Source organism: Pseudophryne corroboree, chromosome 4 (genome assembly GCF_028390025.1).
Source record: "Pseudophryne corroboree isolate aPseCor3 chromosome 4, aPseCor3.hap2, whole genome shotgun sequence".
Taxonomy (NCBI): Eukaryota; Metazoa; Chordata; class Amphibia; order Anura; family Myobatrachidae; genus Pseudophryne; species Pseudophryne corroboree.
This window is the reverse complement of record NC_086447.1, coordinates 152,909,328-153,029,217: the sequence shown is the minus strand read 5'-3', so window position 1 is coordinate 153,029,217 and position 119,890 is coordinate 152,909,328. Positions and strand designations below refer to the sequence as shown.

The window sequence follows — 119,890 nt, the reverse complement described above, 5'->3', positions numbered from 1 at the left end:
AGGTCTCTGCAATTTCAAAATGTATGTGAGAATTAAGAGTTTGCTATAGAAAAGATATCACAAACTGATGAATCTTAGCAAAGTTACGGTAATGTGCACCAGCAAAAACCACCCAGTATATTAAATCAATTGTAATTTGCTTCATTTAAATCCCAACCCCTCTTCCCCACTGCCACCACCTTTGATTTCACATCATTTGCATGGCATAGTGATAATGATATGAACCTGTGGCCACCGTTGCATGGAGAATTTACCTCTGAATTAACCCTGCCAGTGGCCACTACGAGCTTTACGTACAGCTATATCTGTGTAAGGGCTATCCGTTCACAGTTAACTATGAACAAATGAAAAGCAGCCAACAGAAACTGACCAGTTAACACCTTGTTCCTGCTGTTATCTGGGTAGTGCAGGGAATGTTGACTCAGTTAAGTCAACCAGTAGATAATTATAGTTATCTGTGTTTTCACACCATCTACCCAACCCTGTTATGTATCCCATATCTGAAAGATTTAGTGTTTTTGCACCTAATTCCTGAGTCATGTAGCATTAGCTGATTAGTGCATTGTACAGTCTAGATGGAAGGAACACTAAACAATATCCCCATTTCACCCACTGTTGTAACCTGTAGCAGCATTGTTGAGGCAAGCTGCATTTATTGTTTGGAGTATCCTAGACAACCATGGATAAAAACATTTGTCATTCAACTGCTCTTGTACTCTATCCCACCCCACCCCACCCTACACCTGGGCAGAAAAATTGGGCAAGGGCATTGGCAAACATCCGATACAAAAGTAGGAGAAATAAAAATTGTTGTATTCCTATTTTCCAGCAGCCCCCACCAAAACTCCTGCCCCAGGCAAGTGCATACCTATACCCCTTTTCCACCTACTGAGCACGGGTCGCTGCCGGGAGCCTGACACGGGTGCTACCCGGCTGCGGCCCGTGCTCAGCCCCCTTTCCCCCTGCGCTCACCAATTCAGCATATTGCCGGGTTGGTAACGCTGCTAGTGACGCAGCAGGGGCGGCGCTGGGAGATCACATGATCTCCCAGCGCTGCCCTTCCATACAGTGTAAATGGGAGCCGTGTCGCATCGACACGGCTTCCGTTTACACTACAACCCTACCCGGATCATTCCCATGTCCTACCCAGGTAGTTATCCGGGTAGGATTCATGGGTCACTTGATTTGTGTTTTTGCAGGGGAACCCTTTTCCACTAGCAAAAATTAAGGGGTAAATGCGCGCCCCCGTGCATTTACCCATGTTTTTTGAGCTAGTGGAAAAGGGGTATAAGACTACATGGACAACACAGCCCTGCAAATGATGAAACTACATTAGTAGGTGAAATGTGCCTACACTGTCACTTGTTCATTCAGATACTGAAGGAAAGAGCAATAGAGTGGGAAAGAGCTGCTTGTTTTGTAATAAATAGTAGATATTGTTTGAGTATCCTTAACTTCAATAATATGGTCAGGCCTATTTGCATGGAACATTAAATGCCCAGAAAAATAAAATGATTGCTAATAGTGCCTGAGATGTCTTATCAGCTCTCCTGCTTTCACATGAATTTCCAAACCTACAGTATGTTTGGTAAAAAAAAAACAATGACAGGAGAAAACTGAAAAGTAGGACACAAAGTGACTGATACCAAGCTGAGCACAAGTCTGTTTCTTGAGGGCATCTAGTGTGCTCAGGAACCAAGCACATACTACTGCAGACGTTGCAGAGATGTTCGTATCTCAGGCATGTCTCCACTTGCATCTGATTAGGTATAGCTAGGCTGTAAAGAGGGTTCTCACACAAGCTAAGCTCAGGGAGGGCATGTCAATGAAATTGTGGGCCATGCAGAGTTCTGCTTCTTGTAATTACTCCTGTCTTCAGACGCCAAGGATAGGACTGGAGCAAGGGAGTATTGATGATGATGACAGGAGCAATCCAAGCACATGGATGGAGGTTTTCTGGCTGCAGAGATGCATACACCTGTGCATAGGGGGCGAATATTTGCATTTAGTTCTGGTCATATCTGCATTTAGTTCTGGTCATGCAATAACCGTTGACTTGACTCTACATCTGTATCAGCTTGGAAGTGCCCTGTGTCAATGTGGATAAATGCAGTGATCATCATCATCTACTATGCATTGACTGTCTCCACTATAAGACAGTTATGATGACTTGTAGGTGGGAGTGAGAGCTAGCTACCAGGGGGAGGGTGTAGGATGGAAGCGGATCTAAGAGTGTATAGGGAGAGTATCTTGTGACATGGTCAAACATTATTGCAGCTGGTAAAGGCTTTGAGGGTGAGTAGATTGAATTTATTTCTGTAGGTAATGGAAGCCAGTGTTGGGATTTGCAGTGTGGTGCAGGGGAGGTATAGTGGTAAGAGTGGATGATCAGTCTTGATGCAGCATTTAAGATAGAAGAGGGCATAGATGGGTAAGGAGACAGGCAGATAGCAGGATATTGCAGTTGCAAAATAGTAGATAATAACATCAAGGCAGCAGGCTTGGGGAACTTGAGAGAGGGTGTAGTTGAAAACTCTGAGGGAGACTGTAGAGTATAGTGGCACTGGAAGGAGGGAAGATGATGAGCTCCATTATGGACATGTTCAGTATTAGGTTACATTAAGATGACTGAGAGGCAGTGTACACGTGGGATGAACGAAAAGGAGAGAAGTCAAGAAAGGAGATGAACATTTGGCTGTTGTCTGCATTGACATAACAGTGGATCCTGAAGAAATGTATTAGTTCACTGAGAGAAGGTATACACCGAGAGGACAGCAAATGTGTGAGAGCAGAGTATTGAAGCTCCCAGCAAATAGTTGGGGTGGAAGGAATGATAGGGGTAATTCTGAGTTGATCGCATCAGGAACTTTGTTAGCAGTTGGGCAAAACCATGTGCACTGCAGGAGGGGCAGATATAACATGTGCAGAGAGAGTTAGATTTGGGTTTGGTGAGTTCAATCTGCAATCTAAATTGCAGTGTAAAAATAAAGCAGCCAGTATTTACCCTGCACTGAAACAAAATAACCCACCCAAATCTGACTCTCTCTGCAAATGCTATATCTGCCCCCCCTGCAGTGCACATGGTTTTGCCCAACTGCTAAAAAATTAACTGCTGCGATCAACTTGGAATTACCCCCGATGTGTAATACATAGAGACACTGAAGAAGTTTTGAGAGCGAGAACAGTGTCCAGGAGAAGTGGCTTGCAACTGTACTAAACATGCCAGAGAAGTCAGGACGGATGGGTAACAAGAAGTGATCAGCCCATTGTGTGCACAGTCTTTGGCTCATTTAGTGTACTGCAAAAGGCTTGCATATAAATGTAAAATACACTTCATTCAACTACACAGCATGAACATGAAAAATGTGTATCCTAACATACACTATATGCTTATCCCTGACTTATGCCTGCTTACATGTGTAGCCGCGGAACGTGGGAGGGAAGGGGTAGGTTAATGTAGGCCCGGTACAGTCAATACTATTTTCTGTACTTGCGCTTTTCTTACAGGAAGAGACAGCTACTGTACAGATATGACAATAAAGAGTACTCTACCCAGGAGTTCCTCCTGATGATAAACACTTTGAGGTCTATGTTTTGGAGATTGATAAAGTGGATGGAGATAAAGTACCAGCCAATCAGCTCCTAACTGTCATGTTACAGGCTAGGTTTGAAAAATTACAGCTAGGAGCTGGTTGGTTGGTACTTTATATCCATCAACTTTATCTCTGTAGAAGTCTTATTACATAGACCCTTTAATCCACTACAGGAATCCTGCAAACTGTCATGCAAATCATATGATCAGAGGCAATTCAGAAGAGACTAGTACATCTATGTATTCACATTGTGCAAATAAATAAGCATGATTTTTAAGAAATGTGACCCTCCGCTCATTTGTTTTAGAAGAGTTTTAATGATGCTGTGTCCTCAGCCCAGTAACTATTGATAATAGTAACTGCAAGCTGAAATTTGAACTCACAATGCGATCGCAATACAATTATTGGGGGTGGGTCAATTGTATCTGGGTGCCCTACAGGCGATACTCAGTTGATTTGTTGATAATCAGGAGTGCCACATGCTCCCATTACTTATCACACAGGCACTGGCGTGCGCAGCACATTTTATTAGGGGATGCACCGTGGGAGGGGTGTGTCTAGCACCGCCTTTTGGGCGTGTCTAGCACCATCTATTGATGGTCAACGCATATAAAATATCCACCTTTGTACCAATCCTAATAAAGCAGATACATTGTCAGATGATGTGGTGTGCACCAAACAAACACCCCTGATGGCACTCATGCAATTACACTGCTCCTCCTCAGCCTGGTCAGGCTCCCCCTCTCTTTCCCCTGCAAGCTGCAGCAGCTTACTTACAAGTCAGTCACTCACTGACACTGACAGTCACAGACTCAGGGCCGGCTCCAGACCTACTAGTACCCTGAGCGAGAACATGTAAAAGCGCGCCCCCCCCCCCATGCGCGTGCCAAAGGCGCGCTCGCTCCAGGGAATGTGGGTGTGGCCTCTGGGAAAGTGGGCATGGCCTCATAACTTCATATTATTAGACTATAAATAAATATATTTTCACACCCCCTCTACGCACACAATTAGCAGCCTTACACATAACAGCCACAGTAGTGTTCCTTACGCACAAGGGTGGTCATTCCGAGTTGTTCGCTCTGTATTTTTTTTCGCAACGGAGCGATTAGTCGCTAATGCGCATGCGCAATGTCCGCAGTGCGACTGCGCCAAGTAAATTTGCTATGCAGTTAGGTATTTTACTCACGGCATTACGAGGTATTTTCTTCGTTCTGGTGATCGTAATGTGATTGACAGGAGTGGGTGTTTCTGGGCGGAAACAGGCCGTTTTATGGGTGTGTGCGAAAAAACGCTACAGTTTCTGGGAAAAACGCGGGAGTGGCTGAAGAAACGGAGGAGTGTCTGGGCGAACGCTGGGTGTGTTTGTGACGTCAAACCAGGAACGACAAGCCCTGAACTGATCGCAGATGCCGAGTAAGTGTGGAGCTACTCAGAAACTGCTAAGAAGTGTCTATTCGCAATTCTGCTAATCTTTCGTTCGCAATTTTGATAAGCTAAGATTCACTCCCAGTAGGTGGCGGCTTAGCGTGTGCAAAGCTGCTAAAAGCAGCTTGCGAGCGAACAACTCGGAATGAGGGCCAATGTCTCCAGTATAGTGTCAGATACACAATGTGCAGTGCCAGATAGACATGATATGCCCCCCAGCAGTGCCAGTTACACACAATATGCCCCCCAGCAGTGCCAGCTACACATAATAGTGTTCACTTTTTAGGGCAGGGTGCTGATCACAGGGAGGGCAAATTTTTAAGTTAGGAGGGCAAAATGATGTACATACTGTAATGCTTGGTGCTCATCTACCTACATGGGAAAGCATGGACAGTGCGCGCCGAAGGCCCCCAGTGTGCCAGAAATGCCCCCAGTGTGCCAGATATGACCCCCAGTACCAGATATGCCCCCAAAGTGCCAGATATGCCCCCACAATGCCAGATACATAAATGCCCCCACAGTGCCAGATATGCCCCCAGTGTGCCAGAAATGCCCCCAGTGTTCCAGAAATGCTCCCACAGTGCCAGAAATGCCCCCCACGGTGCCAGAAATGCCCCCACAGTGCCAGAAATGCCTCCACAGAGCCAGATATGCCCCCAGTGTGCCAGAAATGCCCCCACAGTGGTAGATAAATGCCCCCACAGTGCCAGATAAATGCCCCCACAGTGCAGATGTGACCCCACAGTGCCAGATAAATGCCCCCACAGTGCCAACCATAAATGTGCCCCCCCCAAATACCTGCGGCGCTGAGAGGGGGAGGAGTACTGCTGTCCGAGTGCAGGAGTGCTGGCGGGCGGCCGGGCGAGTGCGAGTGCGGGTCCGGGTCCAGGTGCGGGCGGGCGGCCACTTGTGTGTGCTATGCGTGCTGCGTGGCGCCGGCGTCTTTCGTTAGACACCAGCGCCGCGCAGCGCGCATAGCGCACACACGGCCGGGCCAATGCTGCACAGGGCCGGCTCCAGCCTTGAATATGGCGGCGCCCATTAAGGGTGGCGCCCTGCGCGGCCGCTCTATTCGAACATGCCTAGAGCCGGCCCTGCACAGACTAGTACTGCTGCTGCTGGAAAAACAAGTGACCTGTCAATGCTGCTGCCGGCCGTCTGCCAGTATTGAATTTGTCTTCCTAAGAGGAACGCTGGCTGCATGCTGCTCCTCATCAGTGGCTGGCGTTGGCATAGCATAGAAGGAGAGAGGTGGGCGTGTGACGGATGGGCGTGCGAGCAGCATGACGTAATCACATCACATCACACTGTTTTTGTACATAGAGGTGGAGCTGGGAATTTGAAAGTCGGTGGCAGTGGCACCCTTGATTAACCCAGGCGTCCGGTCAGTAATTCTGCAGGGTGCAGCGCAGAGGGGACAGTAATCAGCCTGCTCGGCAATCGCTGCATCAGGCATGTGAGATCGGGGTGCCAGACATTAGGGGGTGCCTGTGCACACAGGCGCAGATTACATTTATTTACATAATTTACAAATACCTATTTACATAATTTACAAATATTTAAGAACATTAAGAGGGCAATTTATTACCATCTGCATCTGAGGATGTGAATTGAGGTGATAAAATTGGCCAAACTTGCAATGTGATTATTGATGACATCGCATGGACTTCTCAATAATTGCATGCAGGGACAGAGCTTACGAGTAAACTCTGTCCCTGCGATGCCTCTCCGCAGCACTATCAGGGTATAGTTGGAAAAAAATACCAAGATTATGTGCTGCGCATGCGCCTCTGCCCGAAATCACCATCAACACTACCACTGCCGCCCCCTCCCTGTCGTGATGACACCTCCCCCCGCACCGCAGTGATTGGGGGTCCGGTGCGTTCTGCAGTCATCGGGGTTTCCCTGCTGCGGTGACCTCCGGTGCTGTAAAGTGAGCTGCTGCTTTGCAGCATCACTTTACTGCACCGAAGGTCACAGGAACGGCAGGGAGCCCCGATGACTGGCAGCCCATAGCGGAGTACCAATCACCGGACCCTGGGGAGCTGAGTAGTTTTTTTTACATTTATTTTAACAAGTGATCAGCTTGTGTGTCTATCAACACACAGAGCTGATCACACTGCCGGCTCCCCACACAGCTTTCTCTGCCTAGGGTCATACTTATAATGGGAAATGCTATCTAGGTTATAAAAAAAAAATGACAATTACAGGGTTTGGAGCTTTGTTTCACGAAAACTGCTCCAAAAGCCCTTTAACCACTTAACTGACGATTTTTTCCAAAAAACCGCAGAGAAATTGTGGGTTTTTTTCATGAGTGAATTAGGTTTAGAACATGTATTTAACGTTATCCAAAAATATTTTCCTTTTGGTAAAAAAAAATTTCCCCCAAAACATCAGCCGGCAGCATTGCGACTTTCATTTCAATAGCCCCAGCATCCTCCAGGTACACAGGGGGCGGGGCTTGGGTTACACTTCCCCAGCGGCTGCTATTGTCTGCAGCCGCTAGGTGGGGGGTTCTACCATGCTGACCGATCAGTAGTGATCGTCAGCACGGCAGACACTAGGGGAGGGTGAGGGGAGGCAGAGGGACCTTCCGGTCCCTCTGAGAGCAGCAGCAGAGGGAAGTTTCTCTTCCCTGCAGCTGCAAACACTGCCTATCTAACTGGTCGCAGGTTAGATAAAGCACTTGCTGGTGTGGTCGCATCTGATGCAACCATGTCCAGTGAGTGGTTAATACATTCAGGTGAAACCAAAATAATGTGAAAAGGGTGTGAAAACACCCTTTTTCACATTATTTTAGTTAAAAAAAGGTTAATAAATATGCCCCAAATTACTTAAAAAAAATATTCAAAGAACAAAGCATATTTTTTATTATATTTTAACATTTTACTACCATTTGGAGATGATATCGACAAAACAGGTACTGCTGTGTGTGGTTCATATGGAAAGCATTTTGAAACATCCCTTCTGGAAATCCTGCCTTCACACCTGGCGCTGGCTATATAGCTTTTTCTTGCTGCTTCACTCATTAACAGGTACAACCCATTTAATAGAGATGCGCGCCTGGCCATTTTTCAGGTTTCGGTTTTAGTTTAGTTTTTTTTCTGTGTGTTTTGGTTTTGTATTGGTTTTCCCAAAACCGCAAATGTGTGTTTTGATTTTGGTTCTAATTTTTTTTTAAATCATAAAATCTGCTAAAATCACAATTTGGGGTGTTTTTATTCCTACAGTATTATTAACCTCAATAACATTAATTTCCACTCATTGGGCCAGATGTACTAAGCTTGAATAGTGATAAATATCACTGTGATAAAGCACCAGCCAATCGGCTCCTAGCTGTCATTTTTCAAACACAGCCTGTGACATGGCAGTTAGGAGCCGATTGGCTGGTGCTTTATCACAGTGATATTTATCACTTTTCAGTTTATTTTGAACATGTCACAGCTCACAATATTGTTTTTGTCCAGTTTAGGCCAAAAGGTTGCTCCGAGCTAGCTGGATGACTACACTAAGTGACAGAAGTGGGCAGCACAAACATCTGGCACATCTAGGAGTGGCACTGCAGTGTCAGACAGGATGGCAGTTTTAAAAACTAGGCCCCAAAGAGCACATAATGCAAAGAAGAAAAAGAGGTGCAATGAGGTAGCTGGATGTCTAGGCTAAATGACCCAAGTGCAGAGGCGTAGCTAGGGTTTTTGGAGCCCAGGGCAAGATCAATAATGCCCCCCCAAATAAATAAATAAATAAATAAATAAATAATAAATAAAAAAAATACAAAAGGAAAGTATGTGCAGATGCCACCGGTGTCACTGTATATAAAGATGTCAAGGTGTGTATGAATAGATGTAGGTGCAGTGGTCAAGGTTGAATTTTTGAAGGCGGAATGAAAGAGTGTAGATAGTGCTCCGGAAAAGGGGTGTGGTCACTCAAAACGGGCATGTCCTTCAGTGTAGTAGGACCCCTTATACTATCTAGTACTGGTGCCCCTTTCACATTATAGCACACAGTATGAGCCGAAATTCACATTACCCCACATGGTATGAGCCGAAATTCACATTATAGCACACGGTATGAGCCCGAAATTCACATTACAGCACACGGTATGAGCCGAAATTCACATTACCCCACACGGTATGAGCCGAAATTCACATTACCCCACACGGTATGAGCCGAAATTCACATTACCCCACATGGTATGAGCCGAAATTCACATTACCCCACACGGTATGAGCCGAAATTCACATAACTCCACACGGTATGAGACGAAATTCACATTATAGCACACGGTATAAGCCAAAATTCACGTTACAGCACATGGTATGAGCCAAAATTCACATTATAGAGTGAGGGGATCCTACCCCCTTAATGAACTAATCCTGCGGGGCACTGTGTTGAGGGGAGCCTACCCCCTTAATAGACTAATTGCAGAGTTTAGCAGCGGAAGGGCTGCAGCGGTTTCTCACCCCAAGCTGCGGCGCTTCTGCCACCTCCGACACTTCACATATTCGGCGCCACCCGGTATGCAGAGCACCGCACCGGGGATGCACCCTTTTCAGTGTGGTCTGCTGCGCTCCGAAGGGGTTCTTCTCTCCTGCTGCAGTATCCGATGTGCTCCGTCCTCTGCGGTAAGCATTAGTATCGTTTACCGCAGAGGCCATTAACTGAGACATATGTGTTAAAACTCGGGAACTGAGATGCCCTTCTCACCATACAGCTGTGTGGCCGAGCCGGGCGGGGGGACAGACAGCAGCATGCCGGATATCAGCAGCCGAGGGTGCGGGCTGTACATACTTGAGGCAGCTGGATATTCAACAGTGCTGAAAGCCTCCGGAGCCTGCACCTCCGGAGCTGCAGTACACCGGCAGAGGATACCCATCCCCCGAACCCTGCGTAGCCCAAAGCCGGAGATCGGCAGAATGTTAAACGCGAAAGCAGAAGCCACTTGTTGCCGGTCAACATGCTGCCGATCTCCGGCTTTGGGCTCCGCACGTGCCTTACAGTCCGCACCCTCGGCTGCTGATATCCGGCATGCTGCCCCTGATGCTGACTTTCCACCTGCCCGGCTCGCCCACCCAGCTGGACGGTGAGTGAGAAGGGTATCTCAGTGCCCGTGGTTTAATACATATCCCTCTTCGGTAAATGGCCTTTAGTACATCCCGCCCACACACACACACAGACTGCCCCACCCCCTTACTTACACACACACGATGTAGATTACACACACACAGACTGGCCACCCCCAAACCCCACACACACCCACTTAGACTACACACACATTCTCATACTTTCACTTCCCCCACACACACTGGACTGCAAAAATGTACACACACTCACACTGTCCCACACACACACACACACACACACACACACACACACACACACACAATTAACACACACTCACACTGTCCCCATGTGTGGCAAGTTCGAAGGGTTGGAGAACCTTGCACAAGGTGGGAATCATTCTCCACTGCGCTTGAGTCAGGTGCATTCCCCCTCCTTTGCCTATATTGTAGGTGGATGTATAGGCTTGAATGGCCTTTTGCTGCTCCTCCATCCTCTGAAGCATATAGAGTGTTGAATTCCACCTCGTTACCACCTCTTGCTTCAGGTGATGGCAGGGCAGGTTCAGGAGTGTTTGATGGCGCTCCAGTCTTCGGCATGCGGTGGCTGAATGCCAAAAGTAACCCGCAATTTTCGGGCCACCAACAGCATCTCCTAAACGCCCCTGTCATTTTTCAACATTTCTGCACCACCAAAATTAATTGTATGTGCAAAACATGGGACGTGCTGGAATTTGCCCAGATGTAATGCGCGCACAATATTGGTGGCGTTGTCCGATATCACAAATCCCCAGGAGAGTCTAAGTGGGGAAAGCCATTGTGCGATGATGTCCTTCAGTTTCCGTAAGAGTTTGTGAGCGGTGTGCCTCTTATGGAAACCAGTGATACACACCGTAGCCTGCCTAGGAACGAGCTGGAATTTGTGAGATGCTGCTACTGGTGCCGCTGCTGTTGTTGCTGCAATACATCTACCAAGTGGGCTGTCACAGTCATGTAGTCCTTAGTTTGCCCTGCTCCACTTGTCCACATGTCCGTGGTTAAGTGGACTCTGGGTACAGCTGCATTTTTCAGTACACTGAGGACACTTTTCTTAATTTCCCTGTACAGTACGGGAATCGCTTTCCTAGTGAAGTGGAATCTAGATTGGATTTGATACCGGGGACACACTACCTCCATCAATTGTCTAAATCCCACTGCACCCATGACACCAAACCCACCAGATGCATGTCTAACACCAACATACAGTAGCTGTCAAGGCCTCAGTTATCCGCTTTGCAATAGGATGACTGCTGTCATATTTCATGTTCCTCGCAAAGGACTGTTGGACAGTTAATTACTTAGTTGAAGTAGTACAAGTGGTCTTCCAACTTCCCCTCTGGGATGACGATCGACTCCCAGCAGCAACAGTAAGCGTACCACTCAAGGATCCTCCGGCGGAATCCCAGTTAGGAGAGGACTCATCAGTCATGCCAGTGACATGGCCTGCAGGACTACAGACATTCCTGACTGAGGAGGAAATTGACGTTGAGGGAGTTGGTGGTGTGGTTTGCAGGAGCTTGGGTACAGGAGGAAGAAGGGATTTAGGTGTCGGTGGACTGCTAACGCTCTTACCCAAAGTTTCTGAACTTGACAATGACTTCTGATGAATGCACTGCAGGTGATGTATAAGGGAGGATGTTCCTAGGTGGTTAACGTCCTTACCCCTACTTATTACAGATTGACAAAGGCAACACACGGATTGACACGTGTTGTCCGGATTTGTGGAGAAATAATTCCACACTGAAGAGGTGAATTTTTTGTTATTTTGCCCAGGCATGACAATGGGCTTATTCATCCCACGGACAACAGGTGTCTTCCCCGGTGCCTGATTTAAACAAACCACATCACCATCAGAATCCTCATCGTCAACTTCCTCCTCAGCGCCAGCAACACCCATATCCTCATCCTGGTGTACTTCAACAGTGACCTCTTCAATTTGAATATCAGGAACTGGACTGTGGGTGCTACTTCCAGCACTTGCAGATGGTGTGCAAATGGTGGAAGGAACCACCTCTTACCATCCAGTGTTGGGAAGGTCAGGTATCACATCCGCTGACACACCTTGACTCTCCTTGGGGATTTGTGATACCATCTTAGAACGCACAGTTCTTTGCTGTGCTTTTGCCAGCTTAACGCTTATGATTTTTCTAGCGGGAGGATGAGGGCTTCCATCGTCATGTGAAGCTGAACCACTAGTCATGAACATAAGCCAGGGCCATACCCGTTCCTTGCCACTCCGTGTTGTAAATGGCATATTAGCAAGTTTACGTTTCTCCTCAGACCATTTAAATTATTTTTTGGGTCATTTTACTGAACTTTGCCTTTTGGGATTTTACAAGCCCTTTACTATGTCATTGGGCATCAGCCTTGGCAGACGACGTTGATGGCATTTCATCATCTATGTCATGACTAGTGGCAGCAGCTTCAGCACTAGGAAGAAGTGGTTCTTCATCTTTCCCTATTTTATCCTCCATTATTTTTCTGGAGTTATATAACAATATGCGGCACAGGAGAGTGTACCCCTACACCGCACAGGGTAAACCCTGTAAAAATTATTTGGTTTAAATATTAATAACCCCTTTATTTGGAGTAAATAATATACAGCACAGGACAGCACCACTGGACTTATACAGCAGTACCACTGGACTTATACGGCAGTACCACTGGACTTATACGGCAGTACCACTGGACTTATACGGCAGCACCACTGGACTTATACGGCAGCACCACTGGACTTATACGGCAGCACCACTGTACTTATACGGCAGCACCACTGGACTTATAAGGCATTACCACTGGACTTATACGGCAGTACCAATGGACTTCCCAAACATAGGCTCTCACCACTACAATCCATTTTGAATGCAGCTGCGAGGCTAATCTTCCTCGCTAGACGTTCATCGTCTGCAGATTCGCTCTGTCAGTCCCTCCATTGGTTACCAGTATTCTACCGTATTAAATCTAAAATACTTTTGCTGACATACTGTACAAGGCTATTAACCAAACTGCACCAACACACTTCTCTTCACTCATCTCAAAATATCTCCCTACCCGATCTCTCCTCTCTGCTCAAGATCTGTGTCTCTCATCCACAGGCATTACTTGTTCACACTCAAAATTACAGGACTTCATCCAGGCTTCACCCACTCTGTGGAATGCCCTCCCACGTACAATAAGACTCGCCTCTAGTCTCCAAACCTTTAAACCTTCCCTGAAAACTCACCTCTTCAGACAAGCCTATCAAATTCCAGACCCACCCACATAACCTTCAGTGCTTCCCTATCTATTTACATCCTCTCTGTACATTACACATAACATCACATCTTTTCTTTCTTTACTCTCACACCCTCCTGACACTTGACCAACATTGTGGGGTGATCATATCATACAACCTATTAAGAACCTAGCAATCTGGTGGACCATTATGCAATAGGTAGCTTCTATCCTTGTGTATCAATGCCTATTTACCTATAGATTGTAAGCTTTCGAGCAGGGCCTTCCTACCTCTTTGTCTGTCTGTTTTTACCCAGTTTTGTTCTATTACTGTTGTTCTAATTGTACAGCGCATCGGAATATGTTGTGCTATATAAGAAACTGTTAATAAACTTATATGGCAGTATCATTGGACTTATACGGCAGTACCACTGGACTTATACGGCAGCACCACTGGACTGGACTTATACAGCAGTATCACTGGACTTATATGGCTGCACCACTGGACTGGACTTATATGGTAGTACCACTGGACTTATACGGCAGTACCACTGGACTTATTCGGCAGTACCACTGGACTTATACAGCAGTATCACTGGAATGGACTTATACGGTAGTACCACTGGACTTATTTGGCTGCACCACTGAACTTGACTTATATGGAAGTACCTCTAGACTTATGTGGCAGCACCACTGGACTTATATGGCAGTACCACTGCACTTATATAGCAGTATCACTGGATTTATACGGCAGTACCACTGGACTTATATGGCAGTACCACTGCACTTATATAGCAGTATCATTGGACTTATACAACAGTACCACTGGAATTATGTGGCAGTACCACTGCACTGGATTTATACGGCAGTACGCCTGGACTTATAAGGCAGCACCACTGGACTTGACATATATGGCAGTACCACTGGACTTATACGGCAGTACCCCTGGACTTATACGGCAGCACCACTGGACTTATGGCAGCACAGGGACACCACCACTGGACAGATGCAGGACAACACAGCACCACTGCAATGGAGTGGACTTATACAGCAGCACTGGACATATGGCAGCAGAGGACACCACCACTGTGACTGGACTGATGCAGCACAAGACACCACCACTGGACTGATGCAGCACAACACAGCACCACTGGACTGGACTTATACAGCAGCACTGGACATATGGAAGCAGAGGACATCACCACTTTGACTTGACTGATGCAGCACAAGACACCACTACTGAACTGATGCAGCACAAGACAGCACTGGGATGACACATAAGACAGAGCAGGTCGCAACAGCACTTTTCAGCACAGACAGACACTAAGGAGAGAGACACATCCTCTTGCTACACTCTCCAGGACTGGAATGAAAATGGCGGTGATGCATGGCTCCTTATATGTAATCCAAAACCCGCAAGAATCCGACAGCGGGATTATAACGTTTTGCCTCGTTTTGGTTTCCGAGTCTGGTGGGAAGTCCCAAGCAGGGCTCGGTTCCGGGCTCGGGACATGAAGTTCGGGGGGTTTGGTTCTCAGAGAACCGAACCCGCTTAACTATAGTTTACTTTTCACAGCTTTTCACATTATTTTAGTATCACCTGAATGTATGTTTCGTGAAAAACTGCTCCAAACACTTTAATTGTAATTTTTTTTTTGTGACAAAGATTGCATTTCCCATACTTATAATAGGAAATGCAATCAGGACGAATTTATTAAAAACAACAACTGTAAAAAAATACAACAGTGAGCCCTGTAATAATTACGCTATCAGAGGGCTTTCTGGGGAGCTGGCAGTGTGATTAGCGCTGTGTATCGATGGACACACAATCTAATCACTGTGTGGCAGCTCACTTTACAGCACTGAAGGTCACAACAGCAGGGAGTTCCGAAGACTGATCACCAATCCCTGTCTCTGGTACGTATGGTCAGAAGTCGGGGGGTCGCAGTGCGGGGTCGTCAAGATGGGGGCTTGCCCAGCATCTGCGACTATGTTGGTGGTGGCGCATGTGCAGCACATGCTTAGGGTATTTTTTATGAAAAATTTGTCTGCGGAGTGGCATCGCAGGAACAGAGATTTCCGACAAGCTCTGTCCCTGCATGCGATAACTGATACATCCATGCAATGTAATCAATTATCGCATTGCAGATTGGGTCCATTTTATAACATCACATCACATCCTCAGATGCGGATGGTGGTAAATTTGACTCTAAATCACAATATTCTAATTTACTACAGTACATATATTTTTAAATACATACAACACATTTATATAGAGCAGACTCAATGGCATAAAAATAGCCATACCATATCCTCATTGCATAATATGGCATTGTTATAAAAAAAAAAAATCAAAATAAATATATATAGTAAGTAAATAGGGGAAGGAGGCCTAATTATTAAATGTGGGTGCAACAATACTATTCAAGTAAAACTATTTTGCGCATGCATTCAATTACCGACCCCAACATGTACACACAAGAATTCAAACGTGTTCTGGGACTCCTGGTATTATAGTAAATGTTAATGAATTCGGGATGTCGGGATGTAGTCATGTGACCGACGGTCACATAACCTCCCCCTGCATCCCGCCCACTCAAAATACTGACAGTTGGCATGCCGACTAGAAGTGACTATTCCCACTCGTGGGTGTCCACGACACTCATAGAGTGGGAATAGAATATGTGGCGAACATTCTGCGCCTTGGATCAAGGCGTTGGAATGATGACCGCCGGGATCCCGGCCGCCGGTAACGCAGCCCCAGCCCATGAATTCTGTAGGAAATTTTTTATTTTAGATTGAGTCTGCAGAACCAGATAATTCATAATTTAAGTGATATACGGCTTGATTTATTTTACAGTAGCGCGCTGATGCTCCCGCAGATCTGATTTTTGACTCAGAGGATGACAGAAAATATGTTAATGTTGCAGCCACTGGGATTTGTAAAGAGACACCCACCGGAGCTCTCGCAGTTGCCTGCAACTGCTGAAACATTTGCAGCATCGATGCAGATCAGGCAAACATCGACCACCTGAGTGAGTCTGGGGTCATTAAGAATGGCCACTGAAACTGAGACACCATTTCTTGCATACAGGATCGCAGTCAGCGGCTGGTACGCAGGGCCCAAAGTCTGCCGACATGCTCGCATTTTTACTGCCATTTACCGTTACCTTACACAAAATGGCTGCCTCCTTTTAACCACCTATAATTGAATCCTCACTCTGAGCACAATCACAAATCAATCGCTGCACATTTCCTTTGTTACAGTGGCACATGCACAGTTTAATAATAACCACCCAATTGCGAAAACACAGGCACAGTGTATAACTAGGCATCACGCCCTATGTGCATACTGAAACTTGTATGGAAGGTCATGTGTGAACTATTTATAGAATTGATTAGTTTAAGTCAAACTGACCCATTCCAGTCATCATATGGTGCCATTATTAGTATATGCAAATAACCTTTGTATACATTCTGTCTGCCATTATGTCAGCGTCTGTGGGAACAATCCTTGCCTCTCTGCCGTATCGTGGTCTGAGTTGAGAGTTGCACTGAAGGAAGAAGTAAGAACATTGATAACTCCTGCTTCCTTCCACCCCACATCTGTATTCTCACCTGTACCTGCATGTGAATTTTGATACATTGCCATGACACTTGGGGGTCTGTGTACTAAGCCTTGGAGAGAGATAAAGTGGAAGGAGATAAAGGGCCTAATTCAGACCTGATCGCTGTTGTGCAAAATCGCAAATCGGATGATTATTGAACGACTGTGCATGCGTACGGATCAAACTGCGGAAAAATCCTGCGTTTTTTCTTATCGCTAGGCGCACGCAGATTGATTGACAGGAAGAGGCTGTTTGAGGGTGGTAACTGGTCGTTTTCTGGGAGTGTCAGGAAAAATGCAAGCGTTTCCAAGTGTTTTTAGGTGAGGGTGTGTGACGTCGGCTCCGGCCCCGATCAGCCTTTTTCGCACTGTAGGAGTAAGTCCTGGGCTACGCACAGACTGCACAGACTGGAAAAATAATGTGATGGTGAATGAGTTGCGAGCGGATTTGCAGTTGGCCGGCATTTGCAAAGCTTTTCGCTCGGAGTACGCAGACATAGATGGGACAGATTTTTATTCTGGCTGGGCAGCAACTATCCGATCGCAAACCTCTGCAAATTCACAGAGGTGTGATCAGGTCTGAATTAGACCCAAAGTACCAAGCAATCAGCTACTAACTGTAGCAGCTGATTGACTGGTACATTATCTCCGTCCACTTTATCTCTCTCCAAGGCTTATTACATAGTCCCCTAACTCTTAGTACATAGACCCCTTAATTTCTTATTACTGTAATATGCAGTGATAAGAATTATAATTATCAGGTCCAATAATAATAATGGTAGATATGCCCCTAAACAACTATCTATGCAGGACTATGCTGAGGGTGGTGTGTCTGGGGCTGATGAGGAAGGGGGCAGCATAGCTCCCACTACACTGTACATAAGGAGGAACCTAGTGCAAGGCATTGGAAGATATGTTGGGGTGCCAGAAAGATGGGTGGGGATGTTTGCAGAGGTGATGTGAGGTGGGGCAGTAGGGAACTGTTGTACTAATTGATGGAGAGAGAAGAGAGTGAGGGCAGGGGAAGTTTCCTGTCCTGGCCAGAGTGCTAGAAGGTCAAAGGGAGTAATTCAGAGTTGATTGCAGCAGCGAATTTGTTAGCAGTTGAGCAAAACCATGGGGGTCATTCCGAGTTGTTCGCTCGCAAGTGGATTTTAGCAGATTTGCTCATGCCAAGCCGCCGCCTACTGGGAGTGAATCTTAGCATCTTAAAATTGCGAACGATGTATTCGCAATATTGCGATTACACACCTCGTAGCAGTTTCTGAGTAACTTCAACCTTACTCGGCATCTGCGATCAGTTCAGTGCTTGTCGTTCCTGGTTTGACGTCACAAACACACCCAGCGTTCACCCAGACACTCCTCCGTTTCTCTGGCCACTCCTGCGTTTTTTCCGGAAACGGTAGCGTTTTTTCCCACACGCCCATAAAACGGCCTGTTTCCGCCCAGTAACACCCATTTCCTGTCAATCACATTACGATCGCCAGAACGATGAAAAAGCCGTGAGTAAAAATCCTAACTGCATAGCAAATTTACTTGGTGCAGTCGCAGTGCGGACATTGCGCATGCGCACTAAGCAGAAAATCGCTGCGATGCAAAGAAATTTACAGAGCGAACAACTCGGAATGACCCCCCATGTGCACTGCAGGTGGGGCAGATGTAACGTGCAGAGAGAGTTAAATTTGGGTGGGTTGTTTTGTTTCTGTGCAGGGTAAATACTGGCTGCTTTATTTTTACACTGCAATTTAGATTTCACTTGGAACACACCCCACCCAAATCTAACTCTCTCTGCACATGTTATATCTGCCCCCCCCTGCACTGCACGTGGTTTTGCCCAACTGCTAACAAATTGCTGCTGCGATCAACTCTCAATTAGGCCCAATGGTGATCATTCAGAGTTGTTTGCTCGCTAGCAGTTTTTAGCAGCCGTGCAAACGCTATGCCGCCTACCACTGGGAGTGTATTTTAGCTTAGCAGAAGTGCGAAAGAAAGGATCGCAGAGCGGCTACAAAATAATTTTGTGCAGTTTCAGAGTAGCTTCAGACCTACTCAGCGCTTGCGATCACTTCAGACTATTCAGTTCCTGTTTTGACGTCCCGAACACGCCCTGCGTTCGCCCAGCCACACCTGCGTTTTTCCTGGCACGCCTGCGTTTTTTCGAACACTCCCTGAAAACGGTCATTTGACACCCAGAAACACCCTCTTCCTGTCAATCACTCTGCGGCCAGTAGTGCGACTGAAAAGCTTCATTAGACCTTGTGTGAAACTACATCGTTCATTGCGCAGAAGTGCCGATTTTTGCCTGATCGCTGCACAGCGAATGAAAGCAGCTAGCGATCAACTCGGAATGACCCCCTATGTGCCTTATTCTTTTAAACAACCCTGTTACACAGTCTGAAGATAACTTACTGCATTGCATACAGGTTGCAAGAAAAAAAGAATGAAGAACATCTGATTAATTTCTTAGAACAGTGCTGTTTCAGCAATATAATATATATGACTAGATATAAGTTCTCTACTCACCTGATATCAGAAAGATCTGCCTTTGAGCTTCTGAGAAACGCAGTGTGGGCTTTACTTTATCTTATTATTATGTGATATATTTTACAGTTGTGGAAATACACTTGAAGTTTCTCATTGACATTTAAAGATGATGGCAGGCAGCAACAGACAGGGACATCGCTGGCCTTCAGCAATAACCAAGGTTGATGACCACAGGATCATCAAAGCCTTGAGCAGACTTTAGTTTCTGGTAGTAACGTGATCCTGGTTTTATATCTCCCAATAAAATGAGCAGCACTGTTGGTCCTCTTTTCACTTGTTAAGAAGATCAAGTGCTCCTGGCTTCAGGTAACATCAAAGAAGAAAAGATTTATCAGCAAATGCTTTAGGATTTAAGATTCCATTATAGTATATAACATAATAGGTGTTTTCTGCCACCTTGTGGTTAATGAGTATATAGCAACAATTGATCTAACTATTGGGCCTTATTCAGTACTGATCACATCAGCGATCGATCGCATTTTGCAGTGTTTTGACCCAGTGCACACGAGCAGGGCCCGTTCTGCAAGAGCAAACGCCACTGCCTGATTGACAGGCAAAGGGCGGTTGGGGGCAGGGACATGGCATTGCGGGGGCATGTCGTGGTAACGGGGGCGGGTTCGGCCCATTTTTGGGGCAGCCACATGACGTCACATGGCGGGGTCCGATTGCCTTCACAGCCAGGCAGCTCAGGCAGGGGGCTACCCTTATTTTTCTGGGTCAGCATTGCAATCACATCGCTGGCGGCGACTGGCATGCTGCGCAGCCTTGCCCTGTGCTGGTTGGCCCCCAGCATGTGAGTGTTAGCAGTTACAGTTTTGTTAAATTAACAAAACCACAAGTGAAGCTGAATAAGGTCCATAGCCTGCAAAGTTATGCGCAAACTTCATTTGTTTAAACATTTGAACTGAGAAGTGAAGGCCTTCATTTATATTATAGAACAAAAGGAATAATGGGAAATTCCAAACTCTAATTAATGTTAGTTTCCATCATAAATGATAAACTGAAAGAAAAGCATAGCAATTACAATAATAGAATAAGTATTTTTGTGTTCCCCTGGAAGTGGATTCTGGTAATAAGTTTGTACAACAATTATTAAGGGGGCACAGGGATAATCAGTTGTATCCCTATATGTAAAGTACTGTAACTCTTTCACGTGACTACTATCAGTGACGTGCGGTGGGGTGAGGCAGGTGAGGCAGAGCCTTTCCTGTAACACTAACGTCTGTGCTAGAATTTTTACTGTATAAAGTATATGAAAAATACAAAGAATCTGTTAAAAATATCTTCTTTGTGTTATTCTAATCATTTTATAGTCAAATCTCTGGAGTAAAAAGTCTGTGGCAGGTGAGGCAGTGACTCACCTGTGTATCTTTTCCACCCATCTCTGATCAAAACCCACCAATTTTCCAGGAGTTTATACTAGAGATGAGCGGGTTCGGTTTCTTTGAATCCGAACCCGCACGAACTTCACTTTTTTTTTCACGGGTCCGAGCGACTCGGATCTTCCCGCCTTGCTCGGTTAACCCGAGCGCGCCCGAACGTCATCATGACGCTGTCGGATTCTCGTGAGACTCGGATTCTATATAAGGAGCCGCGCGTCGCCGCCATTTTCACACGTGCATTGAGATTGATAGGGAGAGGACGTGGCTGGCGTCCTCTCCATTAGAATAGATTAGAAGAGAGAGAGAGAGAGAGAGATTGTGCAGACAGAGTTTACCACAGTGACCAGTGCAGTTGTTGTTAAGTTAACTTTTATTTAATATATCCGTTCTCTGCTATATCCGTTCTCTGCCTGAAAAAAACGATACACAGCAGTCACACAGTGTGACTCAGTCTGTGTGCACTCAGCTCAGCCCAGTGTGCTGCACATCAATGTATAAAAGCTTATAATAATTGTGGGGGAGACTGGGGAGCACTGCAGGTTGTTATAGCAGGAGCCAGGAGTACATAATATTATATTAATTTAAAATTAAACAGTGCACACTTTTGCTGCAGGAGTGCCACTGCCAGTGTGACTAGTGGTGACCAGTGCCTGACCACCAGTATAGTAGTATATTGTTGTATACTATCTCTTTATCAACCAGTCTATATTAGCAGCAGACACAGTACAGTGCGGTAGTTCACGGCTGTGGCTACCTCTGTGTCGGCAGTCGGCACTCGGCAGGCAGTCCGTCCATCCATAATTGTATAATTATATACCACCTAACCGTGGTATTTTTTTTTCTTTCTTTATACCGTCGTCATAGTCATACTAGTTGTTACGAGTATACTACTATCTCTTTATCAACCAGTGTACAGTGCGGTAGTTCACGGCTGTGGCTACCTCTGTGTCGGAACTCGGCAGGCAGTCCGTCCATCCATAATTGTATTATTATAATATATACCACCTAACCGTGGTTTTTTTTTCATTCTTTATACCGTCATAGTCAGTCATACTAGTTGTTACGAGTATACTACTATCTCTTTATCAACCAGTGTACAGTGCGGTAGTTCACGGCTGTGGCTACCTCTGTGTCGGCAGTCGGCAGGCAGTCCGTCCATCCATAATTGTATTATAATATATACCACCTAACCGTGGTTTTTTTTTTCATTCTTTATACCGTCATAGTGTCATACTAGTTGTTACGAGTATACTACTATCTCTTTATCAACCAGTGTACAGTGCGGTAGTTCACGGCTGTGGCTACCTCTGTGTCGGCAGTCGGCAGGCAGTCCGTCCATCCATAATTGTATTATAATATATACCACCTAACCGTGGTTTTTTTTTCATTCTTTATACCGTCATAGTGTCATACTAGTTGTTACGAGTATACTACTATCTCTTTATCAACCAGTGTACAGTGCGGTAGTTCACGGCTGTGGCTACCTCTGTGTCGGCACTCGGCAGGCAGTCCGTCCAACCATAATTGTATTATATACCACCTAACCGTGGTTTTTTTTTAAATTCTTTATACCGTCGTCATACTAGTTGTTACGAGTATACTACTATCTCTTTATCAACCAGTGTACAGTGCGGTAGTTCACGGCTGTGGCTACCTCTGTGTCGGCACTCGGCAGGCAGTCCGTCCAACCATAATTGTATTATATACCACCTAACCGTGGTTTTTTTTTCATTCTTTATACCGTCGTCATACTAGTTGTTACGAGTATACTACTATCTCTTTATCAACCAGTGTACAGTGCGGTAGTTCACGGCTGTGGCTACCTCTGTGTCGGCACTCGGCAGCCCGTCCATAATTGTATATACCAGTGACCTAACCGTGGTTTTTTTTTCTTTCTTTATACATACATACTAGTTACGAGTATACTATCTCTTTATCAACCAGTCTATATATTAGCAGCAGACACAGTACAGTGCGGTAGTTCACGGCTGTGGCTACCTCTGTGTCGGCACTCGGCAGCCCGTCCATAATTGTATATACCACCTAACCGTGGTTTTTTTTTCTTTCTTTATACATACATACTGCAGTGCCACTCCTAGATGGGCCCGGTGTTTGTGTCGGCCACTAGGGTCGCTAATCTTACTCACACAGTCAGCTACCTCATTGCGCCTCTTTTTTTCTTTGCGTCATGTGCTGTTTGGGGAGGGTTTTTTGGAAGGGCCATCCTGCGTGACACTGCAGTGCCACTCCTAGATGGGCCCAGTGTTTGTGTCGGCCACTAGGGTCGCTAATCTTACTCACACAGCTACCTCATTGCGCCTCTTTTTTTCTTTGCGTCATGTGCTGTTTGGGGAGGGTTTTTTGGAAGGGACATCCTGCGTGACACTGCAGTGCCACTCCTAGATGGGCCCGGTGTTTGTGTCGGCCACTAGGGTCGCTTATCTTACTCACACAGCGACCTCGGTGCAAATTTTAGGACTAAAAATAATATTGTGAGGTGTGAGGTATTCAGAATAGACTGAAAATGAGTGTAAATTATGGTTTTTGAGGTTAATAATACTTTGGGATCAAAATGACCCCCAAATTCTATGATTTAAGCTGTTTTTTAGTGTTTTTGGAAAAAAACACCCGAATCCAAAACACACCCGAATCCGACAAAAATAATTCGGTGAGGTTTTGCCAAAACGCGTTCGAACCCAAAACACGGCCGCGGAACCGAACCCAAAACCAAAACACAAAACCCGAAAAATTTCAGGCGCTCATCTCTAGTTTATACCTCTGCATCTGTGTATAATGCCCACATGCACCATTTGACTCATATATTTTTAACCCCTCCTTTCACCCAGGGGTACCAAGTATCACCGCACAGTGCCTGCACCTAAGCTATTTGGGATATTATTAGATTTCCCCATCTAGCTCAGGAATGCCATTTGCGAGTGTGGAGGGGCAGTTCCCACCCTGAATACCACTCTCGTTAAACTAGCACACCCTTTACATTTAGAGTGAATGTTGTTATAGTATGGTGATAGGAGTAATAGGCTTCAAATCACTGCGTTACCTTTTATACCTTCTACTACTTTGTTGCAGGTTCTTCCTCCGACGTGGAGACAACGCCACCAGTAAGTATTCCTAGAGTTAATATTTGGGTCAACAATACAATAAGGGTCAACAATACAAGGGGTCAACAATACAATTAAGGGTCAACAATACAATTGATTATATTAATTGTAATCACAACATAACATATACTAACAATATACTCCGCCTATACAGACAGTAATGCAACAGTAACAGACAGTAACAGCAATACAAAAAGCTGTTGGTAAATACCCAAAAAGACCAAGAGTGACCCGGGTACTCATATATGAAAAATATATACTCAGTTAGTTGGACCCGCAGTTTGTAGTGTGCACACAGCTGTTCATTAAGATTCTTTTAGGAAAGTATCCGCAAATATGTAATTGTGATAAACTCTCTCGAATATAGCACTATTAGTGTACACATCTCCTGAAGGTCACACTCTCCGTTCTTTCTGTACACTTTAGTTTAGGCAGTCCTCTCTCCTAGCTGAAAGTTATCTTAGGAGCGTAATGGGTTCACAGCTATTAACGTTGCTTTCCCTGTCAATCTGGCCTTTGTTAACTCCTCTTTCCTTCTGCTACCTGGCCTTCTTAAAGGGTACTCAATTGGAGGGGACAGATAAGCGAGCAGGGGCTCCCTCACTGATGCTCAGTAGCGTTAGTCTTTTATATGTAAGTCTTACTCTGAGTCCCTACTCTTATTGAAGATATCTCTTTCCACTTAGCTAGACTTCGGTTATGCAAACGATGGCCCCGGCCCTATTCAATCGGACTTTATGGCTATTAGGGCGTGGTCTTCCTGTGTACCACCCTGACCAAATTGGGTCTATCTGTCTTCCTCACCGTAGAAATTTGTGTGTACCACTAGTGAGCGCTATAGCAGGGACAGGATCCTTAACTATCGTCTGTTAACGTATTCAAGTTTATACAACCTCACATGGGGTCACGGCTTCTCACTCCCCTCCCAACATCTTTAATTATTAGTCTCAGTGTAGGGATTATACTCTTTCCTCGCAGATTGTTCAATTATGCCTATCTATTAGTATCCCACTGTTTCGGGTACTCCTCATCTGATTGCAATTGCTTATTGGGGCTACAGACTGTTATCTCCCCTGCACACAATGGGACCCATAGGGTGGACAGCAGATTATAATCTATGCACCTACAGTGGTTAAGTGTCCTTGGCTGTAATTGCTTACGTCCTGACGGTCTCTAGCGCAGTCAAGCTTCCAACACTGGGCTCAGCTAACTGTTATTCCTGCATGGAGTTGGGCAGCGTTAAGCACTTACTCATTCACCAGCCAGCCTGAGAGGTGAATTAACTCTCCCTCGACTCCTCCTCCTAACTCGGGGAGTGGCCTGGACAGCTGCCCCTCAGACGTGTTAAGGCTGCTTCCTCTCACCCGCGGCTCAGGAGGATCGCTGGGGATATCACTGGTGGCACCTCCCTCCTCACTCTATGCGGTCCCGGTGCGTACTGCCCACCTGCTCGGCAATGTGCTCCTGGGGCGGACTTCAGCGCTACTTCAGAATGGGACACGTCGCCCCGCTTCTGCTCTGCTCACCGCAGCTCTCTCAGGGCTGGTGAAAGGGAGCTACGCCGATACACTCCCCCAGATCATCCGGTAATCCTCCTGGGGCCGTCTTGTGATCACCGCTCTGCCGTTCGTCTCTCAGCTGCGCCACCAACTGCCGCTCTTCTCACCCCCACTTACCTTCCGGCATGCAATCCCTCTTGCCTGGCGCGACGGGCGGCTGGAGGTGGCTCGGCTCTCCAGTCCCCTCGTGCCCGGGTGTCCCCACTGTCTCATTGTCCCAAGCCTAGCCCCACCATTCTAAGCGAGCAAGTGGCTATATATATATATATATATATATATATATATATAGTGCATCAATAGTTAAATATACATACACATTAACGCAGTATGCTACATTATAGACAATATACAGAATGGGAATTTAGATATGACGTTACCATTACCCCTACAGCCATATCCAAGCAGTACTTTCTTACCCCCCCAGAAACATATAAACATACAAGCAATAGAGCACTACATATTGTGTGTAAATCTGACTCTGGTAATAACCAGTGCCTCCTGAGAAATTCACCTCACCGCACGTCCCGGACTACTATGTATCACCTTTTGCATCTGATTATAAACCATTGAGTGTAGCCTTGAGCTGTAAATCATACTTGCCTACCTGACCCTCTCCATGAGGGAGAAAATGCTCTGTTCCTGGACTTTCCTGGTAATGTATGATTGCCATCACCTGTGGTGAAACACCTTTCTTATTAATCAACTAGCTCACCACAGGTGATGGCAATCATACATTACCAGGAAAGTCCAGGAACAGAGCATTTTCTCCCTCATGGAGAGGGTCAGGTAGGCAAGTATGCTGTAAATTGTGCCCATTTCGAGTCACTCGCTTTCTCTGTATAATGGGGCAATTGATGAAGATTGGGGTATTCAGTAAGCTATGAGCCAGTATCATGAAAATGTTATTTCATTACTGTATTTGCATGTGTGTGAATTTGTAAGAACTTCAAAGGTGTCAGACAGCAACTTAAAGACCGCAGAATCAGACACCTGCACTTCCCGGAAGTCGGATGCCCATTGTTTCCCCCCAGCTGATCCATCGTGGATGCTCTCTGCCGCAGCAGTTCACCCGCACCTGCAGTCAGTCTCCTCTGAAGGCTCCGGCGTCCCACGTGGAATTATTCCCGTCAGCTCGGATCCATGTGCATCGCCATGTTGCAATAAGTCAGCTGACCGCTGCCACACCAATGACATTCCTCTTCCTAGTCCCCAGGTCAATCAGCACTCGGAAAGGGGGATAAAAGGCTCAGTTACTGCACTGGTTAATCGCCAGAACAACATTTCTCAATGCCTAGAGTATAAGAAGAGGTCCTGTGCTACCCAGCATACTGTTAGTGATTACTCCTCTAAGAAAACCATTTCAGTTTGCAGAAACATTTGTTCCAGTCCGGTGTCCAGCACTAAGCCTGCTGTACCAGCAACGTCCAGAACCACTGATACCAGGCCGGTGTCTAGCTCTATGCCCGCTGTATCAGCAACATCCAGAATCACCACTACCAGGTCAGTGTCCAGCTCTAAGCCCGCTGTACCAGCAGCATCCAGAACCACCAATACCAGCCTGGTGTGCTTCTCTAAGCCATTGTACCAGCAGCACTCAGAACCACTAGCACCAGCCCATTGTCTAGCTCCAAGTTCACTGCAACTGCTGCATTCAGAACCACCAGTACCGGCCCGGTGTCCAGCACCCAGTCCGCTGTGCCAGCAGAGTCCAGAACCACTGGTACAGCCCAGTGTCTAACTCCCAGTCCGCTGTCCTAACAGCGACCAGAAACACCCATTGCAGTCCGGTGCTCAGCTCTAGGTCTGCTGTCCCTGCAGCATCCAGAAACACCGGTGCCAGTCCTGTGTCAAGCTGTAGATGGCTCAGTCTTGAAGTATTCCTAACCAGAGACACTCAAATCAGCTGCATAGCACTCCTCAAACAAACCTCAAATGTTTAATACAAGCTGCACAATTTAAGCCACCAATTCAGAACATGGGGCCTAATTCAGGGTTGATCGCAAAAGCTAAATCTTTCTCTAATGGGCAAAACCATGTGCACTGCAGGGGGGCAGATATAACATGTGCAGAGTAGAGATGAGCGCCTGAAATTTTTCGGGTTTTGTGTTTTGGTTTTGGGTTCGGTTCCGCGGCCGTGTTTTGGGTTCGAACGCGTTTTGGCAAAACCTCACCGAATTTTTTTTGTCGGATTCGGGTGTGTTTTGGATTCGGGTGTTTTTTTAAAAAAACACTAAAAAACAGCTTAAATCATAGAATTTGGGGGTCATTTTGATCCCAAAGTATTATTAACCTCAAAAACCATAATTTACACTCATTTTCAGTCTATTCTGAATACCTCACACCTCACAATATTATTTTTAGTCCTAAAATTTGCACCGAGGTCGCTGTGTGAGTAAGATAAGCGACCCTAGTGGCCGACACAAACACCGGGCCCATCTAGGAGTGGCACTGCAGTGTCACGCAGGATGTCCCTTCCAAAAAACCCTCCCCAAACAGCACATGACGCAAAGAAAAAAAGAGGCGCAATGAGGTAGCTGTGTGAGTAAGATTAGCGACCCTAGTGGCCGACACAAACACCGGGCCCATCTAGGAGTGGCACTGCAGTGTCACGCAGGATGGCCCTTCCAAAAAACCCTCCCCAAACAGCACATGACGCAAAGAAAAAAAGAGGCGCAATGAGGTAGCTGTGTGAGTAAGATTAGCGACCCTAGTGGCCGACACAAACACCGGGCCCATCTAGGAGTGGCACTGCAGTGTCACGCAGGATGTCCCTTCCAAAAAACCCTCCCCAAACAGCACATGACGCAAAGAAAAAAAGAGGCGCAATGAGGTAGCTGTGTGAGTAAGATTAGCGACCCTAGTGGCCGACACAAACACCGGGCCCATCTAGGAGTGGCACTGCAGTGTCACGCAGGATGTCCCTTCCAAAAAACCCTCCCCAAACAGCACATGACGCAAAGAAAAAAAGAGGCGCAATGAGGTAGCTGACTGTGTGAGTAAGATTAGCGACCCTAGTGGCCGACACAAACACCGGGCCCATTTAGGAGTGGCACTGCAGTGTCACGCAGGATGTCCCTTCCAAAAAACCCTCCCCAATCAGCACATGATGCAAAGAAAAAGAAAAGAAAAAAGAGGTGCAAGATGGAATTGTCCTTGGGCCCTCCCACCCACCCTTATGTTGTATAAACAAAACAGGACATGCACACTTTAACCAACCCATCATTTCAGTGACAGGGTCTGCCACACGACTGTGACTGATATGACGGGTTGGTTTGGACCCCCCCAAAAAAGAAGCAATTAATCTCTCCTTGCACAAACTGGCTCTACAGAGGCAAGATGTCCACCTCATCATCACCCTCCGATATATCACCGTGTACATCCCCCTCCTCACAGATTATCAATTCGTCCCCACTGGAATCCACCATCTCAGCTCCCTGTGTACTTTGTGGAGGCAATTGCTGCTGGTCAATGTCTCCGCGGAGGAATTGATTATAATTCATTTTAATGAACATCATCTTCTCCACATTTTCTGGATGTAACCTCGTACGCCGATTGCTGACAAGGTGAGCGGCGGCACTAAACACTCTTTCGGAGTACACACTTGTGGGAGGGCAACTTAGGTAGAATAAAGCCAGTTTGTGCAAGGGCCTCCAAATTGCCTCTTTTTCCTGCCAGTATAAGTACGGACTGTGTGACGTGCCTACTTGGATGCGGTCACTCATATAATCCTCCACCATTCTATCAATGTTGAGAGAATCATATGCAGTGACAGTAGACGACATGTCCGTAATCGTTGTCAGGTCCTTCAGTCCGGACCAGATGTCAGCATCAGCAGTCGCTCCAGACTGCCCTGCATCACCGCCAGCGGGTGGGCTCGGAATTCTGAGCCTTTTCCTCGCACCCCCAGTTGCGGGAGAATGTGAAGGAGGAGATGTTGACAGGTCGCGTTCCGCTTGACTTGACAATTTTGTCACCAGCAGGTCTTTCAACCCCAGCAGACTTGTGTCTGCCGGAAAGAGAGATCCAAGGTAGGCTTTAAATCTAGGATCGAGCACGGTGGCCAAAATGTAGTGCTCTGATTTCAACAGATTGACCACCCGTGAATCCTTGTTAAGCGAATTAAGGGCTCCATCCACAAGTCCCACATGCCTAGCGGAATCGCTCCGTGTTAGCTCCTCCTTCAATGTCTCCAGCTTCTTCTGCAAAAGCCTGATGAGGGGAATGACCTGACTCAGGCTGGCAGTGTCTGAACTGACTTCACGTGTGGCAAGTTCAAAGGGCATCAGAACCTTGCACAACGTTGAAATCATTCTCCACTGCGCTTGAGACAGGTGCATTCCACCTACTATATCGTGCTCAATTGTATAGGCTTGAATGGCCTTTTGCTGCTCCTCCAACCTCTGAAGCATATAGAGGGTTGAATTCCACCTCGTTACCACTTCTTGCTACAGATGATGGCAGGGCAGGTTCAGTAGTTTTTGGTGGTGCTCCAGTCTTCTGTACGTGGTGCCTGTACGCCGAAAGTGTCCCGCAATTCTTCTGGCCACCGACAGCATCTCTTGCACGCCCCTGTCGTTTTTTTAAAAATTCTGCACCACCAAATTCAAGGTATGTGCAAAACATGGGACGTGCTGGAATTTGCCCATATTTAATGCACACACAATATTGCTGGCGTTGTCCGATGCCACAAATCCACAGGAGAGTCCAATTGGGGTAAGCCATTCCGCGATGATCTTCCTCAGTTGCCGTAAGAGGTTTTCAGCTGTGTGCGTATTCTGGAAAGCGGTGATACAAAGCGTAGCCTGCCTAGGAAAGAGTTGGCGTTTGCGAGATGCTGCTACTGGTGCCGCCGCTGCTGTTCTTGCGGCGGGAGTCCATACATCTACCCAGTGGGCTGTCACAGTCATATAGTCCTGACCCTGCCCTGCTCCACTTGTCCACATGTCCGTGGTTAAGTGGACATTGGGTACAACTGCATTTTTTAGGACACTGGTGAGTCTTTTTCTGACGTCCGTGTACATTCTCGGTATCGCCTGCCTAGAGAAGTGGAACCTAGATGGTATTTGGTAACGGGGGCACACTGCCTCAATAAATTGTCTAGTTCCCTGTGAACTAACGGCGGATACCGGACGCACGTCTAACACCAACATAGTTGTCAAGGCCTCAGTTATCCGCTTTGCAGTAGGATGACTGCTGTGATATTTCATCTTCCTCGCAAAGGACTGTTGAACAGTCAATTGCTTACTGGAAGTAGTACAAGTGGGCTTACGACTTCCCCTCTGGGATGACCATCGACTCCCAGCGGCAACAACAGCAGCGCCAGCAGCAGTAGGCGTTACACGCAAGGATGCATCGGAGGAATCCCAGGCAGGAGAGGACTCGTCAGAATTGCCAGTGACATGGCCTGCAGGACTATTGGCATTCCTGGGGAAGGAGGAAATTGACACTGAGGGAGTTGGTGGGGTGGTTTGCGTGAGCTTGGTTACAAGAGGAAGGGATTTACTGGTCAGTGGACTGCTTCCGCTGTCACCCAAAGTTTTTGAACTTGTCACTGACTTATTATGAATGCGCTGCAGGTGACGTATAAGGGAGGATGTTCCGAGGTGGTTAACGTCCTTACCCCTACTTATTACAGCTTGACAAAGGGAACACACGGCTTGACACCTGTTGTCCGCATTTCTGGTGAAATACCTCCACACCGAAGAGCTGATTTTTTTGGTATTTTCACCTGGCATGTCAACGGCCATATTCCTCCCACGGACAACAGGTGTCTCCCCGGGTGCCTGACTTAAACAAACCACCTCACCATCAGAATCCTCCTGGTCAATTTCCTCCCCAGCGCCAGCAACACCCATATCCTCCTCATCCTGGTGTACTTCAACACTGACATCTTCAATCTGACTATCAGGAACTGGACTGCGGGTGCTCCTTCCAGCACTTGCAGGGGGCGTGCAAATGGTGGAAGGCGCATGCTCTTCACGTCCAGTGTTGGGAAGGTCAGGCATCGCAACCGACACAATTGGACTCTCCTTGTGGATTTGGGATTTCGAAGAATGCACAGTTCTTTGCTGTGCTGCTTTTGCCAGCTTGAGTCTTTTCATTTTTCTAGCGAGAGGCTGAGTGCTTCCATCCTCATGTGAAGCTGAACCACTAGCCATGAACATAGGCCAGGGCCTCAGCCGTTCCTTGCCACTCCGTGTCGTAAATGGCATATTGGCAAGTTTACGCTTCTCCTCCGACAATTTTATTTTAGGTTTTGGAGTCCTTTTTTTTCTGATATTTGGTGTTTTGGATTTGACATGCTCTGTACTATGACATTGGGCATCGGCCTTGGCAGACGACGTTGCTGGCATTTCATCGTCTCGGCCATGACTAGTGGCAGCAGCTTCAGCACGAGGTGGAAGTGGATCTTGATCTTTCCCTAATTTTGGAACCTCAACATTTTTGTTCTCCATATTTTAATAGGCACAACTAAAAGGCACCTCAGGTAAACAATGGAGATGGATACTAGTATACAATTATGGACTGCCTGCCGAGTGCAGACACAGAGGTAGCCACAGCCGTGAACTACCGTACTGTACTGTGTCTGCTGCTAATATAGACTGGTTGATAAAGAGATAGTATACTCGTAACTAGTATGTATGTATAAAGAAAGAAAGAAAAACCACGGTTAGGTGGTATATACAATTATGGACGGGCTGCCGAGTGCCGACACAGAGGTAGCCACAGCCGTGAACTACCGCACTGTACTGTGTCTGCTGCTAATATATAGACTGGTTGATAAAGAGATAGTATACTCGTAACTAGTATGTATGTATAAAGAAAGAAAAAAAAACCACGGTTAGGTGGTATATACAATTATGGACGGGCTGCCGAGTGCCGACACAGAGGTAGCCACAGCCGTGAACTACCGCACTGTACTGTGTCTGCTGCTAATATAGACTGGTTGATAAAGAGATAGTATACTCGTAACTAGTATGTATGTATAAAGAAAGAAAAAAAAACCACGGTTAGGTGGTATATACAATTATGGACGGGCTGCCGAGTGCCGACACAGAGGTAGCCACAGCCGTGAACTACCGCACTGTACTGTGTCTGCTGCTAATATATAGACTGGTTGATAAAGAGATAGTATACTCGTAACTAGTATGTATGTATAAAGAAAGAAAAAAAAACCACGGTTAGGTGGTATATACAATTATGGACGGGCTGCCGAGTGCCGACACAGAGGTAGCCACAGCCGTGAACTACCGCACTGTACTGTGTCTGCTGCTAATATATAGACTGGTTGATAAAGAGATAGTATACTCGTAACTAGTATGTATGTATAAAGAAAGAAAAAAAAACCACGGTTAGGTGGTATATACAATTATGGACGGGCTGCCGAGTGCCGACACAGAGGTAGCCACAGCCATGAACTACCGCACTGTACTGTGTCTGCTGCTAATATAGACTGGTTGATAAAGAGATAGTATACTCGTAACTAGTATGTATGTATAAAGAAAGAAGAAAAAACCACGGTTAGGTGGTATATACAATTATGGACGGGCTGCCGAGTGCCGACACAGAGGTAGCCACAGCCGTGAACTACCGCACTGTACTGTGTCTGCTGCTAATATATAGACTGGTTGATAAAGAGATAGTATACTCGTAACTAGTATGTATGTATAAAGAAAGAAAAAAAAACCACGGTTAGGTGGTATATACAATTATGGACGGGCTGCCGAGTGCCGACACAGAGGTAGCCACAGCCGTGAACTACCGCACTGTACTGTGTCTGCTGCTAATATAGACTGGTTGATAAAGAGATAGTATACTACTAATATTATATATACTGGTGGTCAGGTCACTGGTCACTAGTCACACTGGCAGTGGCACTCCTGCAGCAAAAGTGTGCACTGTTTAATTTTAATATAATATTATGTACTCCTGGCTCCTGCTATAACCTATAACTGGCACTGCAGTGCTCCCCAGTCTCCCCCACAATTATAAGCTGTGTGAGCTGAGCACAGTCAGATATATATATACATTGATGCAGCACACTGGGCTGAGCAGTGCACACAGATATGGTATGTGACTGAGTCACTGTGTATATCGTTTTTTTCAGGCAGAGAACGGATATATTAAATAAAACAAACAACTGCACTGTCTGGTGGTCACTGTGGTCGTCAGTCACTAAACTCTGCACTCTCTTCTACAGTATCACAGCCTCAGGTCAATCTCTCTCTCTCTCTCTCTCAACCCTAATCTAAATGGAGAGGACGCCAGCCACGTCCTCTCCCTATCAATCTCAATGCACGTGTGAAAATGGCGGCGACGCGCGGCTCCTTATATAGAATCCGAGTCTCGCGATAGAATCCGAGCCTCGCGAGAATCCGACAGCGTCATGATGACGTTCGGGCGCGCTCGGGTTAACCGAGCAAGGCGGGAAGATCCGAGTCGCTCGGACCCGTGAAAAAAAACATGAAGTTCGGGCGGGTTCGGATTCAGAGAAACCGAACCCGCTCATCTCTAGTGCAGAGAGAGTTAAATTTGGGTGGGGTGTGTTCAAACTGAAATCTAAATTGCAGTGTGAAAATAAAGCAGCCAGTATTTACCCTGCACAGAAACAATATAATCCACCCAAATCTATCTCTCTCTGCACGTTACATCTGCCCCACCTGCAGTACACATGTTTTTTCCTATTAGAGACTGATTTTGCTTTTTGCGATCAGGTCTAAATTAGGCCCATGGTCCACTGATGATTATACCTCAAACATGTTCATTAAAACTAAACCAATGATTTTTTTATATCACATTATTTGGATTGCGGCTGAAATGCCAGTGGGCAGGATCCTGCTATTTAGAATTCCGAAATACCCCTGTTTAGTACTGACTGCGGCATCCCCCTGTTTAGTGCCTCTAACCCACACTTACTGCAGCCTAACCCTAACCGCCCCCCCTGCAGACTAACCCTAACCATCCCTGGGAGCGCCTAACCCTAAAACCCCATCCCTGCAGTTTAAACCTAACCCCCCTTCCCGCAGCCTACCACCCCCACCCCCCTGTGCAGCTTACCCCACCATGCCTGGCATTCAGTTGATCGGGATCCCATCTGTCAGGATACAGAACTCCTGGATCCTTACCGGATCCCCATTATTTACCGTATTGTTTTTTTTCCTGCATCTCTGTTCCAAAATTTCACAGTGGCATAGGGCTGAATGTCTTGCAAGAGTCCTTTAATGTAAAAACATTACTGTGGAGGTGATATAAACCCAAATTTTGAGTGTCGTAGAATCTACATACAGGAGATATTTGGGGTGCACACTTGAAATTCTTGAAAAATTTTCATTATCGTGGCTCGCAAAGAATGAAATTGGAGAGATAAGGCTCATCCTAAGCTGGACATACTCTGATTGTGGCCGCATGTCCGCAAGTAGCATAGGGCCTGATTCAGAGTTCATTGCAGATCCTGTGCTGCATGCAGTTTCCTGATTATCGCCACGGCGCAAGGTCCATTCTGTGCGCGTATAGAACAGGCCTTGTGATATTGCCAACACTTCCCCACTGCCGTTGCCTGATTGGCAGTAGTAAATTTTGTCCATCTCTGAATCAGGCCCATGATCCATAATGAACATAAGAATCCTGGAATATCGCTCTGTGATTATGATCTTTGGGTGAGATGCATCAAACCTTGGAAAGATATAATGTGGAGAGAAATAAATGACCAAATATTCAGCCTCTGACATGTTAAAGGCTGTGTTTGATAAATGACATTTAGGAGATGATTGACTGGTACTTTATCTCTCTCCAAGCTCTGAAACAGCTCCCGCTGTGTTTAAAAAATGAACAAAGCTAATTGGTTGGTACTTTACAGGGGTGATTGGCCCACCGGAAACATGGTATAGTTCCCGTTGGAGCCGGCCACCAAAGTGATCCGTGGCCCAGCCGGTAGAGAGAAAGCCACTGGGCACTAGGACACATCGGCTTACTTTGGTTGCAACTTTCTGTGCATGTGCAACAGCAGGCAGCGTGTCTGCTCTCCTCTCAAGATGTGACCCTGGGAGCACCTTTAATGGCCACATAACTACCATGTGTGCAGGGGTGCCATTCCTCTGGAGTCCAGTCTGCCTCCCGGGCCCCCTCTCCAGTAATCAGCTGAAGGCAGCTGCCGGCTGAATGCTACTGGAGATGGAGATGTTGGACAGAGTCAGTCTCTAAAGGGACCCCTCCAGTTGCAGCTGCAGCTACTGGGCTGCAGATCACACCACATAGTGCATGGAGGAGCTGGTCAGCACAAATAAACATACATGAAGAGATGTATGTAATATATGTGCTGGCTGCAGGTTCCCGGGGATCGCCAGCACTGTGTTTATCACAGCCACGACTGCACCACGGGATGCAGCATTCGGCTTCTCTGTCCTTTAAGAGGCCGCCCCCAGACTCCTGTGAAACTTAGCCAATGGGAGTTTGGGGGCAGGCTTAGAAGGAGATGTGCTAAGCGGTTATCCCCTGAATTATATAGTTGGCGCTGCAGCCCAGGGGCAGCAGCCGCCTCTGGGTCCCTCTTCAGTTTATCACACACTCTGCATACACTGAGAAGACAGTTTTCTGTGGTGGTGGTGGTGGTGGTGGTGGTGGGAATTAATATGTTTGTTTACTTTCCTGTGAGGTACAATGTCACACCTCCCAACTGTCCTGATTATCGTGGGACAGTCCAGTTTTTTTGGGACTGTCCCACCCGAGGGCCGTAGTGTCCCATGGTGGGGTGGGGGGCAGTTGGGTGGCTCGTGCAGCGGTGAATATATTCACTAGAGACGGAGGGACAGGGGGCAAACCAGCAGCTCACAGAGGGCGGGATGTACTAAAGGGAAAATGCGGTAAAACCCCGTTTTACCGCATTTTCGTATGTACCAACCCCCGACCGCCGCGTTTCGCCCCATAGGGTATCGCCATCTTTTTATGGCGATACCCTATAAAAGCCTATGGGATTCTTACCGCCGCATCCCGCCGCTCCCCCCCCGCTCCGCACACGACGACCCTTCTCCCCCGGCATACCTGTGCTGCTGCTGCCCCCCTCCTCCTTCTCCCCTGCAGCACAGCCTTATCTCCTTCGGGCTACAGGGGGGAGGAGGAGGAGCCCGGGGACTCCCTGAACACGTCACCTCCCGGGTCTGGGAGGTGACGGAGACCCGTGCTGACCCCCGCCGACCCCTGCACACATCATCGCGGGGGCCTCTTATACCGCATTGCGATACTAATCGCATATGTTAGTACTAGAGATGAGCGCCTGAAATTTTTCGGGTTTTGTGTTTTGGTTTTGGGTTCGGTTCCGCGGCCGAGTTTTGGGTTCGACCGCGTTTTGGCAAAACCTCACCGAATTTTTTTTGTCGGATTCGGGTGTGTTTTGGATTCGGGTGTTTTTTTTCAAAAAACCCTAAAAAACAGCTTAAATCATAGAATTTGGGGGTCATTTTGAACCCAAAGTATTATTAACCTCAAAAACCATAATTTCCACTCATTTTCAGTCTATTCTGAATACCTCACACCTCACAATATTATTTTTAGTCCTAAAATTTGCACCGAGGTCGCTGGATGACTAAGCTAAGCGACCCTAGTGGCCGACACAAACACCTGGCCCATCTAGGAGTGGCACTGCAGTGTCACGCAGGATGGCCCTTCCAAAAAACACTCCCCAAACAGCACATGACGCAAAGAAAAAAAGAGGCGCAATGAGGTAGCTGTGTGAGTAAGCTAAGCGACCCTAGTGGCCGACACAAACACCGGGCCCATCTAGGAGTGGCACTGCAGTGTCACGCAGGATGGCCCTTCCAAAAAACACTCCCCAAACAGCACATGACGCAAAGAAGAAAAAAAGAGGCGCAATGAGGTAGCTGTGTGAGTAAGATAAGCGACCCTAGTGGCCGACACAAACACCTGGCCCATCTAGGAGTGGCACTGCAGTGTCACGCAGGATGGCCCTTCCAAAAAACACTCCCCAAACAGCACATGACACAAAGAAGAAAAAAAGAGGCGCAATGAGGTAGCTGACTGTGTGAGTAAGATAAGCGACCCTAGTGGCCGACACAAACACCGGGCCCATCTAGGAGTGGCACTGCAGTGTCACGCAGGATGGCCCTTCCAAAAAACCCTCCCCAAACAGCACATGACGCAAAGAAAAAAAGAGGCGCAATGAGGTAGCTGACTGTGTGAGTAAGATAAGCGACCCTAGTGGCCGACACAAACACCGGGCCCATCTAGGAGTGGCACTGCAGTGTCACGCAGGATGTCCCTTCCAAAAAACCCTCCCCAAACAGCACATGACGCAAAGAAAAAAAGAGGCGCAATGAGGTAGCTGACTGTGTGAGTAAGATAAGCGACCCTAGTGGCCGACACAAACACCGGGCCCATCTAGGAGTGGCACTGCAGTGTCACGCAGGATGTCCCTTCCAAAAAACCCTCCCCAAACAGCACATGACGCAAAGAAAAAAAGAGGCGCAATGAGGTAGCTGACTGTGTGAGTAAGATAAGCGACCCTAGTGGCCGACACAAACACCGGGCCCATCTAGGAGTGGCACTGCAGTGTCACGCAGGATGTCCCTTCCAAAAAACCCTCCCCAAACAGCACATGACGCAAAGAAAAAATGAGGCGCAATGAGGTAGCTGACTGTGTGAGTAAGATAAGCGACCCTAGTGGCCGACACAAACACCGGGCCCATCTAGGAGTGGCACTGCAGTGTCACGCAGGATGTCCCTTCCAAAAAACCCTCCCCAAACAGCACATGACGCAAAGAAAAAAAGAGGCGCAATGAGGTAGCTGACTGTGTGAGTAAGATAAGCGACCCTAGTGGCCGACACAAACACCGGGCCCATCTAGGAGTGGCACTGCAGTGTCACGCAGGATGGCCCTTCCAAAAAACCCTCCCCAAACAGCACATGACGCAAAGAAAAAAAGAGGCGCAATGAGGTAGCTGACTGTGTGAGTAAGATAAGCGACCCTAGTGGCCGACACAAACACCGGGCCCATCTAGGAGTGGCACTGCAGTGTCACGCAGGATGTCCCTTCCAAAAAACCCTCCCCAAACAGCACATGACGCAAAGAAAAAAAGAGGCGCAATGAGGTAGCTGACTGTGTGAGTAAGATAAGCGACCCTAGTGGCCGACACAAACACCGGGCCCATCTAGGAGTGGCACTGCAGTGTCACGCAGGATGTCCCTTCCAAAAAACCCTCCCCAAACAGCACATGACGCAAAGAAAAAAAGAGGCGCAATGAGGTAGCTGACTGTGTGAGTAAGATAAGCGACCCTAGTGGCCGACACAAACACCGGGCCCATCTAGGAGTGGCACTGCAGTGTCACGCAGGATGTCCCTTCCAAAAAACCCTCCCCAAACAGCACATGACGCAAAGAAAAAAAGAGGCGCAATGAGGTAGCTGACTGTGTGAGTAAGATAAGCGACCCTAGTGGCCGACACAAACACCGGGCCCATCTAGGAGTGGCACTGCAGTGTCACGCAGGATGGCCCTTCCAAAAAACCCTCCCCAAACAGCACATGACGCAAAGAAAAATAAAAGAAAAAAGAGGTGCAAGATGGAATTGTCCTTGGGCCCTCCCACCCACCCTTATGTTGTATAAACAGGACATGCACACTTTAACCAACCCATCATTTCAGTGACAGGGTCTGCCACACGACTGTGACTGATATGACGGGTTGGTTTGGACCCCCCCCCCAAAAAGAAGCAATTAATCTCTCCTTGCACAAACTGGCTCTACAGAGGCAAGATGTCCACCTCATCATCATCCTCCGATAAATCACCGTGTACATCCCCCTCCTCACAGATTATCAATTCGTCCCCACTGGAATCCACCATCTCAGCTCCCTGTGTACTTTGTGGAGGCAATTGCTGCTGGTCAATGTCTCCGCGGAGGAATTGATTATAATTCATTTTAATGAACATCATCTTCTCCACATTTTCTGGATGTAACCTCGTACGCCGATTGCTGACAAGGTGAGCGGCGGCACTAAACACTCTTTCGGAGTACACACTTGTGGGAGGGCAACTTAGGTAGAATAAAGCCAGTTTGTGCAAGGGCCTCCAAATTGCCTCTTTTTCCTGCCAGTATAAGTACGGACTGTGTGACGTGCCTACTTGGATGCGGTCACTCATATAATCCTCCACCATTCTTTCAATGTTGAGAGAATCATATGCAGTGACAGTAGACGACATGTCCGTAATCGTTGTCAGGTCCTTCAGTCCGGACCAGATGTCAACATCAGCAGTCGCTCCAGACTGCCCTGCATCACCGCCAGCGGGTGGGCTCGGAATTCTGAGCCTTTTCCTCGCACCCCCAGTTGCGGGAGAATGTGAAGGAGGAGATGTTGACAGGTCGCGTTCCGCTTGACTTGACAATTTTCTCACCAGCAGGTCTTTCAACCCCAGCAGACTTGTGTCTGCCGGAAAAAGAGATCCAAGGTAGGCTTTAAATCTAGGATCGAGCACGGTGGCCAAAATGTAGTGCTCTGATTTCAACAGATTGACCACCCGTGAATCCTTGTTAAGCGAATTAAGGGCTCCATCCACAAGTCCCACATGCCTAGCGGAATCGCTCCGTGTTAGCTCCTCCTTCAATGTCTCCAGCTTCTTCTGCAAAAGCCTGATGAGGGGAATGACCTGACTCAGGCTGGCAGTGTCTGAACTGACTTCACGTGTGGCAAGTTCAAAGGGCATCAGAACCTTGCACAACGTTGAAATCATTCTCCACTGCGCTTGAGACAGGTGCATTCCACCTCCTATATCGTGCTCAATTGTATAGGCTTGAATGGCCTTTTGCTGCTCCTCCAACCTCTGAAGCATATAGAGGGTTGAATTCCACCTCGTTACCACTTCTTGCTTCAGATGATGGCAGGGCAGGTTCAGTAGTTTTTGGTGGTGCTCCAGTCTTCTGTACGTGGTGCCTGTATGCCGAAAGTGTCCCGCAATTCTTCTGGCCACCGACAGCATCTCTTGCACGCCCCTGTCGTTTTTTAAAAAATTCTGCACCACCAAATTCAAGGTATGTGCAAAACATGGGACGTGCTGGAATTTGCCCATATTTAATGCACACACAATATTGCTGGCGTTGTCCGATGCCACAAATCCACAGGAGAGTCCAATTGGGGTAAGCCATTCCGCGATGATCTTCCTCAGTTGCCGTAAGAGGTTTTCAGCTGTGTGCGTATTCTGGAAAGCGGTGATACAAAGCGTAGCCTGCCTAGGAAAGAGTTGGCGTTTGCGAGATGCTGCTACTGGTGCCGCCGCTGCTGTTCTTGCGGCGGGAGTCCATACATCTACCCAGTGGGCTGTCACAGTCATATAGTCCTGACCCTGCCCTGCTCCACTTGTCCACATGTCCGTGGTTAAGTGGACATTGGGTCCAGCTGCATTTTTTAGGACACTGGTGAGTCTTTTTCTGAGGTCCGTGTACATTTTCGGTATCGCCTGCCTAGAGAAGTGGAACCTAGATGGTATTTGGTAACGGGGGCACACTGCCTCAATAAATTGTCTAGTTTCCTGTGAACTAACAGCGGATACCGGACGCACGTCTAACACCAACATAGTTGTCAAGGCCTCAGTTATCCGCTTTGCAGCAGGATGACTGCTGTGATATTTCATCTTCCTCGCAAAGGACTGTTGAACAGTCAATTGCTTACTGGAAGTAGTACAAGTGGGCTTACGACTTCCCCTCTGGGATGACCATCGACTCCCAGCAGCAACAACAGCAGCGCCAGCAGCAGTAGGCGTTACACGCAAGGATGCATCGGAGGAATCCCAGGCAGGAGAGGACTCGTCAGAATTGCCAGTGACATGGCCTGCAGGACTATTGGCATTCCTGGGGAAGGAGGAAATTGACACTGAGGGAGTTGGTGGGGTGGTTTGCGTGAGCTTGGTTACAAGAGGAAGGGATTTACTGGTCAGTGGACTGCTTCCGCTGTCACCCAAAGTTTTTGAACTTGTCACTGACTTATTATGAATGCGCTGCAGGTGACGTATAAGGGAGGATGTTCCGAGGTGGTTAACGTCCTTACCCCTACTTATTACAGCTTGACAAAGGGAACACATGGCTTGACACCTGTTGTCCGCATTTCTGTTGAAATAGTTCCACACCGAAGAGCTGATTTTTTTGGTATTTTCACCAGGCATGTCAACGGCCATATTCCTCCCACGGACAACAGGTGTCTCCCCGGGTGCCTGACTTAAACAAACCACCTCACCATCAGAATCCTCCTGGTCAATTTCCTCCCCAGCGCCAGCAACACCCATATCCTCCTCATCCTGGTGTACTTCAACACTGACATCTTCAATCTGACTATCAGGAACTGGACTGCGGGTGCTCCTTCCAGCACTTGCAGGGGGCGTGCAAATGGTGGAAGGCGCATGCTCTTCACGTCCAGTGTTGGGAAGGTCAGGCATCGCAACCGACACAATTGGACTCTCCTTGTGGATTTGGGATTTCGAAGAACGCACAGTTCTTTGCGGTGCTACTGCTTTTGCCAGCTTGAGTCTTTTCATTTTTCTAGCGAGAGGCTGAGTGCCTCCATCCTCATGTGAAGCTGAACCACTAGCCATGAACATAGGCCAGGGCCTCAGCCGTTCCTTGCCACTCCGTGTGGTAAATGGCATATTGGCAAGTTTACGCTTCTCCTCCGACAATTTTATTTTAGGTTTTGGAGTCCTTTTTTTACTGATATTTGGTGTTTTGGTTTTGACATGCTCTGTACTATGCCATTGGGCATCGGCCTTGGCAGACGACGTTGCTGGCATTTCATCGTCTCGGCCATGACTAGTGGCAGCAGCTTCAGCACGAGGTGGAAGTGGATCTTGATCTTTCCCTAATTTTGGAACCTCAACATTTTTGTTCTCCATATTTTAATAGGCACAACTAAAAGGCACCTCAGGTAAACAATGGAGATGGATGGATACTAGTATACAATTATGAATGGACTGCCGAGTGCCGACACAGAGGTAGCTACAGCCGTGGACTACCGTACTGTACTGTGTCTGCTGCTAATATAGACTGGATGATAATGAGATGTAGTATGTATGTATAAAGAAGAAAGAAAAAAAAACCACGGGTAGGTGGTATGCAATTATGGACGGACTGCCGAGTGCCGACACAGAGGTAGCTACAGCCGTGGACTACCGTACTGTACTGTGTCTGCTGCTAATATAGACTGGTTGATAATGAGATGTAGTATGTATGTATAAAGAAGAAAGAAAAAAAACCACGGGTAGGTGGTATACTATTATGGATGGACTGCCGAGTGCCGACACAGAGGTAGCTACAGCCGTGGACTACCTACTGTACTGTGTCTGCTGCTAATATAGACTGGTTGATAATGAGATGTAGTACGTATGTATAAAGAAGAAAGAAAAAAAAACCACGGGTAGGTGGTATACAATTATGGATGGACTGCCGAGTGCCGACACAGAGGTAGCTACAGCCGTGGACTACCGTACTGTACTGTGTCTGCTGCTAATATAGACTGGATGATAATGAGATGTAGTATGTATAAAGAAGAAAGAAAAAAAAACACGGGTAGGTGGTATACAATTATGGATGGACTGCCGAGTGCCGACACAGAGGTAGCTACAGCCGTGGACTACCGTACTGTACTGTGTCTGCTGCTAATATAGACTGGTTGATAATGAGATGTAGTATGTATGCATAAAGAAGAAAGAAAAAAAAACCACGGGTAGGTGGTATACAATTATGGATGGACTGCCGAGTGCCGACACAGAGGTAGCTACAGCCGTGGACTACCGTACTGTACTGTGTCTGCTGCTAATATAGACTGGATGATAATGAGATGTAGTATGTATAAAGAAGAAAGAAAAAAAAAACCCGGGTAGGTGGTATACAATTATGGATGGACTGCCGAGTGCCTATACAGAGGTAGCTACAGCCGTGGACTACCGTACTGTACTGTGTCTGCTGCTAATATAGACTGGATGATAATGAGATGTAGTATGTATGTATAAAGAAGAAAGAAAAAAAAACCACGGGTAGGTGGTATACAATTATGGACGGACTGCCGAGTGCCGACACAGAGGTAGCTACAGCCGTGGACTACCGTACTGTACTGTGTCTGCTGCTAATATAGACTGGTTGATAATGAGATGTAGTATGTATAAAGAAGAAAGAAAAAAAAACCACGGGTAGGTGGTATACAATTATGGATGGACTGCCGAGTGCCGACACAGAGGTAGCTACAGCCGTGGACTACCGTACTGTACTGTGTCTGCTGCTAATATAGACTGGATGATAATGAGATGTAGTATGTATAAAGAAGAAAGAAAAAAAAACCACGGGTAGGTGGTATACAATTATGGATGGACTGCCGAGTGCCGACACAGAGGTAGCTACAGCCGTGGACTACCGTACTGTACTGTGTCTGCTGCTAATATAGACTGGTTGATAATGAGATGTAGTATGTATGTATAAAGAAGAAAGAAAAAAAACCACGGGTAGGTGGTATACAATTATGGACGGACTGCCGAGTGCCGACACAGAGGTAGCTACAGCCGTGGACTACCGTACTGTACTGTGTCTGCTGCTAATATAGACTGGATGATAATGAGATGTAGTATGTATAAAGAAGAAAGAAAAAAAAAACCACGGGTAGGTGGTATACAATTATGGATGGACTGCCGAGTGCCGACACAGAGGTAGCTACAGCCGTGGACTACCGTACTGTACTGTGTCTGCTGCTAATATAGACTGGATGATAATGAGATGTAGTATGTATAAAGAAGAAAGAAAAAAAAAAACACGGGTAGGTGGTATACAATTATGGATGGACTGCCGAGTGCCGACACAGAGGTAGCTACAGCCGTGAACTACCGTACTGTGTCTGCTGCGACTGGATGATAAATAATGATATAAAAAATATATATATATCACTACTGCAGCCGGACAGGTATATATTATATAATGACGGACCTGCTGGACACTGTCTGTCAGCAGAATGAGTTTTTTATAGAATAAAAAAAAAAACACCACACAAGTCACACGACGAGTGTTTAACTTTTTCAGGCAATCACAATATAGTATACTATACTGGTGGTCAGTGTGGTCAGGTCACTGGTCAGTCACACTGGCAGTGGCACTCCTGCCTGCAGCAAAAGTGTGCACTGTTTAATTTTAATAATATGTATGTACTCCTGGCTCCTGCTATAACCTATAACTGCTCCCCAGTCTCCCCCACAATTAAGCTGTGTGAGCACAGTCAGATATTATACATAGATGATGCAGCACACTGGGCTGAGCACAGATATGGTATGTGACTGAGTCACTGTGTATCGTTTTTTTCAGGCAGAGAACGGATTATATTAAATAAAACTGCACTGGTGGTCACTGGTCAGTGGTCAGTCACTAGTAAACTCTGCACTCTCTAGTACTCCTAAGCTCCAGTAAATCAAGTGTCTCTGTCTCAATCTCACTCTCTCTCTTCTAATCTAAATGGAGAGGACGCCAGCCACGTCCTCTCCCTATCAATCTCAATGCACGTGTGAAAATGGCGGCGACGCGCGGCTCCTTATATAGAATCCGAGTCTCGCGATAGAATCCGAGCCTCGCGAGAATCCGACAGCGTCATGATGACGTTCGGGCGCGCTCGGGTTAACCGAGCAAGGCGGGAAGATCCGAGTCGCTCGGACCCGTGTAAAAAAACATGAAGTTCGGGCGGGTTCGGATTCCGAGGAACCGAACCCGCTCATCTCTAGTTAGTACATATGCGATTAGTATCACTGCGGTAGGCGGCGAGGGGCGGCGATGACATATAGTACATCCCGCCCAGAGCACTGGCCATGCCCCCATAATAATGGTAAACGGGGGCGTGGCTCGCAATCGCGGCACTGTCGCTAAGCCATGCTCCTTTTATAGGCCACACCCCCGTTATGTCCTTATTCATCTTCTCCCTATGTTGGGATGTATGCAATGTGTGTGTGTGTGTGTGTGTGTGTGTGTGTGTGTGTGTGTGTGTGTGTGTTTCACCCTGTGCTTTGTAGCAGCATTAGCATAAAGTCACTTAAACAATTGCAGCAAAAGACGCAAGGAAGGCCGCAACTGCGTCCGACGCATACTTACCTACATTTTATTTCTCCTCTCCGGGAGAAGCCCGGAGAGGAGACGCTGCAGGTGTCTTCGGGGGGCGGGGCCGGACTGTGACATTGCTAAGCCCCGCGGACCCGCGAATCGCGGCATTTCCCGATGCGGGGGCGGGGCTAAAATGACACAATTTGCGTCATTTTAACCCCTTCTCCACCCGACGGACCTGCGAATGTGGGAGGTTATCTCTCCATCCTGCTCGCATCACTAGGATGCGGGAGACCTGCCCACTCTTCCGGGGGTGCGGGGGGCTACCCCAAAAAACGGGAGCCTCCCGCAGCTTCCGGGAGAGTAGGTAAGTATGGTCCAACGCAGAATCAGGCCCTATGAGGAGGGAATGTCCCACCCCTCCTCGACAAACCCCACCCCCTCAATACACCCTACCTCCATCCAGGCTGCTTCCAGAAATTTCCTAGTCTAGTTTTCCATTCCAACCCGCCCCTGGTACTTTCTCCACTTTATTTCTCTCTCTTTGATACATCCCCCCCTATACCATTTATGTGTAAGACTGCAACTGCTAAAAACAACATCATTTATTCAGTGCCGCCGCACCACAAGAATCCCAGACATAAAGTATGTAGCGTAGCCATCTCGTAATGAATTCCCAACACTGGCTGTGAGTTTTTCTTTTTAATTATTGCAGAGCTTTGCTTAAATCCTTCTCTTTCTTTGCTTAATGAATTTGTCCTGTTTACCTTTGTGGGAAGAAGATTTGTCTAACAAAGACAGGGGCGTGTAGAGAGTATCATCTAAATGAATAGTTAATGAATAACAACCCTGATGCTGTTTGTAGTCGCTCTCGGTTGGCTTGTTCCTGTCTCCTATACACAGCAACAATCCATCTGTCAGATGTAATATGCTGTTCTGTGACACTTCCCCTTCAAAGCGACACACTCCACAAGCACCAGGGTATTGTCACAAGCAATGTTTATGCTCAGTGGGGATGGCATAGACACTAAATACTTCACCCCAGAAACTGTCAGCATGACAAAATGAATGTTGTCAGAGCAGCAGAGTCCATGGCTGCACAACGATCATGTAAATTGTTTTAGTTATAAGACAGCTGACACGCTGCAAATCTAGAATTCAGGTTACTTCATCAGAGGCATAAATATATTATTTGGGCTCTGAATTATTAGTGAATGTAAAATTGACAGTAGTGTTTGCACCGGTTGCTGTCAATAAAGGCTGGATCCATTATCCAGATATTTGCGCACATATTCATCCACAATGTCCCTGTCCTACATACAGTGACGGACTGGGGCCTTGATTCGGCCCTGGCATTTGTGAAGGCGTGCGCGTCACGGGGGGGAGGGCGCTGCACGACATATGGGGGCGTGGTCATGGGGGCATGGACTCATGGTACGCCCCCCAATACCATGGCGATGGTTGCTAGGGGGGCGGGACGCGCAACGAGTTCGGGGGCGTGGAGTCGTGGCACGCCCCATTTCTAGAGATGTGCACCGGACATTTTCTTGGGGTTTGTGTTTTGGTTTTGGATTCGGTTCCGCGGCCGTGTTTTGGATTCGGAAGCATTTTGGCAAAACCTCCCTTAAAATTTTTTGTAGGATTCGGATGTGTTTTGGATTCGGGTGTTTTTTTTCAAAAACCCCTCAAAAACAGCTTAAATCATAGAATTTGGGGGTAATTTTGATCCTATAGTATTATTGACCTCAATAACCATAATTTCCACTAATTTCCAGTCTATTCTGAACACCTCACAATATAACTTTTAGTCCTAAAATTTGCACCGAGGTCGCTGGATGAATAAGCTAAGCGACCCAAGTGGCCGGTACAAACACCTGGCCCATCTAGGAGTGGCACTGCAGTGTCAGACAGGATGGCACTTAAAAAAAATGTCCCCAAACATCACATGATGCAAAGAACATTTCAGCGACAGGGTCTGCCACACGACTGTGGCTGAAATTATTGGTTGGTTTGGGCCCCCACCAAAATAGAAGCAATCAATCTCTCCTTGCACAAACTGGCTCTACAGAGGCAAGATGTCGACCTCATCCTCATCCTCTGATTCCTCACTCCTTTCACTGTGTACATCCTCCTCCTCCTCACAAAGTATTAATTTGTCCCCGCTGGAATCCACCATCACAGGTCCCTGTGTACTTTCTGGAGGCAATTGCTGGTCAAGGTATTCCCGGAGAAATTTATAATTCATTTTGATGAACATCATCTTCTCCACATTTTGTGGAAGTAACCTCCTACGCCGATCGCTGACAAGGGTACCGGCTGCACTAAACACTCTTTCGGAGTACACTCTGGAGGGGGTGCAACTTAGGTAAAATAAAGCCAGTTTGTGCAAGGGCCTCCAAATTGCCTCTTTTTCCTGCCAGTATACGTACGGACTGTATAATCCTCCACCATTCTTTCAATGGTGACAGAATAATATGCAGTGACAGTAGACGACATGTTAGTAATCGTTGGCAGGTCCTTCAGTCCGGATCAGATGTCAGTTTTCGCTCCTGACTACCCTGCATCACCGCCAGCAGGTGGTTTTGGAAATTTGATCCTTTTCCTGGCAGCCCCAGTGGCGGTAGAAAATGAAGGAGGAGCTGTTGGCGGGTAACGTTCCACTTGACTTGACAAGTGTCTCACCAGCAGGTCTTTGAACATCTGCAGACTTGTGTCTCTGCCGGAAAGAGAGATACAGCGTAGGCTTTAAACTTAGGATCGAGCACGGTGGCCAAAATGTAGTGCTCTGATTTCAACAGATTGACCACCCGTGAATCCTGGTTAAGCGAATGAAGGGCTCCATCCACAAGTCCCACATGCCTAGCGGAATCGTTCCGTTTAATTAGCTCCTCCTTCAATGTCTCCAGCTTCTTCTGCAAAAGCCTGATGAGGGGAATGACCTGACTCAGGCTGGCAGTGTCTGAACTGACTTCACGTGTGGCAAGTTCAAAGGGTAGCAGAACCTTGCACAACGTTGAAATCATTCTCCACTGTGCTTGAGTTAGTTAGTTTTTGTGAAGACCTACGGTGTGCCGTTAAAAACTTTTTGTATTTACAGCAATAATAAGCCCTGGTTTACTGCTAAGCTTAGGCAGGTTCTTCGTGTCAAGGAGGAGGTTTAGAAGAGTGGGGATAAAGGGCCTAAATCAGACCTGATCGTAGCAGCAACTTTGTTAGCAGTTGGTTAAAACCATGTGCACTGCAGGGAAGGGGAGTGCAGATGTAACATGTGCAGAGAGAGTTAGATTTGGGTGGTTTATATTGTTTCTGTGCAGGGTAAATAATGGCTGCTTTATTTTTACACTGCAATTTAGATTTCAGTTTGAACACACCCCACCCAAATCTAACTCTCTCTGCACATGTTATATCTGACCCCCCCCCCCCCCCCCCTCCCGCTGTGCACATGGTTTTGCCCATCTGCTCACAAAGTTGCTGCTACGATCAGGTCTGAATTAGGCCCAAAATCCAGTATAATTAGGCTTGGAACACACCTACGAAGAAGATCAGAGTGGCAAAAAGGACCGCTGATAAGCTGGTATATAACTCTCAGCTAATGATCCTCAGTTGGTGTGGAAGGACCTGCAGGCTATTACAAATTATAGGAAACCCTCTTCTTGTAAGGGTATTAGTCAGCAAATGGCCGATGAGTTAAATATTTTTTATTGTAGATTAGAGAAGTCTGACTATGTTGTACCCGACAATCTTGTTCCGCGTGCCCAAGAGCTGGAAGCTTCTGTTGCTTCCCCACAGAGCTCTCTTGGTGCTTTGACTGCATTAAAGGTGGGGGTAGAGGAGGCTGCTAAGCGGTTTAGGGGGTTGCGGCCCAGGAAGGCACCTGGGTCGGATGGGGTGTCACTGTCCATTTTGGAAACGTGCTGAACAGCTGGCACCTGTTTTTACAGATATTTTTAATAGATCTTTGGAAAGCTGTGAGGTGCCTTTTTGTTTCAAGCGTTCTTTGATTATCCCTGTCCCAAAGAAATCTTCTCCCTTGAGCTTGAATGATTATAGACCTGTAGCTTTAATATCAGTGGCTATAAAACCATTGGTGTTGACCTATCTGAAGTTCACTGTAGGTCCCCTTTGGGATAACTTGCAGTTCACCTACCGGGTGAATAGATTGGTAGAGGATGCAGTTAATATGGGACTGCATTATGTTTTGCAACATCTGGAATTGCCAGGAGCATATGTGAGGGTTCTGATTGTGGACTTCAGCTCTGCATTCAACACAATCATTCCAGGTATTCTTCAATCAAACTGTTGAGTTTAGGGGTTCCAGCAACCATATGTTCCTGGATTGGACATTTCTTATAGGACAGGGAACAGTGTGATAACTTGGGGGAATACTTATCTGGTGTACTGATGATTAGCACGGGTGCACCCCAAGGATGTGTTCTTTCCCCTTTTCTTTTTTCATTGTACACTAACAACTGCACCTCTGGTGATCAATTTGTGAAACTCTTGAAATTTGCGGATGATACCATGCTTATCGGCCTCATCAAATATGATGAGGAATGCGCTTATAGAAAGGAGGTTGAGCAGGTGACCCTCTAGTGCAGGTCAAATAATTTGGAGCTAAATCCAATCAAGAAGGTGGAGATGATAGTGAATTTTCAGAAGCTACCTGTCACCTCTCACGATTGCAGATAGTGTGGTATCTGTGATGGAGTCCTTCAAATTCTTGGGTTCTGTGATTTCCCAGTACTTGAGGTGACTGATTAATATTGATGCCATTGTGAGGAAAGCGCAGCACAGGATATACTTTTTATTGCAACTTAAGAAGTTTACTTTACCACTGGGTCTAACGATTCTTTTTTACTCAGCGATAATTCAAACTGTGCTTTGTAGGTCAATTATACTGTGGTTTCGTTCGGCTACTTTTTATGATGGGAATAGATGATAACGTGTAGTCAGGATGGCGGAAAAAACTATTGGGATTGATCTTCCCACGGTTGAGTATCTTTACCTGGCTAGGATTAGGAAGTGTGCAGGGTAAATTATTAATGATTATTCTCACCCTGGCCATGATCTGTTCCAGCTGCTGCCATCTGGAAGACGGTACAGATCAAGGGGCATATTCATCATGAAAAAATTGTGCAATGAGAATTTTTAGTTTCAATTCTCATTGTATTCTCTCCAAATTTTTTCATTATTCATTATGTCCCCATGAGAAACTTATCACTTCTGAAAAAGTGTTTTTTTTTTGAGAAGACAGTTTATTGGAAAGTGATAACTTTCCGCTCTGAAGCCGCAGTACCCAACCTACCGCTTCCCCCTCACCCCCACTCTTCCCCGCCAGCACCTTCACCGCCGGTACCTCGTGTGTCTCAGCCGTGGCTGCAACCTCCCATGCCGGTACCTCGTCAACACCAATTGTGTCCCGGTCCCGGTCGCACCCCTCCACCCGCCGGTGCCTACTGTCAGGCAGCGGTCGCACTCCCTCCATGCCAGCAACCTCATGTCCCGGCCACAACCTCCCCCCATAAAGTTGAAGGCAGGCAGGAAGGTAGTCTAGAACTAAGCTTATTACCAACTATTTAATCTGTATTTTTTAAGAAGAAAAAAAATCACAACATTTTAATCATCAGTTATGTGTTCATGTATAAAACAGTGTAAAGATAGAGCTTCCTCTTTAATTAGTGTGCATGTGATACATTTGGACCAATAGGAATCAATGAGGAAGTTCTATTCAATTTTACATTTGATTTTGCTGGGAATTTCAATGGGGATTTAAGGTTTGATATAGGCAGGGATTTCATAAATTCAACTAAAAATCGAACCCAGAAATCGATCAACATCGAATTTGATTTGAAAATCGAATGAAAAATTGATTTTTAGTAAATAACAGATTTTGCAACAATTTTAGAAACTCAAAAGGAATTGATTTCAATCAATTTTGAAGATTTATAAAGTGTTTTTAAAAATCTAACTTTAGTAAATATACCCCCAGATCTGGTTCTTATCAAGCATGGAATACATCACAAGCCTACAGAACAATACAATATAAAAGTTTCACAAAATCCAGGTTTCTTTGTATGCTTTCCACAACACACCAATTCCAGGCTCCCCATGAGGGAGGTGGATACCCCCACACACACACACACACACACATACATACATACATACATACACACACACTCCCACCCCTCCTCTCTATAGAACCCTTCTACACTACCACCCCCTACACTTCCTGTCTCCCTCAGCATCCTCATTTTTGGTAGTGATTAATTATCTTAGTGCAATCTGCTACCGGTAAACCCTAAAGCCTATTCTTTGACCATTTTGACTTGTCAGCAACATTTGTGTCCTATGATTTAACGTTCCTTATTTATAACATTACACATATTTGTTAATCTACTGTAAATTTCTATTTTTTTGTTGTTCCCTACTGTATTTTAGCTCCATTATGGAACTGTTTCTTTTCACACCACAATCTATCCTGTATTCTGTAAATTTTTGCTTATAATCATGTATGCATGGCCAGATTAAGGGAGGGGCGACAGGGGCGGCCGTCCAGGGGCTTCCACACACAGGGCGGGATGTATTTACATACATTGCCACCCCTCGCCGCCCACCGCAGCGATGGTAATCGCATATGTACTAACATATGCTATTGAAATCGCAATGCGGTGACAGAGGCCCCTCGCGATACCTGTGAAGTGGTGTGCGGGGGGTCTCCGTCACCTCCCTGGGCTTTCCCTCTCCTCCCTGGCTGGGAATCAGGCAGCAAGCTGTCCCGGGTGCCTCCTCCTCCTCCTTGCAGTCGGAAGGACCTCCAGCTGTGTTGATAGGGGGAGGAGGAGTTTAGTTTCCGGGACCAGGGCTGCCTGGAAGGAGGTATGCCAGGGGAAGGCAGGGAGGCATCTGTGGCATGGGGCGGCAGAGGCAACGGCCAGTGCTAAAAAGTCCATAGGCTTCTATAGGGTATCGCCATCCAAAGATGGCGATACCCTCGGGGGCGAAAACGCGGCGGCCGGGGGTTAGTACATATGAAAATGCAGTAAAACCTCTGAAAATGGGTGTTTTACCGCATTTTCCCTATAGTACATCCCGCCCACAGTGTGTTTGGAATCACAGGAGGCTCCCTCCGCTTGTCCTAGGCTAGTGTCCCGCTTGCCTGTAAGAGTCCTGTGCAGAGGGGAGTGCTGTCCCTGGCTGCCTGCTCCCTGTATACGAATGTATCCTTCTGCAGTATCGGCGGCTTCTCCCTGGCAGCAGTGACAGCAGCGCCGCTCATCTCACTCTTCTCTGCTGCTGCACGCTCTGGATAAGGACCACTGGCGCTGAGCAGTCCCCCCTCTACCGACTATAAGGATCTTGTAGAGCTGCGCTGACATAACACCCTGCTTCACACTAACAGCCGCACACTGACAGAATAGGGGGACACGTATGCTAGCGAGATGAGGCTCCTTCACTGCCCCGTTCTCCAGCTCATCATAGGCACCACCTGCCAGGGAGACCCACAGGTAAAATGCGGAGCAGACTGAGGGATTTACCCCACACCTTTTATGGGGTCATGGCCTAGATTAACGGAAGGGCAGGCAGGCACGTGCTGCGGAGTAGGTTTGTGTGTTGGGGGTTGGGGGCTTTGACAGCAATAGTGGGGGCTCCTCCGATGCTCTGGGCCCCACCTTCCTTAATCTGGCCCTGCATGTATTGTGTAATGATTAGCATTATGGTAGGATGGTTAGAAGGTTTGAGGAGCTTTATTTATTAATATTACCAGTTATTTATATAGCACACACATATTCCGCAGCGCTTTACAGAGAATATTTGGCCATTCACATCAGTCCCTGCCCCAGTGGAGTTTACAATCTATATTCCCAATCACATGTACATTCACTAGGGTTAATTTTTGTTGGGAGCCAATTAATCTACCAGTATCTTTTTGGATTGTAGGAGGAAACCGGAGAACCCGGAGGAAACCCACGCAAGTACGGGGAGAATATACAAACTCCAAACAGTTAGGGCCATGGTGGGAATCGAACCCATGACCTCAGTGCTGTGAGGCAGTAATGCTAACCATTACACCACCCATACTGCTTTTAATCTAGGAGGGTTTAGCTAAAAGCTACGGGTCAAACAGTGAGAACAGTAAGGATGGGGGTAGTGAACAAAATGGGGGTGGTGAAGGGGGAAGGGAAAGACCAGCCGGCAAGGGTGATACAGGAATTACTGACATAGGTATTGGCCATGGTATTCCCAAACTATTAATTTATGACGATTATGGTTCAACAGTACGGTATATAGGAAACTGTGTCCACAGCATAAGGGAAAATGCGTACATCGGGGGGGGGGGGGGTGTTAGAAAGACTTAATAGGTCAAATAGTGATAGTAGTGAGGAAGGCTGTACTAAGTATGATGGGGTGAAAAGGGAGGGGGGAGAATAACAGTCGGTAGGTGTAATTCTAGAAAGGCACTTGTAAATATAGATAAGATATCATTAAAACAAACTGGCAAGGGAAATATTAAGCTAAAATTTCTCTAACGTCCTAAGTGGATGCTGGGGACTCCGTAAGGACCATGGGGAATAGCGGCTCCGCAGGAGACTGGGCACATCTAAAGAAAGCTTTAGGACTATCTGGTGTGCACTGGCTCCTCCCCCTATGACCCTCCTCCAAGCCTCAGTTAGATCTCTGTGCCCGAACGAGAAGGGTGCACACTAGGGGCTCTCCTGAGCTTCTTAGTGAAAGTTTTAGTTTAGGTTTTTTATTTTCAGTGAGACCTGCTGGCAACAGGCTCACTGCATCGAGGGACTAAGGGGAGAAGAAGCGAACTCACCTGCGTGCAGAGTGGATTGGGCTTCTTAGGCTACTGGACATTAGCTCCAGAGGGACGATCACAGGCCCAGCTTGGATGGGTCCCAGAGCCGCGCCGCCGGCCCCCTTACAGAGCCAGAAGGCAGAAGAGGTCCGGAAAATCGGCGGCAGAAGACGTCCTGTCTTCAACAAGGTAGCGCACAGCACTGCAGCTGTGCGCCATTGCTCTCAGCACACTTCACACTCCGGTCACTGAGGGTGCAGGGCGCTGGGGGGGGCGCCCTGAGACGCAATAATAAACACCTTGGATGGCAAAAAAATGCATCACATATAGCTCCTGGGCTATATGGATGCATTTAACCCCTGCCAAAATACATAAAAAAACGGGAGATAAGGCCGCCGATAAGGGGGCGGAGCCTATCTCCTCAGCACACTGGCGCCATTTTCCCTCACAGCTCCGTTGGAGGGAAGCTCCCTGGCTCTCCCCTGCAGTCACTACACTACAGAAAGGGTTCAAAAAGAGAGGGGGGCACAAATTAGGCGCAGTATTAACTATACAGCAGCTATAAGGGGAAAAACACTTATATAAGGTTATCCCTGTATATATATAGCGCTCTGGTGTGTGCTGGCAAACTCTCCCTCTGTCTCCCCAAAGGGCTAGTGGGGTCCTGTCCTCTATCAGAGCATTCCCTGTGCGTGTGCTGTATGTCGGTACTTTTGTGTCGACATGTATGAGGAGAAAAATGATGTGGAGACGGAGCAGATTGCCTGTAATAGTGATGTCACCCCCTAGGGGGTCGACACCTGAGTGGATGAACTGTTGGAAGGAATTACGTGACAGTGTCAGCTCTGTATAAAAGACAGTGGTTGACATGAGACAGCCGGCTACTCAGCTTGTGCCTGTCCAGACGTCTCATAGGCCGTCAGGGGCTCTAAAGCGCCCGTTACCTCAGATGGCAGATATAGACGCCGACACGGATACTGACTCCAGTGTCGACGGTGAAGAGACAAATGTGACTTCCAGTAGGGCCACACGTTACATGATTGAGGCAATGAAAAATGTTTTACACATTTCTGATAATACGAGTACCACCAAAAAGGGGTATTATGTTCGGTGAGGAAAAACTACCTGTAGTTTTCCTGAATCTGAGAAATTAAATGAGGTGTGTGATGATGCGTGGGTTTCCCCCGATAACAACTGATAATTTCTAAAATGTTATTGGCATTATATCCTTTCCCGCCAGAGGTTAGGGTGCGTTGGGAAACACCCCCTAGGGTGGATAAAGCGCTCACACGCTTGTAAGGGCTCTATCCTCTCCTGAGATGGCCGCCCTTAAGGATCCTGCTGATAGAAAGCAGGAGGGTATCCTAAAATGTATTTACACACATACTGGTGTTATACTGCGACCAGCAATCGCCTCAGCCTGGATGTGCAGTGCTGGGTTGGCGTGGTCGGATTCCCTGACTGAAAATATTGATACCCTAGATAGGGACAGTATATTTTTGCCTATAGAGCATTTGAAAGATGCATTTCTATATATGAGAGTGATGCACAGCGGAATATTTGCCGACTGGCATCAAGTCTAAGTGCGTTGTCCATTTCTACCAGTAGAGGGTTATGGACACGTCAGTGGTCAGGTGATGCGTATTCCAAACGGCATTTGGAAGTATTGCCTTATTAAGGGAGGAGTTATTTGGGGTCGGTCTTTCAGACCTGGTGGCCACGGCAACAGCTGGGAAATCCACGTTTGTACCCCAGGTCGCCTCTCAACATGAGAAGACGCCGTATTATCAGGCGCAGTCTTTTCGTGGATAAGCGGGCAAAAGGTTCCTCATTTCTGCCCCGTGACAGAGGGAGAGGAAAAAGGCTACAGAAATCAGCCAGTTCCCAGGAACAGAAACCCTCTCCCGCCTCTGCCAAGCCCTCAGTATACGCTGGGGCTTTACAAGCAGAATCAGGCACGGTAGGGGGCCCGTCTCAATGAATTTCAGCGCGCAGTGGGCTCACTCGCAAGTAGACCCCTGGATCCTTCAGGTGATATCTCAGGGGTACAAATTAGAATTCGAGACGTCTCCCCCTCGCCGTTTCCTAAAGTCGGCTTTACCGATGTCTCCTTCTGACAGGGAGACAGTTTTGGAAGCCATTCACAAGCTGTATTCCCAGCAGGTGATAATCAAGATACCCCTCCTGCAACAGGGAACGGGGTATTATTCCACACTGTTGTGGTACCGAAGCCGGACGGCTCGGTGAGACCGATTCTAAATCTAAAATCTTTGAACACTTACATACAGAGGTTCAAATTCAAGATTGAGTCACTCAGAGCAGTGATTGCGAACCTGGAAGAAGGGGACTACATGATGTCTCGGGACATCAAGGATGCTTACCTTCATGTCAAAATTTACCCTTCTTACCAAGGGTACCTCAGGTTATGGTACAGAACTGTCACTATCAGTTCAGACGCTGCCGTATGGATGGTCCACGGCACCCCGGGTCTTTACCAAGGTAATGGCCGAAATGATGATATTCCTTCAAAGTAAGGGAATTTTAGTTATCCCTTACTTGGACGATTCCCTGATAAGGGTAAGATCCAGGGAACAGTTGGAGGTCGGTGTAGCACTATCTCAGTTAGTGTTGCTGCAGCACGGTTGGATTCTCAATATTCCAAAATCGCAGCTGGTTCCGACGACTTGTCTTCTGTTCCTAGGGATGAACCTGGACACAGTCCAGAAAAAGGTGTTTCTCCCGGAGGAGAAAGCCAGGGAGTTATCCGAGCTAGTCAGGAACCTCCTAAAACCGAGCCAAGTCTCAGTGCATCAATGCACAAGGGTTCTGGAAAAAATGGTGGCTTCCTACGAAGCAATCCCATTCGGCAGATTCCACGCAAGAACTTTCCAGTGGGACCTGCTGGACAAATGGTCCGGGTCGCATCTTCAGATGCATCAGCGGATAACCCTGTCACCAAGGACAAGGGTGTCCCTCCTGTGGTGGTTGCAGAGTGCTCATCTTCTAGAGGGCCGCAGATTCGGCATTCAGGACTGGGTCCTGGTAACCACGGATGCCAGCCTGCGAGGCTGGGGAGCAGTCACACAGGGAAGGAATATCCAGGACTTATGGTCAAGCCTGGAGACATCACTTCACATAAATATCCTGAAGCTAAGGGACATTTACAATGCTCTAAGCTTAGCAAGACCTCTGCTTCAAGGTCAGCCGGTGTTGATCCAGTCGGACAACATCACGGAAGTCACCCACGTAAACAGACAGGGTGGCACAAGAAGCAGGAGGGCAATGGCAGAAGCTGCAAGGATTCTTCGCTGGGCAGAAAATCATGTGATAGCACTGTCAGCAGTATTCATTCCGGGAGTGGACAACTGGGAAGCAGACTTCCTCAGCACGACCTCCACCCGGGAGAGTGGGGACTTCACCCAGAAGTCTTCCACATGATTATAAACCGTTGGGAAAAACTCGACAGGTATTGCGCCAGGTCCAGGGACCCTCAGGCAATAGCTGTAGACGCTCTGGTAACACCGTGGGTGTACCAGTCAGGGTATGTGTTCCCTCCTCTGCCTCTCATACCCAAGGTACTGAGATTGATAAGATGGAGAGGAGTAAGCACTATATTCGTGGCTCCGGATTGGCCAAGAAGGATTTGGTAACCGGAACTTCAAGAGATGCTCACGGAGGATCCGTGGCCTCTACCTCTAAGAAGGGACCTGCTCCAGCAAGGACCCTGTCTGTTCCAAGACTTACCGCGGCTGCGTTTGACGGCATGGCGGTTGAACGCCGGATCCTGAAAGGAAAAAGGCATTCCGGATGAAGTCATCCCTATCCTGATCAAAGCCAGGAAGGATGTAACCGCAAAAACATTATCACCGCAATTGACGAAAATATGTTGCGTGGTGCGAGGCCAGTAAGGCCCGACGGTGGAAATTCAACTGGGTCGATTCCTACATTTCCTGCAAACAGGAGTGTCTATGGGCCTGAAATTGGGGTCCATTAAGGTTCAAATTTCGGCCCTGTCAATTTTCTTCCAAAAAGAACTAGCTTCAGTCCCTGAAGTTCAGACGTTTGTAAAAGGGGTACTGCATATACAGCCTCCTTTTGTGCCTCCAGTGGCACTTTGGGATCTCAATGTAGTTTTGGGTTCCAAAAGTCACATTGGTTTGAACCACTTAAATCTGTGGAGTTAAAATATCTCACATGGAAAGTGGTCATGCTGTTGGCCCTGGCCTGGGCCAGGCACGTGTCAGAATTGGCGGCTTTATCCTGAAAAAGCCCTTATCTGATGTTCCATTCGGACAGGGCGGAATTGAGGACTCGTCCTCAGTTTCTCCCTAAGGTGGTTTCAGCGTTTCACCTGAACCAACCTATTTGTGGTGCCTGCGGCTACTAGGGACTTGGAGGACTCCAAGTTGCTAGACGTTGTCAGGGCCCTGAAAATATATGTTTCCAGGATGGCTGGAGTCAGGAAATCTGACTCGTTGTTTATCCTGTATGCACCCAACAAGCTGGGTGCTCCTGCTTCTAAGCAGACTATTGCTCGTTGGATTTGTAGTACAATTCAGCTTGCACATTCTGTGGCAGGCCTGCCACAGCCAAAAATCTGTAAATGCCCACTCCACAAGGAAGGGGGGCTCATCTTGGGCGGCTGCCCGAGGGGTCTCGGCTTTACAACTTTGCCGAGCAGCTACTTGGTCAGGAGCAAATACGTTTGTAAAATTATACAAAATTGATATCCTGGCTGAGGAGGACCTGGAGTTCTCTCATTTGGTGCTGCAGAGTCATCCGCACTCTCCCGCCCGTTTGGGAGCTTTGGTATAATCCCCATGGTCCTTACGGAGTCCCCAGCATCCACTTAGGACGTTAGAGAAAATAAGAATTTACTTACCGATAATTCTATTTCTCATAGTCCGTAGTGGATGCTGGGCGCCCATCCCAAGTGCGGATTGTCTGCAATACTTGTACATAGTTATTGTTACAAAAATCGGGTTATTATTGTTGTGAGCCATCTTTCAGAGGCTCCTCTGTTATCATGCTGTTAACTGGGTTCAGATCACAGGTTATACGGTGTGATTGGTGTGGCTGGTATGAGTCTTACCCGGGATTCAATATCCTTCCTTATTGTGTACGCTCGTCCGGGCACAGTATCCTAACTGAAGCTTGGAGGAGGGTCATAGGGGGAGGAGCCAGTGCACACCAGATAGTCCTAAAGCTTTCTTTAGATGTGCCCAGTCTCCTGCGGAGCCGCTATTCCCCATGGTCCTTACGGAGTCCCCAGCATCCACTACGGACTATGAGAAATAGAATTATCGGTAAGTAAATTCTTATTATATGCTTGCGAACGCAAGAAGCCTATCAGGTAAAATGGGGGAATTGGAATGGCTTGTATCAAAGACTCAGTATGATATTATATTATAGGTATTACGAAAACATGGTGGGACGACTCTCACTACTGGGTTACAACTTTGGAGGGATATTCGCTTTTCAGGAGGGATAGGACTACCAAAAGGGGAGGAGGGTATGTATCTAAGTAAAACCATTTCTAAAACCAAACTGTTATTTACGAGGGGACTGGAGATAACGTGGAGTCGCTATGGGTTGAGATCACAAGAGGGGGCATTAAAGCAAAAAAACTAGTCATTGGCACGTGCTACAAACAACCGGATATTAGCATATATGAGGAGGAACAACTCTTGCAGCAAATTGAAAAAGCTGCGGGAATGGGGGACATCCTAGTGATAAGGGATTTCAACTATCCTGATATACTGTAAATTGGACAAACGATTCATGTGTAAAAGCTAGGAGCAACAGAATCAATACTTGTCTCAATTAGTCGAGGACCCAACTAGAGGTAAAAATATTGTGGACCTAGTTATTATTACCAATACTGTGGACATTATATCAAACATTACAGTTGGGGAGACCTTGGGAAACAGTGATCACTATATGATCACATTCAACATCAGTTTCAAGAAACAGCTATACGGGATCATCCAAAACATTAAACTTTAGAAAAGCTAACTTCAATATGCTGAGACAGGCACTAACAACATTGACTAGGAAATTTAGTTTCATGATAAAGACACATCGGAAATGTTAGAAGCTTTAAAAGGGTTGCTTGATAGCAATATTCACAAATTCATTCCCATGGGCAGTAACTGCAGGAGTACTAAACACAAACCAATGTGGCTTAATAAGGAGGTCAAAAAAGAAATGGCTAAATAGAGTTGTGCTTTCAAAGCATTTAAATCTATTGGAGCGGAGGAGTCATTCCAGTATTACAAGGAATAAAATAAAAGATGCAAAAATGTAATAAGAGTAGCTAAAATTGTAAACGAAAAGCAAATCGCTATAGAGAGTAAAACCAATCCTAAAAAGTTTTGTAAATACATAAACAGTTAAAGGTTAAAAAAGGAAAACGTAGGCCCATTAAGAAACTGGAAGCCTTGATAAATGATGACAAAATAAAAGCGGTAATACTGAACAATTTTCTTTCATCAGCATTCACCAGGGAGGATCAGGTGGTGATAGTAGTGCATATCGACAGTGAAGGTAATGATTCTTGGCTAGATGCTTGTTAAGGGAGGAAGTAGTCCTGGAGAGACTGTCGAAGTCGGAAATATTATACCCACATGCATCACGTGCAAACACCACACAAAGTGGCCTCCGTGCGTGTGTTTGTTCTGGCGTGCGTGCGCATGCCCGCACACTGCGTACATTGGCTTACGAAGCCCTGCGTATTAGCGCGTGGTATGAGTAAATACGGTAGCATACGCATTCGCATGGAAAAGTCACAAAGACATATCTGATGTTATATCCACATAGTACATAATTTACACATAGCCTACACACACCACACCAGCGAGTTACATTTACTTTAGAAATGGAACAATAGAGATATTCAACTTTACAGGATGTATGGGGACAGAATTAGGTTAGGACATAGTGCTTGGTATCCAGATGTACAGCATTTCAAGGGCTACATTCCGATCACAGTTTGCAGAATATGCACATAATTATGCGCAGGAATACAATATTAATATCTCACTGTAGTTACAGTACTCCTGATATTCGGCGGGAACCCAGTGGAGGAAACCTGCAAGTGCACCTGGACCAAGCATCGCCCACCTATTCAAACCGACCTATGACCCCTCACGTACTGTAAATGACCAGCCATTTGTCCTATGAAAGAAGAGCTTACAGTTTCCTTTGTATTATGTTAAAAAAACGTTTTCGAACCAGCGCTCCAACACAGCAGTGCTGCAATTTCCGCTGAAGTGGTCACCCCCGCTTCCAAGAGAACTTTTAGAAAATGTACAAAATGCAGATATGCGCACCCTGGGGTGTGATAGGATAATTATATATTTTGTGGAGAACGTTCAATGTTCAGATGTTCAAATCCTTCCCTTTTGAATAAGAACAGAATTCCTCCTTTTTCCCTCCAAAAAAACAGAAGTAAGGGAATATATAGTGAAGTACAGTTTTATTAGGAGTGTGAATAACATAAACAAATAAAAGTAATAATTCCACCAACTTATAGTGGGGCAAATATGCGTACCAGAATATGTGGGGTCCCCAACAAAGGTTACCCTATAGCGCTTGTGAGGTGTTAAACAGATACCTCCCGGGATCTCAGTACTGTTCCTCCTCTAGCCGTGGTATTCCTGGGTACTCCCCCTCTTACTGGATCAATCGCAGTCTGTCCCACAGCACCAACGCGTTTCTGCTCTCTGGGAGCCTTTCTCAAGGTGTGTGGTGGAATGAAGACTGGGAGAATTTATGCCCAGTATTGTGGTGTGATTGGCTCAGACTGGATATCCCATAAATTAACATTCCCTTCATGAATTATTATGAACTGGTATATTCTGGTGACTTTGCCTGAGATATTAGTTGGCCCCTTGTATGGGAAAAGCTTTAAATTAAACAATTTAATACTTAAAAACGGCTGAAAACGCCAAGATTCGGCGTGCGCTCCAACTCGTGGAACACACACCCTACTTCCGGTTCCGGCCGCCGTCCCTTGTGGTGTACTCACGGCGCTAAGCATCATGCCGCTACGCATATGGAACGCATGCGTAGCGGCATGATGCTTAGCGCCGTGAGTACACCACAAGGGACGGCGGCTAGAGGAGGAACAGTACTGAGATCCCGGGAGGTATCTGTTTAACACCTCACAAGCGCTATAGGGTAACCTTTGTTGGGGACCCCACATATTCTGGTACGCATATTTGCCCCACTATAAGTTGGTGAAATTATTACTTTTATTTGTTTATGTTATTCACACTCCTAATAAAACTGTACTTCACTATATATTCCCTTACTTCTGTTTTTTTGGAGGGAAAAAGGAGGAATTCTGTTCTTATTCAAAAGGGAAGGATTTGAACATCTGAACATTGAACGTTCTCCACAAAATATATAATTATCCTATCACACCCCAGGGTGCGCATATCTGCATTTTGTACATTTTCCTTTGTATTATGTTTTGGACAATTGTATAAAAGCCAGGCCTCCTGGCCGGTCCCAGGCTAATTCTCTGAAGGTCATCTTGCTAGACTGACTGAGGACTGGATCCGGGTGGCACAGGCGAACAAACATATGTACTCTTGGTTGTAGCTCTTCTCTTGTATTATTGTTGTATTTCAGTGCGAATCCCCTTTTAGTAAATATTTGTTGCTGCTTTGGTCCACAACATAACATATAACTACTGGTTTCGCATTCCATTTCTGTTACGTTATAAGGTGTATTCAGCCACACGTGTCACTGCATTGTGCTCACAGCGTGTCAGCGTGCTTACGCAACGTGCATACATATTCATAGGGATTTATCGCATACACTTAGCGGCCTGAACTCTTGTGTAATAAGGCACTGCTTTTTCCTGAAAGTTAAACGAACTTAACAAGACTAAGCAACATAAAGATTAATAAATCACCAGGCCCAGATGGTTTTCACCCAAGGGTTATTATGGAGCTTAGGTCAAAGCTAGCAAGATCCTTCTACTTGATTTTCTATACTTCAATTAGATCAGGCATGGTACCGAAGGATTGGCGTATAGCGGAGGTAGTGCCATTATTTAAAAAGGGATCTGGGGGCGTGGCCTGGCAGCGGAGACAAGCAGACGTGCTGTGCTGGTGCTCCTGCCCTGGCCCTATATTATTGCCCCTTCTACGGTCCCCTGCTCTCCCACGGGCCTCCACCCTACCTACTGGGGTCCCCCTGCATTGGCCCGTGAGATCCGCGGAGCCGGCGGGTGCCTCCTGCGTCTGTAAGGGTTGCGGCCTACGGGTCGGCCCAAAGCCAGGGCCTCTATTTTCCTCCCGGTCCAAGACAGCGGCTGATGACAGAGAACGCCCGCGCGGCTCTACTTACCTCCTCCATCGGATGGACTCCAGCTCTCCTGCTCCTCCGTGCTGCCCTGGTCCCTGTTTGTCCATGTCTGCTGCCCGGGGAAGCCTCTCTGCAGTGCTGGACCGCCCTGACCTGCGGCCTGACGCGCCTCTGGAGACCGGGTCCTGCCGCCCTGAGGTGTGCCCCGGGAGCGTTGTGCGGTCATGGCCGCACCCGCCGACGGACTGTGCGCTCCCGCCCTTTTGCCTCCAGCTCCCTGCCCGGCTGCTGCCACTCCCTCATTATGCTGCTCACCCGATCTCACGGCGGCCTGTACCCTTCAACCCCCCTGGTGCCCGGACCCCGTACTAGTGGTACCCCTGTTATAAACCCCCAGCGTGTGTAGAAGATCTGGCTGGGCACCCGGAGGCCTCTGCTGTTGCCCCCCTCGGCCTCCCTGCAGGCCCCTACCTACCCTGGTCCCCTTGGGAGGCACCCCTGCTGCTGTGGCCAGGACTCCTACAGCCAATACTTCCCTGCACCCCCATCATTGCTGGATCCTGGAGGGGCCCCGTTCACTGGTTGGTCTGTGACCGGACCTCACCTTGGGGCTTTTTCTTTAAGCTGGCCCTGGATGGGAGTGGTTGATAGGGGCACTCCACTGCCGCTGTCCCTGATTGTCTGGCTCCCCCTTGGGGCGGATAGGCTGCACTACACTGTGCTTTGACGGAGCTCCCTGGCCCAGCTTTGCCCACGCCTCTTTGCTGACCCCTTATGACTTTTCTCTAAACCTGCCGCCCTACCCCCCCTGGTCCTGAGCTAAACCGCTGGAGCGCTCCCCCTATTCTCTATCTAGTCGATTGCCCCCACTTCTGCCTATCCAAGATGCCTAAAGGTGGCTAAAAGTCGCAGGGGGTCTGGCCTCACACCTTTCCTTACTAAAAAAAAAACCCTGGCCAATAGCAGATCCGAAATTTCTGAACACTCTCGCGGTCTCTCCGACTCCGACCCTGAGGATGACGATCTCACACCCCTTACCCGCCGAGACTTTCTCTCCCTACTTAAGGAGGTTTGGGATGTTAAGACCTCAGTGCAAGCTCTCCACTCCCTGAAGTCCGATATCGCGGAAATTGGCTCCAGAACGGATCACCTTGAACGATGGGTGGAGGAAGTGGTGATGTTCCAACAATCGGTTGAGACCGACCTCCATCGGATCCGCCAAGATGTTGCCCAATTGAGAGAGGAGCATGAAGACCAGGACAATAGGGCGATGAGAAATAATTTGAGGATTCGGGGTATTCCTGAAGAGATTGAACCAGCTCACCTTGATCTCTACCTCAAGCGCCTATTTACCAAGTTGTCGCCTGACACCCCTGAAGATCATCTCCTTCTGGACCATGTTCATCGAGCCCTCCGGCCTCGCTCCCAAGATTCCTCCCAACCTCGGGACGTCATTCTTAGAATGCATTATTTCACTGCGAAAGAGGCCATCATGAGAAAAGTTCGCCAACTGTGATCTGTAACCTTTCAAGATGTCTCCCTACAGGTCTTCCAAGATCTATCCCCGCTCACCCTGGCCAAACATAGAGACTTTAAACCCATCACCTCTCTGCTCTCCCAACATAGCATCAAGTACCGCTGGGGTTTCCTCTTCCACATCTTGGTATGGCATCAAGGAAAACTACTCACGGCTAGGAACCTGTCTGAGGCCCAATCATTACTATCCAAACTGGGTATTCCCCCCGATGATCAGGACTTTTCTACTACACCCCTGCCTCCGCGTACACAGCGGAAACCGCCTCCCCGGTCAGAGTGGTTTACGGTTCCAGCTTCTACGACCTCTCCGGCTCCGCCTCCAGTTCCTTGAGTTCACTTCAAGTTTCCTGATTTGATACTTTGTATTTGTGTATTTGTCGACCTGTTCTGGTCGTACTCCCTAACTGGGGAGCTGTCTCATCTTAGAGTTACCTTGTTCTGATTTTTCGAACCCCTAGTCGATTTTCAGCTGTTATGTTATTACCCGTTATTGCAATGTGACATTCCGTCTCTTCTATGTTTTCCTTCTCTCTTCTTCTTTGTTGTTATTAGTGCTCCTTTTGCACTTCGTTCTTGTCTTTTTTCTTCTAGGTTTATCCCTCAGGTTCTTCGGGGGGGTCTGTCTCCCACCCGCTGCTACGCGCTTTGTGATGCTCCGCCTGGATGCCTTGCTGCGCCCCCTTGGGGCTCATAGCCCTCCAGCTGACCTGGGTGCCCTTCTGGCACCTAGTATCCCTTCCCCCTGTCAACGCCACCGGTCCTGTCCTCTACCGCCGGATGACCAGTTACCCTTCCCTCCCTCCCGGTTCCCCCCCCCCTTCCTCCCTTCCTTTTGACCACACTGTTTTACGTCTTTAGTCCTTCTTACCTACTTCTTTACTTCTCTATGCTGCCACTACAGGCCTACATTTCTCCGCTGTTTGCCCATGGGTCTTCGGATCCTTTCTTTTAATGTAAAGGGGCTCAACAGCACCCAAAAATGGGGAAAGCTTTTTGTGTTTCTCAAACTCCATAAGGGTGACTTGGTCTTCCTCCAGGAGACTCACTTCCTACATAACTCACACCCTTCACTTCAATGTAAGCCTTACCCTGACTCCTTTTATGCATGCGATCATATGGCCAAAAAACAGGGAGTCGCGATCCTGATTGCCCGTCACCTCACTTTTGAGCTTCTTGATACCCACATTGACAAAGAGGGTCAGTTTCTTGTTCTGGTGGGGAAACTTAACAATAAACTATGGACCTTATCTAATGTTTATGCCCCTAACCAGCATCAAGAGCTGTACTTTGCTAAACTAGATACTCTCCTTACTCAAGTCTGACAAGGGGAACTCATACTGGCAGGGGATTTTAATTCTGTTCTGAACCCCTCCTTGGATCGCTCTCCCCTTCTGCCCTCGACCTCCTCATCAGACTCCCTTCGCTCTAGGTCTCTCCTCCGTCTCATGAAATCCCAGCTCCTCTATGACTCCTGGAGAGTAAAAGACCCCTCTGCGCGCGACTACACTTTTTATTCTTCGCCGCATAACTCCTACTCCCGCATTGATATGATCCTCCTCAGCCACGAATTTGCTCTGAACCATGCCCCCATTTCCTGTGACCTCTCTGGCTTACTCTCTCGCCCCCACCCCATGACATGGCGTCTTAATGACTCTGTTCTTCATAACCCGGAGTTTCGGTCCCAGCTTTGGGACAAGCTCTCCGACTACTTTGCCCTGAATGACTCCCCAGATATCTCTAGATTCACTGGCACATAAGGCAATTCTTCGGGGTCATATTATTAGCCTAGCCTCTAAGGCCAAAAAACTGTCTCTTACCCTGTTTAACGAACTTTCTGTCAAACTCCACACCCTTGAAGTTCAGCATAAGGCATCTTCCGACCAGGCTATTTTGTCTGAACTCCATAAAGTTAAAGCGGAACTTGATCTCCTTCTCTCTAGCCGAGTGGCCAAACGCCTTAAATGGCTTCACCAGTCTTTCTATGAAAAGGGAGATAAAGCGGACAGACTCCTGGCGGCACGTCTCCGATCTGCTAGGCCAAAACAAATATTATCTCTATTAGAGACCCCCGCAACCTTTTAGTTCATGATCCGGTTGCAATCAGGGCCGCCTTCCAATACTACTACGATGGCTTGTACAATCTGCCGTCCCCTCCGACTGCTTCATCTTCTCCGTCCCACTTGGACCTGATCTCTCACTTTCTCTCTAACTTGCCCAAACTTCCTCAGGATACCATGGACCATCTCAACAGTGAGATCTCGGTGGAAGAAATTGCCCAGACTATACTCGCGCAGAAAACTGGCAAATCCCCTGGCCCTGATGGGTTTACGGCTTTGTACTATAAAAAAATTTCCGACCTTCTCTCTCCCCACCTTCACTACCTGTTTAACAAGATTGTCCATGGCGACTCTTTTCCTCCTGAGATGTTAGAGGCTAGAATTGTGGTGATCCCTAAAGAAGGCAAGGATGCCCTTAACTGTGCTAGTTATTGGCCTATCTCCCGTCTGAACTTAGACTTGAAAATATTTGCTAAAATATTGGCTAACCGCTTAAACCCTTATCTCCCTTCCCTTGTTCACTATGACCAAGTGGGGTTATTCCAGGCCGCCAGGCGAGGGATAACACCAGATGTGCTATCGATCTGATCCATATCTCGAACTCCAGGAGATCCCCTACTATCATGCTCTCCTTAGATGCTGAAAAAGCCTTTGACCAGATCTCCTGGGGTTTCCTGAGAGCCGCCCTGGAGGCCTATGGTCTGTTTGATGCCTTTCTCACTGGTGTCCTGGCACTATACTCCACCCCTACTACTACGGTCTTGATCAATGGCGTCCCGTCTGCCCAAGTCCGCATCTCTAATGGCACCCGTCAGGGATGCCCTCTGTCCCCATTATAATTCGATCCCATCAGGGCATACATGGCATACGTGTGGGCCATGCCAATCCCAAAATTTATCTCTTTGCGGATGACATCCTACTTTCTCTGACTCAGCCGCATATCTCACTCCCAAATTTATTCTCGGTCCCCCACTCTTATAGTCTTATCTCGGGCTATAAGATCAACTACTCCAAATCAGAGGCTATGCTACTTCATGTCCCCTCTAAGGAAGTTGACTCCCTTCGCGCCAACTTCAACTTTAGATGGCAGCCCACAAAGATCAAATATCTGGGGATTTATTTGACCTCTCGCTACGACTCTCTTTTCCACAAAAACTTTTCACCTCTTCTCACTAAAACCCAGGCTGATTTAACGTCCTGGAATGGTCTGTTCATTTCGTGGCTGGGTAGGATCATAGCGGTTAAAATTAATATAATTCCCAAATGGCTCTATCTTTTTTAGACTCTCCCTGTAGCTGTCCCTGCTTCCTTCCTTCGCAACATTCAGAAAGCCCTTGTTCATTTTATTTGGAATCACAGGCCCCCCCATATTGCCGCCAACACTCTGAAAAGAACGACCGCCGCTGGCGGTAGAGGTCTCCCTGATATCAAACTCTACTATTTGGCCTCTCATCTCTCTCATATTGTCACCTCTTATGCTCCCCCTGGCTCTGTATCCTGATTGGATATTGAGTCAACCTATGTTAACCTTCCTGACCTGACCCCCTTATGGGGTTTACCCTCCACCTCCCGACCCCCAAAGTACAAACTACTCCCCACTATTAAATTTAATCTTAAAATTTGGGACTCTCACTCTGAAGTTGAACCTCACCTCCACTCCCTCACCCTTGACCCCTATTTGGCAGAACCCTCTGTTCCCTCCTGGACTCTCGATTACGAGGTTCCATACATGGTCGCAGCTGGGTTTCAAATTCCCAGTTGATTTTGCCGATCGGGGCCAATGGTTGTCCCTACCTGATCTTCAACAGAAGGTCCCCTCGCATACACTTAATCCCTTCCAATTCCTACAAATCCGCCACTTTTTAAGTTCCTTGCTCTCTTCCGCTTTACTCCGTGACCTCACCTTCTTTGAAAATATATGTAAAAACTCTTACCTCTCCAAAGGCTTGATATCCCAACTTTATTCTCTCCTGCTAGATTCTACCCTTCCCTCTACCAGATCCCACGAACTCGCTTGGGAACATGATCTTGGATCGCCCCCGGATAATGAGGACTGGGAGGACATGAGACTGGGGATATCTAGGAGCTCTATTGCAACTGCTTTCAAAGAGACGGCATACAAGATTTACTATCATTGGTACTATACTCCTGATCGACACAGCAAACTCTTCCCGTCTTCCTCCCCAAATTGTTGGAGAAATTGCGGATGCAGAGTAACTATGCTCCATACATGGTGGACCTGCCCATTCACTGTTCCTTTTTGGAACCTGGTCCACTCCCTCCTGAATTCCCTTCTGGAATCTCCCATGTTGAAAGATCCCTGGACCTTTCTGCTATGTTCCAAACACAGAGTAAAGATCACATACAGTGCGCCAACCAAGAGCAGCCTGAAAATATGAGTGGTAATGAAGTGTCACCAACACTTCCAATAAACATGCAAATTCCAATAGTTACCACCCTTTATTCCAAGCGCTTTTAGAACACCCCAGGCAGGAATTCAATCTCTTAGAGAAGCTGGAGTGTTTGTCCTTTAAAACAAAATATACAACACAGACATAGTGTGATACTGTAAAAAACTTGATATAAAATAAATGAGTAAGGTCCAGACTCGTACCCCAAGTTGTGGTCTACAATGGTAGACAATATCACCTTATTGGGAACAGATCACCAACTCGCAAGTATCCTGGCACCTCTGTGGTCTTTTAGGAGAAGTTCCCCTTCTTACTCCACCAAAGGTATATGTGAATCAAAATAATTTCCAGATAGTGTATTACCGTAAAATTTATTGACACATACAACATAAAAAGTGATCTACAAAGTGGGTTCTCACCAGATGGAATGGTCTACACAAAATGGCAGACAACAGCGTTTGTTAATGATAAAACCAGGCGTCCCCAGAGTTGATCAAATACAGCCAGGCAAGAACTCCACATGTAGTCTGCTACCTTCACCGACGCGTTTCGATAGCTGCAGGCTATCTTTTTCAAGGTGTATATGGTAGCAGACAGTCAGTAATATTTATACTTCCCCTAATCTAATTAGCCTAAAACCTAATGCCAGACATGGATCTACTATTTTCTAACATCCTATAATACAATCATTAGATGGTATACAATTTAAATCCATTCCACCTATTGATGTTTGCTCTAAGGTTTCCGTTTCCCGCCTAAAATGATTGTCCAATGGTATCCCCTGGAAGTCATCATACCCATACCCACAGCCCGCTTCCAGCCTGTTAAGGGCGGAAGTCCTATTAGCGGAAGTCCGTCACCGGAAGTGACGCGATTCTCTACGTCCATGTGTATGTCCGAATATGTTCTTTCCGTTGTATTCTCCCTCACCGGAAGTGACGCGGGTGTGTCCAGAGATGTCCTTCCCCTTGTAGCCGCTAGCGTTAGCGGAAGTGATCTCATGTTAGGGAATCTCGCGGTACTGACGATATCCTTTCTTTTTTTGTCTCCATGGCAACATTTCCAAAGATCGTGAATGTAGCCTTCCATTCACATCTTATGTCCCGAGATTCAGCACCATTTTATTGTGGTCCATAACATAAATCCAATAAAAAAGAAGTTTAATATATGTAATACTAAAACAGATAAATTTAGTATATGTGACACATAACAAATATAAGATTATAAAATGTATTTTAAAAAATACTATAAACTTTCTGCTATGTTATCCTCCCCCAATCCTTGATAAATTCTCCAAAAAATTGGCTACACATATTCTAACCGTGGCAAAATCACTGATTGCTCTCAATTGGAAAAACCCTTCTCCCCCTTCGCTCTCCTCTCTTAAAGCCAAAATCTACATGATCGGGATCACGCTTTTGAGCAGGTCTGGACTCCCTGCCTCCTTGCAGAGCGTAGATTACCCCCCCCCCCCTCCAGTCCGTAGCTCCATCCGCTGGCCCATGGGCGACAGCTACTACCTCTTCTTCATTCTTTCTTTCTTTCTTTTATAGTCCAGCAGCTCTTAAAGTATCTACTGATATGTGACTACGTTGTGGTCTTCCCCCCTTTCTCCCGTCCCCCCTTCTTCTTCCCTCTCCCCCCTCCCCCCTATATTTGAGACTTTATTGCCAATGTTTCCTTTTTGTTTGTTCTTGTTCCTCATTTTAAAATTGTGGTCCCTGCTGGACGATGGTTTTCGGACCGTCGGCCCTCTCTCTCATTGTATTGTTTTACCACCGTGTTTGACCATGCAAAATAAAGAATTATAAAAAATAAAAAAAAGGGATCTAAAAATCATCCTGGGAACTATAGTCCAGTTGTTTTAACCTCTATAGTGGGTAAAATATTGGAAGGAATTTTGAGGGATAGCATAGAGGATTATATGCGGAATACTGAGTTTATTAGCAAGAGTCAGCATGGGTTTGTGAGGTACAGATCATGCCATACTAACTTAATTAGCTTCTACAAGGAAGTGAGCGATTGTCTTGACAAGGGAAAATCAGTGGATGTGGTCTTTTTAGATTTTGCAAAAGCCTTCGATACAGTGCCTCACAGGAGACTGATCATCAAATTAAGGGAACTTGGCCTAGGAAAAACTATTTGTTCATGGATAGGTAATTGGCTGGATAACAGGGTACAATGAGTAGTGGTCAATGGGATGTTCTCCAGCTGGGCACCAGTAGTCAGCGGAATACCACAAGGGTCCATACTTGGCACGCTACTGTTCACTATATTTATTAATGATCTAGAAATAGGCATGGGAAGCACAGTGTCAATCTTTGCAGATGATACTAAACTGTGTAAGGTAATTAATTCAGAAATCGATGTGGAGTCTCTACAGAATGACTTATTTAAACTTGAAACTTGGATGTCTAAATGGAGAATGAGGTTCAATATAGAAAAATGTAAAGTTACGCATTTTGGGATAAAAAACAAACTTGCATCCTACACATTTAATGGGGAAAATATAGGGGTAACAGTAGTGGAAAAGATTTGGGGGTGCTCATAGATAATAGGCTTAATACCAGTACACAATGTCAAAATGCAGCAAAGAAAGCATGTAAAGTCCTTGCTTGCATAAAACGGGATATTGAAGCAAGGGAGAAGATGCAATCCTTCCGCCGTACAAATCATTGGTACATCCGCACCTGGAATGCTGTGTTCAATTTTGGGCACCATATTATAAAAAAAAAAAAGATATCGGAGAACTCAAAAGACTTCAAAGGCGAGCTACTAAACTGATTAAAGGGTTAGAGACACTGGAGTACGAAGAAAGGCTTACTAAGTTAAATGTGTATACACTAGAAAAGAGGCATCTAAGAGGAGACATTATTAATATCTTCAAATATGTAAAGGGTCATTACAAAGAGTTAGCAGGGGATTTGTTTATTAATAGAACTCTGTATAGGACACGTGGGCACTCACTGAGGCTAGAGGAGACAAAATTGGGTACAAATCGTAGGAAAGGGTTCTTCGCAGTAAGGGCAATAAAGATTTGGAACTCCCTGCCGGAGAAGGTAATAATGGTGGACTCTGTAAATACATTTAAAAAGGGATTGGACAATTTTCTAGCTGAAAAAAGTATCCAAGGCTATAGCATTTAATATACTGACATTAAATATCTGGGAGTGCTACGAAATATAGTTGTCAATTGATACTAAACCATTACTTAAGCTGGTGCATTATAATGTGGACAGCTTAAATACAGAATACAGGTTGAACCCGATGGGCATTTTGCCTCTTTTCAACCTCATTAACTATGTTACTATGTATTACCAGTGTCGGACTGGGGCATGTAGGGCCTACCAGGAGAATGCAGTGGTAGGAACACGTTAGGGGTGTGGTCAGTCTGCAGAGGGGGTGTGGCTTGCCACCTCATTGGTTTGACTAACCATTAGAGAGTGCAACGTCTGGGCCCCTTCATAAATATATACAGTAAATTAGGCTGCTGCATGTATGATAATGTGCCAGATTAATAACAGATTAATAACAGCAATGCATTGTAGAAAATAAACCATAGTCCAGTATAAGGTAACATATGTATAATGTATAATTCAAGTGCACAGACTGGAACCTGATCCTTAGAGCAGGAGGTGGGCTCCCGGGCAGTGGGGCCTGCCGGTGGTTTCCCCTGTACCCCTGTGGGCCAGTCCAAGCCTGTGTATTACTGCCTCCCAACACTGAGGTCTTGGGTTCAATTCCCACCACTGCCCTAACTGTGTGGAGTTTGTATATTCTCCCTGTGCTTGCATGGGTTTCCTCCCACAATCTAAAAATATACTCATGGGTCAACTCGCTCCTAACAAAAAATAAACAAGTGTTTATAGGGACTATAGATAAAGTTATTTTTTTACATATTGCGAATACAGGTACCTTTATGTCCAGCATCACAGTTAGAGTGCTTGCTCTTAGTGCATGAAAGCTAGGACTGCAGGGTTTCTTCCATCCAGAACTGTGTATTGTAGCTCTACATGAGCAGAGCTTCCATTTCTGGGATTATATCGCCATCTAGTGGTTTTGGATGTGATTACCAGTGAATTCCTGTCTGCATTTTCGGGTATTATAATTGTTATCCTTTATTTATATTTATTTATTTATTTATTATCCTTTATTTATATGACGCCACAAGGGTTCCGCAGTGCCCAATTACAGAGTACATAAGCAATCAAACAGGAAAACAGCAACTTACAGTTGACGACAATATAGGACAAGTACAGGGTAAATAAACATAGCTACATCAGCAGATGACACTGGAATAAGTATCAGGTGGCAGAAGACTGCTGGATTTGGTGCAGCTGAAGATTATAGATTATTAAAGTAAGAAAAGGGTAAGCACATGAGGGAAGAGGGCCCTGCTCGTGAGAGCTTACATTCTAAAGGGGAGGGGTAGACAGACAGGGGTGAGACAGATGGGGTACATAGATAGCGTGGAACAGAGGTTTAGGATGAGATTTGGCTGGGTTTGGTGAAGAGGTGGGTCTTGGGAGCCCGTTTGAAGTTTTGTAGAGAGGTGGAGAGTCTGAGGGGGAGAGGTAGGGAATTCCAGAGAAGTGGTGCAGCACGTGAAAAATATTGGAGGTAGGAGTGGGAGGAAGTAATCCGTAGGCAGGAGAGTCAGCGTGCATTAGCAGAGCGAAGAGGATGGGTGGGAGTGTAAAGCGAGATAAGGTCAGAGATGTAGATGGGAGAGGAGTGGGTGAGGGCTTTGTAAGCAAGTGTGAGAAGCTTGAAATGGATTCTGAAAGGGAAGGGGAGCCAGTGAAGGTCTAGTAAGAGAGGAGAGGTGGACGTAGTGCGTTTGGTGAGGAAAATCAGCCAGGCAGCAGCATTGTGGATAGATTGGAGTGGAGAGAGGTATTTGTCAGGAATGCCAGTCAGGAGGAGATTACAGTAGTCCAGTCTGGAGATGACCAGTGAGTGGATAAGAGTCTTATTAGCATCCTGGGTCAGAAAGGGTCTGATCCTGGAAATATTTTTTAGATGAAAACGGCAGGTTTGTAAGAGGTGCTGAATGTGTGGTTTGAAGGAGAGGGAGGAGTCAAGGATTACTCCAAGACAGCGCACTTGGGGGGTAGAGGAGTAGTAGTGCCATCAATAGATAATGAGATTGTAGGAGGTGAGGTTATGCGGGAGGGAGGGAAGATGATCAGCTCGGTCTTAGACATGTTAAGTTTAAGAAAGCGCTGGGACATCCAGGAAGAGGTAGCAGAGAGACAGCTGGAGATACGAGTGAGGAGAGCAGGGGAGAGGTCAGGAGAGGAAAGATAGATTTGAGTGTCATCTGCATAGAGATGATATTGGAAACCAAAAGAACTAATGAGCTTACCTAGTGAGGATGTATAGAGAGAGAAGAGAAGAGGACCAAGGACAGAACCTTGGGGGTACCCCTACAGTTAGTGGAAGTGAGGGGGAGGGGGAGTCATGAGAGGAGACAGAGAATGAACGGTCAGAAAGGTAAGAAGACAACCAAGAGGGGGCAGTGTCATGCAGACCAGTGGAGTGAAGGCTTTGCAGTAGGAGAGGATGGTCCACAGTGTCAAAAGCAGCAGAGAGATCAAGTAGAATAAGTAGAGAGTAGTGTCCCTTAGATTTAGCAGCATGGAGGTCATTGCATACTTTTGTAAGGGCAGTTTCAGTGGAGTGGAGAGGACGGAAGCCAGACTGGAAAGGGTCAAGCAGTGAGTGTGAGGAAAGAAAGGCAGTAAGGCGGTTGTAGACAATGCGCTCAAAGAGTTTGGAGGCAAAAGGGAGGAGAGAGATGGGTCGGTAGTTGGAGAGAGTGTTTGGATCAAGGGTAGGTTTTTTAAGAATAGGAGAGATGAGTATAGAGTTACAAGAGATTTGCAGCGCCCAGTTATGGGGTACATAAATAAGCAAGACAAGAAACCAGTGACTTACACTTCAAGACAATATAGGACAAGTACAAGGTATGTAAACATAGCTACATCAGCAGACACTGAAATTAATATCAGGGTGGCAGAAAACCGAGGGATTTGGTGCCATCGAAGGGAGTATTGAAAAGAAGATAGGTTAAGTAAGAGACATAAAAGCACATGAGGGAAGAGGGCCATGCTTGTGAGAGCTTGCTTCTAAAGGGGAGGAGCACACAGAGAGGGGTGATAGAGATGAGGTAGATAGTGAGTGATAGAGGTCTTAAGATGAGAGTTTGGTGAAGAAGTGGGTCTTGAGAGCCCATTTAAAATTTTGTAGCAAGGTGGATAGTCTAATAGGGAGAGGTAGAGAATTCCAGAGATAGGGAGCAGCACATGAAAAATCTTGGAAGTAGGAGTGAGAGGAGGTAATCAGTAGGAAGGTGTTAGGGTCTCCTGCCCTGTGCTGCCACGTCATCATGGCAACCGGGAGACAAGTGCTAGCGGAGTGGCCTGAGCGCAGCTGATACTCCGGTTCGGGTCTTTTGCTGTGCAGTGGTTACAGGCTTTGTGCACGGCAGGGGATCCAGTGCTGGTTTTTGTGCTCACAGTCTGTGAGGTCTGAGTGGGGCGTGGGCAGCACCTGCTATATAAGGCCTCTTCTCAGGTTAAGCAGATGCTGCTGAATCTTTGTTGGTTAGTCAGTTCCTGAAAGTTAGCCAGTACTGTGTAGCTTTGTATTTGTTTGTTGCTTACTGCAAATAGGCCTTGGGATTTGGTACTACACTCTGCCAATCCAGACCTAGCAGTAAGACTGGAGTCAGTCGTTTAACTTGCTGGGGTTCTTTTGCTACTCTGTGAACTTAGCAAGTTTGCGGCTGTATTCTCAGACTTGCCTGCCAAAATCCTTTCTCACTGTGCAAGGTGTTCTGGTGTCAGTTTAGTGGCAGTAAGCTGAACCAGTGCACTGCAAGTGAGGACTAGGATTGTGGAGACTCTCCTTGTGTCTATTATTCCATCTCTGACCAAGGAGTTTACTGCCACACCCATTGGTAACCCTTTAGGGTTTTGCTGTTGCCCTTAGCAACAGCATTTCGGGTTCTCTACGTATTACGGTTGGGCTGCCATCGGCCAGACGCCTGTCTGAATTATTTATGCTGCATGTTGTGCGCCTCCACGGGTTGCCACTTGATGTGGTCTCTGACTGCGGATCCCAGTTTGTGGCCAAATTCTGGAGGGCATTTTGTTCCGATCTCCAGATTTCTGTCAGCTTGTCGTCAGGCTACCATCCGCAGTCTAATGGGCAGACTGAAAGGGTGAACCAGTCCTTGGAGCAGTTCCTCAGGTGTTATGTCTCCAAGTGTCAGACTGACTGGGTTGCTCATCTGTCCATGGCGGAGTTTGCCTATAACAACGCGGCTCACTCTGCTACAGGGATCTCTCCCTTCCTTTGTGTGTATGGGCATCATCCTAAGGCCAATTCTTTTGACCCCCTGGACTCCACGCCTGGTGGTTCCTCTGTGGTGTTAATGCCAAATTAATTAAAAGAAGTGGGGGGTCTCCATAGTGATGATATTCAGCATATAGAATTTATTATCAAAGAGGTCACGCCTATACTTCTGCGCAGAGAGACGTGACCCAGTACAGACTTCACCAATGATGCCCGTCCCTTCAGGGGATTTCAGGCTCACATATATAGTACAGAATTATACAATAGTTTATAATTGATTAATCAATGGGGCGTGTATTCAGATAACAAAGGGATTATTAATTGGCTAATAGTCACAAACAGGAAAACCAAATATGGTCAGCTGTGCTTAGATGTAGTGGCTGATCTTTTCCTGAGGATGGCAGGTTGGTCCCACAAGTTTCGGATCTCCCATTCAAACCAATGGAGTTTCTTAATATGCTTTGTAAGCAGAAAGGTCATCTCCGTTCATATGTCATGATGCTCTTTTCTAAAACCGAAGGTCCATCTGATATGTGCTTATCAAAGTCATAAAAAGTCATTAAGTTCTGGTTATCTAAACAAGAGGGTCTTTATCTAAGCACCACGTATGCACTTATTCTCTTAGTCATGAGCTAGGCCAAAGGTTGATAGAAACTTTCCACTGCAAGAAGACTGATCATTTATTGGAATTTAAAGGGACTCTTTCATGATGTCTATTTAAAAGTTTTAAAGCACAATTTCTGAGGCAATACAGAAGATCTATATATTTGATTTTTTTTCTTCATCATTCCTATCTCTTGTTTATTATCTAAACACAACATATAAATCAAATATTCCTCATCTTCAAAAATTTCCTTCAAATGAGTATGATGTGAGATAGTAATAGGAAAATCCATTTTCTGGATGCAGTCGCTGGCACTAGTCCATTGGGTATCGATGCGAAAAGTCTCAACCCTCCAGAAAATTTAAATAGATGAGAGAAATGAAAGGGGTAGCGACAGTATGTATTCTTGTTTTCTTCAACTTGGCTATATAGGTTGAGGTTCCTTCTTCCTAAGTGTACATATGATGCATGAGCGTGTAAGCACCTATTAGGGTATATTTCTGATAATCTTGATTATGTGTAATAACCTACTGATTCATTATGTGTGGGTTACTGCAGTGTAGGTAACAGAAGTCATTACCATAAGCTTGGTTTTTGGCTTTCTCTCAGGTCGTGTGAGTATTTTCTAGAGATGAGCGCCTGAAATTTTTCGGGTTTTGTGTTTTGGTTTTGGGTTCGGTTCCGCGGCCGTGTTTTGGGTTCGAACGGGTTTTGGCAAAACCTCACCGAATTTTTTTTGTCGGATTCGGGTGTGTTTTGGATTCGGGTGTTTTTTTCAAAAAACACTAAAAAACAGCTTAAATCATAGAATTTGGGGGTCATTTTGATCCCAAAGTATTATTAACCTCAAAAACCATAATTTACACTCATTTTCAGTCTATTCTGAATACCTCACACCTCACAATATTATTTTTAGTCCTAAAATTTGCACCGAGGTCGCTGTGTGAGTAAGATAAGCGACCCTAGTGGCCGACACAAACACCGGGCCCATCTAGGAGTGGCACTGCAGTGTCACGCAGGATGTCCCTTCCAAAAAACCCTCCCCAAACAGCACATGACGCAAAGAAAAAAAGAGGCGCAATGAGGTAGCTGTGTGAGTAAGATTAGCGACCCTAGTGGCCGACACAAACACCGGGCCCATCTAGGAGTGGCACTGCAGTGTCACGCAGGATGTCCCTTCCAAAAAACCCTCCCCAAACAGCACATGACGCAAAGAAAAAAAGAGGCGCAATGAGGTAGCTGACTGTGAGTAAGATTAGCGACCCTAGTGGCCGACACAAACACCGGGCCCATCTAGGAGTGGCACTGCAGTGTCACGCAGGATGTCCCTTCCAAAAAACCCTCCCCAATCAGCACATGATGCAAAGAAAAAGAAAAGAAAAAAGAGGTGCAAGATGGAATTGTCCTTGGGCCCTCCCACCCACCCTTATGTTGTATAAACAAAACAGGACATGCACACTTTAACCAACCCATCATTTCAGTGACAGGGTCTGCCACACGACTGTGACTGATATGACGGGTTGGTTTGGACCCCCCCCAAAAAAGAAGCAATTAATCTCTCCTTGCACAAACTGGCTCTACAGAGGCAAGATGTCCACCTCATCTTCACCCTCCGATATATCACCGTGTACATCCCCCTCCTCACAGATTATCAATTCGTCCCCACTGGAATCCACCATCTCAGCTCCCTGTGTACTTTGTGGAGGCAATTGCTGCTGGTCAATGTCTCCGCGGAGGAATTGATTATAATTCATTTTAATGAACATCATCTTCTCCACATTTTCTGGATGTAACCTCGTACGCCGATTGCTGACAAGGTGAGCGGCGGCACTAAACACTCTTTCGGAGTACACACTTGTGGGAGGGCAACTTAGGTAGAATAAAGCCAGTTTGTGCAAGGGCCTCCAAATTGCCTCTTTTTCCTGCCAGTATAAGTACGGACTGTGTGACGTGCCTACTTGGATGCGGTCACTCATATAATCCTCCACCATTCTATCAATGTTGAGAGAATCATATGCAGTGACAGTAGACGACATGTCCGTAATCGTTGTCAGGTCCTTCAGTCCGGACCAGATGTCAGCATCAGCAGTCGCTCCAGACTGCCCTGCATCACCGCCAGCGGGTGGGCTCGGAATTCTGAGCCTTTTCCTCGCACCCCCAGTTGCGGGAGAATGTGAAGGAGGAGATGTTGACAGGTCGCGTTCCGCTTGACTTGACAATTTTGTCACCAGCAGGTCTTTCAACCCCAGCAGACCTGTGTCTGCCGGAAAGAGAGATCCAAGGTAGGCTTTAAATCTAGGATCGAGCACGGTGGCCAAAATGTAGTGCTCTGATTTCAACAGATTGACCACCCGTGAATCCTTGTTAAGCGAATTAAGGGCTGCATCCACAAGTCCCACATGCCTAGCGGAATCGCTCCCTTTTAGCTCCTTCTTCAATGCCTCCAGCTTCTTCTGCAAAAGCCTGATGAGGGGAATGACCTGACTCAGGCTGGCAGTGTCTGAACTGACTTCACGTGTGGCAAGTTCAAAGGGCATCAGAACCTTGCACAACGTTGAAATCATTCTCCACTGCACTTGAGACAGGTGCATTCCACCTACTATATCGTGCTCAATTGTATAGGCTTGAATGGCCTTTTGCTGCTCCTCCAACCTCTGAAGCATATAGAGGGTTGAATTCCACCTCGTTACCACTTCTTGCTTCAGATGATGGCAGGGCAGGTTCAGTAGTTTTTGGTGGTGCTCCAGTCTTCTGTACGTGGTGCCTGTACGCCGAAAGTGTCCCGCAATTTTTCTGGCCACCGACAGCATCTCTTGCACGCCCCTGTCGTTTTTTTAAAAATTCTGCACCACCAAATTCAAGGTATGTGCAAAACATGGGACGTGCTGGAATTTGCCCATATTTAATGCACACACAATATTGCTGGCGTTGTCCGATGCCACAAATCCACAGGAGAGTCCAATTGGGGTAAGCCATTCCGCGATGATCTTCCTCAGTTGCCGTAAGAGGTTTTCAGCTGTGTGCGTATTCTGGAAAGTGGTGATACAAAGCGTAGCCTGCCTAGGAAAGAGTTGGCGTTTGCGAGATGCTGCTACTGGTGCCGCCGCTGCTGTTCTTGCGGCGGGAGTCCATACATCTACCCAGTGGGCTGTCACAGTCATATAGTCCTGACCCTGCCCTGCTCCACTTGTCCACATGTCCGTGGTTAAGTGGACATTGGGTACAACTGCATTTTTTAGGACACTGGTGAGTCTTTTTCTGACGTCCGTGTACATTCTCGGTATCGCCTGCCTAGAGAAGTGGAACCTAGATGGTATTTGGTAACGGGGGCACACTGCCTCAATAAATTGTCTAGTTCCCTGTGAACTAACGGCGGATACCGGACGCACGTCTAACACCAACATAGTTGTCAAGGACTCAGTTATCCGCTTTGCAGTAGGATGACTGCTGTGATATTTCATCTTCCTCGCAAAGGACTGTTGAACAGTCAATTGCTTACTGGAAGTAGTACAAGTGGGCTTACGACTTCCCCTCTGGGATGACCATCGACTCCCAGCGGCAACAACAGCAGCGCCAGCAGCAGTAGGCGTTACACGCAAGGATGCATCGGAGGAATCCCAGGCAGGAGAGGACTCGTCAGAATTGCCAGTGACATGGCCTGCAGGACTATTGGCATTCCTGGGGAAGGAGGAAATTGACACTGAGGGAGTTGGTGGGGTGGTTTGCGTGAGCTTGGTTACAAGAGGAAGGGATTTACTGGTCAGTGGACTGCTTCCGCTGTCACCCAAAGTTTTTGAACTTGTCACTGACTTATTATGAATGCGCTGCAGGTGACGTATAAGGGAGGATGTTCCGAGGTGGTTAACGTCCTTACCCCTACTTATTACAGCTTGACAAAGGGAACACACGGCTTGACACCTGTTGTCCGCATTTCTGGTGAAATACCTCCACACCGAAGAGCTGATTTTTTTGGTATTTTCACCTGGCATGTCAACGGCCATATTCCTCCCACGGACAACAGGTGTCTCCCCGGGTGCCTGACTTAAACAAACCACCTCACCATCAGAATCCTCCTGGTCAATTTCCTCCCCAGCGCCAGCAACACCCATATCCTCCTCATCCTGGTGTACTTCAACACTGACATCTTCAATCTGACTATCAGGAACTGGACTGCGGGTGCTCCTTCCAGCACTTGCAGGGGGCGTGCAAATGGTGGAAGGCGCATGCTCTTCACGTCCAGTGTTGGGAAGGTCAGGCATCGCAACCGACACAATTGGACTCTCCTTGTGGATTTGGGATTTCGAAGAATGCACAGTTCTTTGCTGTGCTGCTTTTGCCAGCTTGAGTCTTTTCATTTTTCTAGCGAGAGGCTGAGTGCTTCCATCCTCATGTGAAGCTGAACCACTAGCCATGAACATAGGCCAGGGCCTCAGCCGTTCCTTGCCACTCCGTGTGGTAAATGGCATATTGGCAAGTTTACGCTTCTCCTCCGACAATTTTATTTTAGGTTTTGGAGTCCTTTTTTTACTGATATTTGGTGTTTTGGATTTGACATGCTCTGTACTATGACATTGGGCATCGGCCTTGGCAGACGACGTTGCTGGCATTTCATCGTCTCGGCCATGACTAGTGGCAGCAGCTTCAGCACGAGGTGGAAGTGGATCTTGATCTTTCCCTAATTTTGGAACCTCAACATTTTTGTTCTCCATATTTTAATAGGCACAACTAAAAGGCACCTCAGGTAAACAATGGAGATGGATGGATTGGATACTAGTATACAATTATGGACGGGCTGCCGAGTGCCGACACAGAGGTAGCCACTGCCGTGAACTACCGCACTGTACTGTGTCTGCTGCTAATATATAGACTGGTTGATAAAGAGATAGTATACTCGTAACTAGTATGTATGTATAAAGAAAGAAAAAAAAACCACGGTTAGGTGGTATATACAATTATGGACGGGCTGCCGAGTGCCGACACAGAGGTAGCCACAGCCGTGAACTACCGCACTGTACTGTGTCTGCTGCTAATATATAGACTGGTTGATAAAGAGATAGTATACTCGTAACTAGTATGTATGTATAAAGAAAGAAAAAAAAACCACGGTTAGGTGGTATATACAATTATGGACGGGCTGCCGAGTGCCGACACAGAGGTAGCCACAGCCGTGAACTACCGCACTGTACTGTGTCTGCTGCTAATATAGACTGGTTGATAAAGAGATAGTATACTCGTAACTAGTATGTATGTATAAAGAAAGAAAAAAAAACCACGGTTAGGTGGTATATACAATTATGGACGGGCTGCCGAGTGCCGACACAGAGGTAGCCACAGCCGTGAACTACCGCACTGTACTGTGTCTGCTGCTAATATATAGACTGGTTGATAAAGAGATAGTATACTCGTAACTAGTATGTATGTATAAAGAAAGAAAAAAAAACCACGGTTAGGTGGTATATACAATTATGGACGGGCTGCCGAGTGCCGACACAGAGGTAGCCACAGCCGTGAACTACCGCACTGTACTGTGTCTGCTGCTAATATATAGACTGGTTGATAAAGAGATAGTATACTCGTAACTAGTATGTATGTATAAAGAAAGAAAAAAAAACCACGGTTAGGTGGTATATACAATTATGGACGGGCTGCCGAGTGCCGACACAGAGGTAGCCACAGCCGTGAACTACCGCACTGTACTGTGTCTGCTGCTAATATAGACTGGTTGATAAAGAGATAGTATACTCGTAACTAGTATGTATGTATAAAGAAAGAAAAAAAAACCACGGTTAGGTGGTATATACAATTATGGACGGGCTGCCGAGTGCCGACACAGAGGTAGCCACAGCCGTGAACTACCGCACTGTACTGTGTCTGCTGCTAATATAGACTGGTTGATAAAGAGATAGTATACTACTAATATTATATATACTGGTGGTCAGGTCACTGGTCACTAGTCACACTGGCAGTGGCACTCCTGCAGCAAAAGTGTGCACTGTTTAATTTTAATATAATATTATGTACTCCTGGCTCCTGCTATAACCTATAACTGGCACTGCAGTAGTGCTCCCCAGTCTCCCCCACAATTATAAGCTGTGTGAGCTGAGCAGTCAGACAGATATATAATATATATAGATGATGCAGCACACTGGCCTGAGCCTGAGCAGTGCACACAGATATGGTATGTGACTGACTGAGTCACTGTGTGTATCGCTTTTTTCAGGCAGAGAACGGATATATTAAATAAACTGCACTGTGTGTCTGGTGGTCACTCACTATATAATATATTATGTACTCCTGGCTCCTGCTATAACCTATAACTGGCACTGCAGTAGTGCTCCCCAGTCTCCCCCACAATTATAAGCTGTGTGAGCTGAGCAGTCAGACAGATATATATAATATTATATATAGATAATAGATGATGCAGCACACTGGCCTGAGCCTGAGCAGTGCACACAGATATGGTATGTGACTGAGTCACTGTGTGCTGTGTATCGCTTTTTTCAGGCAGAGAACGGATTATAAATAAAACTGGTGGTCACTATCAGCAAAACTCTGCACTGTACTGAGTACTCCTAATGCTCCCCAAAATTAGTAAATAAAGTGTCTCTCTAATCTATTCTAAACGGAGAGGACGCCAGCCACGTCCTCTCCCTATCAATCTCAATGCACGTGTGAAAATGGCGGCGACGCGCGGCTCCTTATATAGAATCCGAGTCTCGCGATAGAATCCGAGCCTCGCGAGAATCCGACAGCGTCATGATGACGTTCGGGCGCGCTCGGGTTAACCGAGCAAGGCGGGAAGATCCGAGTCGCTCGGACCCGTGAAAAAAAACATGAAGTTCTGGCGGGTTCGGATTCAGAGAAACCGAACCCGCTCATCTCTAGTATTTTCCCACATGACCGTTCTAGAACAGGCAGACATTTTATTGTTACATAAATTATAAAAATTATGAGTATTATTATCATAACATAGTGTAGTATGTGGTAAAGCCATTTTGAAATTCCGGCTCCTATCCATTCAAAGGGGTCCCAATTATCCGACTGGATCATATGTTCTTGAATATCCTGCAACAACTTCACCTTTTGTTCAATGGGATTATAATTATCTGAGATGTTAAAACAACACATTCCTTTGAATTGTGCACAGCCACTTTCTGCTTTAAGTAGTGGGTAATCAATGGCTACTCTATTTTGGTATCATACCATCTCTTACTTCTCTGAGTTCTTCATTTATGAGGGCTATAGTTGTACTTGGTGCATTGATAATTGTAGCTAGTCTATAAAAGTTAAACTTCCCAGGTCTTTCACAAGTCTATATAACAAGCCAAAAGGCATATCAGTACGGGTATGGTTTTATAGTAGTTTAATTGTAAATAATTTTATTTTAGCTCTATAAACATGGGATATAAATAATTTTTTTATAAGCGTGTCTTAATTGATAGGTGATTATTTTTATCAGTATCTTATTTTTACATTCTTTAGTACATATTCCTAGCGTTGTTCATTATGTTTTCATATGCCATGGTCAGTGTGGGGAACATACTGTGTTATTTTCCCAAAACCATTATGGACCATGATGTAGGGAAAAATGTTGTCAGTCACATAGAACCCACAAGTGAATTGTTACCTTACTTGCCACATCACCAGGAAGTTGGTTCCGCTCCACATCCTGTTTCCCCCCTCGTTCAATCTTGTATGAAATATATTATCTGCCATCCAATCTATCATGGACAGGTCTTTTCTTAAACTTAATACACCTTATAGGGATTTGTGATTCTTTTTATTCATCATTCTCATCTGTCCCACATTCTTCCATTTTACCATCCTTACCAAACAAGGCATTAAACTATTTACTGTCCTTTGAACAGTTCCTCCAAACCTAGGGTGAGATCAGCCCCCCTCGTTGGTGCTTTTAGCTTCTCCAGGTGGGTTTCTCTCAGCAACTTTCCTAGGTGGAGGTAGTCCTTGACCAGGTCCTTCCCCAGTGATCTACTGTATAAGGAGACCTGAAAAGAGAATTGCGGACCATTCATAAACTCACCAGGCTTCATATCATGCCAGCTGGTCCCAGCACTGCTGTTTGCCTGTGAGGAGACTGTGCTCTGGTGTATCATTTTCCTTTAAGGCATGGATATAATATGTGGTGCTGTTATTTATTTCAGCATGATTTTCTTTCGGGGTTTACTCTATAATCTGAGCATGTGCCAATGAAAATCTAATATGGAAACAGGTTCTTGGGAACAGGGTTAGTGGAGCAATAGACATCAACTGGTGTGTATTCAAGACTACGCCAACTCCACACTGTGTTCCCTGTGACTGTTGACAACAAAATTTGTTACCATGGTGGGACTCTCTGAGGTCAAAGACTTATAGGGCAGTGTGCTTGTGGATTAGACTCTCATGATCAAATATACATATTTGTCTATCAAAATGTGGCCAACCAGTGTTTCTGGCTGCCAACTAAACATTTTACAATATACTAAAACATATTTCTTATATGGTGGATAGAGTTATTCTATATCGCCTGGGAAAGGTCCTTGTGTAGAGCGGGGTATTCTTTCCCATTACCTTACATTCATAGGAAAAGAAAACTAAACTGTTATTTGTTATCTGTACAGATCTCTACAGATATGGTTATTATCTGGTTCACATCCATTTTCCCTTCCACAAGGAAGGACATTTTCATAGGTTTAACCTTTCACTATTATAAAATATTTATTTTTCCATAGGAACAGAATAATTTCTATATTTCTCATAGTGGTTCGTTGTCAAGTAATCATGGAATCAAATGTCTTTATATTGTTTTTTGTGACTGTACAGTTTCCTTTCACATTGCAATATCATTGTCGTGTGTGGGATGACTAGGTGGTATCTCATTATCTTGCTTACTACAATAGTCTCCTTCTTTCGTCCTTCTGAAGACGGACCCTTCTTCTAGTCTTCAAACTTTCACGCAACATTCATATTGCTCCATCTATTATACTACATACTTTTATTTTTTCCACTTTTATATCTTCTCTAATATAAACTTGCTGTGATATGCGCCATACAGCTATTGATAGTAACAAGTAACAATATCTTTGCCTATACCAAATATGTTCTACTCTCCCCCCCTTTGGGACAACCTTGTCACAAAACCAAACCTGTATTGTTTTATAATGCTTGTACTACTTTGTTGACTTTGACATTACAGTAATAAAACTCTTATATTGTTATATGGTCAAATAACTGTTAATTGGAAAGGAGATCTTCCTTTGGAATTCAGTGGTGCTTTGGTCTTCAAGCAGTGACCCCTGTACACCTGGAATTGAGACTCATAGAACACACTCAGCAGGTCTTCTTGCCTATAAGAGCCGCTTTTCCCATAAGACTCTATATGTCTACCGGTACTGGGATGCCCACCAGGACTTACGCCACTGGCGGTAGTGTGAGCTCAACCCCTAGGTGACCTGGATCAAAGCCGGCAGGAACTAAACCCTAAGAGAACTACATGGGCAGTGAGGATCAGTGGGGTGAAGGGAAGGCAAACGATTGCATTGCATAATAAAACTAAAGTACTGAGGGGATGAGGCACTCTCGGGGAAAAGTTAATTCTGAGGAGAGCTTAACGGAGATAACCTCCTTGCTGGGAGGAATGGTACTATATGTAGAATCTAGTACTTAAGTAATGCTAAAGAAAAATAAAGATACATAATGCAGCAATGTAATTTTATAGAAGGCTGGTACAGAGCAAAAGCTGGACTCTAGATCTGGCACTGTCGATGGATGCTGAGAGCCTGGGATTGGAACAGAGTGATGAGAGCTCCTGCAGCAACTAGGAACTATGACCAGCATGGAATGAGAGTAGGGAAACACATATATAGGAGATAATACCCAATCAGAGCAGCCAGGGAGACTGGGCCTTCTGATGAGGAGACTTAATGCCCCTGTTAAGTTACCTTCAGTTACCTTCGGTCCTTAGGGGTATTTGGAGGAAAGTGAAGAAAGCCCTTGTGTCTGTGTCATTAGTGACCAAAAGGGTTTTTGATAAGCGGAAAAGACCCTGCAGCTTCAAATTAGGAGACTTCGTCTGGTTGTCTACCAAGAATTTGAAGTTGAGACAGCCATCTCATAAGTTAGGCCCCCGGTTCATCGGCCCTTATAAGATCACTAGGGTTATCAATCCGGTGGCATTTCAGTTAGATCTGCCCCGTTCTTTGGGTATCAATAAAACATTTCATTGTTCCCTTTTAAAACAGGCGATTAGTAATCCTTCTTCCAGTGGAAGACCTTCTCCTCTTCTGATACGTGGCCAGAGGGAGTTTGTTGTTGAAAGGATTCTTGACTCCAAGATGGTTCGGGGTCGGCTGTCATTTTTGGTGCACTGGAAGGGGTATGGCCCGGAGGAGCGGTCGTGGGTGCGCAGTTGTGATCTTCATGCCCCCAGACTGATACGCTCTTTCTTCTTGCAGTTCCCCGATAAACCCGGTGGTAGGGGTTCTTTGACCCCTCGTCAGAGGGGGGGTACTGTTAGGGTCTCCTGCCCTGTGCTGCCACGTCGTCATGGCAACCGGGAGACAAGTGCTAGCGGAGTGGCCTGAGCGCAGCTGATACTCCGGTTCGGGTCTTTTGCTGTGCAGTGGTTACAGGCTTTGTGCACGGCAGGGGATCCGGTGCTGGTTTTTGTGCTCACAGTCTGTGAGGTCTGAGTGGGGCGTGGACAGCACCTGCTATATAAGGCCTCTTCTCAGGTTAAGCAGATGCTGCTGAATCTTTGTTGGTTAGTCAGTTCCTGAAAGTTAGCCAGTACTGTGAAGCTTTGTATTTGTTTGTTGCTTACTGCAAATAGGCCTTGGGATTTGGTACTACACTCTGCCAATCCAGACCTAGCAGTAAGACTGGAGTCAGTCGTTTAACTTGCTGGGGTTCTTTTGCTACTCTGTGAACTTAGCAAGTTTGCGGCTGTATTCTCAGACTTGCCTGCCAAAATCCTTTCTCACTGTGCAAGGTGTTCTGGTGTCAGTTTAGTGGCAGTAAGCTGAACCAGTGCACTGCAAGTGAGGACTAGGATTGTGGAGACTCTCCTTGTGTCTATTATTCCATCTCTGACCAAGGAGTTTACTGCCACACCCATTGGTAACCCTTTAGGGTTTTGCTGTTGCCCATAGCAACAGCATTTCGGGTTCTCTACGTATTAAAACACAACATCTTGCTTCTTTCCATCTGAGCACTCCTAATACTAGGGAGACACCCAGTTTCTTAGCCTCTGGGCTTCTCTGTTCACTTTGTGTTTATTTTGTTACCCTATCACCTTCTGTGTACGTAATGTCATATTCCCCAGTCTGTCTGTGAGTTCATTTGTTTTGCATCCCTCTCCGTTCAGACACCAGTACATTCCTGCAGGCACTGGTGTGCATAACAGAAGGAGAGGTGGCGTGCATTAGCAGAGTGAAGAGGACGGTTGGGGTGTATAGGGAGATAAGGTCAGAGATGTAAATGGGACAAGGGTGGGTGAGGGCTTTGTAAGTGAATGTGAAAAGTTTGAATTGGATTCTGAAAGGGAAGGGAAGCCAGGGAAGGGCTTGTAAGAGGTGGATGTAGTACGTTTGGTGAGGAAGATGGTCCGGGTAGCAGCATTGAGGATAGATTGGAGTGGAGAGAGGTACCTGTCAGGGATGCCAGATATGTGTAGATTACAGTAGTCTAATCTGGAGATGACCAGTGAGTGGATAAGGGTCTTAAAGGCATCCTGGGTGAGAAAGGGTCTGATCCTGGAAATATTTTTAAGATGAAAATGACAGATTTGTGAGAGGTACTGAATGTGTGGTTTGAAGGAGAGGGAGGAGTCAAGGATTACTCCAAGACATCACACTTGAGGGCTAGAGGAGATTGTAGTGCCATCAATAGAAAATGAAATAGTGGGAAGTGAGGTTGTTCGGGAGGTGGGAAGATGATCAGCTCAATCTTAGACATGTTAAGTTTAAGAAAGCACTGGGACATCCAATAAGAGATAGCAGATAGACAGTTGGATACACAAGTGAGGAGAGCGGGGGAGACGTCAGGGAGGAAAGGTAGATTTCAGTATCATCAGCATAGAGATGATATTGTAGAGATGTGTTTTGGCGCTGGAACGGTGTGTCCGCTCCCAGCACCTGGTGGGTAGTGGCATGCGGGGGACCTGTGTCCCCTGTAGGACACGGCGGAGGACAGAGATGGGTTTGGGTGTCCGATCCCAGCGCTGCTGGTGTCCAGAGTCGGGACCATCTGTTGGTTCCCGGTACTGGTCATTCTGCAATGATGGGCAGTGCCACAACAAGTGGTGCCAATTTGGCAGACAATAGGAAGCGCTGGCTGCAGGATTTCATATCTGGCACCCTCAGTGATCCAATCATGGCTCGCAGAGCGGCACCCAATGAGAAGCGGCTGTGGTGAGCCAATCGTAGCTTGCTGCACCATAGCAGGCTCAGCTCTCGGCGTCTGATGTTAGATGCCGCCAGGAAGCGGAGAGAGTAGTCGTCGGGTGGCGCAAGAAGAGGGGAGAAGAGCTCCGGTGGCTGCGGAAGAAAGAGTGCCACCTGGATGTAGGGAAGAGGCTGCGCCGCCGCTGGCCAGGACGGGCCAGCGGCCAAAGAAGGAAGCTGTGGACCGAATAGGCTACCAGGGGTGCAAAGTAAAAGAGCTAATGAAGCTTCTCCCTGGTGCCTGTTCCAACGGTACAGATATGCCTTTTCTGAGGTCTTCCTGTAACCCTTTCCTTCCTAGACCATCAGTGCAGTCGGGCGCAGTCAGGCTAAAGCCTGTTGCGCTGTATGAGGGCAATAGGCCCATGGGCAAATGTCAGGCTTTAGGCCTGTGGACAGTTAGGGAGCACTAGGACCTATTAGTTTAAGTGTGCCCTAGGTATATAAGGTGACTCTGGGCACTAGGCCCAGGTCACTGAGAACTGGCCCTAGTAGGCAGGCTTTAAGCCTGAGCCACAATAATTATGGCTGGTCTGGGCATTAAGCCCAGATCACCCCAACCTGCCCCATGATAGGCAGGCAGTGTGCCGGTGGCAGCAGTGTATAAGGTGATCTCAGCGATAGATCAAGGTCACTCTGATTGGCCCCAACTATTATTATTACATTTTATTTATAAGGCGCCACAAGTGTTTCGTAGCACCGTACATAGGCCAGTACAGGGAAACAGAACTTAACATTACAGTAAATAAATAACAAAAATAGAGTACAGGTAACAAAGAGCACCACAATTCTCAAAACATAATTGTAACCACCCCTTTATCCGTGTCAGTATCCGCTAACACCAGATGGTTAGTATTATTAGTATGATGCGCTATTATAATTTTGGGCTCGCTCAGGTAAGCCCAAACCTCCCTAGCCTTTATTATCCTTTCAGAACGAGACTATTGTGAGCAGGGAGTTATATTGTGTTGGTTAAGGCAGTATAATAAGTTATAATTATAAAGTAAATACCTTCCTCTTCTTTTCCAGGTCAGTCACGTCCTGCTGAACCCTTCGACGGTAAGTATAATTGTATGTTTCTGTCATATAGGTTCAACACAATAAGGGCTTTATTAATACTTACATCCATATAATTTATATAAGGTATAATGAGATAGACATACAGTTTTCGCTATTCCATATACAAAAACATCTGCATGCAATACAAAAAAAGTAAATTATCAATAGACCAAAAAATGTAACTCTTGTGTAATAGAGGCTAATACCTGAATACCCGGGTATTCTAAGAATAAGTTACCAGTAACTCAAGCAACTCTTCTAACTGCAGTGTATATACGTTGGGGCCCTTAGTTATGTCACTACTAAAGAGAGTCAAATTAATTCCAGATGTGTCCGAGAATATAGTATGTATATATATATCTTGTAGATTCAATGTTCACTGTATTCCCTTAGGATTTAAATCAGCATAAGCAATTCCTTTTATTCCTAAAATCAGGAAACATGTAGTTATATGGTAACTGTTACTATTTGTTACCATTACTCTGAGTCAATAGGTCGTATCCTGTATCCACTCTTGCTCTTTCTATAAATATATTTTCTCTTGCTGCATTTCAATATAATAACTATAGCTGGGGTTATATTAGTTGTTGGATCAGATGCAGTAGAGAATGTCAGACGGCTGCTATACAGTTCAACTGCTGACAACTTACTCCCCCAGCCTCTTACTGAGCAGAAATACTTAGTGGCCAAAAGTACCTATAGTATCTATTGTAAAAGATACTGCTTTACTATCTTTCAACTGGGCTGTGCAGTTATCCTACTGCTGTCACTCCTAGGCGCATGCTGTGTAAATGATGCTTGACGCACAGATACCCTCCGGCTGTCGCGAGCGCTTTGGGTAGTGTTGTAGTGTTATAAACTATCTATGCTCTCTGAAAATACTGATGTTAGCCTGTATTTTGATTATATGGTCGTCTGTGCGTATATAGTACTCACAAGTACAGCGGAGGCAGCGGTATGATATCTCCCGGCTCAGGAGGCTGCTCCGTCCCCGCTCCCCTCTCCAGAGGACCTCGGCCGCTCAACTGTCACACGGAGACCTTGGCTGCCCAACGGTACAGCTCCTCCCTGGAGTCTCGTCTCGCTGTCTTGCTCCTCCCCGCGTCTCTTCCCTTAATACTGGAGGCTTACACGGATATGTCTATGCCGCCGCTGACAGCGCTGCTTTGCGGCTCCGCCTCCACTCCTTTGCTCCCGGGTTAACTCCGGTCAGACACAGTGACGTCCGTCCTCTCCTCAATCACGCTCTCCTCTCCTCAGGCATCCGACCACAGCTCCAACCGAACTGCCTCTGCCCTCGCTCAGCCCCGGCAGTCCTATTTCTAACCTCCTCCTGGACTGCTCCTCCCGTGAGCGCAGGTATGGCAGTTAGGTCCCTCGTGAGCATATTTCTAGATCCTTCTATACTAGTGTTAGGTCCCTCGTGAGCATATTTCTAGATCCTTCTATACTAGTGTCCATATATTCTGATATAATACATACATATATTCACAGGCATTTCAAATAGTGCCTATATATATTTACAATATTATTACTATTGATCTTTATGCATATACATATATTCAGTCCAGTCCATATATATGGGTTACAATAATACAGCTTAGATGTAAGTAGCGAGTGAGTGAATAGAGCACTAGGAGCTGGTGGCCATAGAGATGAGCCTTTGCCAGTAGGAGAAAAAGCGGGTAAAGATGGTTGCTGAGTAGGCGAGAGCTGTGAGTGAAATGTGTCAAGAAGATGGTTTTGACAAGAGGAAAGAGGGCCCTGCTCTGAAAAGCTAACAATCTAGTAGGAAGGGGCGATGACATGAGGTGCAAGCAGACGGGAAATAGCCTGATGGCAGGGTGTAAGCAAAACAGATGGTCAAGGCATGAGGCAGGGGGATGGAGGACCAGCCTCAGGACTAGGTTATGCATCGGAAGGGTACGCTTTGATGAATAGGTGGGTTTTCAGTGGCTGTGTGAAGCTTTGCAAGGTCGAGGAGAGTCTAATGGAGCGGGGGAGCGCATTCCACTGAAAGGGTGCAGCACAGGCAAAATATTGAACTCGAGCATGGGAAGCAGTGACCAGCGTAGAGGAGAGGTGATGGTCATTGGCTGACTGTAGGGGGCAGGAGGGAGTATGAAATGAGAGGAGAATGGAGATGTTGGCAGCAGGGACGTGCGGGGAGCTAAATAACTCAGGAGGCACTGGCTAGCACCGTAGCCAGATTTACATGCAATATATGAGCCAAAGCATACAACTGGGCATTATACACAGGTGCAGCAGTATAAACTTCTGGAAATTTAGTGAGATTTGATTAGAGAAGTGCAGCTGCCTCACCTCCTGCCATAGACTTTTTACTCCAGAGTTTTGGCTATAAAAATTATTAGAATAAGGCAAAGAAGATATTTCAAACATACAGTAATCTTTGTATTTTTCATATACTTTATACAGTCAAAACTCTGGCACAAACGTTAGTGTGACAGGACGATACCGTACGAAAGCACTCGCAGCTTCCGCGTCCCGTTGACTGCGCACAGAATGGAAGGTCAAGCCGCACGAGGCCTGACCACATAGGGGATTCCCGCTTACCGTCAGTAACCGCCTGTTACTGACTCCACCCACTGCGCTGTGGGCGGGTTCTCGCTGCCACCACCAAACTCCTAACCTGCCGTGGCGTTTGGAACCACGGTTCTGCTCTGTATGTGCCGACGCACTGCTTTACCACACCTGCGTGGTGTCGACGAATCCCCACTAGCCACTTGCTAGGCCTCTACCGGTAGCTGGCGGAAGGCGGAGCTTGGAGACGTCAGGTGCTTCCCTGGACAGCCGGAGAACGGGGCTAGGTTTGGCCTAACCCTGTTGGTCACAAGATGAAGCAGTCTTCTTGAGGCAAAGGTGTTTTATTGCTCAAAAACCTTGAAAAAGGCTCCTCCCTATTGCTAGGGGCAACAGCATACAATTAAGATGTTTCAGCAGAAGAAGATGTTACAATACACCATCCTATGGGCCAACTGCCCTCCTTTTATCCCTCTCCAAGACCCTCTACCACAGGGGGTAAGCCCGCCCTGTGGTGTACAACCAATCAATGTTTACCCATGAGCTGTGCATGCTCTGGACTCATGCACACCTAACATTGTCCCCAATGGACAGTGGGGAGTGGCCGGTCTCCTTTGTCTCTCCCATCTGGGAGAGCAGGCTACTCCCACGGTGCCGTTCAGTCTGGCTGGGGGGAAGTTTTTCCCTCCTAAACTGACTTCCAGAAACCTGCCCGGGACCCCTCTCACTGCCTGCAGCCTGGATTTGGGCTCCAGAGCTGGGCAGCCTGGCTCCCCGGTCCAGGTCTCTGGTTCACTACGGCTGATCTCCATGGAGCTCCAAGAAACCCCTCAGCTTGTTCTATAGCTGAGCTGCTTCTCTTTCTCCCTGTCCCTATTGGAACTGTGAGGCTGGATGGGAATGCATTCCGTTTTTAGGGAAAAGGTCTGGGAGAATCCATCAGCCTGCACAGCTATGGATTCCCCCCTCCTGGGACACACAATCAAGTAAGTGCATTTTATCTTTAAATACATTACATTTTTGAATCACACTGTACATTTCCCTTTGTTAAATATACACTGAGCCTGTGCCCTGCACAGGCTCTACATACTCAGGCACTGCAGTGCCTTCCCTAGCCCTGCAGCCTGGCTGCGAGGGCTCTCTGTGTGCTGGAGGTATGGGGCTGGCTTCCCCCATCCTCCAGCCTGCTTTTCTGCCTCTGGGGTTCCAGGGAGCTGGCTCTCCCTGTCCCCCCAGGGTGGCACTAATCAGTGGCCTCGCCGCACGCAGCGGCGCACCCCCCTGTACCATAAGCCCGGCGGACCGGGACACTTGTCCCGGCCGCCGTGACCCTGGCTTGTTTCAGCGCTGAGGCGCCGGGAGCGTAGCTCCCGGACCCCAGCGCTCACCATCCTGCTGGCCCGCCTAATGTGCCCACGCCGCTAGGGAGCCGGCTAGCCCGGTCCCCCATGAGCGGCGCCTGTCTGTTGGCCTCGCTGCAGCGTCCGGCGGGGAGCCGGGCTGCAGCGCACCCCCCTCGCCGCCTAGCAGCCCGGGACGTCCGTCCCGGCTGCTGCGGCTGGCCACCCGTGCTGTGCTGAGGCGCTGGGAGCAGAGCTCCCGGCCCCCAGCGGCGGCTCTCACATAGAGCACTGCAGCGGGAGCCGAGCTCCCAGCCGCAGCGCTCACCCTTCTCCCCGGCGCGCACACTCCAGGGCGCCCGGGGCTACACTGACCGCTGCCGGGAGCGGAGCTCCCGGACTCCGGCGGTCAGAGGCTGCCTCCTCTCCCCCGGCGCGCACACTCTGCTGAGCGCGCCGGGGGCTGTCCTCCCTGCCGTGGTCTCCGGAGGGGTCCGGGACCACGGCACATTTAAAAATACATAAAAATACATTTTATACATTTATAAAACACGGCGCCTAGCGCCCGCAATGCAATTCAAATTTGGCGCCAAGAGCCCCTTTGTCTTGGCAAATGGCGCCGGGCACTAAGGATTAACCCCTTCAGTGCCAGGGCGGCCATTTGCCTCGTGGCTGGGGGCTCTCCGGCCACACTCCTCCCCCCCCATTCAAGCGGGTCAACCAGGGACCCATGTCCCAACGATTTGGGTCCTGGTCCCGCAGTCCTTAATGAGTTTATCGGGAGTTCTTTGGGGGTTCAGGCTCCTCCTGACGTGACAGTCCATCTGCATTGCTATGAGCCTTGCCTTGCTTGTGGATTATATGGAAGTCATAAACCTGAAGAGCAAGGCTCCACCGCAACAGTCTGCCGTTTTCCCCCGTGGTGTGTTGGAGCCACCGTAATGGATTGTGGTCCGTTACCACCGTAAAATGGCGGCCATACAAATAGGGCTGAAGCTTCTTCACAGCCCAAACAATAGCCAAACACTCCTTTTCAATTGTGGCATACCCCACCTCCCGCGGTAGCAGCTTTCTGCTCAAATAGGCCACAGGGTGCTCCTGCCCATCCGGCCCCTCCTGGCTCAGTACTGCCCCGAGTCCGTACTGTGACGCATCAGTTTGTACAACAAAGTTTTTACTATAGTCCGGCGCCATCAGTACTGGGGCTTGTACTAGAGCAGTTTTCAACGACTGGAATGCCAACTCACATGCGGTCGTCCAGTCAACTATCTTGGGGAGTTTCTTCTTAGTCAGATCAGTCAGGGGTTTGGCCACAGAACTAAAGTCAGGGACAAAACGTCTGTAGTATCCTGCGATCCCTAAGAAAGCCAGGACCTGTCTCTGGGTTGTGGGCCGGGGCCAGTCTCGGATCGCCTCCACCTTCGCTGGTTCAGGCTTCACCTTACCTCCCCCCACACGGTGCCCCAGGTACTGTACCTCTGTCATCCCCATTTGGCACTTGTCTGCCCTGATGGTCAGACCTGCCCACCGAATCCTCTCTAACACCAACCCCACATGGCCCAGGTGCTCTTCCCAGGTTCGGCTGAAGACAGCAATGTCATCCAAGTAGGCCTGGGCGAACTCTCGGAACCCCTTCAGCAGGTCATCGACCACACTCTGGAAGGTGGCTGGCGCATTCTTCATCCCGAATGGCATCGTTTTGAACTCAAACAAGCCAAAGGAGGTGATGAAGGCGGACCGTTCCTGAGCCTCGGGAGTCATTGGTATCTGCCAATACCCCTTGCTCAGATCGAACGTAGAGATGTACTTCGCCCCAGCCAGCTCGTCTAACAGTGCGTCAATGCGGGGTAGGGGATAGGCGTCGGATTTGGTTACTTCGTTCAACCGGCGGTAGTCTACGCAGAACCTGGTTGTCCGGTCCTTCTTGGGAACCAGTACAACGGAGGCGGCCCAGGGACTGTTGGAGCGCGTGATTACGCCTAGCGCTAACATCTCCTGCACCTCTTGGTAGATACTCGCCTGCGCCTCTGGTGAGACCCGATACGCGGGTTGCCGAATCGGCCTATGCTCACCAGTGTCTACATGATGGGCACGTAGGGAAGTCAGGCCGGGCTTCCGGCTGAACTGGGCCTCAAAGGACTGCAGCACTGACTCCAGCTGCTCCCTCTTGTGGTGACCAAGCTCACTGCTCCAGCTAACTTCCTCTACACCACCCTCACCCTTGGCATCCGCGAGGAGGTCAGGAATGGGATCTTTTCCTGGTTCCTCCATCGGCAGGCAGCACACAGCGGCTACCGACTCCACACGCTCGTGGTATGCCTTCAACATGTTTATATGGTAGGTACGCTGCCTCCTACCATCGCTGTCAAATGACACCACGTAGGTGATGTCGCTTAGGCGTTTTGCAACCGTGTACGGTCCCGCCCAGGCAGCCTGGAGCTTGTTCTGACGTGTGGGCACCAGAACCAGCACCTTCTGCCCTACTCCAAAGACCCGAGCACGCGCGCCCTGGTCATACCAAGTCTTCTGCTTGGTCTGTGCTTCCGCAAGATTCGCTTGCGCTAGTCCCATGAGATTCTCTAACCGATCTCTGAGCTTCAACACATACTCCACCACGGACTCATCCTGGTGGATCAGCTCCCCCTCCCAAGCCTCCCGGAACAGGTCAAGAGGTCCACGGACTCTGCGGCCATATAGTAACTCGAAGGGCGAGAATCCGGTTGACTCCTGGGGCACCTCCCGATATGCAAACAGGAGGTGCGGCAGGTATCGCTCCCAGTCTCCTCCCTCCGAAGTCACAAATGCCCGTAGCATCTGCTTCAGAGTGCCATTGAATCTCTCGCAAAGTCCGTTAGTCTGGGGATGATAGGGGGCAGTGCGGAGTTGGCGCACCCCGCACTTCGCCCAGAGACACTGGACCAGATCACTCATGAACTGCGTCCCTTGATCGGTTAGGATCTCACTGGGGAACCCTACTCTACTAAATATGCCTAGCAGAGCGTCCGCTACCTTTTCCGCAGTGATGGCGGACAGAGCCACAGCCTCTGGATACCGGGTAGCATAATCCACCACGGTGAGGATGTATCTCTTCCCCGATCTACTGGGCACAGGTAGGGGACCGACTATGTCCACGGCCACTCGTTGGAAAGGTTCCCCGACTATTGGCAAAGACCTCAGGGGAGCCCGAGCACTGGGGCGTCCAAGCCGTTGGCACACATCACAGGACTTACAGTAGGTCCGGACGTCATCCGACACTCCGGGCCAAAAAAAGTTCTGCGTCAGGCGCCTCAGTGTTCGGTCCCTCCCCAGGTGTCCCGCCAAAGGAATTTCATGGGCAACTGACATCAGTTGCTCCCGAAAGCTCCTGGGAACCACCAGTTGAACTTTCTCCCGCACTGGCCTATCCCCTTCTACCTTGGCTACCCGGTATAGTAACTGTTTCCACCAGGTCACACTCCCTGCCCCCATCCCAGCAAGGCCGCGGCCAGCTTGGCGCCTCATACCTTCCAGGGATGGGTCAGAGAGCTGAGCTTCCCTAAACTCCTGCCTGCGGCCCTCACTTCCTCCTAGGTTTGGACACTCTACAGGGGGAATATTGGGGTCAGTCAAGTTGGGGTCAGTCATGGTAGGGTCGGGGTAGTCACTCATACTCACCGCCGGAGTTGGCAAACCACTAGGGACAGGAGCATCACTGGGCACCCGCACAGGATTCAGCAAACTGGAACCGACATCCTCTGCGTTGCTAGGGGACGTAGGCCCACCAGAGGCAAGGGGCAGATGTGATGATCTGGCCGCTGGGGTCTTTTCCTCTGGGATGGCTGACGCTGTGGTTGGCGGTTGTTCAGCCGCTAGGGTCTTTTCCTCTGGGCTGGGCGGTGCTGGCAGAGACGATGAAGACTGTAGTCTGGCCGCTTGGCTCCGGGTGATGGCGTTCGCGAAGGCAGTAACGATCCCTCCACCGAGATCATTCCCCAAGACGACATCAGTTGGGAGGCCATCCATTACGGCAACATCTCTTAGCTCTTGTCCAGCTCCCCAGTCGAGGTAGACTCTGGCCATGGGCACTTCTCGCTCTAGCCCATCGGCCACTGTAACTTTTGCAGTGCAACCCTGCAGTACGGCAGCAGGGTCGACCAGGTGGGGGCTTACAACGGTTATGGAGGCCCCAGAGTCTCTTAAGCCTTCGCCCTGCAGGGATCCCACTTGGACCGGCTGCAGGTGCCGCCACATATTTGGTGGGGGCTTCTTAGCCATACAGGTGACTCTTTCCGTGGAGTCCACCTGTTCCTTGCCACACTCCATCGGACTGACTGGAGGGGGTACAGTCTCTGGAAGCTCATCTTCCCGGGTTAAGCAAGCAATCCGGGCTCCAGCACTCGGATTTGGGGCACGAGTCTGGGGTGCTTGGGATGCAGGACAGTTCATCCTCAGATGTCCGATCTTCCCACAGCCATAGCACTTTTTGTCCAGGCGTGGCTCCGATGGCCTCTGATTACTGGCAGGGGCACTGCGGGGCGGTTGCTGGCCAAAAGCACCCGGGTTGGAAGATGCTTGCTTTGGGGGGCGATGAGCTGAAGAGGGGTGTGCCCCTGGTGGTACAGTCTTTTGGGGTTGGCTGCTGGTTGGGCGCTTCTGCCCCTGCGGCCGAATTGCCACATATTTGTCTGCTAACTGGGCAGCCATCTTTAAGCTGGGTGGCTCCCGATCTAGCACCCACTCCTTCACTTCTGGGGCGCACCTGCGGTAGAACTGCTCCCTGCAGATCAGGTCGATCAGTGCGTCCCACGTAGTGGCTTCCGAATCCTTCACCCACTTCACCACGTACTGCCTCAGCTGGGTGGCGAACTGCTCATGGGTGCTGCTAGGATTCTTGGGCAAGTCTCTGAATTTCTTCCTGTAAGACTCAGGAGTGATGAAGAATCGCTGGAGGAGGGCCTTCTCGACTTCGTCGTAGTTCCCACAGTCCTCCGTCGCCACTCCTCGATAGGCCTCCAAGGCCTCTCCATGCAGAGTGGGCACAAGGTGTCTCACCCACTCCGACTTGGGTAGATCATGTAGTTTACAAGTCCTCTCAAAGACTTGCAAATGTCCATCAATGTCCCCATCACTGTCTGCAAACTTGGCAAACTGAACTCGTCCTGATCTGTGTACAACAGCTGACAACGGCTCCCGGGGTACCACGGCCTGTGGTGCCCGCTCATCACGCCACATCTGGATGATGATCAAGCGTTCTTGCTCTGTTGCCCTTTCCCCCAATTCCGCTAGCCGATCTGCTAGGGTATCCGGGCCGCCCCCCCTGGGACGTTGGGATCCTGGCCCTGCTAGGGATTGTTGGGAGACATGGCTGTTGTGAGAGAGGGAGGGGCTGGTGGTTCTCACCGGTTCCTCATGAAGGTCCACTGCTGGGCCGTCCTCTGTGATGCTGACGCCGTCAGTGTTTTCCACCTCCACCTGAGACTCCTCCCAGCTCCTGAGCGCCGCCTGCATGACGCTCTTGGACGCGTTGAAAGGGATATCCACACCCTTCTCCTGGCATACGATCTCCAGATCATCCTTGGACATTCCGCTGAATTCCGCCATCTTGTGCGTTCTCCTGCGCTGCAGTTACTCCTCTCCTGAGTAACTCGGCTTCTCCAATCGGGTGATGAAAAGCCGCCTGGGATTATCCCACCACTATGCCACCAATTTCTGTGACAGGACGATACCGTACGAAAGCACTCGCAGCTTCCGCGTCCCGTTGACTGCGCACAGAATGGAAGGTCAAGCCGCACGAGGCCTGACCACATAGGGGATTCCCGCTTACCGTCAGTAACCGCCTGTTACTGACTCCACCCACTGCGCTGTGGGCGGGTTCTCGCTGCCACCACCAAACTCCTAACCTGCCGTGGCGTTTGGAACCACGGTTCTGCTCTGTATGTGCCGACGCACTGCTTTACCACACCTGCGTGGTGTCGACGAATCCCCACTAGCCACTTGCTAGGCCTCTACCGGTAGCTGGCGGAAGGCGGAGCTTGGAGACGTCAGGTGCTTCCCTGGACAGCCGGAGAACGGGGCTAGGTTTGGCCTAACCCTGTTGGTCACAAGATGAAGCAGTCTTCTTGAGGCAAAGGTGTTTTATTGCTCAAAAACCTTGAAAAAGGCTCCTCCCTATTGCTAGGGGCAACAGCATACAATTAAGATGTTTCAGCAGAAGAAGATGTTACAATACACCATCCTATGGGCCAACTGCCCTCCTTTTATCCCTCTCCAAGACCCTCTACCACAGGGGGTAAGCCCGCCCTGTGGTGTACAACCAATCAATGTTTACCCATGAGCTGTGCATGCTCTGGACTCATGCACACCTAACATTGTCCCCAATGGACAGTGGGGAGTGGCCGGTCTCCTTTGTCTCTCCCATCTGGGAGAGCAGGCTACTCCCACGGTGCCGTTCAGTCTGGCTGGGGGGAAGTTTTTCCCTCCTAAACTGACTTCCAGAAACCTGCCCGGGACCCCTCTCACTGCCTGCAGCCTGGATTTGGGCTCCAGAGCTGGGCAGCCTGGCTCCCCGGTCCAGGTCTCTGGTTCACTACGGCTGATCTCCATGGAGCTCCAAGAAACCCCTCAGCTTGTTCTATAGCTGAGCTGCTTCTCTTTCTCCCTGTCCCTATTGGAACTGTGAGGCTGGATGGGAATGCATTCCGTTTTTAGGGAAAAGGTCTGGGAGAATCCATCAGCCTGCACAGCTATGGATTCCCCCCTCCTGGGACACACAATCAAGTAAGTGCATTTTATCTTTAAATACATTACATTTTTGAATCACACTGTACATTTCCCTTTGTTAAATATACACTGAGCCTGTGCCCTGCACAGGCTCTACATACTCAGGCACTGCAGTGCCTTCCCTAGCCCTGCAGCCTGGCTGCGAGGGCTCTCTGTGTGCTGGAGGTATGGGGCTGGCTTCCCCCATCCTCCAGCCTGCTTTTCTGCCTCTGGGGTTCCAGGGAGCTGGCTCTCCCTGTCCCCCCAGGGTGGCACTAATCAGTGGCCTCGCCGCACGCAGCGGCGCACCCCCCTGTACCATAAGCCCGGCGGACCGGGACACTTGTCCCGGCCGCCGTGACCCTGGCTTGTTTCAGCGCTGAGGCGCCGGGAGCGTAGCTCCCGGACCCCAGCGCTCACCATCCTGCTGGCCCGCCTAATGTGCCCACGCCGCTAGGGAGCCGGCTAGCCCGGTCCCCCATGAGCGGCGCCTGTCTGTTGGCCTCGCTGCAGCGTCCGGCGGGGAGCCGGGCTGCAGCGCACCCCCCTCGCCGCCTAGCAGCCCGGGACGTCCGTCCCGGCTGCTGCGGCTGGCCACCCGTGCTGTGCTGAGGCGCTGGGAGCAGAGCTCCCGGCCCCCAGCGGCGGCTCTCACATAGAGCACTGCAGCGGGAGCCGAGCTCCCAGCCGCAGCGCTCACCCTTCTCCCCGGCGCGCACACTCCAGGGCGCCCGGGGCTACACTGACCGCTGCCGGGAGCGGAGCTCCCGGACTCCGGCGGTCAGAGGCTGCCTCCTCTCCCCCGGCGCGCACACTCTGCTGAGCGCGCCGGGGGCTGTCCTCCCTGCCGTGGTCTCCGGAGGGGTCCGGGACCACGGCACATTTAAAAATACATAAAAATACATTTTATACATTTATAAAACACGGCGCCTAGCGCCCGCAATGCAATTCAAATTTGGCGCCAAGAGCCCCTTTGTCTTGGCAAATGGCGCCGGGCACTAAGGATTAACCCCTTCAGTGCCAGGGCGGCCATTTGCCTCGTGGCTGGGGGCTCTCCGGCCACAGTTAGTATGACAGGAAAGGCTCTGCCTCACTTGCCTCACCCCACCGCATGTCACTGGTAGGCAGACCTGCAGACCTGAGCCCATTTATATAATGGTCTAGGCCAGGCCTGGCCAACCTGTGGCTCTCCAGATGTTGTAAAACTACAAATCCCAGCATGCTCTGCCACAGTTTTAGCATTCCCTAATAGAAAACCTGTGGCAAGGCATGATGGGACTAGTAGTTTTACAACAGCTGGAGAGCCAAAGGTTGGCCAGGCCTGGTCTAGGCATTAGCCCAGATCACTCCAAGCATCATCTAGGCAGGCTTGAGCTGCAAGGGTTAGATCTGGGCACTAGGCCCAGATCATAATTTAATAAGATAAAAAGGGTGGTGTTGTGGGCAGGCTGTGCAGCACCCACTTCCTAGTAAATTCCATTGTGTGGAGGAGAGGTCCAGTTCCAGACACTTTGCCATAGCAGCCATGGATAGGGAAGGGCTGGCAAGCTCTGGATAGGTAGGGGTCCATGAAACAGCGGAAGGTAGGAATTTAAAGGGACCCCACCATTGTACATTCTTACTTTACTGTGTTTGCTGTGGGTGTGGCATGGAAGGTAAATAGTAACTAGGTCGACAGTGTCTAGGTCGACCACTATTGGTCGACAGTAACTAGGTCGACAGGGTCTTTAGGTCGACATGGACTAGGTCGACAGGTCAAAAGGTCGACATGAGTTTTAAAAAATAATTGGTGTCGTTTTCTTCGTAGAGTGACCAGGAATCCCAATTAGTGCACTGTGTCCCCTCGCTCCGCTCGCCATGCTTCGGGCAATCGTAGTCCACATGGATCGTTAAGTATGAAAAGGTTCAAAAAAAGAAAAAAAAATGTGAAGAAAAACTCATGTTGACCTTTTGACCTAGAACATGTCGACCTAGAGACCCTGTCGACCTAGTAACTGTCGACCTAGATAGTGTCGACCTAGATACTGTCGACCTAGAGACCGGATCCCGTTTGCTGTTTCCATGCAGAACAAAGTTTGTTTGACGTGTTTAGAATTTGTTGCAGCATACACACAGTGTTAAGATTCACCTGCCTTGATGACTGACAGGTGAATTGCTGGACAAGGGTGAATGTTGAGGTAGAACAGAAAACCAGTACAGGGATGTTGATATGAAATAAATGTGTATTAAATAAAGAATACTGTTGAACAAAGAATTCAGCAGAACAAAACAATGGTAACTTGCAGCAAGATGTACTTATCAGACCTGGGTACTGATAAAGGAGACATTTGGCACAGGTGTATATTGGAGGTAAACTAAACAGAGAACACAGGAACCAGGCTTGAAGCTGGATACAGGTGAGAATCTAAGGACCAGGTAGAGGGATCAGGTTTGAAACTGGCTAGACACCAACACAAGGTTAATAAAAGCTATAACTGTCCCTGAGTCATAAGATGGTACACACTAGCCGATATATCGGCCGTTCTATTGAACGGCCAATATATCGCGGGTCCGTTGGCCAGTGTGTATTGCCGCTATGTCTGTGAACTCCGTCGTTCACAGACGTATCGAGTCGGCCCCGCAGCACAGCCGACGGCCATTATATATACCGATATATTGGCGCTTCACTGTGTGTGTACGGGCGGTTGGCCGACCGCCCGCACACATGCTGCTGCAGCCGGCGGTGATTGACAGCTGAACTGGGCGCGCGTGTGTACACGCCCGCCCAGTTCATGACATCAGTCCCTGACGGATTGGCCAGTGTGTATGCTCAACACACTGCCCGATCCATCCATAGATATATCTGCAGATCAATTGATCGGCAGATATATCTACCAGTATGTACCCACCTTTAGGGCTGACTGACTTTTAAAATAAAACAAGACCAATCACTGCAGCATACAAGGACAGGCCCCCAATCACAATGTTCTGCAGCTGGAGAATGTAATTAGGAGAGCAGCATGTTCCAGTTGATTAGACCAGCTGGGACTGCTCACAGACAACAACACCTCTGGCAGTCCAGAGGTAATGCAGGTCAGAAACACACCAGCAGCCCCTCTGGCAGCACAGAGGTACTGCAGGCCAGAAACACAACGGCAGCACCTTGGACAGCCCAGAGGTACTGCAGGCCAGAAACACAATGGCAGCATCATATAAATATAAATGGGAGAGCCCCGACACAGTTAATTTGTTTGAGGGCTTTGTTGTTGCAGTTAGTGTAGTGATGTTACACCAGGCAAGAGTTAGGCCCTGAACGGTGGTGGTGTTTGTGTCTCCTTACAAGGACCTGTAAATGGAGAAGCAGGTGAACTGCAAGATTGATGATGGTGAGAACCATCTCTGTTTGTGTGTCCCTATTGTTGTTTGTTTGTCCTTACCTATCTTCCTTCATTCTGGGTGGACAGTGGACCTTGCACCCCTGTGCAAGTTTGAATTTTTACCTGTTGCGTAAGTACGGCTAGGTGATAATTCGGGCTCTGAGGCCAAGAGTGCTGAGGATGACCTTCACCTTAGCCCAAAATCCCTATTGTGGGAAACATCTTACTCCGGTGGGCATTTCAGTCTGTAGTCAGGAGAAATGGCAATCACACCATCTCATTCCTCCTAGAACATCGTGTCCAGATCCATTCGGAGTACCAGGTTCATCTTGCGACCAGAGGGTGCGATGCCAGGTAAGAAGCCAGTCTACACCTGTAAAGCAGCAGGCATTGCACCACACCGCTCCTCTCACATTTAGCATAGTCAGCAGGATAACGCTCCACAGACATGATGTCGAACATCCCCAAGAATAGCCCCCTACAGATGGCTCCAGAGCAGATCCACCCACGGGCACGTGAGGACAAGAGCGGCTAGGTAATGGTGTCTAGGACAGACATCCTGAAGATGATGCAACAGTTGAGCCAGTGTAGAAAGGAAGAGTGCTGGGAGAAGGGGGTGCAAGGAGGCCGCTGTGGCCCCCTTCAAGAAATGTCAGCTACTGGGACATTTTGCCAATGAATGTATCTGATGTGAGGTCATGGTGAGGAAAGATCAAGGGACATCCCCGAAGGCCACTCAGATGACCCAGTGAGTGAGGCAAGAGCATGGAAAACAGAGCCCAGCAAAGAGAGAGCCCCAGTGTTTGCTCTGCGGAAACTACGGGCATGAGCATAACAGCAGCCCATGGGATCAAGAGTGGAGCCAGGAGGAAATAGAGCGCCAGTGTGAAGGCTGCAGAGACCCTGAACATCAGCTCCCAGAATGTCCATGAACAGAAGACTAGAGATGAGCGGGTTCGGTTTCTCTGAATCCGAACCCGCCAGAACTTCATGTTTTTTTTCACGGGTCCGAGCGACTCGGATCTTCCCGCCTTGCTCGGTTAACCCGAGCGCGCCCGAACGTCATCATGACGCTGTCGGATTCTCGCGAGGCTCGGATTCTATCGCGAGACTCGGATTCTATATAAGGAGCCGCGCGTTGCCGCCATTTTCACACGTGCATTGAGATTGATAGGGAGAGGACGTGGCTGGCGTCCTCTCCGTTTAGACACTTGATTTACTAATTTTGGGGAGCATTAGGAGTACTCAGTAGTGTACAGTGCAGAGTTTTGCTGATAGTGACCAGTGACCACCACTTTTATTTATAATCCGTTCTCTGCCTGAAAAAAGCGATACACAGCACACAGTGACTCAGTCACATACCATATCTGTGTGCACTGCTCAGGCTCAGGCCAGTGTGCTGCATCATCTATTATCTATATATAATATTATATATCTGTCTGACTGCTCAGCTCACACAGCTTATAATTGTGGGGGAGACTGGGGAGCACTACTGCAGTGCCAGTTATAGGTTATAGCAGGAGCCAGGAGTACATAATATATTATATAGTGAGTGACCACCAGACACACAGTGCAGTTTATTTAATATATCCGTTCTCTGCCTGAAAAAAGCGATACACACAGTGACTCAGTCAGTCACATACCATATCTGTGTGCACTGCTCAGGCTCAGGCCAGTGTGCTGCATCATCTATATATATTATATATCTGTCTGACTGCTCAGCTCACACAGCTTATAATTGTGGGGGAGACTGGGGAGCACTACTGCAGTGCCAGTTATAGGTTATAGCAGGAGCCAGGAGTACATAATATTATATTAAAATTAAACAGTGCACACTTTTGCTGCAGGAGTGCCACTGCCAGTGTGACTAGTGACCAGTGACCTGACCACCAGTATATAATATTAGTAGTATACTATCTCTTTATCAACCAGTCTATATTAGCAGCAGACACAGTACAGTGCGGTAGTTCACGGCTGTGGCTACCTCTGTGTCGGCACTCGGCAGCCCGTCCATAATTGTATATACCACCTAACCGTGGTTTTTTTTTCTTTCTTTATACATACATACTAGTTACGAGTATACTATCTCTTTATCAACCAGTCTATATATTAGCAGCAGACACAGTACAGTGCGGTAGTTCACGGCTGTGGCTACCTCTGTGTCGGCACTCGGCAGCCCGTCCATAATTGTATATACCACCTAACCGTGGTTTTTTTTTCTTTCTTTATACATACATACTAGTTACGAGTATACTATCTCTTTATCAATCAGTCTATATTAGCAGCAGACACAGTACAGTGCGGTAGTTCACGGCTGTGGCTACCTCTGTGTCGGCACTCGGCAGCCCGTCCATAATTGTATATACCACCTAACCGTGGTTTTTTTTTCTTTCTTTATACATACATACATACTAGTTACGAGTATACTATCTCTTTATCAACCAGTCTATATATTAGCAGCAGACACAGTACAGTGCGGTAGTTCACGGCTGTGGCTACCTCTGTGTCGGCACTCGGCAGCCCGTCCATAATTGTATATACCACCTAACCGTGGTTTTTTTTTCTTTCTTTATACATACATACATACATACTAGTTACGAGTATACTATCTCTTTATCAACCAGTCTATATATTAGCAGCAGACACAGTACAGTGCGGTAGTTCACGGCTGTGGCTACCTCTGTGTCGGCACTCGGCAGCCCGTCCATAATTGTATATACCACCTAACCGTGGTTTTTTTTTCTTTCTTTATACATACATACATACTAGTTACGAGTATACTATCTCTTTATCAACCAGTCTATATATTAGCAGCAGACACAGTACAGTGCGGTAGTTCACGGCTGTGGCTACCTCTGTGTCGGCACTCGGCAGCCCGTCCATAATTGTATACTAGTATCCAATCCATCCATTTCCATTGTTTACCTGAGGTGCCTTTTAGTTGTGCCTATTAAAATATGGAGAACAAAAATGTTGAGGTTCCAAAATTAGGGAAAGATCAAGATCCACTTCCACCTCGTGCTGAAGCTGCTGCCACTAGTCATGGCCGAGACGATGAAATGCCAGCAACGTCGTCTGCCAAGGCCGATGCCCAATGGCATAGTACAGAGCATGTCAAAACCAAAACACCAAATATCAGTAAAAAAAGGACTCCAAAACCTAAAATAAAATTGTCGGAGGAGAAGCGTAAACTTGCCAATATGCCATTTACCACACGGAGTGGCAAGGAACGGCTGAGGCCCTGGCCTATGTTCATGGCTAGTGGTTCAGCTTCACATGAGGATGGACGCACTCAGCCTCTCGCTAGAAAACTGAAAAGACTCAAGCTGGCAAAAGCACCGCAAAGAACTGTGCGTTCTTTGAAATCCCAAATCCACAAGGAGAGTCCAATTGTGTCGGTTGCGATGCCTGACCTTCCCAACACTGGACGTGAAGAGCATGCGCCTTCCACCATTTGCACGCCCCCTGCAAGTGCTGGAAGGAGCACCCGCAGTCCAGTTCCTGATAGTCAGATTGAAGATGTCAGTGTTGAAGTACACCAGGATGAGGAGGATATGGGTGTTGCTGGCGCTGGGGAGGAAATTGACCAGGAGGATTCTGATGGTGAGGTGGTTTGTTTAAGTCAGGCACCCGGGGAGACACCTGTTGTCCGTGGGAGGAATATGGCCGTTGACATGCCAGGTGAAAATACCAAAAAAATCAGCTCTTCGGTGTGGAGGTATTTCACCAGAAATGCGGACAACAGGTGTCAAGCCGTGTGTTCCCTTTGTCAAGCTGTAATAAGTAGGGGTAAGGACGTTAACCACCTCGGAACATCCTCCCTTATACGTCACCTGCAGCGCATTCATAATAAGTCAGTGACAAGTTCAAAAACTTTGGGTGACAGCGGAAGCAGTCCACTGACCAGTAAATCCCTTCCTCTTGTAACCAAGCTCACGCAAACCACCCCACCAACTCCCTCAGTGTCAATTTCCTCCTTCCCCAGGAATGCCAATAGTCCTGCAGGCCATGTCACTGGCAAGTCTGACGAGTCCTCTCCTGCCTGGGATTCCTCCGATGCATCCTTGCGTGTAACGCCTACTGCTGCTGGCGCTGCTGTTGTTGCCGCTGGGAGTCGATGGTCATCCCAGAGGGGAAGTCGTAAGCCCACTTGTACTACTTCCAGTAAGCAATTGACTGTTCAACAGTCCTTTGCGAGGAAGATGAAATATCACAGCAGTCATCCTACTGCAAAGCGGATAACTGAGTCCTTGACAACTATGTTGGTGTTAGACGTGCGTCCGGTATCCGCCGTTAGTTCACAGGGAACTAGACAATTTATTGAGGCAGTGTGCCCCCGTTACCAAATACCATCTAGGTTCCACTTCTCTAGGCAGGCGATACCGAGAATGTACACGGACGTCAGAAAAAGACTCACCAGTCTCCTAAAAAATGCAGTTGTACCCAATGTCCACTTAACCACGGACATGTGGACAAGTGGAGCAGGGCAGGGTCAGGACTATATGACTGTGACAGCCCACTGGGTAGATGTATGGACTCCCGCCGCAAGAACAGCAGCGGCGGCACCAGTAGCAGCATCTCGCAAACGCCAACTCTTTCCTAGGCAGGCTACGCTTTGTATCACCGCTTTCCAGAATACGCACACAGCTGAAAACCTCTTACGGCAACTGAGGAAGATCATCGCGGAATGGCTTACCCCAATTGGACTCTCCTGTGGATTTGTGGCATCGGACAACGCCAGCAATATTGTGTGTGCATTAAATATGGGCAAATTCCAGCACGTCCCATGTTTTGCACATACCTTGAATTTGGTGGTGCAGAATTTTTTAAAAAACGACAGGGGCGTGCAAGAGATGCTGTCGGTGGCCAGAAAAATTGCGGGACACTTTCGGCGTACAGGCACCACGTACAGAAGACTGGAGCACCACCAAAAACTACTGAACCTGCCCTGCCATCATCTGAAGCAAGAAGTGGTAACGAGGTGGAATTCAACCCTCTATATGCTTCAGAGGTTGGAGGAGCAGCAAAAGGCCATTCAAGCCTATACAATTGAGCACGATATAGGAGATGGAATGCACCTGTCTCAAGTGCAGTGGAGAATGATTTCAACGTTGTGCAAGGTTCTGATGCCCTTTGAACTTGCCACACGTGAAGTCAGTTCAGACACTGCCAGCCTGAGTCAGGTCATTCCCCTCATCAGGCTTTTGCAGAAGAAGCTGGAGGCATTGAAGAAGGAGCTAAAAGGGAGCGATTCCGCTAGGCATGTGGGACTTGTGGATGCAGCCCTTAATTCGCTTAACAAGGATTCACGGGTGGTCAATCTGTTGAAATCAGAGCACTACATTTTGGCCACCGTGCTCGATCCTAGATTTAAAGCCTACCTTGGATCTCTCTTTCCGGCAGACACAGGTCTGCTGGGGTTGAAAGACCTGCTGGTGACAAAATTGTCAAGTCAAGCGGAACGCGACCTGTCAACATCTCCTCCTTCACATTCTCCCGCAACTGGGGGTGCGAGGAAAAGGCTCAGAATTCCGAGCCCACCCGCTGGCGGTGATGCAGGGCAGTCTGGAGCGACTGCTGATGCTGACATCTGGTCCGGACTGAAGGACCTGACAACGATTACGGACATGTCGTCTACTGTCACTGCATATGATTCTCTCAACATTGATAGAATGGTGGAGGATTATATGAGTGACCGCATCCAAGTAGGCACGTCACACAGTCCGTACTTATACTGGCAGGAAAAAGAGGCAATTTGGAGGCCCTTGCACAAACTGGCTTTATTCTACCTAAGTTGCCCTCCCACAAGTGTGTACTCCGAAAGAGTGTTTAGTGCCGCCGCTCACCTTGTCAGCAATCGGCGTACGAGGTTACATCCAGAAAATGTGGAGAAGATGATGTTCATTAAAATGAATTAGAATCAATTCCTCCGCGGGGACATTGACCAGCAGCAATTGCCTCCACAAAGTACACAGGGAGCTGAGATGGTGGATTCCAGTGGGGACGAATTGATAATCTGTGAGGAGGGGGATGTACACGGTGATATATCGGAGGGTGAAGATGAGGTGGACATCTTGCCTCTGTAGAGCCAGTTTGTGCAAGGAGAGATTAATTGCTTCTTTTTTGGGGGGGGTCCAAACCAACCCGTCATATCAGTCACAGTCGTGTGGCAGACCCTGTCACTGAAATGATGGGTTGGTTAAAGTGTGCATGTCCTGTTTTGTTTATACAACATAAGGGTGGGTGGGAGGGCCCAAGGACAATTCCATCTTGCACCTCTTTTTTCTTTTCTTTTTCTTTGCATCATGTGCTGATTGGGGAGGGTTTTTTGGAAGGGACATCCTGCGTGACACTGCAGTGCCACTCCTAGATGGGCCCGGTGTTTGTGTCGGCCACTAGGGTCGCTAATCTTACTCACACAGTCAGCTACCTCATTGCGCCTCTTTTTTTCTTTGCGTCATGTGCTGTTTGGGGAGGGTTTTTTGGAAGGGACATCCTGCGTGACACTGCAGTGCCACTCCTAGATGGGCCCGGTGTTTGTGTCGGCCACTAGGGTCGCTAATCTTACTCACACAGTCAGCTACCTCATTGCGCCTCTTTTTTTCTTTGCGTCATGTGCTGTTTGGGGAGGGTTTTTTGGAAGGGACATCCTGCGTGACACTGCAGTGCCACTCCTAGATGGGCCCGGTGTTTGTGTCGGCCACTAGGGTCGCTAATCTTACTCACACAGCTACCTCATTGCGCCTCTTTTTTTCTTTGCGTCATGTGCTGTTTGGGGAGGGTTTTTTGGAAGGGACATCCTGCGTGACACTGCAGTGCCACTCCTAGATGGGCCCGGTGTTTGTGTCGGCCACTAGGGTCGCTAATCTTACTCACACAGCTACCTCATTGCGCCTCTTTTTTTCTTTGCGTCATGTGCTGTTTGGGGAGGGTTTTTTGGAAGGGCCATCCTGCGTGACACTGCAGTGCCACTCCTAGATGGGCCCGGTGTTTGTGTCGGCCACTAGGGTCGCTAATCTTACTCACACAGTCAGCTACCTCATTGCGCCTCTTTTTTTCTTTGCGTCATGTGCTGTTTGGGGAGGGTTTTTTGGAAGGGACATCCTGCGTGACACTGCAGTGCCACTCCTAGATGGGCCCGGTGTTTGTGTCGGCCACTAGGGTCGCTTATCTTACTCACACAGCGACCTCGGTGCAAATTTTAGGACTAAAAATAATATTGTGAGGTGTGAGGTATTCAGAATAGACTGAAAATGAGTGTAAATTATGGTTTTTGAGGTTAATAATACTTTGGGATCAAAATGACCCCCAAATTCTATGATTTAAGCTGTTTTTTAGTGTTTTTTGAAAAAAACACCCGAATCCAAAACACACCCGAATCCGACAAAAAAAATTCGGTGAGGTTTTGCCAAAACGCGTTCGAACCCAAAACACGGCCGCGGAACCGAACCCAAAACCAAAACACAAAACCCGAAAAATTTCAGGCGCTCATCTCTACAGAAGACCGGAAGATGTTTGAGACTACTGTAAAGCAACAGGTGAAGTCTCATCAGGAGCTCTGAAACAAGGTGTCTGAAGAACCTGTGTGTGATCTCTGTAAGGTGAGGGGACTTGAGCTTCCCGATTTTCTGTGGGATGAAGACTGGATAATATTTTGTTTATATGTTTGTAAATCCAGTCACCAGGACACAGAGACATGTGAGTTCACTGCTGTGCTGTTTATTCCCTCACCAATTCCAGGCACACTGCACACTGGACCACCCACTTCCCAGCATCCCCTTGGTCCCAGGGACCATCACTGAAGTTTCAGGCTAACACAGATTAGTAAGGGAGTGTCTACAAATATTAAGCATTCTAATACACTAACATCACAGATGATTACAGATTGCGGTGCCCAGAGATGGAAGGAAGAAGCCAGAAAAATGGAGCGAAAGAGCCTGTTGGAAGTGAGTTTGCAGGTGCCCATTTAGACAGAGCAGGAGCCAAAGAATGGATACCCCTGTGTGAAGGTGGCCATGGATCCCGCACTGAAGAAGGTGGCAACAATTCCCTCATGTTGGAAGTGTCAGCAACAGGGACATCCAGGCCATGAATGTCCCTGGGAAGATGTCACGGATCTGTTATGCCCAAAGAAAGAGCCCCAGTGAAGGCGGCTCCCTACCCGCAGACAGGGCTGCCATCAGAAAGCGTGAGGCCCGGGACAAAATAGGCAGTGCCCCCATAATTACACACACACACACACACACACACACACACACACACACACACTTATTTATTTTCCAGGACACAACTACTTTGTTTCACATGTCCCATCAAAAGGAATCTTACTTACAGATGATCTGAAATTTCATAAAACTACACACACACCCAGCGATCTCCTGCATACACCTACTCACCGACCCTTGCGACTTCTGCTCCACACACACACACACACACACACAAAACACAAAGAAGAAGAAAAGAAGTTGTCCATAAGAGGTGCATTGTATTAAAATGTACCTTTTATTATAATAGTATAAAATACTATTCACTATATAGCTACTAGTCAGCAAAATATTAAAATATAGAGAAGAATGTGAGGAAAGGTGAGTAATGAAAACATTTTTTCAAAAACTGCGTACCCTTATATGTCTACTATTAAAATCTAATTAATAAGAAATAATATACAGGGGTTCCAATAATTTGCATCTGAATAATATAAAAAACAAAACAAAAATAAACAAAAACTAGTGATGTGCACCGAACATTTTTTGGGTTTTGTGTTTTGGTTTTGGATTCAGACGCGTTTTGGCAAAACCTCCCTGAAATTTTTTTGTTGGATTCGGGTGTGTTTTGGATTCGGGTGTTTTTTTTTTACAAAAAACCCTCAAAAACAGCTTAAATCATAGAATTTCGGGGTCATTTTGATCCCATAGTATTATTTACCTCAATAACCATAATTTACACTCATTTTCAGTCTATTCTGAACACCTCACAATATTATTTTTAGTCCTAAAATTTGCACCGAGGTCGTTGGATGGCTAAGCTAAGCGACCAAAGTGGCCGACACAAACACCTGGCCCATCGAGGAGTGGCACTGCAGTGTCAGAGAGGATGGGACTTCAAAAAAACAGTCCCCAAACAGCACATGATGCAAAGAAAAAAAGAGGCGCTCCAAGGTCGCTGTGTGACTAAGCTAAGCAACACAAGTGGCCGACACAAACACCTGGCCCATCTAGGAGTGGCACTACAGTGTCAGGCAGGATGGCACTTCAAAAAAATGGTCCCCAAACAGCACATGATGCAAAGAAAAATGAAAGAAAAAAAGAGGTGCAAGATGGAATTGTCCTTGGGCCCTCCCACCCACCCTTATGTTGTATAAACAGGACATGCACACTTTAACGAACCCATCATTTCAGCGACAGGGTCTGCCACACGACTGGGACTGAAATGACTGGTTGGTTTGGGCCCCCACCAAAAAAGAAGCAATCAATCTCTCCTTGCACAAACTGGCTCTACAGAGGCAAGATGTCCACCTCATCATCATCCTCCGATTCCTCACCCCTTTCACTGTGTACATCCCCCTCCTCACAGATTATTAATTCGTCCCCACTGGAATCCACCATCTCAGATCTCTGTGTACTTTCTGGAGGCAATTGCTGCTGGTGAATGTCTCCACGGAGGAATTGATTATAATTCATTTTGATGAACATCATCTTCTCCACATTTTCTGGAAGTAACCTCGTACGCCGATTGCTGACAAGGTGAGCGGCTGCACTAAACAATATTTCGGAGTACACACTGGAGGGAGGGCAACTTAGTTAGAATAAAGCCAGTTTGTGCAAGGGCCTCTAAATTGCCTCTTTTTCCTGCCAGTATACGTACGGACTGTCTGACGTGCCTACTTGGATGCGGTCACTCATATAATCCTCCACCATTCTTTCAATGGTGAGAGAATCATATGCAGTGACAGTAGACGACATGTCAGTAATCGTTGGCAGGTCCTTCAGTCCGGACCAGATGTCAGCACTCACTCCAGACTGCCCTGCATCACCGCCAGCGGGTGGACTCGGAATTCTTAGCCTTTTCCTCGCACCCCCAGTTGCGGGAGAATGTGAAGGAGGAGACGTTGACGGGTCACGTTCCGCTTGACTTGACAATTTTCTCACCAGCAGGTATTTGAACCTCTGCAGACTTGTGTCTGCCGGAAAGAGAGATACAACGTAGGTTTTAAATCTAGGATCGAGCACGGTGGCCAAAATGTAGTGCTCTGATTTCAACAGATTGACCACCCGTGAACCCTGGTTAAGCGAATTAAGGGCTCCATCCACAAGTCCCACATGCCTAGCGGAATCGCTCTGTTTTAGCTCCTCCTATAATGTCTCCAGCTTCTTCTGCAAAAGCCTGATGAGGGGAATGACCTGACTCAGGCTGGCAGTGTCTGAACTGACTTCACGTGTGGCAAGTTCAAAGGGTTGCAGAACCTTGCACAACGTTGAAATCATTCTCCACTGCGCTTGAGTCAGGTGCATTCCCCCTCCTTTGCCTATATCGTGGGCAGATGTATAAGCTTGAATGGCCTTTTGCTGCTCCTCCATCCTCTGAAGCATATAGAGGGTTGAATTCCACCTTGTTACCACCTCTTGCTTCAGATGATGGCAGGGCAGGTTCAGGAATGTTTGGTGGTGCTCCAGTCTTCGGCACGCGGTGGCTGAATGCCGAAAGTGGCCCGCAATTCTTCGGGCCACCGACAGCATCTCTAGTATGCCCCTGTCGTTTTTTAAATAATTCTGCACAACCAAATTCAATGTATGTGCAAAGCATGGGACGTGCTGGAATTTGCCCAGAAGTAATGCACGCACAATATTGGTGGCGTTGTCCGATGTCACAAATCCCCAGGAGAGTCCAATTGGGGTAAGCCATTCTGCAATGATGTTCCTCAGTTTCCGTAAGAGGTTGTCAGCTGTGTGCCTCTTATGGAAAGCGGTGATACAAAGCGTAGACTGCCTAGGAATGAGTTGGCGTTTGCGAGATGCTGCTACTGGTGCCACCGCTGCTGTTCTTGCTGCGGGAGGCAATACATCTACCCAGTGGGCTGTCACAGTCATATAGTCCTGAGTCTGCCCTGCTCCACTTGTCCACATGTCCGTGGTTAAGTGGACATTGGGTACAACTGCATTTTTTAGGACACTGGTGACTCTTTTTCTGAGGTCTGTGTACATTTTCGGTATCGCCTGCCTAGAGAAATGGAACCTAGATGGTATTTGGTACCGGCACACAGTACCTCAATCAAGTCTCTAGTTGTCTCTGAATTAACGGTGGATACCGGAACCACGTTTCTCACCGCCCAGGCTGCCAAGGCCTGAGTTATCCGCTTTGCAGCAGGATGACTGCTGTGATATTTCATCTTCCTCGCAAAGGACTGTTGGACAGTCAATTGCTTACTGGAAGTAGTACAAGTGGTCTTCCGACTTCCCCTCTGGGATGACGATCGACTCCCAGCAGCAACAACAGCAGCGCCAGCAGCAGTAGGCGTTACACTCAAGGATGCATCGGAGGAATCCCAGGCAGGAGAGGACTCGTCAGACTTGCCAGTGACATGGCCTGCAGGACTATTGGCTTTCCTGTGTAAGGTGTAAATTGACACTGAGGGAGTTGGTGGTGTGGTTTGCAGGAGCTTGGTTACAAGAGGAAGGGATTTAGTGTTCAGTGGACTGCTTCCGCTGTCATCCAAAGTTTTTTAACTTGTCACTGACTTATGATGAATGCGCTACAGGTGACGTATAAGGGAGTATGTTCCGAGGTGGTTAACGTCCTTACCCCTACTTATTACAGCTTGACAAAGGCAACACACGGCTTGACACCTGTTGTCCGCATTTGTATTGAAATAATTCCGCACCGAAGAGCTGATTTTTTTTGTATTTTGACCAGGCATGTCAATGGCCATATTCGTCCCACGGACAACAGGTGTCTCCCCGGGTGCCTGACTTAAACAAACCACCTCACCATCAGAATCCTCCTTGTCAATTTCCTCCCCAGCGCCAGCAACACCCATATCCTCATCCTGTTGTACTTCAACAGTGACATCTTCAATTTGACTATCAGGAACTGGACTGCGGGTGCTCCTTCCAGCACTTGCAGGGGGAGTGCAAATGGTGGAAGGCGCAAGCTCTTCCCGTCCAGTGTTGGGAAGGTCAGGCATCGCAACCGACACAATTGGACTCTCCTTGGGTATTTGTGATTTAGAAGAACGCAAAGTTCTTTGCTGTGCTTTTGCCAGCTTAAGTCTTTTCATTTTTCTAGCGAGAGGACGAGTGCTTCCATCCTCATGTGAATCTGAACCACTAGCCATGAACATAAGCCAGGGCCTCAGCCGTTCCTTGCCACTCCGTGTCGTAAATGGCATATTGGCAAGTTTACGCTTCTCATCAGACGCTTTCAATTTTGATTTTTGGGTCATTAGACTGAACTTTTGTTTTTTGGATTTTACATGCTCTCTACTTTGACATTGGGCATCGGCCTTGGCAGACGACGTTGATGGCATTTCATCGACTCGCCCATGACTAGTGGCAGCAGCTTCAGCACGAGGTGGAAGTGGATCTTGATCTTTCCCTATTTTAACCTCCACATTTTTGTTCTCCATTTTTTAATGTGTGGAATAATATGCCAGTATCAATAGCAATGGCCTACTACTATATATACTGCGCACAACTGAAATGCACCCCAGGTATGGATGGATAGTATACTTGACGACACAGAGGTAGATACAGCAGTGGCCTACTGTACCGTAATGCTATATATTATATATGGTGGTCAGCAAACTGTGCAAAACTGAAATGCACCCCAGGTATGGATGGATAGTATACTTGACGACACAGAGGTAGGTACAGCAGTGGCCTACTGTACCGTAATCCTATATATTATATACTGGTGGTCAGCAAAATTATGCACTGTACTCCTACTATATACTACAATGCAGCACAGATATGGAGTGTTTTTCAGGCAGACAAGTTAACGTATGCTGGTGGTCACTAGTCAGCAAAACTCTGCACTGTACTCCTCCTATATAATATTATACTGGTGGTCCCCAGTCCCCACAATAAAGCAGTGTGAGCACAGATATATGCAGCACACTGAGCACAGATATGGAGTGTTTTTTCAGGCAGACAATGTATACTGGTGGTCACTGTCAGCAAAACTCTGCACTGTACTCCTCCTATATAATACAGCTGCTCCCCAGTCCCCACAATTAAGCAGTGTGAGCACAGATATATTCAGCACACTGAGCACAGATAAGGAGCGTTTTGTTCAGGCAGAGAATGGATAAAACTGGTGGTCACTGATCAGCAAAACTTTGCACTGTACTCCTCCTATATTAATAATACAGCTGCTCCCCAGTCCCCACAATTAAGATATAAGCAAGCACAAATATTTGCATCAACAATAAATAAACGGAGAGGACGCCATCCACGTCCTCTCCCTAACATTTCCAATGCACGAGTGAAAATGGCGGCGACGCGCGGCTGCTTATATAGAATCCGAATCTCGCGAGAATCCGACAGCGGGATGACGTTCGGGGCGCGCTCGGGTTAACCGAGCCATACGGGAGAATCCGAGTATGCCTCGGACCCGTGTAAAATGGGTGAAGTTCGGGGGGGTTCGGTTTCCGAGGAACCGAACCCGCTCATCACTAAACAAAACACACCTTTGCATATCATATGTCCGTTAATAAAAACTGGAGTCCATACTGCGATCCCTGCTCCCAACACGCACACACAAAACTGCCCTGTGGTCCCTGCTGCATATACTCACCCTGTAGTCCCTGCTCCCAAGACACATGCTGTAGTCTCTACTCCCTAAAACCTACTACCTCCCTTGCAGTCCCTGCTCACAACACACACCCCCTATGGTCCCTGCTCCCTGTACAAACACACTCCCTGCGGACCCTGCTCCATACACGCGCACACACACACACACAACCTGTGGTCCCTGCTTTGTACACACTCCCCCCCCCCCCCCCTGTCCTTGCTCCCTACACCCCCCCTGTGGTCCCGGAATCCCTACACACACACACTCCAACCTGTGGTTCCTACACACTCCCCCCCCCCCAGTCCTTGCTCCCTACTCCCTACACACACCGTCCCTGCGAACCCTACTCCACACACACACACACACACACACACAACCTGTGGTCTCTGTTCCATATACTCACGCTGTAGTCCCTGATCCCTAAACCCCACTTCCTCCCTCGCGGTACCTGCTCCCAACACCCCCCCAACGGTCCCTCCTCCCTACACACTCCCTCCCTGCGGACCCTGCTCCGTACACGTACACACACACACACCCTGCTTTCTACTAGAGATGAGCGGGTTCGGTTTCTCTGAATCCGAACCCGCCAGAACTTCATGTTTTTTTTCACGGATCCGAGCGACTCGGATCTTCCCGCCTTGCTCGGTTAACCCGAGCGCGCCCGAACGTCATCATGACGCTGTCGGATTCTCGCGAGGCTCGGATTCTATCGCGAGACTCGGATTCTATATAAGGAGCCGCGCGTCGCCGCCATTTTCACACGTGCATTGAGATTGATAGGGAGAGGACGTGGCTGGCGTCCTCTCCGTTTAGAATTAGAATAGATTAGAGAGACACTTGATTTACTAATTTTGGGGAGCATTAGGAGTACTCAGTAGTGTACAGTGCAGAGTTTTGCTGATAGTGACCAGTGACCACCACTTTTATTTATAATCCGTTCT

At 47.6% G+C, this 119,890-nt stretch overlaps 1 long non-coding RNA gene across 2 annotated transcripts; it reads right to left on the bottom strand.

The window, feature by feature from the left end:
• Positions 1–16,604: 16,604 nt before the first annotated feature.
• LOC134911192 (uncharacterized) lies at positions 16,605–92,531 on the bottom strand. 2 transcript variants are annotated; one of them, XR_010176394.1, is made up of 5 exons: positions 92,123–92,531; positions 91,139–91,206; positions 23,922–23,992; positions 19,461–19,781; positions 16,605–16,884 (listed from the first exon to the last, which is right to left on the bottom strand). It is a non-coding gene; the product is annotated as an uncharacterized LOC134911192 (long non-coding RNA). The 2 variants fall into 2 exon arrangements; XR_010176395.1 differs by lacking the exon at positions 23,922–23,992.
• Positions 92,532–119,890: the final 27,359 nt, after the last annotated feature.